Source organism: Copidosoma floridanum, unplaced genomic scaffold (assembly GCF_036245765.1).
Source record: "Copidosoma floridanum isolate Cflo_tuat_1 unplaced genomic scaffold, Cflo_Japanese_pri ptg000006l, whole genome shotgun sequence".
NCBI lineage: Eukaryota > Metazoa > Arthropoda > Insecta > Hymenoptera > Encyrtidae > Copidosoma > Copidosoma floridanum.
This window is the reverse complement of record NW_028321883.1, coordinates 22,252,538-22,390,000: the sequence shown is the minus strand read 5'-3', so window position 1 is coordinate 22,390,000 and position 137,463 is coordinate 22,252,538. Positions and strand designations below refer to the sequence as shown.

At 37.5% G+C, this 137,463-nt stretch overlaps 2 protein-coding genes and 2 long non-coding RNA genes across 5 annotated transcripts; 3 read left to right on the top strand and 1 right to left on the bottom strand.

Moving 5' to 3' along the window:
• Positions 1-2,205: 2,205 nt before the first annotated feature.
• Positions 2,206-5,964, top strand: LOC106637387 (phenoloxidase-activating factor 1-like). Its single transcript, XM_089598795.1, has 7 exons — positions 2,206-2,235; positions 2,313-2,636; positions 2,722-2,902; positions 4,916-5,241; positions 5,325-5,436; positions 5,548-5,651; positions 5,728-5,964. Exons 1-7 carry the CDS (start codon positions 2,206-2,208, stop codon positions 5,962-5,964), a joined length of 1,314 nt encoding a protein of 437 aa, XP_089454921.1.
• A 23,981-nt stretch (positions 5,965-29,945) lies between these two features.
• Positions 29,946-90,917, top strand: LOC106637415 (cell adhesion molecule 2). The gene is made up of 5 exons (XM_014350183.2): positions 29,946-30,065; positions 52,829-53,031; positions 81,106-81,334; positions 84,958-85,257; positions 90,252-90,917. The coding sequence occupies exons 1-5, from the start codon at positions 30,005-30,007 to the stop codon at positions 90,350-90,352; spliced, it is 894 nt and encodes a 297-aa protein (XP_014205669.2). The 5' UTR covers positions 29,946-30,004; the 3' UTR covers positions 90,353-90,917.
• Positions 62,868-63,831, bottom strand: LOC106637416 (uncharacterized). Of its 2 annotated transcripts, none has more exons than XR_016293678.1 (3): positions 63,711-63,831; positions 63,442-63,593; positions 62,868-62,960 (listed from the first exon to the last, which is right to left on the bottom strand). It is a non-coding gene; the product is annotated as an uncharacterized LOC106637416 (long non-coding RNA). The 2 variants fall into 2 exon arrangements; XR_016293679.1 differs by having other exon boundaries at positions 63,688-63,712.
• A 38,050-nt stretch (positions 90,918-128,967) lies between the features above and the next one.
• LOC149375594 (uncharacterized) lies at positions 128,968-131,791 on the top strand. The gene is made up of 3 exons (XR_016293715.1): positions 128,968-129,058; positions 130,258-130,365; positions 131,611-131,791. It is a non-coding gene; the product is annotated as an uncharacterized LOC149375594 (long non-coding RNA).
• The last annotated feature ends 5,672 nt before the right edge of the window (positions 131,792-137,463 follow it).

The following is a 137,463-nucleotide window of genomic DNA, read 5'->3' as shown; positions in this document are numbered from 1 at the left end:
TGTCCAACTTCAGCTTGCGCAAACTTTGTCAGCTGAGAAAATCACCAAGCGATAATTAAACTTATTTCAACAAGCATGAAACCGTGAGAGCTGTAATATATGCACGAAGCAGTTTGCTTCGCTTGCTGTAACAATAATCATGATATGGATATAAGGGCCCTGTATTGCGCAGCAGAAAAGTAACCAAGAAGCTCCGGTGAAGTATGACGACCGTAGTTGACTCTCGAAAGTTTATCCCTTATCTGATTCGCTCCAATTACCCACACGTCGGATGATCGGAAGCGTGTATTCAGTAATGGTAGGTATTTGCGTCGAAGTGGAAAGGAAGTTTCTGTAGCATCCTACGATCTTACGAGCGAGTTGCAAAAGAAGTAGCTTACGTTACTCTGCAAATTAGCTGATTATAAGTTTCAAAGGTGAAAAAGATGACAAAGCTGATTCTAAATTATAACAGACATGTCTTTCATGGGAAACCATCACTACGCTCGCAAAACTATGTTGAATCCCTTTTGAAGAATATGAAACTATATGGAGAGTATATCTGCGTAATTTTACACTTTTAAAGTGTGTATAGTATTTATCATTTACGCATAAAAAATGTATTATAATAGCACTTTTTAAGTGTGTAAGCAATAAATACACTCCTATAAAATGTCAAATTACGCAAGTTACGCACATTGCTGATAAACCAATATATTTAGCAAAACGTTTTCTGTTCTAAAAAAAAATTGTACATCAAAATGACTTAAAATGATACAGTCATACAAACCTAATGAAATAATTAAAATGAACAACTAGTATGTACAACTGATGAGATTAATACAACAGAAACGAAATAAAAATGTTGTTGTCTTTAAAGTGAGGTGCATGAAATAATTAATGGTTTTTTTTCAGGACTTACGGGGAAGAAATTCCAGCACTCTAATTTTCCGTATGATATAATTGTAAATAATGATACGTATTTAAGATGTAGACTGTGTTAATATGATAAATTCGCACTTTTAATTTCGAGTTTCTGTATGAAATTTTTTTTGTTTCAAATCAACGATCTAAATACTTGCCAATCTTATTAAAAGTTTTCTCATTATTGGCCACACTTATAAAAGATAAAAATCAAGCATTATAGAGTTTACTCTTTATGTAAATTAATAAAATTACTATTAGAGATATTTTTCTATTAAAACTTTAACAGCATATTTTTCGCTTGAGTAGTAACCTTAAAATATACTTTTCATGTACACCTACAAATATAAAAATAGATATGCTTCATGTTACTCTAAAATTTTTCAGCACGTGTGGATAACTTCTGTTTTACTAAAACGTCTTTGACAAAAGGATTGATAACAACATTATTTTATAAATTACATTTATTAGTGTTGTAGAATTGCTACAAACTACTACAGTGGCACAACCGCTGAAACGATGCTAGTGTGCTCAGTCAAAATCGTGAGAGATTTTTTTAGGTGTAGATTAAATGAACATTACGTTACTTAACGTACTAAAACTTTTTGATTATTGATATTGCCAAGTAGTATGATAAATTACCCTTAATTACAGATGCTTTCATTCACGTTATTCAATAGTTGTTTGAACAATTGCAGGAATGGTCATATCTTCCAAGAATTAACAGTATATATACATCCATGAAATACAGATTACTTACGAACAGTGTAACGAATTCAACTCTTGTGAAATGTCTTACATTTATGTAATTGCTTACAGCTTCTCCATTTTCTATTTGAGTAATAACGGTAAGATGATTAATTCAAGTATACGTACTATGACTCCTTGTTTTTATGCAGGTGTAATCATACAATATTATGAGACAAGACTTTGATGTCATGTGCTAATTAAACTGTGCTTGGTACAATTTAATAGTATTAATTTTTTATTAACATTAATTATACAGTTGAAACTCTGCAAACTGAAAATATTAATGGTGGTAAAATAACAACGATTGAGGAATATCCCCATCACGTCTTTGTAACTACGGAGAGAAAAATATGTAACGGTGCTATTATCAGTGAATGGAATGTCATCACTGCAGCACATTGTATAGAAAATAAAAATCGTGAAGTCATAGCAAATGCAGTTACAATCATTGCCGGAGTTAGTAACTATAAAAATAACTCAACCTTCAAATTCGTTGCCGCTGCTGAAAAAATTTACCTACCAACGGATATCGAATTGATAAGTGTTACAGGCATGCATGAAGTGGATATTGCTGTGATTAAGGTACTTCTTTCTTTTTTTAGAAGATTTTTTTATTGAAATTAGTTTAATAGTTTTTTTATTTCACCTATTTTAATCAGCTCGATAAAGCCATACCACTGGACAATGTGCATCTGAAAAAAGTCACATTGCCAGATCAGTATGTGAATTTGGATTCTGAATTTTACATTGGTACAGAACCTATTCTCACAGGCTTTGGTTACAATAAAATAACCACTACTTATTCTAATGGAAATATCCATGTGAAAGGAAGATCTACTGGGGATCTACGGTTTTCAAAGACACGTGTTTTGTCATTAAAGGAATGTTTGAAGACACGACCCTTAGGTACAGTGGACTTTTTAAAAAAGTTCTGTTCTAAAATGAAACAGCCTGCCAATATGGAACCAAAAGGAGCCTGTTTGGTAAGTTGTATAATTTTATTTTATTTTGTAACTTTTGATTTTAAAAATGAAAAAACCTTAATAGAAGAACCTCTTTGGCTTCTAGGGCGACAGTGGTGGTCCTCTTGTGTTAAAACGGAACAATGACTATATTCTTATTGGAATATTGTCCTCTGGTATTAGAGATTGCAATGAACGGATTCTGCCAGCAATGTACACTAGAGTTTCATATTACAGAAGTTTTATTGACGACGCGATAGCTGATAAGCCTAATGCAAAGAACATTTGTTATTCTTTTCAAACTAAGAGATTATGTACCATTTTGTAGAAACAACTGTTTTATTTCAATACTGTGTTAAAAAATGATTGTTTTTAAAAATAATTTTTAAAAAAATCCATAAAAATGTATTAACAGTTGTTATTTTTATGTTTAACCATCAGTACAGTGTTATTGTGTAAAAGAACGTGAATTACATAAAGATATAATTTACCTTTAATGAAAAGGGTATAGGTACAAAATAACCCTACATTTTCAGTCACAAAACACAAATCATTGATACTTTGATACAGATGCAGGGCAAGACCATACAATTCAGAGGCTAATGACCTACTATACAAATAATACAGTAAATTTCACTAAAGTTTTATTAAAAATTCTCAAAACAGACTTGTAACGTATTTTATCAACACATTTGACTTAAAAACATGTTTATTAATAATATATTTAAAAAATATGTATTAAATATATTTGCATTTTAATAAATCACAAAAACTTTTTGAAACACTTGTTATTTTCAAAAAAGCTTTTTTAATTTTTCAAAACTGGGCAGCTTACATCATATGTCAGTATAGTTTGTACGTGTGAATATTACGTCTATCTATCAATGTGAGTAAATTTTATTGGTATTGATGAAACTAATATTTTTAACAGAAAACGTTCTGTTTCACTACCAACGAAATTGCACATGAGGCTGACTTAAACTGATACCATTATACAAACCTAATGAAATAAACAAAACGAAATAAGGATACGTACGAATGTTGAGATCAAGTAAACAAAAATAAACGAAAAATGATCTAGTCTTTAAAGTAAGGTGCATGAAATAATTAATGGTTTTTTTTTATTTTTTCGGGACTTGCGAGAAAAAGATGCAATTGCTCTAGTTTTTCGTACGATGCAATTGTAAATAATGACATGAATTAAAAATGTGAATAGTGTGAATATCATATATCATACACAAGAGAGAGAGAGAAAGAGAGAGAGAGAGAGAACATGAAAGAGAGGGAAAGACAGCAAAGTGTCATCACACGATATCTGTCTTTTTATCTTTGCCTATCTCAAGGAGTTCAGCCTCGGTTTTATTACATATAAATATTAAAAAATCATACATGTATCTTAAAGACATACAATAATAAACCTGTTTTTGTCGATGTAGCCAAAAAATTAAAATATTATCTTAGATAAGAAATAATTAAAAGATTGTTCGAAAAAAATTTTTAAAATGTTTGAGCAATTGTGATATATTCAAGACTAGATAATACATATACACGATTTTTGTACACCTTCGAACAGTACATTGAGTTCTACTCTGGTAAAATGTCGTACATCACCATTATAATACGCAGTTTTTTAATTACATATCTATGTAGCTATGGTAAGATAACTACAAAGTTTAATAAAGTATTATTTTGGCTTTTGTACACGTACATTTTTTATTAAATAATGTAAGTCTTACAAATCAAATACTCGTAGGGTCATTTAACAAAACCTGTTTGAATATTTAACTCAAACTGTCTATACCTTGCGTTTCCATTGCATTACTTTGCTCACAATTATTAATCAAATTATTCTACAATTACTCTTAACTGTATAGTTAAGAATAAAAAATAAAGCTTTAAAAGTTTCAAGATTTAGTTGAAAAATTTTCTAACATTATAAGTTGTAAAAGCGTCATGTTACAATATGGACATAGGTTCGGTTTTCTCTTTGTTTCCTTCAAAGTCCAGTAAATTTAAGCACCTAAAAGTTTAATGCACTGTCTTGAATATTTATTTATTTTTTTTAATGTGAACCATGGATTAAGTTTTGTCTTTGAAAATGCAAAATGTTCTACAAGCTTCTACGTTTCACCTAAAAAAGATGTCTACAACCTTTATCTCACATATTCAGGTCCCACACAGTATTGATTGAGCAACTATTAAATTAATATTTGCTAGAAATTATCAATTTCATGTACATCTTAATGGCAGATACCACCAGTAGTAACTTTTAATCAATTCAAACAGCATTTTTTCCACAGTTAATACACTTCAATCTGAAAATATCAATGGTGGTGAATTAACAGTGATTCAAGAATATCCTCATCATGTCTTCGTAGCTTTACCGAATAAAATATGTAACGGTGCTATTATCAGTGAATGGAATGTTATCACTGCAGCTCATTGTATTAAAACTAAAAATGATCAATACGAAAAAGAAATGGTGAAAATTTTAGCCGGAGTTAGTAATTATAAGAATAATGTAACATTTGCATTTCATGCTCAAGTTGAAAAAGTCTTCTTGCCCGAGGATATTCAATTAAAAAGCGTTAGGACCATATACGAGGGGGATATTGCTGTACTTAAGGTATGTCATCTTATTTTTCGTAAGTCTTTTTTTTATGAGAAATAGTGTATTTAATAAGCTTTAATTCCGACTGTTTGAAATAGCTCAATCAAATGATACCTTTGGATAATGTACGTATGAAAAAAGTCACATTACCAGATCAGTATGTGAATTTGAATTTTGAATTGTACGTCAATACAGAACCTATTCTTACTGGTTTTGGTTACAATGAAATAACCATTAGATATACAGAGAATAAAAAAATCATTCGTAAAGGGATATCTACTGGGGATCTACGATTTTCAAAAACACGTGTTTTGTCGTCAGAGGAGTGTTTAAGAACACGCCCTGTAGGAAAAGTTAATCTTGAAAAAAAATTATGTTCCCAGATGGAACAGACCTCAAGTATGATACCCAAAGGAGCCTGTTTCGTAAGTTATATTATTTGACTTAATTTTGTCACTTTTATTTAAAAAGTGAAATTCTGTGACATCCATTGGATTTCAGGGTGACAGTGGGGGTCCCCTTGTATTGAAAGATAACGATGAGTATATTTTAATTGGAATATTGTCTTATGGCCTGAATACATGCGATGAACGGATTCTGCCAGCAATGTACACTAGAGTTTCATACTACAGAAGTTTTATTGATGATGCGATAGCTGATAAGCTTAGTTTAATGAATATCTGCTATTCTTTTATGGCCAAGACTTTCTGCAAAGTTCTACAAAAAGTGCTGCCTTAGAAAAACACTCACTTAAATTAGAACTCTTAAAGTCATTTTTGACATTTGGACATGAGTACTTTTAAATAAAAATAAAGAATTGAAGATTTCTAATCATTATGTCAAAGTTTAAATATGATATACCTCGTTTCTTTTACAGTTTTACGTCCTTCTTAGGCAAGTTACTCTATAGATAAGGAAGTCTTTTATGTTTTGTATATCACAAGACAATTGGGTTATTGGCCACATTTATGGAGGACTGGTACAAAAATTGCAATTCATCAATTTACTTTTGAGTATGAAGTTGTAGAAATATCGCGACCACACATTATCATCAAGTGAATTTTCCGTAAAACTTCAACATGTATTTCAATTCATATCCAACATTACTTTATTACTGTTTGGACAAGATTAGTAGTGGTACTGATTAAATTGGGCTTGTAGAAGTCCAACAACGCATCAAATTTAATATACACATTAACGTTAATTAGTTATTCCGATGGATTTGTTAGTTCACCAACTCGAGAAAGAGCCAAACTTACTCAAGCTTGAATAGTCTCAGACTCATTATACGAGGAATAGTGGGAGAGAGAATGAGCGAACAGCAAGAATCCCAGCTTGTAAACTCCCCAGAGCAACCGACTTCTCCGAGCAACTTCTCTCCTACCGTCAACCTCGTACCTGTGTTTATTCTCCCTTTCTCCATTAACTGTAGATTTCGTTTATAACTTGTATAATGACAAGTTTTTATGATCACTTGAAATATCATCTTGATTGGTACTTACTTCTTTATTGAAAAATAACATCACCAAAAATGTAATCTGCTGAAAATTGAGCATTGCTGAGTTTCATTCCTAATACCAATGGAAACAAAAGATTGAAGCTACAAGAATTTTTTTCCAAGTAATATTAAATTTTGTAAAACGAACAGATAAATCGTGCCTTCTGCAAGACAACTACATAATATGAGGAAATCCACAAAAAATATTCCGCTTACATCCCTCATTTTGATGAAAAAAATTTTTTTGAGGCACACCCTTGAAATTGGGCTTACTTTTACTTTTAATGTAATGTACTATAAGGATTAAATTTTCAACGTGCAGGTAACACCCCTTTCCCGCGATTTTCATGTAAAAATTATGTCTAAGGCCCGGTTTCAAGGGTATACTCCAAAAAGATTTTTTATGTACACGAGAGACCAAAACGGGACATTTTTAATGGACATCCTCATACACATCTAGTTTCAACATCAGGAGTTTACCACAGTCGATGAATTTTACATGAGTTAACATGCGTATGAAAGTATACACACACACACATTGTTTGTCAAACATAAATACACGAAGATAACAACAACGGTCGAACGGGTCATAGCTCCCCACCACTGCCGATGTTTAATCATCATAGTAGCAACTCGACGACCTGCAGCTGCGGACGAGCTATTGCATATACATATTATACACAGACCGTCTTGCCTGACGTTAATAACCACGAGGACGCACTATCTCGCCCTTCGGCCCCATCCATCTCAATTTAGCTCACCCTTCCCCAGTGTGATTTCCGAATTGATGCAGATACCTCGCGCTGAACCTTAAAAGTGAACGGCTTCCCTATCACTTTGGGAAGCAAATTAATTTGAATATTTATAAGGATTCTCCATGGAGATAGGTACAAGCAGTTGGATTTTGCTAGTTAGTTTGCACCTGAGGATCGTTGGAGTAACTTTGGAGATGGGCATTGTCCGCCAGTGTTGAGTTGTACACACTTGAATGAGCAGCTCTCGAGACACTGTTTGATTATTATTATTTTTTTATTTTTTTATTTTTTCTTTCAATCATTAGTAATGCTTGCTTGTACGATACGATGTTGATCACGCTAATAAACTGTTGTAGGCTGTTTGTGCATTTCTAATGTATGAGAGTAACATTACGAATCTATGTAATTTATTTCACAACAAGTCAAGCCTCTACCTTCAATCTCGCAGAGTTTGGTTCTTTTTTGGAGTTGTTTTTCATTTGCTCGTTGTTCAAACATTTCACCAATGTCTCTGAGATTTGTGAAGAAAGTAAGCCATGATAATTTTTTACAAGGAAATCCCATTTACACCAGGTCACTTAAAAACTGCTCGCATGAAAAAAAAAAAAAAAAAACCCCTTGCAGCATTAAAAAAGTAACTTTCCTTGCAAACCGGACGCTCTGACAACTGAACGTGGAATAATCGCGAGTGGAAAAAAAAATTCTTTTTCACCGCGGAATCTTGCACGGCACATCAGTCCAAGACTCGGCTATTAAAACCACGACGGCCTCGCTATCTGCTACGTCAACGTCAAATTTAGCGAAACGCGATCGTGACACGACAATGCAGGGGTTGGCGAGGCGTAGCAGTACAGGCAAAGTAACTTTAAAAAACGCGTGTGTATGTACGAAACACGTGATATCGCTGTAAAGAAAGAAGGGGGTTTAAATACAGGGTATAGCGCGTGTACATGAAAAAGAAACCACCACGATGCAGCTTCCCGTCACAGTCATGTTTTCATTGTGATAGATGATCGGTTATGGTAACTGAGATATAGGTAATAGTTTAAACTAGTAGCTAGTAAATAAAGGACTGAGATGGGGTCTACATTTTTTCTCATATTCATCGTTATTTTTATACGTACATGGATATGTCTATAAAGTTGTAAATCATAAATGATTTTCTCATATCTCCAACAACCTCTAGCTCGTGTAAGTATTCATTACTTGTTTTCCAGCATAAATTTTAATTTCCTTTGCAACAATTGTCTTTTGAATTTGATACAGAACTGCGTCGATATTGACATAAAAACAACGATGTTTTTGTGTTCACGAAGCTTGACTAGGTCAGTGAAGTATAAATGTTGGACACAGTTTCGTCATGGACTGGATAAGCTCATTGAATTCACATCGCAAACTGATGTATTTGGCAGGTCGGCCGAAAGCATTTATCACAAACTTATTATTTTTTAATTTGGATCTGACGGAAATAAAACTCTTGCCAATTCTCTTCGATCGCCCTACTTTGTTATTTCATCTGCAAATTCACGCGTAAAAAGTTGGCAGCAGCAGCACCTCTTTTGTTCCCATTTATAAATATATTCGGTTAAAATTCGTAAGTTTAACCTTTTCCAACATTTTATTTTCATCCAAGGAGAAAATAACCTTTTCTTCCAATCTACGTACATCTAAAGTGATCGTTAAAAAGAAGAGAAAAAAAGGAGAAAATTAAATTCATATCCATGATTGCCTGATGTAATAAAAAATTTCTGAATCGTTTAAAAAATCAGATATTTTGTAGATAACTAATTATAACAGTGAATGCTACGTAAGAGCCAATAATTATATGAGATAAAGTATGAGTCACGATATGTATTGTGTCGGTAGTATATAATTACATATGCGAATCCCAAGAATAAAAAACACTTAATAAGAATAACACTTTTGCTGCTTGGTAATACTATTACAGTTCATGATAAGCAAAAGTTGTAATGTCGTACTTGCATCACGCATGTTGGTGAAAAAGGCTTAGTCACCCTCACCTTCAGCTAAACACGCACACAAGACATTCCTGATTTACCGTCCTGATATTGTGTTATTCTTTCCTACCTACATCAATTAAAGTCAAGTTAAGACCAGCAGTAGGACCAGCATGTCCTACGCACTAAGTGTTCTTATCGATTGTGTCACATGGCGAGATAAATACCTCCAGCCACACAGTCCTTAACGTCACCAACTATCTGACCCAGAGTAAGATTTTCTTGGTGCCTGATTTGGCTCCAGATTTTTTTTTCCAACTGAAGGCTGGATAACATTCGAGCTCATGTCACAAGGTTCCTGAGATACATTCCAGTCTGAGGGGAGTATTTGTATGTAGGGAGTTCGCACAACAGATTCGCATACCTGGCGAGTGAGGAGGGTAATAAGAGGGGAAAATGAATAACGTAGTAAAAGTAAAGACAAGGACACGTAGAAGCCCTACGACAACGAGTGTAGGTGGAATTCAATGCAATACAATGACAATTTGTAATGGAATTGATCAAATTCAGTGCATAAGTAATACTTGAGTCAAGAGGTTATTTGCAAGCTTCTCAGCCTTTTGTGAATTCTAAACTTCATGTTCCATTTATATAATTACTAAATAAGACAAATACTATTTATAGGGCTACCGATCATCTGACAGTTTCAGAGTCCAGGTCAATACTCGTATTAAATATGTACGTTTGATACATCCAATCCAATAACCCAATTCCCTTTAGAAATATATGCGTTACCATCTCGGGGCTTTTAGCCGACAGTAGATCATGTAGTATATAACCTTAATCCATACGTGGTAGGTGTGCTGCCAGTTATTGTTATTAACTGGCAAGTTGCGCGCACTAATGAGCAGAACGTCTGGCAGCTCACGTGCAACCAAGAAACAGATTCACCCCTCACCAGCACACCCTAAACTTTGTCACGTTAACAGCTCACTTTGGTATAAGTTTTTGAAAATAAATATTCTTTTTTGTCACTTTGTTGCTATATCTTTGAACATTTCTGCAAAAGAAATTCATCAATCGAAACACAAAACTGTTATTCACCAAATAAAGTCGAAACTTATTATTACCAAAAGCTTGCCATGATATGTTGTTCTACAACCTCGACGTCAAAATGAGCTTCGACGACCCTACACTGAATAATTAACCATATGTTTGTTTTCTCGATCCATCGAAATTTTACTCGCCATTTACACAAGCACATGCATAAATTCCCCAGACTCCATTTAAAACGATGCAAGAACATCTCATCGAAGGAAAAATAAATACCCTCTAGCGATATAGTACCTATGCTTTGTTTACAGTCATTCAAGTGCGGACATTTATACGCCAGTCAAAAGTGTTGACTCGCATTGATTGGCTCACATGAAACTCGATCAGTTGCTGCTCTCGGGAACACGAGAGTTTGCTCAAACTAAGCACACTGGGGCAAATTGCACACACACCCTCACACACATGAGGTGAGGCGCATGCAGAGGGATGGAAGGAAGGGTTTCGGCCAGAGTCCATTAATAAGTAAAATTGACACGAATTTTGGCTGTGGATAATATAATTCCTCGCCCGCGCGGATTTAAGCCGAGCCCCGGGATTACAGGATGTGGCTCCGGGAGAACCAGCCGTACAGTAGTAGTCAGACTAGTCTCTTCTCTGCGAGCTGACTCTGGATTACTAACCGTGCACTCGGGCACGCATAACCCGAGAGCTCGTGGCCTCGGGTGTGCCAAAGGATAACCGACACGTAATTCACTTCGATTGGGGCCTCCTTGATCGTGTGTGTGTGTGTGTGTACGTGCGAACGCGCGCCAGATTGTCACGCAACTCCGGAAAACGATGTTTAATTCATCAGCTGGCAGGTACCTGAGGCCGTGTAATTATTTTAACTCCCGGCCCGGGCTGTGCTGCACCGGTGCGTGTAAGACTACGCGCCCTTGTTCTATGTTGCCGAGTGTATTTTTTTCAGGGGCTCTATGGAATCCATTGGCTCGAGTAGCTCTTTTTCCCGTTTATCATTTAAATGGACTAGAGTTGCTGCTTCTTGAAGTTGAAGAGTTTGCCAAAATATTTACGAGACATCCCCATCTACCCTTCGATCTGCCAAGTAAAGTCGGAAGAGCGCGACTTGGTTAACTTGCTGTGGCGTAGCCTATTACACTTATTCTTTTTTTTTCACACAAAATTTAGCTCGTTAATATTGATGTGTTTTACTCGTACAAACATTAATCATTAACTACTTGTTGTGCATGGTTTGAAATAGTTTTTGTATGTACTTGTTACGGGTCTGATGTTAAATTATACACAAAATTATTAAAACTTATTTTTTAATCATTTACTAACTCTATGTTGCAAAAATTAATTTTTACAAATAGTAACGTATTGAACACTATTTTAAGATTTATTTTGTATGCTTATTAGCAATGGAATACTAAAATGCCAATATTGATACATAAAAGTTCCTAATTGAATGTTTATTAGTTTAAAGTTGCAAAATTAGTTTAGTCAAAAACATGTAAACTGTAAATCATTTTAAAATTCTTGCTGGTCATGATAATAGTTTTAATGTTGGGTAAAATTATTTAGTTCTTTTACGTGATGATTGCAATTTTTAATGTTAATTTTGATAACACTAAATTTAATTACAGTTTTTTATCAAATGATTCATTTGAATTTCAATTTCATTTTTACAAGTAAACCCTCTTTTCAAATACACAGTTAAAGTTTTACTTTTGTGGCAGATGTCACGAACCTCGTACTTTAATGCTTAGATTATTCGGGTGTAATATCGTTAAGGTACAGTAGAAAAATCGAAAGTTTCTTTATCTTCCCTAAAAGTATCGTACAGTTTTTAAAAGCTTTTTCACACAATCCCTTCTAACCCCGTACCCCTGAAATTTCACGCTCGAATTTCATTCGAAAAAAGTCGGGACGTCTTTTAATCATATTGGAAAACAAATTTATTACTTAAAAAAGTAAAAGTAACTTGGGGAAAAATCTTTTTGGCTTTGCACTCTCTGGCTCCCGAAAGCCTCGGGAAAAGGAGCGGAAAGTGCAAGAGAGGATGGAAAAAGTGTGTCCCTCCTAGAGAGTACATCGAATTAAATGTCTGAAAATATTTTTGCGGGTCGGTGAGTCCAAGCTCGGCGCATATAGTACGCTCACTCTCTCTCCCTCACAGACACACACACGTGCACAGCCGCGCTGCAGAGAACCACTCTCCCGGGCGTGGAGAACAAGTTCGCTGATTCGATTACGCGACCCTGCGGATGATGTATGGCACTAGGGGGTGAAAGTCGCGGCGAAAACGCTCGGGAGAGCCGAGCCGTAAGTTAACCGGTAAATCGACGCTCTTCCCCTGCTACTATACCAACGTTGGCAACTGCTATGACCCAACCAAACAACAACAACAATAACTACGGTGGCAACAACGTGACCGACGCTCTGCAGCTGCTGCTGATACTTTTCACTGGAAGTAAAATAAAATTTATAAATATCAGCTTTCTTTTACAAACCATTACCTCGAAATTACGCTACCTTTTTCATCTCTAATACGTGGTGTACGACACATGTGTGCTTGCAAGCTCCAACACTCGAGATGTTGTATTTGATGGTCCAGTGCATATATATCGTACGCGCTTGAGGAGATTCCCACCTCTTGAAGTCTACCAGAGAACAATTGTATACGCTCTTTCTCTTGATTTTGATGACTGGTGCACTAATCTTTACAATTTAAGATCCATTCTAAGACTATGCGTTTGAAAAGTAGAAAATTTGGAAAACTATGGATCATTCTATTTTTCATTGACTTCAATTTCACGTCACGTTGAACAATTGGCTTTTCACAAAGAAATAATAATAGCATCTGACAGTTACAATACTTTGCTCTTCATTAAACTATTAAGGTGAAGATTTTAATCATCGCTGTTCACGTAACAAACTTAGATGATCCTGAAAAAATTTTTTTGGTAGCTTTTCACGAGTGAATCATCCGAAAGTAATATTAAAAACAATTTTTATAGTTGAAATCAATCAATTGCCTTTCAATCGAATAAACGTTGGTGAATGAATGCGATATGTCATGCACTTGTTCTTAAGGTTTTCAAACAAAACAGGCTTATAAAAATCTGTTAGTAAGTTGTATAGGTGGAATCTAAGTGCTCATAAATTTTATAAGAATCCATTTGGAGAAACTGAGATTTTTTAATCAATTTATCCATTGTCAAAAACAATAACCAATGTATTACGTTGGACACCTAACTTTATTCATCAAGATGAGACTTTCAAAATTTTCTGCCAATATGCTAGCGGGAAGCTCCCTCGTCCTCGTACTTTCAAACTTTCAATTCTTTCGATTCCACTTTTGCGGTCGAGAGAGTCCAAATCGTTTTGGGAAATGTTCGGAAAAAGTTTTCGGCTTTGGTGAGATTCAAGCCCCAAACCACTCGATCGCTAGCATTGAGACGAGTTACTTAGACCACTTTTGACAGCTGCGCGAATGAAACCAATTTACCCCTCTACCGCATACACTGTTCAGTTATGTGTGCTTCTAGTGGGCAGTGTTCAGAAGGTAGTTGGATATCGCGGCAAAAGGTAAGTCCATTTGAGGTGTGAACCTTATGTTATTCGTACAATACTCGTTGGAAATGCGATAAAAAAAAGTGTATGAAATTGACCAAGTGTATTTTCAATGATGTCCTGCCTGGATACTCAACTTATGCCTCTCTTCCGACAAATACAAATGCAATACCACGCATGAACGTGTGAGCTCTATGTCATACTATTGAGTTACTGTTTTTCCCCATCAGCACTCTTTTGTCTTCAGAGAATTACAATCACTTTGTGTTGCAGTTTTTCAGAAATACCTGTAAATAAGACTACGTGATGATTGCACATTTCAATGCATCCTCGGTCTCTGCTCTTTAAACCACTCCAATTTCACGATATCCCAGTGTTCCGAGATTAAATTCTGAGTTTGATGGAATAGCTTTTCCAACTTACGCTATAACTTTCGCTCAACTGTCCGTCTATTGAAGAATAAATGCTAGACTTGCAAACAGATATTATAATCTTCCTGAATGCAAGTATTCGACGTTCCAAAAGGATGTCGAGTGCGGGTAAGTTTGGCGGCTTTTAACAATCTGAATTTTTTTACATAAATACGCAAAGCTGAGCTTGGCGAATCAAGGGATCAGGTGATCTTCCGAGCTCAAATTTCAACCAAGTTATGATAAAACACTCAGTGGCTTTCTAACGAAATGAGCCCACGTGAAACGCCGGAAGAAGATACAATGGGGAGCTTTTAAGACGAGTGAAAAGTTGAAGTCGCAACAAAAGATTCCGAGACAGCGAAAAGAAGACAAGGGCTACAGTTCAAGATGAATTGAGATGCAATGGCTATCTGTGCGCGTACGTTGGCTGGCGATATGGTGATAAAGTTGTCGTGTAAACAAGCAGGTAAGAGCAGGGGATGGATTCCCCATTTCGATGATAAAGAGAAACACAAAAGGATAAAATGATTTGGAGGGGTGGAGGGAAGAGGTCGACGAGTGGTACGGAAACGCCAACTTCGAGCAAGAAAGAGAAAGGGGTGGAGTTGGTGAGGGAGCAAGTTGCTCTTCCTTCGCTTCTTCTTCTATACATATACGGCCGTTGTAACGGGCTACCCGAGATTTATATGTTTACACGCTTCCATGGCAACTTTCTATCCAGCTCTTTCATTTCATTTTGTGCAGTATCTCCCTCTCTCTCTTTCTCTTCTTTCTTGCCAGCTCTTTATTTTTCCCTCGCACACTCGTACCTTCGGCTCGTCGCCCTTTTCCACTCGCCATCACCGGCCTTATTTCCTCCACCCCCTCCGAGGGACGACAACGCTGACAAACCGCGATCTTCGTTTGGCCATCCGCCAATACGTCACGGGAATCCTGTTTTCGGCAGAGGCAATCGTGACTATTTCCTTCTTGACATCCTTCTCTCTTTCTCGCTTTCTCTGTGCTTCCTGCTTTCATTTGGATTTCTGACCCCATCCTCCCGTTACCTCTGCTGTTGCTATGCTTCGATAAACATGACAAAAACTACCGCACGCTCTCAGACCAGACGTTCGATTGGTCTTACAGGGTCTTCTTGTTGATTTTTTTTTTTTTTTTTTTTTTTTTTTTCGTGCATCGCAATCGTGCTTATTGCTCGTGAATACTTGATCGATAGTAAAGGCCAGAAGGCGAGGTTGTTGTTTGCACACTAAGGAAACAGATTGATGCACTTTGTGCCACGTCCTTCTTCTACTTTCTTTTTTCTAAAAGGGTGGATGTTTTTTTAGAGTTGCAGTTTCATTCTGTTACAAGGTAATCTTTGATGCCTAAGATAATCATCTGGCTCTCTTGTGTCAACATTTTTTTTTAGATTTGATGACGTTGCCTTCATTAATAGCATATTAAAATGTTTGCCAAGTCTATCATAGAAATAATTATTCCACGGAATCACGGACTTGCATGGTTTTTTTTTTTTTTATTTCAAATACGATTCTATTTGTTAGTGCAATTTAAAGGTATTATTTCCAATCTGGAAGCAAATCAAGACAACAAGTCCACAAAACAGCGGGTGAATCCAGATCCACCAACAAACAACTGATCGAAATCGATACCACCCAATTCCGATAAAGCAACAAATCGCATAAGCCTTTGGAACTGTGTCGAGTTACAACTGTTGGCTTTGCTCTCGAAATCGAACTTACCAACCAAAACTATTACGCCTGTGCGAATACAACAGCCACTCCCCCATATGTATACATTTAGTTTCACTCTTCTGTCTGGGTTTCCTATTTTCTTAGCTTAGAAACAAATAGGTCGAGATTTTGAGCCACCCGACAAAAATAAACCAATTTCTTGCTTTACTTAGAAAACATTGGTTCTTTGCTTCAAAAGCATCTAAGAAAAAACACTTTACGTTTCCTTGTGACAGTAGTTACTTAGCTCCATTTGTTCCTTCGATTCGTCCACGAAATCATCTGTTTTGACTGATCAGGAATATGATTAATTCTTTTTAGCCATCTACGTTGAAGATGATGACTTGTATGTTTAAAAGTGTCAAATGGTAATGTCACTTCAATTGAAGTAAATAACACCTAGAACCGATACATTCCCATAACTGCTGAGATTATCAAAAATATACGAGTAACGTGTACGAAAATTCATGGAAACAAACTTCTTTTGAGCCAACAAGTCTCTGAAATATTGTAATTAACCATTTAATAAGTTAATGAAACTCATTTTAAGCTTAAAGGAAATAGCCGATGGGAAAAGCAGCATCAGCTGAAACAACGAAACCACCCATGTAGCGCACCTTTAACCTGTTTATCCCTCAACCGCGTCATGCGATTCACGAGTGGATGAGATAAAAAAAAAAAAAAAAGATATAAAAAAGAGTAATGCAAATCAAAAGATCAAGCATCCCGGGGGAAGAAAGCCGGAGAGGATAAAAAGCCGCGCATTCCACAAGTTCATTTCACGGTTGAAAAGATAAGTGCCCAGACGGCATTTCCCCCACTGCTCGGGAGAGCGGGCTTTTCCCTCCTCCTTTCCATTTAAAGTCGAGAGCAGAGAAAAATTCTCGCCAAGCATAACAAGCTAATGAACTTATCTGACTGACTGCAAAGGAGCGGCTGCTGCCACCAATGTTGCATTCGTCCCATGGCGCAGCGATCGTAAGCTCCAGGAGTAAATGGAAACGTAGAGTTCGGGGGATTGCTCCGAACAAATCGATGGGTTGTTGGTTCTTTCGTGGAAGTAGGCGATGATCCTCTTTTTTTGCGCCCTCCCTCGTGCTCCCTTCGTTCGGATTATCAAGGGACGGTGGGCTTGTAGAAAAAAAAAATGGGATGTAAATTAGAAGACAAACACGTCCCTTTGGAGGAACAGCTGGGAGAACAAAGCGTCACATTCGACCCTTAATTTGGAACACCCCAAAGATTTACGACTCTTTGTGGATTTTTTAATTACAAGTTCTTCTGGAAGTCGAACGAGGGGATTTCAGAAAAAAGCACTTTCCAACACAGCCATGAGCTCATTGAAACTGTGTACCCGCGGACTTTGAAAAACTCGTTAGCAGTTGATTACAGAGCACCGCCAACGCACGGAAAAGCGAGCGTGTGAAAGACGGCCAAATCGTTCTCGCATCTTGTTAGATTCGAGTTTACCTATCTCTCGCGACCTAACGTGGATCTCGTCCAACTTGAGCGCGAAAAAATGCGAGGAGGAGCAATCGGTCGAGCCTGAGATGGGATGTGGTGGGATGAAAAGGAAACGGTCGATAAAAGAGAAAATAGAGAGCACGCGGTCGAATGTGGGTAGTCGGAGTAGATGCGTGGCGATGGTGGAGCTCTGAGTGCTGCTCTCGTGCGCTCTTCGGATGGGAATTAATTAAGCCTTCTCTTGCTTTTTTTCCCTTTAGCCGTGGGAAGAGGCGAAATATAATTATTTTTAAAAATATCACCCGCCGTCGCTAATCCCATTGTCTCTTGACCTCAAGAGCTGCTCTGCACCTGAAGAGCCTCGCCGTAATCCTGTTCTTCTTTCACCAGATTTCCTCCTCTCTCCTTTGCTTTTTACTCGTGCGGGCTCGACTTTTTTTCTCCCTCTTCTCCTCTTTTCGCTCAAGGAGCGCGTGCCGTGATTTAATTCTCGTTAGAAAATGTTTTACCCTCGGTGTACACCATTTCACGTAGCTTAGCTCGCATATTAAATTACCCGTAAATTCATTAATAAAGCAATTGAATCATGCACGTGCCGCTTGTCTGGGGAATTTTTTCCGAGGGTGAATTAATGTGCTGGTTAGTTAAATCGGGTTTTCTGTGATTAACTTTTCTTCGGGCTTTTACTTTTATTTTTTTTTGTTTTGCTCTTTTCCTACGATTTAATTTACCTTGATGGAATTTTTGGAGTAGACTTTACTCGTCGCGACATACAACAAAAATCAGAACGGGATCTTGGGACAAAAGTAGATAGTTCAATAACAATGTTTTCTGGAGTTAGCCAATGAAAAAATTCAGATTATTTACAGTATTGTATCATAAATGCAGCTCGTTAAGGTAGATGCACACAGGCATCTCTCGATACTTAAATCGTGTGCTTTTCTAATGGTAAATATAAATTTACATTGTTAGTATTGTTAAAACATTACTAATTTTTTTAAGAAAATCATATAGAATGAAAAAATGCCTTATATTACGAGAGTGTAAATCCTTTTCTTAAAAATTCTACCCCCATAACAACGTTTTTCAACATCAAACTTCAAGCAGTTGGTTTTTTTGTTCACAACACATATTAGTAATACTATTACATGAGTGACCTATTGTCTTCTTTTTGCACAAAGATGCGAGGAAAACCTTCTTTTTACTGTTGATTAAAGTTTTTTTTTTTTGTTCAACGAAGCTAAGTTGCCCCTGTCTTTCTAAACCTCGGTGTATAGCAGTCTGTATGAGAGTGGTCTGACTCAACATTGACCTTGACTACTTATCGGTAGTTTCGGGCCCCACGGTTTATAACATGTAACCCTGTAACTCTTACGTTCCATTAATTGTACGGGTATATTCTAGAGTCAAGAGGAAAGGTATCTAATTATTTTATTATTCACACAGATCTATAAAATAATATTTATTTTTATTTCTCAATAGGCTAACTTTCGCAGTATACAATTTATATTTGATTTAAATAATGTATCTAAATATATCTAAATTTTTTTATAACTTTAATTTGCCGTTCCTTTACTGAACACACGATTAGTCAAAACTTAGTGCAAAAACTTTTTTTCAGTTTGATAAACAATTTATTCAATTCTATTAATCCATTTTGAATGAGAATACATTTATCACGGAAAACATTTACTTGCCAATAAATTGACCTCATAATTAAATCAATAAATCCCAAGTGTATAAGTCACCACCCTGTTTTTCCAGTTCGCCCGAGTTTCGTACCTCTGCTACCATCCACAGCGTAAAATCAAGGGTAACTAATACTCCCTCGGTGCAACTGTAAACTATACATCGATCGATACAGCTGGCCAAACCAGTCGCTCGTAAAGTTCAATGTTTAGATGTACTGGGGAACTTCAAATTAATTGCATCCTCCTTCAATGGTATATTTGTGAAAGTTGTTTGGTACTGCAACTCCGAAGGCCCAAAACAACTGCGATCGAGCCAGCACCTGCTGTTTTCACAAATATAGAGATCGAATTTACAAATACCTATAGTGACGTGCTAACTGAAAAATAACATTTTTTCCCACCGTTGAACGTAAAAAAGGCACCTTTGGTGGTCTCGTGATATAGAAGTGCGGCTTTTATACCCGTAGCTGGAGCTTATGGCTCTCGTAAAAACACAGTCACTCCCGATCTCGACAGTCTCCTTTTGTCGTAAAACAGAAACGCACATAACATCAGACCGACATTGCCCCCATCGTACTGCACTCACACACGAGCCGTGATAATCCTCACCTCGCGCCATCACAGAAAGTAATAAACACGTTACACCAACCAGAACGAAATTGCTACAGTACACCGAAGTGTCATCCAAGTTTGTACACAAGCGTATGGATAATGACGAGCCAAAGGGTTGCTTTCGGTGTGAAATAAACACGGACTTTGGCCTACGCCTATGCATGGCTGTGTGATCCCACCACAGTGGCCACGGGCGATCGTGGCGTCGTATTTTATACGTGGACATCGTCGCCGGCTGCCGTGACAGCTCGACGCGAGCTGATGACTCAGTGCTGGTTCTGGACCGCCGCTGAATCATCATGAATATGCGTGAAATTCTCGTTTGCGACCGAAAATCAAGGGTCAGCGTTCGCTGCGTCACTTTTTTTATTTTTTCCCAGTTTTGTTATTAATGAATTTTTTATTTTCGAATAAAATACACGCGGAAGTGATCCCTGAGCGGAACGTGATGCTGGTATGAATAAATTCACAAATTCGTAAATAAGATAGTCACGGCGAATGACACAGGACTGAATTTTATTGAAAATTTCTTAGACTTTTTGCTTGATTATGAATTGTAAGAATGTACAACAATTTGGTCTCAAAACGTAATAACTTCATGAGCTTGGATGCAAAAGTTCTGATTCATTAAGTTTATTAATGCATTCAACGTTAGATTGACCCATCTGTTAAATTCAACAACTTTTTTTGCGTTTTCTCACTGAAATTTTGGACAACAATACTGCACTAGTGAAAATATTCTTGTAGTTTTCTTTGTAAGAAATTCTACCGAGAGCACACCCTTTTTTTCATTTGGGATTAATTTTGACGCCAATGTTAACTGGAACAGATCGAACATGAATCGCAGAAATTTTTTTAGTTACCTAACGTTTCATAAGAAAAAAGTTTATTAAAAATAGCTTATATGAAATTTTAAATATTATCAATGAACAAATATCGACAGCACGTATGTTTTAGCTATTGATTTACATCAATTTAAAAGTAATTGAAAGGAATAATAAATACTCAAAAAAAGGACAGCAAACTTAGCAAAGTATAACGTATAAATGGTGTCTAACACGTATAGAGAGCTAAAATATTTTTAGATCCTCGTAAAACTAAAAAATCACTTCCATGTTCATATCAATAAATCAAACAGTAAAATTTCGAAACGCTTGAAATTATCCGATTTATCGAATAACCACGCATCGAATGAACGAACTTCGAGTGCTCGAATAAAAATCTATTATTTAACAAAGTTGAAAAAAAAAAAAAAAAAAAATGCCGTGCAATATCACTACGGCACTAAGCGCTGGTTAACAGCCGTCAAACTTGGCTACGCAAAACCTTTCCAAGCTCATTCCAAAATAAATCCATCACGTTCCTCTGTTGTATTTTTTTTCCCCACCCCTACGCCCCGGTCTTTATCCCACTCGCAACAATTGGCAAATGCAATACAGCCCGGCTTCTTTACCCGGAAAAAACGGGGAGAGAAAACAGAGTCGATAATGTTTTCCAACCAGCCAGCTGGCCCGATCGAACTCGCTTATAAGCAAGCGGGTAACAAGAGGAAATGAAAACAGGGGCGAGGGGTGGGTCTGCGCTTGCTGGATGGAAAAAGCGAGGGGCGCATTCTGCCACTACTCGTTTGCGAAAAAAAAAAAAACTGCACGCTGGAGGTGAAATCGAGCGAACGCACGGAACGAGGCTAAGCTTCGGACCTCCCCCCCTTTACCCGGATAAGGAAGTTAAGTGGCTGCCGTGCGCATTTTGATCATTTCCCACTAATGGAATGAGCTAATGTTTCGATTGAATTATTCATGGCCGAGTGTCGCTGTTGTTTGCCCATGGAAAGCCGGACTCGTGGGAGCTCCGAGGGCTCCACGGATTTATGAATTTTCAAGCCCACTGATTGAATTCGACGACCCTCGCGTATTCATAAAATCCGTCCCGTCCGAGCACACGTTGACTTTTACTACTGAACTCGATCCACACGCCCGCACAAAAGAAGAGTGCACTCGTGCATCAATTATAAGCGACGCACGAGTGCGCTAGTGGCTTATAACTTCTTTTTCAATGCACAACGATGATTGTAGACAATCAAGTACAAAAACCCGAGTGGCGTATTGATATTGTTTGTATCAAATCGTGCCTTTTTTGCGGATGACACTTGGCGAGTATTGTGTTACCCCATGACACTCGGACTTGTTTATCGCTACTTGGTTTTTTGCTCGAAGCCCCAATGGAACTCTCAAGTTTGTGGCTTTTTTGTCTTACCGTGCTCTCGTCCTTTCGCTATTGTTTCCCGATTTCACAAACGAGCTGTCGCGCTACTGCTGCTTTGACGACATAGGCGAAACTGGCTGCCCCTTTATTCCTCGTGGGTTGGGAATGGCACTTCTTTCTGGCTTTTTGGTGCTGGAATCGCTCAAAGGTGAGTCGAGAGACACGGCTCAAGGGATGGGGAATGCCTGTTCACTCTGGCCTTGGTACTCTCAGTTTCAATCACCCTAGGGTGTTTTTCAAGTCCCCTTTCGTTGAATTGGTCGTTTGCAAAGATCTTATATATTTACAGCTCTATTTTCAATGAATCAGTGCACCACACTGGCGCTGCTACTATTTGTATTGAGCTATCTAACGTATACCTAGTTTGTCCTTTAAAAATTTCGTTCACTGCCTGTAGCTTTTACCTTTTTGCCATTAGAGTTAACCCTGAGCAACCTACGTAAAAATACGTGCAGTGAGTCAGTGTTTATGAATATTTGTGTATTGTTTTGTGTTAACCATCTGCGCTGCTAATGGCTCAAAGAACACGCTTGGTAAGTTGAATTTTATTGAAATCGTGTTTCGTGAATATTGAAGGGCATTTTCATGTTAATGTTTACCGTGAACCAGAATTCGTTTGAGCAATGTAATATTCGAGACTTTCCAGCTTAATTTTATGAATTTACTTGAAACAATTAGCTGACCTCATGGAAACCTCGATGTGTCCTGAGAGACACCTACTTACAATGATTGACTAAAACAGGTACAATGCATGCTAATATTAAATTTTTTATCGTTTAAAAAAATTTGAAACCAAAGACTTGTTTACAAAAAACTAGAATCAAAATTGGTTTCTCTGAGGCTGTAACGAACATCGATGTGTTTTAAAAAAAAAAAATTTTTTATCTTGCGTAATTTAAATTAATTGCCTTTATTGGTGAATCGTATTTTGCACTTGATGGAAAACCGTACAGTCAGTTACCAAAAAATGAACTTCAATCAAATTTTGGATACGTTCGATATAACATGACATAGGATATTTAATAAATGTATTGTTGAAATGAATAAGGGAATCCGTGAAAAAGAATGTAACATTATATTATGTGTTTTTCCGCTACCTCTGGAATTAAAATAAATAATTATTAATATTGGGTTTACTTTGTACGGGATAAATTAAGGCTTTTAGTGATACAAAATCCAATTAAAAAAGCTTTCGTTTCCTGAAAATTTACCTGTTTTATTTACGAGTCACGCATGTAAGAAAATAAATTTTTTTTCGAGTTTATAAAACCCCAAAATGATTTTAAAATTTATGCATATGTACTAACGAACACGTCACATATTTGTAATGGCACATCTCAAGTATTAAAAAGGCGAGTGTTTTTAACGTGTATCTTTACGGTAGCTTAATTGTTAGTACTTTTATTGTTTGGTTTTTTGGGTATAATTTTACTTTTATGAATAAATGCAATCCCTTTGAGCGAATAGATTTGAAAATACATTTATGGCTAAAAAAAGTGTTCTTCAATATCAAAGTCTTTTGTATAGAGTGTACAGGTGTGTTGATAAATTTTACAATTTATTCCCTTTAGTGGAACGTCCCGCAGGTAAGGAATATATATATTAAAGGCAAACCCAAGGAAAATAAAAGTAAGATCGAACGTAGGGAATACAAAAGTAGAGCGTGGATATTAAGAGCGAACTAAAATAGGGTACGGGGCTGTCTTTGACGGGAGAACATACGGAAAATTGAATTTTTCACGACGGCAATCTCTCCATGCAGCCAAAGATGTGCATGAAAAATTGACAGGTCACAGATGGAAGCGAATAAAGGGGCAAAAAGATTTATCTATATGTACGCCGAGGCACGCGAACCAGCGTTCAATTAGGAATTTCACGGAAACCTTTCCTCGACTATTTGCATGCCCACGACAGCGTCTTGCGACTGTTTTAGTTTTTTTCTTCTTTATGTCCAAGGACTTTTCGATAAAAATGGCTAAAAGCTTCTTAAATATTTCTCGTCCTTTTCAAGGTTTCTTACTTCTCCGTAAATACCATCGCTGCTAGCGTTTTTTATTTAAAATGCTTAGTATCTATGGTATCTTTTATATACATCATCGATCATACTTATTCCAATACCTTTGATACTTCAAATATAATTAAGAGGATTACGGAATTACGGAAGGTATCGATATCTTTGTGTCCAATGAGTATACGCTTGTGTGTCTTAATCAAAAGGGTCAAAGAGTCAACGTTGAAAATTTAATTTCCATCGATACGTTCGCTGATACCTACACTTTCTTCAAACTTTTTATGACAACAATACTGAGAATACAAAGCGAATCGGTGACTCTATTATGGAAATAATAAGTGTATGGTTTCATGCAGGACTCACTCTTGTACCATTTGTCACTATCTTTGCAAGACAACGAATCTTATATTAGTAGGAATTAACATGTTATGTCTAGAAAAATTGTTACTTTGTTTTCTAATGCTACCAACGTAGGCTTGTGAAAAATGATCGAATAGTTAAGAGAAATTACTTTTACTTCTCAGTGCAAAGGATTTTGCAAGCTACAGAGGCATTAGTAGCCTCTAACATTACTCTTGACTGACTACTGTAGGCGTTTAGCGTTGTTCTGCTTCAGCACATATATACATATATACAGAGCGAACGTTTAGTATAGTATTATGTAAAATTCGAGGAAATGCATAAAATAAAACAATAGCTCAATATACGTGAACGAATTGTCATTGCAATTGTACCTCAAATTGTGCTGAAAAGCACTTGGCTGCACCCAGAGGCCTACTCTATAAGAGCTTATCATCTTACGTGTAAAATTAGAGAATCCAACTTTGTTAAACGAAAAAAAAAAAAAAAAAAAAAAAAAGAAAAGAAAAAAGGAAACTAGTACCATCAAAATCCACTCGAGCGACAGTCCCAAGGCTCTCATTAAACCCGATACAGCAACCCGGCAAACCCTCCCTTTTCCAAAACACATTTCGCTTGATTTCAATTTAGACGAAAGCGACTGCCTATATACACTCTGCCCACGGCAACTATGAGCTCTAGCCCGGCTCTCTCATTAGCATCAACGAGAGGGAGAGAGACGAAGAGAAAGTTCCGTCCCGCCCATTCTTGCCGGAATTGCACGAGTTCGGTGCAAAGCGCGACGTAGACGTCGATCTCGGCCCTTCAATTAAGTTTTTTCGCGTCGCTGCTGCATCCCCTCCCCCCCAAAGCCCTTTTAGCTTCCAGCAGAGAGAGGCGCCGTTCGCGTGCTTCCGTGGGTACTGGAAGCGAGAGGGAGGTCGGGACGACAAGCGCTCACGAGGAGAGGCAATAGTGGGACGGCTTCGTTTCCTGATACGAGAAAATGGCTCGCGAACATGTGCCACTGCGAGCCCGTTCCTGACACGCAGCTGCAGCAAAGAGAGAGAGAGAGCCATCTTAATTGCAACGGCCTTTATCGCGCCCCCTTTTGTTTCGCGGGGGTGTATTTCATGGATTAGATCTGACCACTCGCACTTTATGGGAGCTCGGTCTGTACTTGGCATTTAGGAAAATATACAAGCTTTTATTTGTACCCACTGGCTATCGTGCTTTGGTTGCGCCAACGTGTACGTGGTGGTGGTTTAGCACCTAAGGGCTTTGAGTCCCCGTCGCCACCCCATGCATTCCGATCTTAGACTGTGCTTGCGTCGGTGGTAAATATATACGTGTACGGGACTCGATTGTACTCGTGCGTGGTGAAACAGTGAATGATTGGATGGTGACATTGTTGGCGATTTTTCCGAGGTTCCAGAAGGAAATCGTACGTGGCGTGTTTTAAGGGGTTGTTGATTGAGATGCAATTTTTTTTAAGCTTTTTACAGTTGGTTATCATTAATAATGAATTTTAGCAATGACTCCTATAATCCAAAAGTGAGGTGAGTACAATTGCATCAACTAGACGCTCCATCAGCGAGCGAGTGATGTATGAGGGTTCTTAAGATTTTTAGTTCTCCGTGATGGATGTTACGTAATTACTTGTGAATCGCGTGTAAGATGAAATTGTGTCCGGTGTACAGAAAGTCGGGTGTTTATACCTCACTCGTGCAGGATTTTTTCTTTGTCGAATTTGATCGGTGTATTAACGCGATTCCGGTGTCTTTGAGAATTTTAACTGCAAGTGCAATTTATTTTACTATCTTAATAAATTACAGATTCTAATTTTCTGGTCTTGTGCTGCATTTGTCTTTCAGTCGTTATAACTGTTTACAAAAATGTTTTTATCTTTACACGATATTTAAAATGCAATTATTTCAAAAACAAATTCTCAAGGACATTGAAATTGTAAAGGTATCCTCTTGAACGTAAGTGTGCACTCAACGGTATAGAAAACCATAAGTATCCAGACAAAAGAATATTCTTTTTTTGCATGTAAAAATTCTAGGATATGCATCCCTGAGCATTGACGTCAATTTAAATGTTAAAAAAAATTAATGTTAGTAATAAAAAAAATTATTTTGCATCAGCCTGGCCATCAATTTTAATTAAAATTCTCTATAACATGCGTAGCTTCATCTGACGACGGATTAATGACGAATTTACTTTATTATTCAGCAATTTACGTTATTATTAATTATAATAAGTATACAAAATATTATACCTGATAATTTAAAATATGTTGCAAGTTTTTATCAACATTTACGAAATTCAAACAGATTTATAATCTTTGAGCATTTACTATAGATGATAATTTTAATTAAAGCAAACACAGAATTATTGACTCAGTTTGTAGATGAAATATAAAAAAAAAACTTTAGTATTCGAAATCCAAATGCTTGCATTGAAATTAGTACTAACGATTTAATTAACTTAAAAATTTTTCTTAATTACGTGTTAAATTAAGAATTTGTTCATCAAATTATGGGTGTCGTACTTCAGTAAAATCGTTAAAATTTGTCAATTTCAAGCTCACACTTAAATTTTATTTCTGTAGAAGCTTTTAATTGACACATTTTCAAAGTGCAATTTTTTCTATAAAACAGTTTACTGAAGAACAAAAAAAATTTCTAATTATTCGATCAGATTCTTTAATGTGAAGAACGACGTTACTCTTGTACGGTAAACAAAAAAAAAATCGTATTCAGTGGGTGAAAATACATTAACACACTTTGATTAGTTTTTCTATAAATCGAAAAATCTCCATAAACTCTCTTTAGATACTGCACTACTTACGGTAATGAAATTTCAGCTTCTTTTTCCCATGTAACGAAAAGTTTTTCTTTCGGTTACTTGTATCTAAAAACATGTGTTGAGAAAAACTTTAAGCTGATTTGTCAAATATTTTGTTTTTACTGGCTGGGTCTCGATGTAATACACATGTTTGTCATGCATCAATTTTTATGTTTTATTAACTATTTCTAGACTTTAGTATTACACTTTATTTTCCTGACCCTTAGGAACGACATTTTAAATTTATTTACTAGAAAAATTATGGATCTCAGAAAAATATTACGTATGAAAATTTTTCTCAGACAATTTACGACCAACAAGCCGTGTACAAAAACATTTTTTTAAATTTAGTAGGAATAAATTAGGTTACAAGCAACCATTTGTTCAATCATCAATTAATTAACGCACAATTCAACTGGAATTATTGAATTGCTTTGACCTCATAAGGCAAAAGTATTATTAATTCTACTAAAGCCAAATATTATCACAAATTATGCAATAATAATTATGGTAATTTAAATTACACTGCAAATAGTTGCTTGCAACCGGCAGTGTAGGATTCGGGTCACAAATTGATCAAAGTAAATTAAATAAGTAAATCTGTATGACATGGAAGAATTCAAGTAGACGCCATATAGAAAAATTTACCGTCGAAACGTTTTAATTAGGAGAATTCCGGTATCTCTCGTTCACGAGGATTCTAAAACTCTCAAAAAATCGCATCACGTCTCGGATCTTAAAAGCTCAGAATCCGCGCAAATGAGAGTTTTGAACTTAAAAAAAGTGCTATTGAATTGTTTTTCCAAACAAAAATTGAAACATCCCAGACGCAGCTGCTTTCCAGGCAGCTCTTTGCAATTGTGCCAAACGCCCCGAAAACACCCTTTAAAAAAGCCGTCAATCGATTCTCTCCTGGTTTTGCAAAGTCACAATTTTCGAGACGCTCAAAAATTGATGTCCCCAGAGAGGGGCCCACCGTTGCACCAGAGCGTATCCGTAAATTATCGCCCTCCTCTCGATTTAAATGGAACGCGAGGAGGTGGAGGGAAAAAAAAGGTCGCACCGTGTAGACACAAGTTGGAGGCGCGCAGATAGAGCTGAAAGTTCAAAATACCGAGAAAAATAGAGAAAAACATCCACGCCCGCGTGTATAAGTGTATATTCAGGCACCTATACAGCCGCGAGGGAGGCGAAAAAGGACGAGGGAAGAGGGAGCGGCGATTCGTCTGCACCCTCCCCCCGGGCGCCTACATAAGTCCTGCTGGTGGTGCTGTACGAGAGTCACCGCTAGACCATCTCTCTCACCCAAACCTTATCCCCCGCTGTATGGATGTATATACACACACGCGAGGGTGAAAAAGTGGGAGGGGGGCTGCTTGGTACATCGGCGCAGAGGGGTTGGTACGGCGGGTCAGGAAGGCGCGCATGCTCTCACGCCCGAGAAACAAGCCAGTCAGGGAGTATCTGCCGCGGTACCAAGACGTGCGAGTGCCGACTCTGTCCTCAGTGCTGGTGATATCGTATACGCGGACGGAGATTCGCGCGCGCACCCGTGGCCCACAGTGCACGCGTTTTAAATACCATGCGGGGACAAGTTACGGGGGGGTGGAAGGCGCGACCACTCGGTCGACCGGATCGCGATGGATCACCGTAATTGGGGGTTCCTCTTCTCCCGCTGATTGCCATCAGTTTCCAACCACCCGGTACTATTGGTGCAACGCGGGGTCATCGGCATCGTTATTATTTTGAAGAACGAAAGTACCAGTAACTATACGCTTCCACAGTGGGGTGCGGCGAGGGAGAGTTTTCGGCGGAGTCCGCCTAATGAGGCTCTCCAGCTACGGTCTGGAGGAAGGCGGATCCTCGGCTGCGGCACAACGAGACTTTTCATAGAGTTGAAAAAACCGAGTCTCCATCTCGTTTCTCGTGCAAATACTTCCGATTTGGGTTGTCGGCGAGGCCAGTGGTGCGAGTAAAGACATCAATGTACTCCAAAGTCCGAGTGTACAGGGAGAAGTGAGCGAGGACAGGCAAAACAAAACTTGTGTTCTCCCTCGAAAGTTACCTAAGCGTTTGGCCAACCCCCCCAGAGTGTTGTCACGGTCATCGATCACCGCTTATCCTTTGCAAGTTCCTCCGCGAAGGGGGCCGTCGGCGGAGTCTCGAGACGGCCTTTTGGTCCCTACCGCAAGTTACAACAACAAGTGAGATCGATCGGTGTGCTGCTTCGGTGACACGTGTCTCGTGGTCGACAGCAGGTGCTGATGCGAAACTTGGTGACGGGCCGGTCACCGCGACCGAGCCGCCTCGTATAGCTCCGCTGGTGGTGGTTCGGCGCTGAGTCGTCGTGGGCTTGTGTTGTGACCGTTGCTTCGTGGATGGATCGACGCGCGGGGACGTTGAGAGCCGTGCCGTGCTCGAGCGGTGAATGGTGCTTATGATTCGACTCGAGTGAGGTTGTTTTCTTTTAATTTTTTTTTTTTTTTTTCTTTTTTTTTCTTCCCCCCAAAGTGCGGAAGACGCGTGTGTGATCGTTGTTTAGTAGGTACACCAAACCACGGACATGGCTCTGGGATGGCAGGCGAGGATCTCCATTGCTGCTATACTGTTGCTCTGCACCGAAGGTAAATGGATGCGAAAAATGAGTTGTTTCCTGGGAATTTATATTGATCGTTCCTTTTTTTCGACCGGTGCCATGGTGAGGTTCGTGTGCGGTGATCGTTACCGAGTCGAGGGTCCCATGGGTACAAACGTGCTGGAGGGACCGTATTGTGATACCATCCCGGTGATCCGTTACCACGACTGTCTAGGGGTTTCTGTTGAGGTGGTCGGCGGTACGATGAGTATTGAGATCCCGACGACTGAGTCGACTATAGTGCAATGCGATGAGTGTCCGAAATTCGAGAATCCGATAGAGAGCTGACTCTATTCATACACTGTGATAAAACTAATGGTCCTTGGACAATGTCTTGGCCAGTTTTACTTTTCTATCTCTCGAACTTTTGGAAAAATCCTACATGTTTTTCTCAATTTGCCGGTCATAGGTTTTCGCATTTGACTAGTCGTTAGTCACGATAATTTGGTAAGGCATTGAAAGTCTGCATCAGCTATAAATAATGTTTACATAACGCGAGGATAAACCCACTCGGACCTTTTACACAAACTGTACGACTGTCCTGGAGGACAATTATTGCTCAACCATCATTAGCTTCAACTAATTCCCGATCACCAATAACTTTCTCCAGCTTTGGCTCATTTTCCTATCATCGAAACAGAAATCATGAAACTCGACAACACGTAAAGACCAGCTCCTTCATTATTGTTCCAACTTTTAATCCTACAGCGAAATCTAACTTTGTAAAACTTCCAAACCCATTGCGCGGCCTTCTCGAGTGGTCGTGCACTAAATATATACTCTGTGCGCAACTTTCTTTTGTACGATGGAAATATTTCAACTTGCTGGATCATGAAATACATTCGTAACTCCTTCTGCTCGTTACACCTTACCTCCAACGTATTACCGTCCATCCTGGATCGAAGATCTCATTTGCTGGAAATACAATGTTGGGCAATACTTTTGGAAGAAACGACTTCGTTTTGTCCAAGTAGCGAGAGCCACGCCAAAAGTATACCCTCGCCAAACTTCCACCAACCGCACATTCCATTCTTTCTCAACCCCACACTCGAGACCGACTGTCGTGGAACCCTTTACTTTTTTCAGCTCTCGCCATAACCATATCACAAAATCGGATGAGCGTATCGGTGGATCTGGAGATAAATGGTAAAACAGCGAACCGAGGGAAATACGTATCCCGCGATACTCCCTCGGTTGGATATCAGCCAGACCCGTTTTGCTCGAGCTAACGCACGTAGGCGAGACTCGCGAGTCTCTTGCGCCGACATTAATTTCACCGATCGAAAAACTTTGGCTGCACACAGCACTCCTCTCTCCCATACGTATTGTAATAGTCGACGGAAAAACTCCGTGCGTCCTTCTCCTCCCCTTTTGCTTATTAGCGCGAGGGTGGTGGTCGTGCGCGGCACACGGTTGTTCAACTCGGCTGGATTTCCATGATAAACGAACGAGTCCCGTTGTAATGCAAATAAGCTCGTAAAAGCGACAGGAAGGGGTTGATGCTGTTGCGCAAACACCAGAGCCGAAGAACGAGCGAGATGGAATTAACCGGGACTTCCCACCAAGACGCTCTCACCTGTGTGTACTCGGGATCAGCGGGGTTTACGTATTATATATATACATCTGTACCGCGGAAAATACATATCTCCGGTAGAGGCGCACCCGAAAGTTTAAACAAACTGTGTACCCAAAATTCGCGTTCATCTCGACTTTACGGGTTATACACACAACAGACGGTACGCGTCTTTTGGTTCATGGCGCGAACACTCCGAGCCTCCTCCCACTTGTTTCCGAATGTCGAGTTTTGACAGTCAAAGTAGCTGTGCATTTTGTTTTCTTCGTTCCCACAGAGGTAGGAGGAATGGAGCTTTTCTTTTCCAACTCGTTGACGCCCACACTAAAGAGGAACTATGCTTACGTTAATCCCACTGGGTCTCCATTACACGGTGTACGCACAAAGCAGAGGGAAGTGGGACGCGACGACTCATCGTATCACGGGGTAGAGGGGTGGGTGCCCCGTGAGCGATTTTCCTGCGGAACGAGGGGGTGTCGTATCGTCGCTTCACGCTCGGTTTCATTGCTCTCTGTACCTGCCGCGCGACTTTTGGCTTTCTCCCTCTCTTGGGCTTTTTTTATCGCATTTAGGTGCGCGTGTAGAGGCGGTGGTTGCCGAGCACTATCGGGTACACGCTCGCGGTACGGGGCGTAGATGCACGAGAATTGGTTTACCCGCGCGTGTACACGGCTGGGCGGGCACTTGAGTTAATTTGGAGCTGCATCTGCTGTCGTTTCGAGGAGGAGGAGGAAAAAAAACGCGCATCTGTACGTGTAATTTGTAAACGGGGTTATATGGGCAAAAGCGAGGGTGTGCGGGGGGAAAAGGGGTACAGCGGTCGTGATAAAAGTTTTAGCCTCGTTTCGAAGCCCTCGTTATTACGTCCTCGCTCACGGCCTCATTCCGTTCGCGGCTCTCTTCCTTCCTGGTTATTGTACCTTTTTTTCTTTTTCAATCCCACGGCGCGCGAGTATACGGTCACGGATTCCCGGGGATGATTAATGGGGATGGATTACCGATAAGGAGTACGTAGCAGCCGTGACTTCAAAGCCCCCAGACAATCGGCCGCGAGGTTAGCAGATACACCGGATAGATAGCGAGTAATAACAGGATTTGCGAGCACGCCCAGGGTGAGGTAAGGGGGATACACCGTAGCGGCTGATCCCTTTACAATGATTAGCTACCTCGGCGCTGGTGGGTACATATATCCGTATCCTTAGTTTGGAGCATCGAAATTTAATCATCGCTCGCTCGAACAGTTTGGAAGTTGGCGTTTTGTCGAGCCGAGGTGGGTAGTAATTTGATGGGGTTGCGGCACGTGGTATATGATATTTGATATACAGTTCGCGATTCCGACACCTTTGGTTTTTTTTTTTTTTTTTCCTCAAAATTATCGAAAAGGTTATTTGGAGTGTCAACGAGAAGGATGGATTGCAGGGCGCTCGTGGATGTACGAGTGTTTGCAGATGACTCGAATGTACGAGTATACGAGGGTGCTTGAAAGCTCATCCGTTCGAGGTCTCTTCCTGTGTATCGGATTCCGTCAAGCCCCAAAGACACGTTGTTGGTGATGGTTGGATGGGAGAAAAGCAGCTAATTTAGACTTGGGTTGAAAAGACAAGCAACTATAATCCTCTGGATAACCACATCAAACATAATTTTTTTTTTTTTTTTACTTTTGAGATTCTTACATGTACTTAATTTTTCGTGCACGATGACCCACGCTTTGGATTAAAATTAAAAAAAAAAAACATCCTAAGCAATTCACGCATCTACGTAAAAGAGGGTGGAGCGGCTATTGCAAGGAGCTCTGGGATTTTCATAAAACCGGCACCAATGTTTTTTCCGTACTTTACGCAAAGGTACGTATAAGGAGGTGCACCGTAAAAGCTCTATAGTTTCCTTCCATGAATAGACAATGCTCTTCGCGCGCGCTTTACCCAGAGAGAATGTAAATCACGAGCCCGACCAATCTTAGCGCCAACTTGCGGAGGGCGGGGGGAGGAAAAAAGCGTGCGCGAGCCGTTTTTCATCCCCTGTGGAATCCATTACCAAACTTTCATTGATATTAACAAATCAGTTACCTAGGAAAGTTCCAGGGAGGGAGAAAAAATAGAGAGAGTGGTGATTTCCCACTTTATCACTTGTAACGTACAACAGTGATTACGATGGATAATAACCATACATCTCCCCCGAAGGGGTGAGTCAGCCAACAGCGAGGGGAGTGGGTAGAAACTTGGCGCTCTTAAAAGTTAAACGGCTCCCTTCACCGCGCGCTGGAAGATTCAAAAATTCTCTCTCCAAGGCTCGCGCGAACTTTGGCGTCCCTCCGCTCTCGGCTAATGCAAAAAGTTTCGTCGGCCGAGGTGAGCGCGCCTCCCTTGTGGGATTGAATTTCGTATTTACTCGGCGTCCTTGCGCTGATCTACACAGTGTTATTACGCGCTCGGGGGGTACAACTGAGATGGTCCACTTGCGTCGTCCTGGAGGAACAACGTGGTAATGTGGGTTCGTCGGTTTGGGGGTGCGATCGAGTAGCGGTGACGGTTGCTCGGCTCGTGGGAAAGGGAAGAATAGTCCTACTCCGTCGCACTCCTTCCTTGCTCACACAACTGAAGCGCTCCTTTCGCGATATTGTTCTCGAGTATCTTGTCACTGTATTTTTTGGATCATCTCTGGTTGCACCCACTGTACTTTCAACTAGCTTATTGCTTATTTGAAGTATGCAAGTACGTTGTGGATTGTATGTAGCAGTGACGCGAAATTACCGTGTTGAATTATGAAGATTGGAAATTTTACTGCAGCAAAGTGTTTATTTTCCACACCGTAACACGAAGCTTTACCCAGCAGAGACTCGACTTATTCATGATATTATATATACGTCGTGTGCGTTTGTGTTGCACTTTTAATTAATGACCTAAAGGTGGAGTTTACATCCCTGTTCATAAATTGTCAATGCAGCTGGATATTTTTATGCGATCGTATTCAACTATTTACACATTCATGGACACTTTACAATATTTATGTCCCTTTGTGCTTTGTTTATAGAGGGAGCTTTTTTAATGGACGAAAAAGTGCTTTATCTTTCTTTTTAATTTTAATTACTTGGATTATTCAAAATTAATTCAGGAGTTGCATCTAAAGTTTTTTTTTATATTTATTGGTGTTTTAAGCGATATTTTTGTTGAAAAATCGAAAGGATGATCAAATTTTCTACAAAGTATTAAGTTTTCGTAACAATGAAAACAAAAAAAATTGTGGGTAGTTGAGTGTATGCATATGCGTAAATATGGAGAATAATTAAACACTTTTCGTAGCAATATCAGAATTTTATAGTCATACAAGCAGTGAAATGTGGCCTGTGGCAAACTCATTTTTTTGCTAATAAAAAAATTTACATGAAACACTTTGGCCTTACTAAAGTGGCTGTAGTAGCCAAACAGAATATTGTAAATTTATTCTTTTGATTGAATAGCGTTGTTAATACATGTAGCGATTAAAAAATGAGAAAATTTTGTGCCAACGAATTTTCGTTGCAATTTCTTTCTTATTTTTCCTATTTTTCTAACGACCGTACTACATCGCACGGGAGCTAGGGACCATAGTTCTTACAATTTTTAGAAAAAACAGTATAATTAACTACCTCTGGGCTGTTTTAATACTAAAAACGTACCTGTTAAAAGTGTTACTATGCCTGTAGAGATAGGCAAATTGTATCAAATAGTAAATTCAATATCAGATTTCAACAATTTAATACAAGAAAATATTCCAAAACTGCGTTAATAAACATACCACTTGATCAGTTCGAACAAATAAAAGGCTTTAGTCACATGACATTCGTAAACATATGTGTTCCAATCTTTTACGTGAAGTTAGACAATGTCATCACTTGTCACTGTATAGACTCGTATGATTCTCGTACATATCACAATTCTATCTTTCAGTGAATCCTTCGGTTATTTCTTACTTGTAATAGAAATGTGTTATACACTTTCATGACTATGTGGAGATAGTTGGCACCAAAAACTCTGACCTTTTAATTATCAGTGTGACTTTCTAAAGTTTCACAGCTTCTCTGTTGTGGCGCATACAAGCTCGTGCTATTTATCCATTATCTCCATGTATAAACTTTACTGTTCTACTTTTAGAGAATCTGGACCCGATAAAAACCCGTAGTAGCACAACAAAACGAAATAACGTTTGAATAATATCTCGGACGACAGAACACGTGAGTGGATACACACACACACGCCCGCGTTAGCCTAGTTTTTCCCGCAAAACTGCGAGTTTGCTTTTCCGGCAAACGATCAGTATGCCCTACTGACTTTGGATCGCCCGGACAGGACACAACTACCATTGCAGCCGCTCGGGGGGTCGTACACCACACCGACTGTTCCTCTTTGTCCTCTCTTTTCAACCCACCCCCACGAGCGAGAGAACGAACAGATGCTTCTCTTTCGCCGGCTTGTCAATTATTACCCTTTTACCCCCCCAATGCCTATATAGATTCCGTTCCCGAGCCAGTGACTTTGTTTGGCCAATGGCTATTGATTTTACAAAAGGACCAGGGCTAGTTTTTAAAAATTTTTTTTTCTTTGACGTCGAAAGATGGGGACTGATTCTTTTTTCAAATCTCACCCCTTTTATTGCTATTCGGAAATTGTATTAGTTTTGGACGATTCGATTGTGTTAAGAAAAAATATCCGTACCCAGCCGCAAAAAAATTGATACGACCTAACATGATTTCGGTGTAGTTGGATAACGTGTTTGTGTAACTTTGTATCTTTGTATTTTTTTTCTTTTTTTTTTTTTAGATACACGCGAGGTATTTGAAAAGGCTGGATTCATGAGGTGCCCTTGAAATGAATAAAATAACAAAGTTAGTCCATTGTTTTGTTTCAAAAAAGTTTGCTTCATTGGTCTCTATGAGTACGGATTTCTAGTTACATCGGATTTAAATTTTACATCTCAACAAAACTGATTGTGCTTTGAAACAAACCGGTTATTTTCAGAATTGCAACGTATACAGGGAAAGAAATGAAATTTTCTCTCACAAAGACTGCAATGTTTGTTCGGTCGAGGAATTTATGGTCAAGTGCTTTTATGACACGAATGTATGTAATGTGGAGAAGAAAATGTAAGACTATTATGTATCTACGTACATTTTATTACGGATAAAGAGAGGTACAATGGATTAAGAAAAAAAGTTTTCAATTTCAAAATGTTAAAGTGCTAACAAATGAGGGCCGAAAATAAAAAAATTCTATGCTTTAGCACAAAAGATATAATACCTACTAATACACTTGTTATCACTAAAAAAAACTATTGTTATGTATATAAAATTGTGGAAATTTTTTATCATAAAAAAAAAAAATATTAAATAAATAATCTATGTTGAACGTGAATCTGTCATGATGACGTTTTAAAATATAACTGATTACGTACGTACATACACGTAAAAACACAAAGACATTAATTTTTATCTTATTAATGCACTTTGGCTCTAAAGTTCAGGAAAAATATTTAATATCAAGCTTTAAAATAAAGTACTAAGGGTTTCCTCATAATTCAGCATAGATGGGAAAAAACTCAATGTATACTTCACACAAATACATACCACGTCATTATCCCGCAATTATATGAAAGAAGTCAAGTTTGGCTTTCTCTTTTAAGGTACAGCGCTTTTGTAAACATTAAAAATTGAAAAGGTGAGGAATCGCTAGAATCACCTATTAAAATGGCAACCACCAAATAGTATCGCCAATTAAAGACTGTGCACCTTTAATTTCTCTTGCAACTCCACAAGTTGTGGAAGCACCATTGTAATACCAATTATACCAACCAAACCACTTCTCAGAATCATACAGGGCGTTCGTGAATAACGAGCCTATCGCTGAACGTAATTATCAGGAACTACCGTAATAAAACATCGATCGACTTCGGAGAACTCCACGTAACAAAAATGTGCCATCCAACAGTGGAGCGTTTGTTGAATCGTTAAGTTACCGGAAAGAACGTTCAATAAGAGCGAAATTCAATTTAAAAATTGTATAATGGCGCAACGTAGGAGCTCGCGATTTTTTATGATTTCTTTTAATGATCATCGATCGTGACATCGTGAAAGAAAATTATGTCACAAATAAAAGACTCGAGAAATGCAGTACAGCTGAAAAAGTTAAAAGTTATTGGGCACTTAATTGGCGTAACCCTTAGTTGGTCATTATCGTTATTTCAATCATTGCAAGAAAAAATATATGAAATAACTGTTGAATAACAAGCATTTGATAAAGGAGTGGCAGCAGCTTAGCAGGCTATAGGGCGTATGCTTATTATTGCAGTGATGTGAGGATGGCGGGTGGATGGAAGTTTCAATTCTGGTCTCGTGGACTCGAGAAAATTTCTTCCCAGTACCACCAATTGGCAAATTATGTTTAAGGTTGGGAATGAGAAAACTCAAACAGAAAATTAGAAAAGAGTTGGTATTGGCAAATCCTCGCAATTTCGTATACTCATTCGTTAGCCTCGGCGTAAAGTTGAAAAGAAAATTTGTGGCTTAGCTGCTGAGTCAAATGGTACCGTCGTTGTTATTCTGAACTTCTCCTTCAGAGTAAACATGGCTACAAATGCAATCAACAAATCAAATGGATTATAAATACCATCAACGGAAAATCAATGCATAAAATGTCCAGCGTCAACCCAACGCGCTAAGTACAATTTTACAATTTACACTTCGAGTTGAAAAGCCATGCATTTGAATGGAAGTCGATGGTACCACAGACACAAATTTAATTGGAAATTTTCCCGATCCACGACTACACGTCAATAGGCAGAGATGGCCCAATTATCGAGCGATTCAGTTATCATTGTACAAATAATTGTTAGAGTGTTATTCATAAGCAAATTTTCTTTTTTTTTTTTTTTTTTCAGTTGAAAGTATATGTTCACCTACCCGATTCATTTTTAAACATATGCTTGGTAATTGCACTTTATTTATGTAATTATAACTCTGATCCTCGGCAGTTGGGTCACACACCTCTACTTCAAATTGTGAAAAAGATTGCTTGTCGAGTTTTTACGTCCACGAAACATATTATTCAATGTTTAATGTACTGTGGAAAAATCGGTCTTTCAGCTCTTAACCCTGTGACCACTGTATTTGTTTTTCCTCTCTCTTACCCTACCGGTTCCAGGTGCATCTTCTTTTGATTTTTCCCAGGGCTTCTGTCGAACGGAAAGAAAAACTGACAAACGAGAAAACAGGTAAGATTGTCTCTCGGAATAAATTTTCCGCGTGATTTGCACAAACACGCCGAAACTCTCTTACTGGCGTACGTGTATACAATGTTGGTACACATAAACGCAGCGTCTATTCCTACATAGCTACGGTCGACTGCCAGTCTGCTACCCCCATCCCTTCTCGACTGCCACTACACTGTTGGCACATGTTCCATTTCTCAAGAAAGCGCAGCTCTGGTCGGGAATTTCGTTTCGATTCCCGGAAAGGGTTTCAGTACTGCTCTCGAGTTTTTTCATGCATACGTGTACGAGCTTTGCGAGTCCATGTGGCGGTTGTTATTATATGCTCGTTCGCTCTTGCTGTTTCTCCTCGTTGGATGAACTTGTATATTATGGGAAACATATGCCTGGTAACGAGAGTTACAGTTTGCGCTTGTAAGCCAGAGTCCTATGCAGGAAAGTAGGGGATAAAAAAAATTTACCTTTTTTTACTATAGGTGAGCTTTTTCCCAAGCTGTGTGATGGGACACATATGTGATTGGTTCTTTTTTTTTTTTTTTGTTTTTTTTTTTTGATCCCCATTCGTTTTACTCCACAGCTGGTTCGATCATTGGATGTTAAGATGTTGATTGCAATGAGCCGTCAAATTGGAAAAAAACTTTGTTGGGAATGGTTGAAAGCGAAGATTTTTTTCATCCAAAGAACTGCTATCAAAGGGTGGGTGTAGAGTCAAGCGATTTTCTGTACATATTTTCAAAATAAATGCACATGACCTTTTTTTTTTAAAGTTTGCTCTACTTCTTCAACTACGAGTGAAGAGTTTTTTTATTGATTTATTATTATTACTTTGAAATAAAAAAGCTGTGAAATGAAAGAAACCGCAGAAATTGAAAATCCTGTATCGATAGAAAAGGAAAAAAATACTCTTGTCCAGCGAGAAATCAGTATGAGATATAAATACGTCATCACTAAAAACAGGGATAAAAATGAGACCAAGTTTTATATTGTCATGTTACTACATACAGTTATAACAATATCTGGCAATTACTAATTCATTTTATATATTGACTTTTTTCATACGTAATGAAATAATTAACGAGTCTTGTTAGTCTTACATCATTTTTCCACATGTTGGTTGGGTACATTAGATTATCTTAGGTTCATAAGTATAGCGTTTTGTTGTTGTCATGGCTTCTTGATTGATCGGTGTACATTTTCTGTTTATAGTATTCTTAAGTATAAGTGACTATAAATAGAAACAAAGTGGGGGCACAAAGCCTGCCTTTATTTTGTTTTGGTAATACCTATGGATCGTGTAGTCATTCAAGAGATGGCTAATGAGTCTGTACATTAGTGTTATTGTTTGGTGCCTCTATTATACGATTTTTCACGAGGTGAAAAATAAATGTATTTATTTTTTTAATGTTCACCATACAATACAGTTATACATTGTTTGATCTTTTCGTATAGTTACTCTTTGCTGACTTTTACAGGTACTTATGAATTTTTTGGTGCATTTTCTACCTAGAATCGAACTTTTCTATTAAAATTGTAAGGTGTTTTGCGTAAGTCGGTGATTTATTTATAGTACTTTTTTTTTTTTTTATTGACAATGTAAGCAATATGTTAGTTTTAAAAGGTTTTAGAATTTTTGCTGTTATTTTTAATAAGTTTACTAATTTGTAACTAAAAATGATAGCTTTTCATAATTGATGAAAAGTTTCTAATAGTCAGTTACAGTTATTTTTGACAGCATGCATGTATTTATTCTATTTTCGTTCTTATGATCGATCCGAGTTGAAACAGTATTGCCGCTATCCATAATTACAAGAAAAATAAAACATATTCTCCACAAAGCAAGTACATCTAAAAATATCTACTCATGGCAAAGTTATTCAAGTAAACGTCTCTTTGTAAGCAAGGATTTAAGTTTGAAAGTGTACAAAAATAGTAGTTCCAAACAGTTGTAAAACAGATTATCGTTTTCTTCCATGATTGCAAAAAAAAAAAAACAAAAAAAACAAAAAAAAACAAATCCAATCAGCATCGGTATTACTGACTGAAAAACACGAAAATCCAAACGCACCATACTCGAAACAGCATTGTTTTTCCATAGGTATGAGTTGATCGCATGCTATCGCAAAGTATTTACATAACAAGCGCCGTCGGATTATGCAGCCCCGTACAGCGCGTGCAACAAAAATTATTCCGAGTTCGCTTCGCGAAAAAAGAAAAAAAGTCCGCACACGCGGGATGAAACGCATTGCGCACTCACGCCAAGACGATTTGCATTTAAAGCGTCTCGCTTTTCCCTGTAAGCCGAAAAGTCCGGAGCCACGGAATCGATTCTACTTAAAAAGTTAAATAGAATTTTCAAGTGAAAACAATGATTTTTCGCTAAACTGAATCTCCCTATCTCTCTCTCCCACCGACAATAATTTTTTTTCTCCTCGCCCCCACGCGTGTGTACACCTACTTTGCGCACCTCCGATCACTATCTGCCCCTTTTTTCGCGGCCCTGCGTAAACTCTGGCTTAATTCACGCGACACGAGCTTAGCTCTGCATAAACATGAGCCAGGCGGGAAATCCCGCGATAAACACGTACGAGGCTGACTCGCGGCAGGGCACAAGGAAATTCACTTACAGCCCATTACGCGAGTTTGTACATGTCTATATACATATACGTGCCCAGGACGAGGGTGGTACTTCACGCGAAACGCTGATTCAATTTCAAACATCCTTTCGCCGGCCTTTTTTCCCCCTCTCTGCCAGCCTTCGAGCCCTACTTGACTGTTAACAGTGTCTTTTAATTAATTCTAGCAGCTTGGGAGGAGTATATATTCTTTTGATCCCATTGTTGGGCCGGGGCTTGATTGAAAAGGCAATTTGCCCACCAAAGGATTACGCCATATTGGAATGAACGGGGCTCTTGGTCGCTTAATTGATCGATCGAGTGTTGGGGTACTTGTTTAAGGCTGTCGGGTTTAATTAGCTTGTGACACACAAAAGTTTTCCTGCCAATCGAGGAGCTTCAATTGCGTTACTTTAAAAGGATGATTAATCAATTAATCGGTTTGCATAACGAAACCAAAGGAAACCTTTTCACGAGCTGCAGAGCGAATATCGATTGTATCGGTTAGGTTTCTTTCGCGAGATCTAACGAGGACTACATATAATCCATTTGAATATAAAAATGAAATGTGGAAATTGAGCTTGAAATATCTGATTGGATTGCTGGCAATTTATTCGTCCGCCTCTTTGCATTTGTTACTCATTGGTAATTTTTTACTGGGTCATTCGATCAATGTTATTATTGAAACGTTTCAAATAGACATCAGCTAACATATTCTTTGGTTTTTAATAGAGGGAAGATCTCGTGACGTGAAGCAAGACTTTTTTCTCTCCAGTGCATGATTCACAATAAGGGGAGCTTCTAATTCTCATTGTAGGAATGGCAAAGGGGCTTTTTTCCCACCAGATCGTGTCTACATTTGCTTTATCATTGTTTCGTTTTCCGTTCGATTGTTTAGCATTAAAGTTCAGTCAGAAAGAAAAATAATAAACTTCCAAGACCTTCCAATTATCTCAGCCATAGTCAAGAAAGTAGGTTGATGTATTTTGAAGTGCTCCATATTAGAATGAATTAAATACAATCTTTTAATACCGCCAGTTTCATCATAAACAATTATTGGACCTTTTATTGTTTTTTTCAAACATGAACAAAAATAAGTAAAGTCAGATAAAATGTACGTTTTTTATGTAAAGTCCAAACTGTCGATAACCAAAGTAGTTATCTTGTCTCTGGGTCCCACACGATATAGTTTAGGTAAATCAGCCGGGCAACTGTTTGTTCAATGAAAACAATAATCCAGGGCAAACTTGGTTTTAACAAGGAGCAGTGAAACTAATCGAAACCATCGATGGTATCACTCGCAAGAAAATGAATTGGTTGTTCCGAAGTTTGGGGACACTGTACGGAGAAGCGTGCCTGGCACCCGTGAATCGGAAAACCTTTGCAAACTCTATCGCCCCATCTCTCGCCACCCTTTCCCCGGGGTGCCACTAGCAGTGCTGTATTGCCCTTCCGTTTTCGTCGTCCCACCTTCCCTCGAGTCTTCCTTTCATTGCCTTACACACTCACATCGTGCGCACCCTCTTTTTCTACCCAACTGCTCTCTAGGTCTTTTGTGGTACATGAGCAAATTAGTTTGGCCATCTGAACGGAAAAATAATTCCTCATCCACCTTCTCTCTCGTGTACGCGCCATTTATCATGAAGCTTGACACTTTGAATTCTATCAGCGGAATTTGCTGATGACACGTGTTTAATTGACTCGAACTGTGTGACATTTGTACGAAAATTCACCCCCTTCACCCCTTATCGATCACCCCTTCAGATAAAATATCGTGTATTATTGAGCAAACTGAAGTAACGTATTGTTTTCGAGGGTTTTGGAGTCTCTGATTACAAATTTTCTGCCAGAATTACAAAATTCGAAATGGCTAATGCTATGTGGCATCATCCATGATATTTCAAGCCCCAAGCGAGCCCACCTCACAAAACTCAAGGCTATTAATTAAAATTAATGAAATTGAAAACAACTTTGCTATCATCACAAAAATTTTGATCACAATTTATTAAGAAATATACATAAATTTGTCGTTTGGGATATATGAGATAATACATGTGGTACCGATGTCAATGATAATTGAAAGAATTGATCAAGTATGCATTATTTCAGCAATTTTTCATTAGAACGCACAACTCCTCTCACAAACGGTACTCTAGTACTATACATACATACGTACTGTACATCCTAAACCTCCTCATTTCTCGTAAAGTACAGGGCATTATGTCCGTGACGTTTTAATTGCATACCTGAGTGCCGGTGCTCAGTCGACCTCATCGTTTTAACGACCCTACCATCTTTTTCTCTACTTTTTCTTCAACCTGCTCCTTCTCCCCTAACTTATTCCATACATCTGCATGAAGAAAAAGCTCTCGAGGTATATAATAAAAACCACTTCTGTCATGACACTTTTACTTCCAAGAGTATAGGTGTACGAGCTTCTTTCAAAACAATGCAATGGCATATCCAACGTAGAAGTATGTACACACACATGGCGGATGAATCCCTTACTCATCCAACCATCAACCCTTACTCATGCTCCATTGGCAAAACTCGAGGATACACTACATACATTCGTATAAGCTGATTTTGCCGCTCCTGACTTTTTCCAAGAACACTTACGTAGGTATTATATGTATATAAGATTGCACCGGGTGGCTGTTAAACGAGACGCGGATTTTGACTCTGCGCTAAACGCGCAAAAGAGCACAGGAGGGTGTGCCCGCAATTAGTGTAACTATGATCCAGATTTTGTTCAATCCCTCGGTTTTGCTATTCGTGAGTCTTTCTTCTTTTTTAGCACCGTGCACCGGCTTACCCGAGCGCACTTACGACTGCGGGGAGAATTTTATTTTTTTTATTTTTTAGCAGCCATGGGCTGCGTTTTTTCTTTTGCTTTACCTTCATGGCTTAGTTGGTCTTGTTTATTCATTCAGCCATTCACGCGTGTTTTCAAAAGACGGTGTTAAATTCACTCGTGGATATTTCACAGAGAGGTGATTTAAACTCGTGCCATGACTCTTTTCGCAGGTTACTCGTGTCCTTTGCGCGGAAATCAAAAGTACACTATGAATTTAGAAGCTTTTAAGTGCTTTTTTCCAACTCAAGAAGAATTATTCATTCAGGTGTTGGTGTTATGTGTAAAGAGAAAATTTACGGTAATAATAAGTACCTTTATACGTATAAGCAATAGTAATTAATGCCATGCCTTGCTTATCTTTGTTTAGGGTGCGTTTACTGCATTTTGTAGAAGACATTCGTGTGATTATCGAATCCTAAACAGGTAAAATACGCTAACAACACCCAAATCTCAATTAAAAAAAAATAATAATAATAATTAAATAAATAAAAAAAACGAAGGAATCAACGCTGCAAGAGAGACAAAGGATCGGGAAAACAGAACAACACCTCAGTGGTGATGTGATGTCTTGAGACTCTCCAACTCTAAAAAGCAAAGTAATTTTCTCGAACAATTAGTGCTCGAAAAAAGAAGAAAAGGCAAGGCGTTTTTCTCCATTTTGTGGCTTCGAGGACCACACGACTCTCGGAGACCTGAAAAAACATCGTTCGTTAAGACCTGTCACCCTCTTGTACCACCACTTCCCTTCTCTTGTTGGTGATAAACGCTGCACACGAGCTTTTGTACCTCCCGCAACTCGATGATCGCGGGATACTCGCCAATTAAAGCGTACACCTCTCTTGTCTACTTTTTTTTTTTGCTGATTGCGGTCAGGGGACTCAGCTTTTTTCGTTACCACTGACCAGGCGCACCTCTACGTAACACTACTCATCTGAAGTTTTTTTTTTCTAGGGTACGTTTAATTATAGTTGATGCCGTTGTCATTGTCGCCCTGTTCCTATACTTTTACTTTGAAAATAAAGAAAAGATGCAACCAAGAGCAAATATAAGAATCTTATTCTCATTATTGGTCGATGTGCTGAGAATATCAGTTGGACTGAAAAATATGATGAAATACCTTATTTTTCTCAGTTACTTTTTTCTTAAAATATTATTCAGTACAAGATCATACAACGTATCTCGTGCTATTTTTTTCATTATTACATAATTACAATATTGTCACTGTAGAATAATCTCACCTTTGGCCACAATTACGTAATTAATCACTCCAATAGTTCGAAATTAAATATCGAATATGCAGTGAATATATAACAGGTGTTACACACTCGATATGTTGTTAATATGATCAGATAGCTGATACAGTTGGGCTTACTTATTATTCAATCAATGTTATGGATGCCTCGGACCGAGTCATATTGCGAATTATTATCCAATCCAATTATTGAATAAAAATCATAATGCATATGTGATAGAAGCTGTAGAGCTCTTGGTCAAAAAGTGATTCTTTGGTTGACTTGCGTTTATTTAAGATCTTTTGTAATTTTAAACTGTAACTGTGTGCAAAACATAATTTAAACGCATTCAGGAGAAAAAATTAATACCATTTAACTTGTATGAATTTACTATGGATTTTTAGTACCTATTAGTATAACTTTACTATAATACGTCATACTTTTAAAGATCAAACCTATGCTCGAAAGTATGTATTGATTCTTCATTTCAATATCAAAATCTTCATTATCAAAATCTCCATAAGGTTTTAATGTTAAATAGAAAATTATCAGTTATCCACAGTGTGTGTTTCATTTGTGATCATATACAATAAGTTCCCTTTTGTAATTCAGTACGTTATTTAAGCATCATTAAAATAAATTATCTGAGAACTTCTCGTTTAAAAAAAAATGTAATATACCCACACAGAATCTTAACTATTCAGCAGTTTGTTTTAGCATTAAAAACTATTTACTACAAGCCAAATCTTCGAAGTTATTTTCCATGACTTTGTTAATAGTCAAATTAATAAGTATGCAAGTAGGTATACATGTAATTAAAATTTATTTTTCCAGTAAATACCAATCATTGCTGACGTAATTTGCTTGACGTAAGTTTTTGAATGAATGGAAAAATGTTAATCAAGCGGCCTTTCTTGCGTTATGCATCAAGTGCACGCGCGTACGTGCAAACATGTAGGGCAACAGTATCGCGTGAGTCAAACACGTTTGTCGTCAAAGAGCAAGAAATACGAGATTCAGATTAAAGCCACCACAGCTGCGTGGCTCTGCTGGTTTTGATTTAAAAGGGCTGTTTCGCTGTACTCTACGTCGTAACTCCACAATAATTTTATTCAATTAAGTATGTGTTTCACGTGTGCGCGCTCAAATTGAGGAGATAACGAGCGTCACGTGCTCAGATACGCGTCAAGTACAAGAGAATAGAGAAATAGGCATGAAGCAATCGATTCACGTAATATGTACTCGATAACAATTAACAGTTACGTTAGAAATATCTAATAATTTAATAACGTTACAAACGTAATCGTTAACGTTTAATTATATCATCGACTGCGTAAATTTATGTGCTTTTAAGTGAAAAAAAGGAGATAAAATAAATTGAACTATTAGTTATAAAATAACATCAGCCAATGAGAATGTGGGAAGGTCGTGGCTAAATAGAACTTTTAGGGATAAAATTGTTTCTTGGAACACCACAAAGTTTTTCTGGAAGTCTTAAACTGATTTATATTTAAATATCAGTTAGATGCTTAAGAACTATTTTTCAATCCAACTGAGATTCCTACCTCAAGTACTTCAAAGAGACGTGGAGTTAATTTTATACATGTATTGTGATGGTAACATATAGAGTGTTCTTTTTTTTGTAAAATAACATCCTTAATAAATCATGTTACTGAATATGATATGGAAAAAACTTTCGTAGCTAATTGGATTCTGAGTATATATTTTTCTAGTAAGGAAGCAACCAAAGACCCATTTAAGGGTTATACGGCATCGCGTATAGTCAATAATGCATTGCGTGAGAGTCATTATTAGACTCATACTATAGCATCATAGAACGTGTATCAAAAACAAAACTTCTGTATATTTCAACACGCTTAATATTTATGTAAGAACTTGTACATGTTTGACGTCATGAAAAGTTGTTTTTAAAATGTTTATTCCTACTGTGAAAAGCATTGTGATGTAAAACATCTTCCTTTGATATTGTCGACACATTTTTATGTGCCAAACAACTTCAAAATTCAATAAAAGTACAACACTGTGCGCAACACCAATTCTTCGAGCCAATGACAAAATCCTCCTTCTCACCCCCTCCCCTCATTTTTTTCGCATAAAAGCGTAATAATTCAGCGTAATCCGAATCCCACCAGCGTTGCCCTTAACTTTTTTTGTCCACTACCACACCGGCGTTGGCACGTTGACTCACTCGAGCGACCGAGAGTTAATCTTTCAAAAGCCGAACTGCTCCCTGTAATCCGTCGCTCCACTACATAAACCCATACCATTCGACGAGAGGGTGCAATCTTGGGCGAGCCCTCCCGGCACTGAATAATAAAACTGGCGCTTGGCTCTGTATTATTTTGCGAGAGCCCAGCGGAAGAAAGACGTGAGTCTCGTCCGATACATTATGAACAGCATCTGACAACTCGGCGATGACTGAAAAACGAGGAGCACCAAGAAAGAAAAGTCAGATTTCGTGTGAGCTCTACGTTGCATAATAATATGTAAGCTTAATGGTAATAAGTAAGTTCACAGCTCGCACGGACCGTTTGCCGTACGGTAAACATGTATATACCAAAGGTTGCAAAAAATTGGAGAATTTTTTGTTGTTCTGTCTTGAGTACCAGAATCCATTCTCGATAAGCACGTCCCTGCGAGCCGTTTGTTTCGTCATCGCACGCGAGAGTATATTGGCAAATGATCCACGGCTTATGCGAATAAAATGAAGCTTGGAGCCCTATACAATGTACCCGCCGAAGAAACAAATCTTTCCATTTGTCAAGTCGCACGTAGCTCGCACGTAAGTGTGTGGGTGTGCTTTCGCGTCTACTTACAAAAATATGAGATGGAGCTTTACGGTAGAGGATTCAGCCAAAATTCCAGCTGGCCTCTGAGAGCTTTTCCAAACTTTCCCGGGGTGAACAAACATGGTCGTAATTTATTCTAAATCTTGCGCGTGATTTATCGACGGGATTACCAAGAAAATTCTAAGAATAACCCGTTTACGGGGGGAGGGGGTTGAATGTTTCGTAGCGAACTTTTGCGTGTGGGCGGATTCAACGACGCGTCATTAGCGAGCGGGAAAAATGGTGCGTTTTTGTTACTTCGATAATGAGGGATCGTTAAAATAACGATGATAATCATGGCTCCTGGGAGATTTTAATTACATATTGATGTTACGCTTTGTGGATATGATACGAGTGGTCTAGCGTCTTTGAGGTGATCGAGGAACGTGGAGTGATATCGTTATCGATCCTACAAAGCTCTCGAGCTTAATTTAGCCCCGCACTCGTTAAAATCTATTCAAGTTTTGATCGGTACGGGCTTTTAATGGATACATGTATAAATTATCAGAACGAAAAAAAAAAAATTACTCCACGTTATATTGTTTTATGCATCAACAGTTCACGTTATATGTGAAACAACGATTACAACACATTATGTTGAAACTTTAATTATGTACAGCGGAAAATTTTCAAAGCTCTCATCATCTCTTACAATCATCATTGAAGCAAAATTTTTCTAAATTGCCACCACAAACGTTGGCACAAACATTTCTCATGAATATTTCCTCATAATCTTTTTTTTCAATGCTACGTCAATTTGATGTGTAATCGATGGATATTTTGTAACATCTGACATCTATTATATTGCAAGTGAACTTGTGTTCTGATAAACTCAGTTTTTTTGAGTATTCTCGATGGATTAACAACAGTTATTTTGAATTGATAAGAGAAAAAAAAAATTTCATCGCACGAAAAAAGATGGCATTTCAAAAATTATTTTTAGCTCAAAGCCGCACGAGCGCCAAATCGTTTTCACACAATTTATTTTATTACGCGAGTAAGCTTTGAAATCGGAACTTTTTCATTTTCCTCCTCTTTTTTTCACCAGACAAGAGCTAAGAGGTGAAGTAAAAAAAAAAAGAGAATAAAGCTCGAGGGGAACGCCGACAAGAACAAGCGCCAACGACGATTGCTCGGCCCGCAAGCACACGCTTGCAAGCACAAATGACACCCTCGCGCCGTGGAAGAAGGAGGGAGCAAGGCGACCGGGAGTTGGAAGGTGAAGTTAAGGAGGCTTCAAAAGCGCTGCAAAAGCAGTTTGGTCGGTTGGTCGCGCTAACTTTCGACGAGCAAGTTATTCGAAAGGGGCCCAGCGTGTAATTTATGCCAGTGGTGGGGGGCCGTGGACTCGTGCAAAGCTCGTTATCCTCATCCCTCTTGGATAAGGCGATGAGAGCATCCGTGGAAGGGCTGGCCTACTTTTTTCTTCCTCTGTTTTTCTCGCGCTAGCTGCATTTGACGTTTACCGAGGCCAAAGATGGAAACCTCATTAGAAATCGCGAAACTCGAGTTGCCGATTTTTACTATGACGTTTGTGTTATTTATTACTGTGAAAACAGTTTTTTTTTTTTTTTTCCAAAAGAGCCAAGGAACGTAGTTAAAAATTCTTACGTTGTTGAAGCTGAACAAAAATTTAAAAATTTTTCTGGGATGGACACAAAATATACTAACGAACTTAAGAATTCCTCTTAAAACGCGTATCTCTCACTAATTAATCAGAAATGTCCTTGTATGTTGGTGTAAGAGTGTTGCAACAAGGTCCTTAATTTTTTCAGTCACAGGATGTACCATCGGAAAACGAGAGGCTAACACACCGTAAATCTTCTCTTTAGATTCATCTCGTCTCCATGGGCGTGCACGAGTAATGTTTTTGTCTGCGCAAGGGTGTAAGTACGTGGGAAGAGCTCGACAATTTTTTCATATTTCACACTTCGGTGCAGAAAGTAATAGAAAACATCGTTACTGCGAAAAGAGTCGGGCGTACATTTTATTCTTTTGTGACAAGATTTACACTACGACTTGGCTGAACTCTATTACGTGCTCCTGTTCTGAGACGCTTGCGTCCACTTTTCTCGACTCTTTTCTTCTCACGCTACTGGTGTTCGTCAAGTAAACGACATCAACGACTCTTTGTAAATTTTTTCTCAACTGGTCTTTCTGTTTATTGTGCAGTACCATCTTTTTTTGCAACCTCCGAAGCAAACAAGTACATCTCACACTTGTTCGTATACTTTTAAATTGCTCTTGCTGTTTTTTTCCTCTCCCTAGAAAGATGCAGAGATGAACGGTGCTTTAGACTGTTCGAGTATTTTTTGATGCTTTATTTGAATTTTTAGTACCGTTGTTTTAACAATGATCTACGAAATTCTCACGTTGTTATTTCAGGTAGGATAAATGGTGTTCTTGATGAATTCTGATGAACAATAGTAGACAACTTTTTGTAAGTATGTGTTTAATATAAACAGACTTTTTATGTATTGTAACGCAAATCTTTTTTTACGCTTTAATAAAATGTTAAATAATTGATATTTAAATAGGCTCATAAAATTTACAAAATTGCGCAAGAAGTGATCTTTTTTTTGCTTTGCAAATAGTATCTGATTATACTGTTTACGTCTCACGCATAGATATACAATAGTTTGCACCAACTGGAGCAAACTTTTGTATTAAGAAATAGACAAAACGAGCCTTGTAGTTATACTTTTAACACTTTGAATCCATACCAAGTATGACAAAAGGCATTTTTCTAATTGAACCAAAACAACTGCTACCTTACTTACAAAAAGCTAGTGTGCATAGATAAAATTAATCGATATAACCAAGAAAAAAAATGAATTTTAAATACTTTCTCGTGTCTTTTTAAAGATGTACTAATATAAAAAATAGCTAAATTCTTTGCTTTGATCTCTGGCTGCTTAAATTTGTTTTCGCCAGGTTGTCGTTTTCAAAAAGTGCCATTTGAGTGCTACTTGTTATTATTCAAGATAGTGGGCCATTATTAAAGAAATATTAACCGGATAAACTACACCTCAATCGAGACTCAACAGTTTACGGGTAAACCCCAAGGCCAAAGAGATATTAACGAATAAAAATTCAATAACGAAAGTTTGCAACAAGCACCGAAGAGAAGATGCACCAACGGCTGCGGGTCAGCATTGATTTTTATACCTCGATACCGGCACGTTATACCTACGACACGCCATTATCGGGCCAAGTTTTACGAGGCAAAGTACTCGAGCTCTCTCGCACACGGATTCACACCAACGGGGAGATTTTGCAATCTTCTGTCTTGGCTCACAACGCAGACGCTGCTCCTGGGCCACACTTGCAATCTCCGTGAGGCACAGCAAATATAGTCGAGCTCGAAATTCATAACCAGCTTGCAATTTTCGCACACCGTCGCCTCCCAAGCCCCTCTCGTGTGCACTGCATAAGCCATCCGCCAACCCTTTGATCCCGCATTGTTTACAGCACATAGTAAACGTGCAGGGTTATACGTAAATACTGCAGAAGCAATAAAACTTCTGCAAGTTATACAGATGCATACTATAGGGAGAACTGATTGCACGATTTTAATGATGTACAGTTTTGATATTTTACTCTGTAATAAGTATAGCTGTTAAAATGCAATCTTTGATGCAATGAGATTTACAATGCCTTATGACTTTGTCAAAGTGTCTTGATGGTCATGCTTTCATTAAGTATTTGACATTTATGTTGGTGTCACTATTTTTTTAAATATTTCTTTGGTTTTATGTAATTTTTATACACGTTAAACATACGATTATTGAGCTGAATTAATATTAACCATAATTAAAAAGCTCTAAATTAAGGTTTCAATCTGTGTCCTGTAATTTATGTGTTTATAAAATGAAAAAAAAAAAAAATCAATATTATCAAGCTACAACAAAAGGAATAAAAATAAATGTGTGTTTATTATAAGCCTTTCATAGCCTCTGGATCTTCATATGAGTAATTTTTTTAAATTGTTTGTCGGTTTTAATTATTACCTCTTAATCTTTGTATCATTTTTTCATATCGTTTATCATTAATAATACAAAATATGGTGTAAAACATTTAATTTAATTGTAGGAAGAAAGTGACAGAGAAAACGGTGTGGAGTAGTAGGAAGTTAAAGAGAGAATTGTAGAGAGTACCAAAAGTTTAGTTCACTTTATTGTAATATATCATGGGAAAAAAAAAAAAAAAAAAAAACAATTTTCTCTTATTTTATGATGGTCCAGAGAGTTATGCTAGAAAGAGAGCAGAGGGTGTCCAAAAGTCCTTACAAATATATACCATGCAGATAAAATCATAAATATTTGTACTCAATGCTCGTGTATATATTGCATGTATATGTAATAATCAAATTGATTGTTTCGCGTTGCAGACACTTTGAGCCTGGGTGACCGAACAATGGACGTCTCGGAGCGCCACGGGACCGCGAATCGGCCGCGGCAGCAGCTACTCGACGTAGGTCAAAAGTCAAAGCTAGAGCCCGGATTCGACCTCTCGCAACAAATCAACGTCACTGCCCTCGTCGGCAAGACGGCATACCTCACCTGCAGAGTGCATAACCTTGGCAACAAAACAGTCAGTTGAACATATTTTTGTTTACTTGTGGTTCAAAGCTTTATCATCGACCTTAATGAATAAAAGTAACTTTTCCAAAGGATACAAACAAAAAAAGGCACTTTGCCAATCGTAAGGCAAAAATGGTCACTTTTCAAACTCGAAAACAAAAAGGTTACTTTTTAAAGTTTTTTTTTTTTTTTAATCTCTGTATTTTAAGTTGACTTGCTACGCTCATCATAATATATTTATCATTATTATCCTCAAATTGGGTCATTTTGTATATTGTATGTAATTACTTACTACGTTAATTTATTTTACAACTGTGTTATTAACTTCACTTAATACTTTCAATGTGAAAATCAGTATATCGAATTTAAATTATTCTCTATTTACTATACGACTCTCCGTAATTTACTATACGGTAATTCCGTAAAAAGATGCAGCTGCTGAAAAACACTCGAAAAAGCGTTTAATCGATTGCCTATTCCTGCGATATTTACGGTGACGGCTGGACTTTTCTCGCTGGAACGCGCGTGCCACGCTTCTTTACCGATTTTCCGCTCCAAAAGAAGGAACGCAGCCGATTTGCAAAAGTTCCCAACCTAGGGTGTACCCAACCCAATCCTTCCGCGGGAAGCAAACTTTTCCTCCCGAGTTATAATGTAAATCAAAATGTGACGTGCACTTTATATTTATGTTACTTTCTAAAACTTGCGACTTGGGAAACGTATACATAGGCACGATACGCGGCCCAGAAATGGCCTTTTTGACGATTCGTTCCAGATAAATGTAATCTCTGTGTGCCAGTAAAATGATAACCTTTTCTTTAAAACTGTTTGCCCCGAGAATACAAAGTATTGTTGTGGAAAACTTGTGGATAGCTCAAAACTTTCGTCGTTTGTTCAATTTATGCGGACCTTAACTTGTATGAAAGCGATGATATCCTTTTACCACATTATTGCGTTTTCCTTTACAAAAGGTATCAAAGTATTACAAAAAAAGATAGAATAGCACAGTACACACTTGTACAGTAATGGCTCTTATTTCAATTGGAAGATTCTTATGCGGTAAGATCGAGATTTCATGAGCTATCTCTCAATAGATGGTTATTTTCTTAAATAATACAAATGGGTACATGGTTGTTAAAATACTGGGAATTCTCTTTTTCTGAATAAAGTATTAAAAAGGTGATACATAGCTGCGATGTTCACATCATTTTTAGGTAATTTATGAGAACGTAGAATCCTTTGTTTGGCTTATTTTTTCTAAATTAGTGCATTTTGTAACTATTACATTATACCAATTAATTAGACCAATTCATTTTCAGTAGAAAATTCTACAAAATTCAAGAAAAATTTAATCATACGAGTGAAATAAGGTAGGGCCAGGGCAAACAAGGGTTACTTGAGTTACTCTCATCGTTGAACCCTTTCGATTGAACTTACTTCACATAACAAACATGAAACTTCCTATTTATAAATAATCCCTACATGGAAAAACTCTGCCATAAACTAATGCAAAAGCGGTTAGGTTGAAATAAAAACAACAATTAAAGTTTTTAGCCATGTGGAACCCTAAAAAAGTAGAGTTTCCCTAAATCGGTGAGTATCATTTCTAAAAAAGGGTCATTTCCCCTCCCAAAATGCCAACACTTTCAAAAACGAGAGCAAAAACAAAGGTACCGCCCCATGATTTTCTCCATGAGTTGGCAAGGTTTATCGAAGCGTGAAATAAACGAGTCCGCCAAGCATCCGGGAAACTCTCGCATTAAATGTCCGCAAAATGCGCAGTAGCACCCGACAATTATCGCTGTCGGTGGGGAATATTAGCAAAAGGTAACGACAGCCGACGAGCGGACGGGAAAGCGAACGCAGGGAAAAAAAAGTGGCAGCGCGGAAATGGCTTCAGTTCCAAACTCCCCCTTGGGACTCTGCACCGATTTAATTACACCAAAATGTTTCAACGCTCGAGGCGCGCGCGCTTTCAGGCTCACCGGGCCGTGTATACCTTTGCGCACTTTTGCGACTAATTAGCGCCGCTGCGATGCTTTTCGGACGATCGCGTCCGTGTGGATACAGAGGAGGACCACTCCCTCTCACTCCTCGCTCTTTTTCCGCCCGGCATCGCTGCTGTTTCGTAAATTTATTAGCACGCCACTCATTTTCGGCTCGAAACTTTGGCACCGGCGTTTCGAGCTCTGCGTTCCTTGTGCGGGAATTTCCCCGAGGGGCAGGGGGGTAGAAGTTGGCTCGCGCAATTTTATTGGATTTTAAGCGCGAGCTGGAATTTCGCGTGAATTCGGGCGACCGTTTCGTTATCGAGTGATTGTTGGAAATTTCGGTGTACCGAATATTTGGCTTCGGTCAGCAGTCTCCACTCGGAGGATCCAAACAAGTTAGCAGGGGTTGCTCTGACCTCCAACGCATGTAGACTCAGGGGCTTTGTGCGGTACGTCAGAAGTGACACTCAAAAGTTAGTTGTTTCATCACTTTGGCATAAAAAAACAACTTGTCTAATTGTGATTTCCAACCGGTTATTCGCTCAAAAAACGGTAATGATCAAACTTTGTTGGGGTCCATGGAAACAGAAAAAAAAACAGTCGTTTTAGTTTGATGGAGATCACATTGACCATAATGATAATAAAACATTTAGTGGCTTAGCCGAAACAGAAAGCTAATTAATAATGCTCGCATTTAATTACCTCTAGGTAGAGACTATATATGAAAACAATGAAAATAAAAATCAGTAGCTCGTTGTTTGCCACTAATCGCCAACATAAGTGCTTTTTCAGTTGTTAAAACCGATTAGTCCTAAAAGTTTGAAATGAAAACTTGTACAGATTTGGATGAATGGTGGGATGGAAAACGAAAAGGTAAACCTAGCTTCTATAGTATATTTTCGATCATCATTCAGTTCCATGATTCAATAATTAAGAATATAAGGACTCTGTTACTCTAAATCTATACAGGTGGTAATTGTTAAGACAAAATTGATCAGATATAACTAAAAAGAGTCTTCATGATGAGCGAGACTAAGAATAAATGATCCAAATAAAATTAAATTACTGTTTGCAGTTTTCAATATAAATTTAATAGCATATCTATGATTGATATTTTAAACGATTATAATTTAGTATGAAGGTAAGTTCCCCCACTCAAATATCGTAAACACAACATTCATGCCTAAGTATGTACATGTACAAGTTTAAAGCAAGCAAGTTTAACATCTAGTTGACCTTTATACTTGATGGTAATTTGACAATTTTGCATTTTTCCTTCTAGCAGTTTTGTATGCTCCCTTTAAATGAAAAGTGTAGGGTTATCAGATAAACTTAGGTATACTGGATTATGGAACAATACCAACCTAAAAATTGTATAGCCAAGTGGCTAATGCAGATGTACGGGTTTAAAAAAAAAAAAAAAAAACTCTGAGACTGCTCAGGTTTGTTGTTTTCAACAGTTGCCTATAGAACATATTGATGCCAAGGATTAAGTACGAGCATAGAAAAAAGTTGAACTTTTTGAGGGAAAAAGATTCCAAAATGGTACTTTTAGTTCAAGAAAAATGTAACATATTATTTCTCAAACTCCAACCCTTTGTCAGGTGTAAGAGATCCAAAACTTGAAATCCTACCACTTTGGAGGCAACTATCGTGTTTTCGCAACTGCAGAGATCGGAAGAAGATCTCGAAAGTTTCGATTCCCTCCATCCGCTATACCCTTTTGCTGCAATAACTCCATCACTTGATTTCCCAGAGAACCATTGCATTATCGACTCTCATGATGGGCCCAAAGAAAAACACACGCATATTGTCACTCCCCGCACCCCCAGACCACCCAAATTGAAATTTCGCCCGAAACGCGGTCAACATTATCGTATTTAACTCGTTGTAGGGTGCACAGGCACCCACGCGCGTACGCATAATATTATCCCTCGACCCGCGGTCCAAACGATACTGCGCCATTCATTCTATATTAATTGAGTGTAAATCATTATACTCTCATCGCGGCCATCACGATACCATCACTGGCACGCCATCACACAAACCACCTATGTATAATCGTAAAATACGATAATCGCGTACTATACATGGAATTGCACACGTGAGATTCACAGGGGATGAGTGGGTATATGCGTATACGTTTTGACGTTTATTAAAGACTAAATTGATTTTCCCCGACTCTTGGCTATATACCCTTCAATTCCGTGCAGCGGACGGGCGAGAGAGAAAAAAAACGACTAGGGCCAGTTATGGGTAGAGCGACGGAGGTGTCAGTCCCGGTGGACGTCATAGGCCGGCTCCCAGCAGTGCTCGCCGTCGAAGAGGAAACGTGTGGTGATTACGAGACGATTTGCCCGCGAATAATCGAGTTTTCTCGGTGCAACTCGGTTCGGGGGAGGGTAAGCGGTCGTCGCTTCGCGGAACGCGACAACGAGAGCCACCCTATACCGCGTATACCTGTGTGAGGGTTGAAGGGGGACAGGGAGCACAATTTGATCCAGTCTCGCTCCTCCCCCCCGACATCAGCAGTCTCTCCGCCTCCCCCTGGGCTCACTCCACTTATCCGCCTTTCCCGCTTACTTCCCACGGCCCCGAGCACTCCCGCTGGGGTTTATTTTTTCCTTTCCCTCCTCTTTCCTTTTCCTTCTCTTTTATTTTTATCGTCGGACTTTAACGCCTCGTCAGGGGACTATCATGGCGTGGGAGTCGTTGGATTAATCTAACGCGCCGTTTTTATGTGGGCGTGCAGGCGAGGCGCGAAGAGCCAAGCTAAGCTGCGGGTGTAAGGTGCACGCGGTAATTTTGGGCGCGAAGTGGTGAGGGGGTTTTTTCGCTTCTTTTTTCATTGAATGGGTTTCGATGCGTCGCGATGGTGCGTTTTGGGATTGAAACTTTTAATTGATTGATCAACGGAGTTGACGTGGGAGTTTGACGGCTGACCAGTAAAAGCTGATTTTCAAAAGAATTCCACCCCTTTCGGAATACATGAATGTTCGCGTTGACAGAATTTTTCGAGACTTTTATACTACCCCACAGTCAGTTAAATGTAATTTAAGTAATACATACCTATGATAATAAATAGTTTAGTCTCAATTCACGTTTATTCTACCAACAATTGTTTAGCTAATAATTAAGTAACAGTGTTAGATTTACAAATCAGATTTTTCTTTAAAAACTACAATTTATTCAAATCCACCTGAAGTTTACAGTTATATTTCTGTCAAATTTTCCGAAAATTTATATTTAAAAGGGAAGTCTCGTGAATTTATGTTTAGTAAATTACAATAAAATAGTTTAAGCAATAAAATAAAATTAATTCAAGTTTACAGCACTAGATTAACACGATGTTAACCACTGCCATGACAACCACAAAACGGATTACTTTCAACCTCCTCTGTCTGTATAACTTTCATCTTTTTTCGGTCAGGATAAATTGTATCCCTGATCCAATCGATGTGTGACAAAATCTTGGTGAAAAACTTCCCACTTCCAGTAACCCCGATCAACACTGGCCTGCTACCGTGGTACTGGATCAAAATTTTTCCATTCTATCGAAAAAAAAGAGCTAAATAATTACTCCTTTCATTTTGCTCCAAAACGGATGCAGATTTACAATACTTGAGAATTCGGTGCTTCATCCTCTTCGACACAAAACATCCACAGATGCGCGCAAGGCTGCAAAATTCGACGGCAATGCTCTTCATTCGAGATTCGCGCATTGTAGCGGAATACTGCATGCACATACTCAAGACTCCGCCAATCGTAATATTCCCGCCAGGATAAAACCGTGCCGTAGTCGTCTTCATTATACTTTACGTTAGCTTTTGGTAGATACAGGTGAACGTAATGCATTTGCGGCAATTTTAATAATGTTATGTCGTGGTTATTGTGGTTACTGAAATGAAATTTTCAACTTTTAATAACAATTTAGTTGGTTGTTCATTACAATGCGGCTAGATGGCTTACGTCGATCGAATGACTTCTAAAACATTGATAAATTCTCTGTTGTCGTTGAAGTCTACAAAATTATAGCGAATAGAGTAGGGGATGCCGTCGGGGATGTCACAGCTGGCACTAACAATAGCATGAAAATTTTCGATAAGTACACCACCACAAAATGGTGCTTCATATTGATCGTATGATTTAACGTTTGTTGGAAAAGCAACTATGTAGTATGGAAATATTGTAGGCGATTGAACCCATCCACTGTCGGCTTTGGCAACTGATGGAATAAAAAATTATGTTATCATTTTCAACGTTTTACAATGTTGTACTTAAAATCAAGGTAATAATGTCCAATTCATGTAGAAGAACAGTGATTATTCCAGGAATTTTTAGTGTTTAATAAAAATAAAAATAACTGGTTAATGCAGAATTGGTCTTTGCGGACGACACTACAAAAGTTTTTGGAATTCACTCACCTTGAAACAACAACAGGATCAACACATTTTTGAAAAGAACAATTCCTACAAGAAAACAGATAGCGCATTTTAAATCGTTATTACACTAGAAAGTGTGAAAGAGTTTTACAATAATAATAAGGTATCCTAATCAGTTCTCAATTTAAAATTAAAAAAAAAAAAAAATAATAAATTTCATACGGGCTGAAATATGTCCTACTACATTTTTAATCTTAAAGAATTAAAAAATCTAGCTACACAGATTGCAATGTATTTTAAAACACTAAAGATAAAGTAAAAATCGAATGTTGTTATAAAATTGATACATTTGAGGTATTATTTTCAGAAAAATAGCTATGTCACAAGTTGAGGAAATCTTTGTTTAGTAAGTGTCTTATTCCTTTAACAATAGTAATAAATATACCAAGAGGAAAAAAAGTTGTATACATGTTACAATCAAATTAATATAACAGCGAGCAGGGCAGATTGTCACAGCCAGGTATTACTCGGGGATAACTTAGAACTTATCGGCTAAAAATATTACGACACTTCACTAACGTAAGAAAGTGAAATTAGATATAATTATTGAAATTCATTAATCCTTATAATAAGATATTATAGAAATCATTACCTTTGAAAAAATGCGGAGGCATTGTATGATCTCTTAGAATGATCTGAAAATTCATTATACGTAAAGCACGTTTTGTACAAAATTTATATTCATAGTAAAAACTAGTAAAATGTATCATAAAAACTTTTTGCAGTGACTTAGTATTTTATGACTTTGTAAATACTCTCAATATTATGGCTCAAGTTATTATAAAAAATAAACAAATTTTTTCACGTTAAAAATGTTTTATGTATCGTTTACAGTAATTGATAAAAGTAGAAAAAGATAAGCATTTTGAAGGTGCCCGCTTTGAAAAGATACTACGAGGATGAAAAAACACTTTATTAATCATTTTACTACAGAAATTATAAGAAACTAATGGCTAAATATAAACCAAACACCTTTTATGTATTTGAGACGTAGTTGAGTGATTCTAAAAAAAAATAATCGTCAACTTTTTTATTCCTCAAGTAGACGATTGAAAAATATCCAAGACGGAATTTTTTATAGAAAATAACTTATTATTTGTTGTTAATTTGAACTCTAGCAAAAATGCAATTTACTGCTGTAGAGCGGGGTTGCCTAAAAAAAAAATATGTATAGCCTTGATAAAAATAAATCAAATAATTACTGTTTCCCGTACTATCTACAAAACTGATTCGTGATTCGTGAGCTTAAGACACCTACTACTAATTTTTTTAACGTTTTGTCAACGATAAATTTTTACTCTGAACTTGAACAATCCTACTAAAACGTATAATGGTGATAGGAGTAAACGTTAAGAAAATACGATATGCTCATAAAAGAAATTACACGATGATGTGGATTTTCACATACAATATTGCTTTTAAAAAATTCTTTATACTTTTATCAGAGTAAAATGAGAAAATAATTTTTTACATTGTACATTAAATTTCAACTAAATTTTTTAAGAATACTTTTTTTACATTTAATCATTAATTACTTATTATTTAGTTTTGTATTATAGTCGTTGTTAAATTCAGAAACAAGGCGAAATTCCGCGAAAAGCTTTCTATTTTTATATCCTACAGCACAGTTGTTTATAAGCTAATAATTTATTCTTAGGTTTAATTAGAGGAAAGAACTTTACTGGTACCAAAACTAGAAAACTTCTAAACAAGAGGCATTTTTGTAACTTTTTTTTTCACTCGCATTTTAGGTCCATGCGTAGTCGGGAAATATAAGCATCGTAATAATTCAGTTTTCAAAACTCGCGTTAAACAGAAAAAAAGTAGTAGTGTTCTCTAAAAGTAACTAATACTTTTCAAACATAACGCAAACTTAAAAATCATCAAACTCAGTATATTCAAAGTTAGAATAAATTGATAGATGTATCAAGGTGAACTAGTATTATTTTTGAAATATTTGTTTTTCTTACGACTCTTTTGTTGAATAAATTTCATTTATTAGAGGTATGTGTTATTATATAAAAATATACAAAAATCCTTATCTTAGCATTATTTTAAAACATTACATTGATCTAACATAATAACTCCTATTTTAGGGTAGTTAGTTAGAGAAAAAATTGTACAAAATATGCATATTTTTCTTTATTGCTAAAATTCAACCCATTTCAAAAATTACCTGCCAAAAAAATTTTTATTCAATAACAGCCTCTATAACATCCTACCCAATGTGCGAACTTAACTTTCCAAGCAATCTTAAGATAATGGAATAGCTAAAATAATTATTTATTGATTTGATTAAATTTCCAGTATTTTTTTTATAAGTTCAAATATTTATTTTTATTTCCAATTATATTCAAAAAATTTATAACAGCTCATTAGGTATGCGATTCTCATTACTTACACACTTTTACGAAAAATAAAACATGTTTGTTAGACTTAGCTAAATAATACCGATGATTTCACAGAAATCAGATCTTACTCCACTTATTCCCTTCTTGTAAGGCTGAATAACTTTCATTTGTTTGTAGATCGAAAGCATCAAATACTACAGTATCCATCTGAAAAACAATACAAAATAAAAATGCATGTGCCATCAACGAAAATTTAACGTCATATTTAAGTTAAACTAAGAAAAGAAAATGTATAACTTACGGGTTCTAAATCATTACTGCTGTGGACTTCTTTGACATCAGGTAACATTATCCGAAATTTTCTTGGATTTCCTTTCACCGGATACTAAAAGTTGAAAACGAATGAGATTTTTATTAAAATAAGCTTTCTCTACTTTAGACGTTTTTGGGTGTCCACGCCGCAGATGTGAAAAACAGTATTTTTATCCAAAAATGTATAAACTATTTTTGCTACAATTGATACAAAAATTTTTAGGCAGAACTAAAACTTCTTTTTCAGTCTTTGTTCACTTCAGCCTTCGGAATATGCTGGTTTTCGTAAAAATACCCATGTGTGCAAATGTTTTTATAACATGTAGTAAATTTTAATAAACTCCAATTTTTAATAAGTAGATCCCCCCGAAAAAAAAACTGCTGGATCACTCTTTTCAGTTATTTCTATTGGCTTTTAATCAAAATATTGTGATAAAGTTAATGATTGAAAAGCAATTAAAAAAAAAGTCGCAGTCGACGTTTAGATATAATAATAATTAATTGAATTTTAATTACTCAAGATACTTAAACACAGTCCGTCTTAAAACGTACTCACAGATGTATAAGGCCCAGAGTTTTTAAATAAATTGATACCAATGATCCAATATAATATTTTTGTAGATGCGCTCACAAAGGCATAAATATCATTGCATTTTTACAACTGGGAACTCGCACATCATATCGAGTTTCACGTAATTTAGAAAAAAAAAAAAAAAAAAAAATAAAAATTATACTATTACTTACAGCTCCGGGCACGGAATAGTTTTGGAACTGCGGCATATCCGGCACTTCGAACACATATTCCCTCATTCTACGATCCGTTGGAAGACCTTGAACTACATTCTGAAAATCAGAGAAAACTTGGATCATTCGCTTATTGACATCATTCGAGTAATGGACTGTGCAAAGACATAGGATGTGTCAAGAGCTGGTTAGAGAGCAGAATAAGAAAAGCACGCAGATGTTTCAACGTTTCGTTGGTCATGACATAGCTCTCGACACATTCTGAGCCTATGTACACCGCACTAACAAGAAAACGATAAATATCAATTGTAGCAAATTCGAACATCTATAATGGCATTTATATGAGGAATTATATATACTATAGAAATACATTTTTTCTATCTTGGGTAGTTTTTGGTAATACTTGGACGTTTACTGCTTCCTCGATAGAAACAATAGTGTTTGGCATACTTATATACGTGCTATCCAACCGGGGCTACCCTACGGCCCGTATATTGTATGTATTTTAGTATTCTTGATATTACAACTAGGTTTAAGTAAAATATAAAGGTAAACTATAAGTATAAGTCAAAATACTTACCTTTGCCGTGTATAATCCAATAGTGATAGTTAAGGTAAGTATTATCAGGAGTTTCATTTTGCTTTAAATAAGAGAGAACTAATGATATTACTAGCTCGTGCGTGTAAGCTCTCGTATTTATAAGTGAATGTTAACACGTCAACTCTGCAAAACTGTTAAGGACACAATGAAGTAGGCAGAGGCAGAGATTGAAAGAGAGAAAGAGAGAGATAGAGTGAGAAAGTGAGTGTGGAAGGAAAAAACTACCGAGGAAAGAATGAGAAACAAACCGATCGTCAATTAGCCAATCAGCAATAGCTACGCAAGCTCACAAAAATGGAATATCACTCACTAATACTATAACTCTAAATGCCAAACGGCAATCAATAAAACGTTTGAATATAAATGTGATAAGCAAACATTGGTGCTTTTTTCAGCTAAATACTTTCTTCACGTCAGATTATAATTTTACGGTTTATGTCCTCTCGAATGAATTTAACTAAATTCAAACACGAGCTAAAATCGAAGTGGTTGTTCATTAAATGAGTTATTACAGGTGAAAAAAGTCGTTACCACCGTGGTATTAACGTAATTATTTTATCTATGCATATCATGTCTATAGGAATATAGTTTTGTCATGTGAATTGCGTATAAAAAAGTGTTATCTCCACTGCAACCGTGATCGTGATTTTTTCCTTACAGAACATGACATTGGTACGATTTAAAAAAAAAAATTTTTTTCCAACCGAAGACAAATTCAAGACATTTTTTGTGGATTTACACTTGAAAAATTCAATGAATTTTATTATTCGGTGAGCCTATGATAGAATGATCGACGTCTTTTTAAGACTCTGAGAAGTGGGAGTCCAGCCAAAGTTGCTCTGATTGGCAATAAGCTATTTACAAGCAACCATCAATCATTGTGCACTAAATCGTGATGTTTTCAACAGTTTCTACAGGCAACAAAAATATCTAAAATTTCAAATAATCAAGTAATGACAAATATTTCAATTTTAAAATTACTGCGAGAAAGTAAGCTGTGACTGTTTTAGATGAAATTAACACTACGAAAGGCAGTCACTTGATGCCTCATTTATAAGATTGTAAAAGCAGTCCATCGAGAATCAGTTTCAAAGAGTTTTGCTAATATCTCTTTGTAAAGATAAAAGCATGGAATGAATTGAAACCAGTTGAAACTATATCACCTTGCAAAAAATTTTACTTGATCATAAGAATAGATTAAATGGATGCACTTTTTGCTAAATGACAAAAACGCAACGTTTCAAATAAAATGAGAAAAAATTTACGGTAGTTGAAAGTTGCGTTACGCAAAAGTGAAATCTTTCTGTGCGTCCAAAGGACAGAGACGATAAAAGAGGGATGTGCCAGTGCATTTGCGTTAGTGTGCGCAACTAAGAAGATTAAAGGGAATGTTTTCAAAAAGATTCAAAGAATAAACCGTAGTGGTGTCCTTATCCCTTTTTTCTGGCTTATGTGATATACTCGAGCGACTGCTGTTTGAGCTATCGCTTTTATGAAAATTAGTTGTTCTTGAATACAATGAATATGTCTAAAATTTTTCTACTTTTTGATATCTACATAATTTATTTGTATACGTTTTCGTTGTTCATAGTGAACTTATGAGATAAAAATGGGGTCATTTTAATACGTGTAAAAAACGTGATCCAGTGAAAATCCTTTATTTGTAAATTGCTGTTTTTAACTTGTGGCTCTCAATTTTATGCAAAAAGTCAGAGAAAGAACCTCAAACGTTCGCGAGTTTTACTTAAATGTGGTTTTAAATTACATTTAACGTCACAAAAACATATCACGGTTCATGTATTTTTTGATTTGCAGGTTACAAGTAGTTTGTAATAACAATAATTTTATATTTGTTTGCAGGTGCACGTGTAAATATTTTGTAAATAAATCATACAATTTGATTCTTTTTATTTAACAAGAAAATTTTTTGTATCTTTTTATCTAATTATTTATTTTCTCTTTATATGTTCGTTTGTGAATTTTTCTAAACATTTTAATGGAGAAAAAAAAATTTGATAAACACTTTAAATTGGAAAAATCATTAACGTGTATATTTCGACATTTTTGCGAACGCAGTTATAAACAAATAGAAGTTTAAATTTTAAACGTGAGCCAGCCTTATATGTTTTCATAGTAATGTAATGACTTCAACATTAATGTTTTTTCTGCAAAGATAACCCTACACAAATTTTTAATGGTGCTGTCACGTATATGACCGCTACAAAATTGTGACATTGAAAGGATAAATGTTAGTGGCAAAAGTAAAAATGAATGACTCACTCATAAAATTATTTTTTTTTTGTATGATTAAATTCTAGTTTTTCATACTAAGGAATCCAAGGAATTTTTGTCTATAAAATCGGAGACTATAAAAATTACGAGATGTTACTTAGAGCATGTAAATGAGTGACAATAGTTTGAAAAAGTTTAAAAATTTTCTAAAAAATAATAACATTTAAAAAACAATCAATCTAAAGTCTTAAAAAAAGAAGCTGATTATTTTCACCAATTTATGAAATTTTGGCTCATTATTAATATAAAAATATTTTTGTACAATAGTTTGAAGTTAAAAACGAACAGGTATGAAAAAAAGTGAATTTTATTTTAGATGGGGGCTTTGGTAAGCACAATGTCACGCGTCTCGTCATCTACAAGGCAATCACGTATTCGCTGATGGACACTTACTGTAACATTGGCTATTTTTTTTCTCTCTCACTTCCTATTTCATAGGAGCAATGTATATTATTTTCCCGATACTAGCAATACATTGATTCGTCATATTTTTTACATATATGAGGAATTCTCCTTTTATTTTTCACTTTTTAGGGTACCCTAAAGTGCCAAATTCAAATTTTAAGCTGTACCTCTTTAATAATTTTTTTTTTATTGGTGGTAACCTCAACAGTGGAAAAAATTTCAAGAACACGCAATTCAGGTCTGCACATTTTTTTCAGCATTAAATGTAAAATAATATCAATTTTCGTTAAAACAATGGACGTATTTATATCTTTCGGACTAATTAACGTGAAAATGTCCTTACAAAAAATAGGCAAAACATCTTTCTCACTATTTTTGAGGTCACTCTTTTTAATGGTTCAGTTTTCATTTTTCTAATATCCCATTTGTTACCATATTTTTGCAAAATAAAATGAAAAAACACCAATTTTCTTATTTTTTCCGGATTTTTGGCATTTCTTGAACAATTCATAATATTTCCCTACAGTAGAGTGCGTAACTAGGGTCTGGAGTAAAAAGAATTTACTTCTTAGACCCTATTCACGCACTTTACTATAGAAAAATAGTATGAAGACTACTAACATTACAAATTTTCTAACTGAAAGAATTCCCAACTGTGACTATAGGATGAAAAATTTGCAATAAATGGAAACTAGTGTTAATTTCATTAAAGAATAATTTATTTCACTCATCTTATAATTTATGTAGGATGGATCTGTTTAGTGTGCAATACAGTCAGTACTAAAAATAAAAGTGGCCATCGGAAATCAGGAAAAAAATGAGCTTATTATCATGAAAAATATTTTATTCGATTACTACTACAAAGACTGTGTTAATATTTGTTGTTATTATCAACTACAACAACATGTTGTACAAAACGGTATTAAACAATGAAACTTTCGCAAGCAGCAGTAAGAGAACTTGACTTTTCTAACAGTTGCAAAAATTAAATTATTGTAGATCTCACTCCTGTGCAGACAATGACACATGTAAATTTGAATGTGTGACACATATTATTCACTACTAATGTTTGTAAATTTAATGGAAAATATAGCAAAATAGCATTTAATTATTGACGCTTTGAAACTATGAGTTCATCTACTTTTTGGTTTAGTACTCGATGGTAACGACATAACTTAAACGCGGCAGCTGGGGCAGGTCTTAAAGTTTGTGACTATTAGTAGCACGCAGTCGAGTACGTAACTCTCGCTCTCCATCTCTGTTTTGAAACTTTACGGATAGGTTTTGTGTAACACGTCTCTACTTGTAAAGATTGACTTCAACTTCGATGATGTACTAAATTTAGAGAAAATTACCATCAGAACTTATTTAACGGTACAGCTATGACATTTTGCTCAAACGTCGTAGCCTATACTTGTGAACCGATGGTCAGCTTTTCCATCCCCAAATGCCCCGGAAAATCAATTTTTAAGACAAAACGGGATAGACAACGAGTTCCGCATCTCTTATCTTCTTTCTTACCTCCCTTAAAATTCGTCTCGTCTCAAAATACCCGTACATGCAACTACTGTAAAAGTTCGTCCTAAATGAAGACAAGGGAGACAAGAGAGCAGTAAAAAAAGAGGTCGCCTACTACGGACTCTCTTTCTCTGAGTTTGGCAGAATCCCGTGGCTCATCAGACGCGCAAAGCATCGTCCAGCCAAACCACGCCTCTCTGCAAAAAACTGCTGATGTGGCTGCATGTCTGTCACAGTGCAAGCATATGTGGCTTTATCCCTCTATCGCATATGTCTATTTGCAGACAAACAAGTCTCGATGGGCCAAATATACATAGGTATTTTATCCGACCGTATGGATAATGGATCCCATGAATCCCAGAAAAGTGTTATTTCCTGTATAGTTATGATCAATTTTTTGTGTTTGAAATATTTTAGCATGACTGTAAGGTCGGATTTGTTTTTTTATTGTCATTTTGCTTGTGGCTTGTTAAAAAAATTTCATTATTAGCAATACTTGCATGAAAAACTGTATCTGACAGATACAAGATATTCATTCTTAAATTGTAGGCATTGCCAGGTTACAGCAATTGTATTACTCGTATTTGTTAGGGTGGTAAAGTTTGTTCACTGCATTAGGTACAACTCTTGATTACTCCTTGTAACTCAAACCCTTAAGATTTTTGTTGATTTATTTTGGCCGGAGTCTTTTCACGATTTTCTTTTAATTATTTTGAAGACGATGAATCGAGTACCTCTTAATGGATTAAGATCTGTAGTTATGTGTGGAAATTCTCGTATTCAATTCATTTGATGGTTCTTTTTCCATTTTAAATCAATAGATATTATTGTACATAAGCGGGTTTGTGGTTATTCTCTAAACATTTTTATTTTTGAACAATAACAATACTGAATGTTGAGTTTTTCCGTCAGTGCATCATATGTAAAAATCCAATCATCGTAAATTAAACGGAAATGTTTTTTTTTTTCAAACAAAAATATCACTAAAGTTATTGGCAGTTTCATCAAAACAAGTAATCGTTTCAACAGCACTTTGTACAGATTCAATTGCAGTGTTTGATGAAATTTCTGATACGTAGATTTTTAAAAAATTTATATTTTTCTTCTCTAGTATCAGAAAAAAAGAATTAAATTTAAAAAATACAGTTCAATAAAACGAAATAACAACTGTTCGGAAACTGATATATTAAATTAAAAAAAAAAAAAAAAAAAAAACCAGGATATTTTTTTTGTGTAAAGCAAATAAAAAAGAAATAGATTTCAAATATGCTTTCTGAAACCCGAATTTATACTTTAATACGTAGATACGCGTACATAAATACGCATAGACGAAAGGGCATTCATGCGTTTTCATCCAAACCGCCCATAATTTTATTGATCATAAAGGCGCAACATACTCGGCTATAAAGGCACTATTCAAGAGTGTTACCCCATGGACTAGCAACGTCAGTCAAATGGAGCACAACCCAGCAATCAACCGAGTTCAAAGACAAGCACCCAATCCAATTCGTCAGTTCCTACGCCCCAAAAGGCTACGAGCCCAAATTCCTGAAGAAGGATCGTAACGTCGCGTATGAATTTTCTCTTATCCCCCGCACAGCGAGCTCCCACGTTGCACACAGCTTCCTCCTCAAACACGGCACCGGTAGGTGTACCCCAAGCACACACACATACAAACGTCCCAGGCTCCGAGCATCAATAATTTTCAGCCCCATTATTCCATTAGATCCCGAGGAAATTGAGTCCTTGCACCCCTTCTCCTCATCCTGCCCCGTCTCGCTCTAACCCTCGGCGTCGACTGCGTATATGTGCGTTCGTGCAGTCGTTGGACTACGCAAACGGCCCTCCTTTCGAGCCAACGCCAATTATCCGCGTGTCCTGTCTGCTGTGAGTATATACCACACCTATACGCGTGTGTTCACCTGCGTGGGTGGATTCATCGGATAATTGGTTGCTGATCGATGAATCCGACAGCTCGGAACTTTTTTGATTGCGGACCAGGGGGATGGGGGTGAGGCACAGGTGTGGATGGTGCGCTTATACCCCCTTTCGCTTGAGCTTTCGCAAACGAGTGGACTCGTTGCGACCGATCGATCGATACGTGGTTAATTCGTTATCGAATATGGCAAGGTCGATAATTGACGGGGATGGGACGAGATAGTTGGTCCCGTAACGAGTACGGCTGCTCCTCTGCTGTGCGAATAAAGGGTCCTTTAACGCATTTTTATTCGTCGGTGTTGTAATTATCAAGACAATTTGGATAATTTTTCTTGTCACCATGGATGACCTTTACTTTTGGATTTGGGGAGCTTGAGCTTTTTCATAAGAAGAACTGTAGCTCATGTAAGGAACATGGCTAAGCAATAAATATCTCAAGCATAAATTTAAGAGGGACTTTGGGGGTATATGATCAAGGATAGGGACAAACTATAGTCTTTACCAGATTTTTATGGAGATCTAAGGTGAAAACGTATTATCCAAGCATAAGGAGGATGCTATAGACTTGAGTCATAATTAGCAGTGGTGGGTATACTAAGGTCATATTTAGCCTGTATAGGACTGTAGCTACTATTTTATCAGGATTGAAAAGTAAGACGTACTGATACAGTGAAGAAGCAGTTTGATTTATTTGTTAATTTTTTCTGGTGCTTGTCTGACTTGGCTACGTGGGATCGTGAGATTAGAAGCCGTGTTAGCGAAACCTACAAGACTACATGATAGGAATGTCTATGAAATGTACGTAATTCTTCCAAAAAATAATAGAACCCCTGTCGATCAACTTTGCCTGACCAACTTTTCATCGTAGTTGATATATAATGAAAACGCGGAAGATGACTTTAGTAACGATCGGAAATATCGTGACAACCTAATTGTCCTACATTATTCACACCAACACTTGCCGAACCAAGGTGCCACCAAAGTGACAATCGAAAAAGCCATAAATACCCGAGCTCCAGCCGTCCTCGTACATTATACGCGTGTATGGTAAAAACACGGAGGGTGAAACAATCAGCGGTAACTGGCATGATTCACAGCTCAGCCCAACTCATTCGCCAAAACTCGCGTACTAAATCACGTGCTCCCCGCGCTGCTTTCCACCCAAAAAAAAAAAAAAAAAAGACAAAACCCACCGCGTGAAAGCTCGCGTCGGCTGTTTTGAAAAAAAAAAAAAAAAAAACTCCACAAGACCCCGGAATCCCAACTTTCACATGCATATATATACACTTGGACACGTACAGCTCGAACATCTTAGCCGTTGCCGTTGGTGCTGCTCATTCGTTACCATTTTTCAGACCGAGAGCTAAGTCAAACTTAGTCCCGAGCTGGCGAACAATAAGCGTGAAAAACAAAGGGCGTTACTTTTCGCGCGCTCGCCGGTGCCAATCGTAAATCTCGGGGCGCGGCCCCTTCGGGCGAAAATACGTATTTACACACGCCAGTTAGGAAATCAGGCGGAAAAAGTAACTTGAGAGGGTGTCATGATTTGTGTCGCCGCGCACCAGGTGCAGTGGACCCGATGTAGGTCAGCCGAACATGCATACAAAGTCCTTCGAATGCTGGTGAATAATATAATATAATAGTCCTCAAAGATTCTCGAGACTCACCCGTTTTTTTTCGCGGTACCGCAAGATATTCGGATTCGCGGGACCGCACGTGTATCCACGGGTAAGTACACGACCCGTGTGGAGCGGCTTCATTAAAATTTATTCTCACCCGCGGTGACACCTTTTTTTCCTCTCGCTCTCTTTCACCGTGTATACGTACCCTCTGTCGAAAAAAAAGAAAAGAAAAAAAAAAAGTACAAAATCAAGGGCCAGAACGCGCGAGTTTTTTTACGCGTGAAATTCCCCCGTGCGTAGACCCTCGGTGGACGTGGAATATTCCAGTTTTAATTACACGGGCGGTAATCTAGAGGGAGAGTTGAGGGCTGTTGTTTTTTCTGTTCTTTTTTTTCCGAGTACCTGGAATAATTCAGCGAATTTGAATTTTACTTTATAATTTTTTTCGGGGGATACTTTTATTGAGGAATTTGAATTTCAAATGTTGCCCGCGTTCTTTTAAATGCTCGGATTAGGGCTCGTTGGAGATTTTTCTCGACAGTGGTGCCGTTAGCATAAATAAATGTGGGATATCGAAAAAAAAAAAAGAAAAAAACATGTAGAGACTCGAGGCTACGTGAAATCCAGTGGCGAATCCAGGGTTCAAACTGCCGTTATCATTGATACTAGTCTTAGATTCGCCAAATCGTTGATTCATAGAATAAATTCAAACGCCATTAATCAAAACAATCAACATATAGTTCATTAAATTATAAAAGTAACAATTGACTTATTTTATTTTAACAAAATAGTGCTTTTATTACTCACTGGATATGTTGCACCGTTAATTATTAAAAAGAAAAATTAATTCCGTTTGACAACTTTAACGGACTGGTGATGAACAGATTAATTTATTCTAGCCACGTAAGCTAGTGCATCTACCGGATCCAGCCAGATCAGATAAAAACGAACATGTAATTTTTATAACAGCAAAATATTATCAATTGTATTATAGTGAATCATTCGTGACCCTTAATTCAAGCATTTGTTTGTAAACGTTTGTAAGACAATTTTTAATGCTTCCGTTCAACCTCAAAATATTTAATAGACAATGACAATTTATAGCATGTTAACGTTCACATTGATATCTTTTAATTCAGTCCATTGGCCTATTTAAATCCTTCAAGGCTCCAAACCGTATGGAACTGCATGAGCTTCATTCTTACGTGAGTTTTTTTTTTCTTCTCCCATCTTTTTGTTAACCTCATTAGAAATCAAGAGGGATACTAACTCCACGAATAATAACTCGAAATTTTATTTCATGCTGGTCCCGATGACTTTCACGCACAAACCACTCCAACGAGACGACGGATAAGCATCGTCATTGTCTCCCGTTACACGAGCACGTGCATCATTTAACGATCTCCTCCTTCAAAACGCGTACCCCCAAAGCCCTGCCTAATGCTCGAGTAATTGGCCGAGGGAACACACCGCAAATATTTTCCCCGCTCTCGAGCCACACGGGAGGCAGTGGTGTTGGCTCGTATTGTGCGCGCGGACAATGAGTACACTCTTTCGTAACCGAGATCAATTAAGAGCATTGACGGGGCGCTTTGTGTACCCGGTCCCCTCGAAAAACTCTGCTGCACCCGTGTACCTCGAAAAAGCCACCTCTATTGATATTCGTGTCCGTCGACGTGTATACGATAGAGCGACAATTGGGTGGTGTAGCCGTCGTTGTCGTTCGGATGACACGGGACTCATTCGATTATCATCCGAAAGGAGGGAGATCGAGGTAGGGGGCCACTGAAAATTGGAGCGATAACGAAAAACGCGAGAGTGGCACTCGGGACGAGGGAGTAATTATCACGCGAACACGCGCTTGATTATCGCTGTTTCATTAAAGTACGTGAGTGGGTGTAGCGCGTGATCGAATTTTCGTGTTGCGTGTGTACACAAGCCGCGGCCGTACGACACAGGGATACTGTGTAAATTGCGCGCACAGAGGGGCACACTTTTTTGACCCAGACTGCGAGAGGATGAAATGTATATACGGAGGACCGTACACCTATCGATCCGGTACGTTTCGGTATATTGCTCTCGCAAGCGAATACGGCTCCGATGGCAACTTTTGTAATATTGGAACTTTCGTATTGGGTCGCGAAACAAAGTTTCAAAAAATGGCGTGGTTCAGGCTCGATTTTTCGAGTTTTTTTTTTTTTTTTTTTTCATACGTCGAATACAGGGGTGTAGGGTGTGTGGCACACAAATACGGGTGCAGACATGTTGTTTAAAAGTATTTTTCGTAATTGTAGTCAACAAGAGTGAGTTTCCCATCGCTCGACAAACAAGATCAATGATTGATGATTTGTAAATTAGTCGTCAAACATGGCCGTGGTTACTCTTCATGGCGCAATATATATTATACTAATTTGCATTTGGCAATAACGGAGCTGCAAAATTTCTCACTCTTTCGCTGGAATGGCGTATAGTTTCAAAAGCCAAGTCAACCAGCCAATCCAGTTTTAATATTGATGATAATCCAAGTCCTCGTAAGAACGCAACGAGAAATGCGATGTCGAGAATAAACAGCGCCAACGAGACCTCATTCGAATTCAACTTTCCAATGGCACGAGCAATCGATCACGCGGCCTGTAAATTATTTTTCCACCCAGAGGTGAGAAACACGCCGACGTACGTATACATCGTACGGAAAATCCATTTATTCGATGGCAAAGAGAGATTGGCTGTACGAAAGATCGACATTCATCACTCAAGAGGGGGGGGGGGGTAGTACCGCGACAACTTTGTCTCAACATTAGTCTCGGTAGTACAGCGCGAGATCTCGTCACGCAGATAGATAAGCCCTGAGGGGGAGGTGTACGTGCGTGCGAGTGATAAAAGACCGCGGAAATAACGTGGATCGATGTTTAAGTATGGAGGAAAAGGGGGACGCGGGATTATATTACGAGTCGTCTTTGGCAAGGCGGTGAAGGGAGAGATGCAAATTCCGCGCGACGCCCGCGCGTCCGAGGAGGTCGCAATGACTGATTGATCGGGACCGAGTGGGGCATTATGTGTACGTGTATGTATGACTGGGTGGATGAGGGAAGGAAGGCTAGCTCGATCTCGTGGATGAGATATGGGGGACACGCCCCCCCTCCCGCCGCAGTCGGACGAGGGAGTTTCAGGAATTTGCAAGTCGGCTTGGAGATGAGGTCGATTTATTTCCTTGCATTTTTTTCTCTTCCTTTTTTCGCGCTTGACTGATGATTCGTCGCTTTTTCATTATTTCCTTTTTCATTTGCGTGTCCCTGCAAGTGAGAACCGTTTCGAAATGGGTTTTCAAATCCGTTTTTTTGGGACATAGGAGTGATCATTAAATTTGGATCTTTTCAGAAGATCAGAATTTCGAGCAAAATCAGATCCAAGGAATTTTTAGGTCGTCCCATCCACGTACATTTTACAATCAATTGGGAAAAGTGTTTAAATGTTTTAATGACACGTTTACTTAACAATATCTCACATAACAAAATGTCTGGCTAGCTCAGGTGGAAGAGCATGAAGGTTTCCGCCCTTCAAGGACGCAGGTTCGAATCCTGCGCCGTATGATTATTTTTTGGAATTTTAAAATAAAATTCTTTTCTTTACAACTGAATTAAAAGTAGGTAAATTTAAAGTATTATTGATATTTGTTTCTACAATAAAAAAAAAAAGATTGATACTCAACGAGTTTATTTATTACGTACTATTATAAGCATGATTGAAGATGCTTTTTACTCATAAAAAATCATGGCAAATTGAAGCAAAAACGAATTCTTAAGCTGGTCAATATCCGTGAAAATTGCATTCTACAAAGGCTAAGAGAAGAGACATACATTACGTGAGGTGTAACGAAATGCTGTTTTATGAGCAATAAAAGCAAATTTACTTCGGTAGGATATTTACACCCCTCTTATTAAATATAATCTCAGTACCTATGGCAAATGATATAGGGCAGTGAATGGTTCACTTCCTTTTTAGTCTGTATTTGCTCCCGGCACGCATGGTGCTTTTTTAGTTTTTATACCCTCAGCCCGTGTAAAAACTTACAGAAAAGAAAATTATTTTAAGTCCCAACTGCCACCAACAAATCATCAACCCTTTTTTTTAATTAAACTATATGCATTGAAGTGACACTCAGTGTCAATCCTTCCCTCCAACTTTATGCAGGAAGCGAATACGATTTTACCCAGCCTTCATCCAAGGAAATGGGTCTTACGTTTCACACACAGAGAAGAAAGTTGTCTCTTAACCCTAAGCAGGATTAAAACACATTTCTAGTTGCACTTGAAACATACAGTTACGTGTAGATAAGTAGATTAATGAGAGCAAAATAAAATCAAGTAACAAAAGAAAATAAAACCATTCTTTAATAAATTTTGAATTGAGTAACTCTAACTAAAGAAACTCCCAACCCCGTGAAAATATCGATCGTTGATCTCCTTCGGCTCCCTGTGAACCGCCAACTCTCGCAGTGACAATATTGATCTTAAATTGACATCAAAATGGGCGATCGTTTCACGTCCATGTGTACAAAGCTTGTTCTCCATTTCGTCCATTACCACATAGAGCCAACGAAAACAAATTGTGGCGACAACGGCAGGTATGCTACACCAAGAATCCACGTGACATGGGGTTGCAAACATACACATACGCGCAAACGAAGAGGAATAAAGACGTATCGGGTGGTGGGAAAACCAAGTGGTACACTGGATACAATAGATCCATCAGTGAAATATACGTACACCTGCACGCGGACGTGTATCGATCCTCGCAAAAAGTAAAAAAAAAACAAAAAAAAAACAGAACAACCGTATGAAGGGATAAAGGATGACTAATGGGGGGGGGGGGAGCTTCGGATCACGAGATACGGTTTGTTGTGTACCTGCAAACGTATACGCAGGGAGCACCCGTCACGGACTCTCAAGGTAATCGGTCTCCCGTCCTGATACAACGAGCTCGCTTCGGAAATCTCCGATCCCGGGTGTGCATATAGATACCGAGATTTCCGGCTGCAGCAAGAACCACCGGCGCGAACCGCGTAATCCACCCGCGCGTGGATATATCTGTATGACGATACTCTATGTATGTACCCGAAACGCGTGTGTATATACTGCCAGTGAAAAAGGAAGAGAGTGCGGGCAAAGGGAGACACGAAGGGATAGGCAGGGGGGGGGGAGAAGATCAGTGGGTTGCTCTGAACGTTTTACAACCGCAAAGAGAGAGGGATAGAGCTGGTTGTTTGTATACCGAGGGTGTACAGTTATGTATGTATATATAGACACGCTTATCCGAAGCTGGTGCTTTGAATCGCTCGAGCGGTGGGCGAACGTGCTCGTTGTACAAACCATTAGTGCTTACAATGGCTGCGTTGATTGGCTGTCTCGGGGTTTCTCCCCCACCTTTCTTGTTTTTCGTTTTCTTATTCCCACGCAAGTCACCCCTGGTCGCGTTGTGTATGGGGTTAATTCCGTCGGTAGATCGGATCGAGTGACGCTTTAGAAAGTAGAAAGTAGTACTTTGTTCAAATGGCCCGATGAAATTTTCAGTGTTTCCCTATCTTCTTCGTTTGGAAGCCCAAAATATGGGTTTCCAACCCCTGAGCTGGTGAAATCTGAAATTTCCCAACGGCCGAGACGTAAAGGTGTTAACTTTACTTCGATACAATATTTAGGCCCACTTTTTTATTTTATTTTTTAATAGAGAGAGAGAGAGATGGGTGCAGTTCTTTTCTATCTCCCTCAAGGGTGAAAGAGAATATTTATTCAGGATCAATGTCCCATACTACAGTTTTAAAGAGAAAAAAAAAAGGAAAATCGATAACTTTGAGTAGTTTTGCTAAATAAGTTTGATAGGTTGTAATATAGTGGGCAGAAAACGGCAATCAATCATCAGCGTGATTCCAAGGATTGACTTTTGTAAAAATGTGCAAGCAAATGTATCGACTAAACAACTAGTTGACAAAGGATACACGATATGACAAGGAAAATATAGTCTTGCATATACATTTGCACATGAATTACAGCCTAGTTTTTTTTAATCCTAAATCCTACCCCCGAAACTCCCACCTTTTCGTAATTTCTCCCCATCTTGCTACTTGCGATATTTTTACAACGCACGAGAGGGTTGGGATACGGAGCGTTGACCTGACTTTTTCTCTTCTAATTGCAATTAAAGCTATTCTCTGCTCTGTTGTCGTGTTTTTTGCCATATCCTTTTTCGCCTTTTTTTCATTTTTCTTCTTTTTTCTTTTCTTGCAACAGCTGCGCGAGACGTGACTTTGATCGCCCGACGAGAAACGGAATAACAAATAAGACGGTGCTCCCTCTCTTCCTTCCCTCCGAACCACGTAATTGTGGGTATTCTTGGACGACGTTACGCGCTCCTTTGCCGATCGTCTTTTGCTTTGTTTAGCTCGGATTGTTCGTCTTCCCCTCCGTTTTTTTTTTTTTTTTTTTTTTTTTTTAATTTTTTTTATTTCTCTGTTCTTATACTCGCTGTTTTTCTAACTTTGAACGGGACTTTTAGCTATCGCCAGGGCCATGGAGACTCATTCAGCTCCGTGGCATTGTCATCGCAAGGATTTCTTTCCTTATTTTTCCTCTGACAGCTAAAAGGAGCGACGTCTTGTTGATGCTTGAGTTACGATGGCCTTGTTTGCGCATTGACGTAAGTTCCATCCAATGAAGATATGACGAATCGAAAGAAAAAAAAAAAAACATTTTATAAAAACATTACATTTTTCACATTTGTGTTGCTGCACGAGTGAGAAAGCAAGGATGACAAACATGCGATTGGCGCATTTTTTATTTCTCCCCAGAAGAAAATTCCATTTATAATATCCACAATACGTGCACACACTCGTAAATACATTCTTACGTGTATTATCTAGGTCATCGGCGAATAAAACCGAAAAACATCATTTTATGTTCAATAAACAAGCACATGCAAACATAGGTACTATGTGCTTGCTGCCGAATCAGATCAAAGCCTGCAGAGTTGACACAAGTAAATCTGTAATGGTGTCGGAGATGCTTCGCTTTGATCGATTTTTTTTTTTTTTTTTATCTCGTTCTCCCGAGGCATACTCGGGTGAGGAGAGCATAACGAAGTGAAAAATTGGAAGCTTATCTTCCAATAAATGAGATGTGAAATACGATTTCTGAAACTTGACAATGGAAGGAAATATACCTTATGAAATTCTTGGTTTGGACTTATAAAATGAGTAGTTTTGGTTAATATTCTTTCAAGGCGGAAATGGCAAGGTGTAAAATTCACCAGGCGTTGGAGAACTTGACATTTTTATGCATTAAATTAGTCATTCATCGTTTTTTTGATACGCTAATTTATAGAAAATTCCGCTATTGGTCGTGGTTTTTCTATGTAAATTCTAGATGCAACGTAAAGTGATACGGTAAATAAAAAAACTCATTTAATATCAGATTATAATTAATTTCAAACATCATTTATTCAAGTCGAGAACATTAGCTACGCAACTCAATCATTACACTGAATTCGGACACGAGGAAAAACTCAAATAAACGGGCGCACAGATACCTATCTTTTAGTGAGAAAACGAGCCTTCATGACTCGCTGAGCGAATCGAAAACAGCAACGAGATCCGACTTAATCGGCAATACGTGCCATTAATTATAACGTTTAATTTAATTAATTATACAAGTCAAAAAAAAAAAAAAAAAAAAAGAAAAAAGAATCCATTCCATTTCAACTGGAAAAGTAAATTCAAGTGGAGATAAAAACACACAACAAGCGAACGCGCAATCGGATCGATCTCGACAGTCGCGCTTGATTTAGCGAGTTTGCTCGGATGCTCCGACACGCGGGTGCTCGCCAACTTTGATCTCGATAAACATCGGCACTTTAAACTCGTAAAACCATCAAATCACGAATCGACGAGCGCGGCAAGGGTAATCCGTCGTCTTGGAGGAAACTTTTTTTTTCCCCTCCCCCGCATTCCTTGCCGAACTCGGGCGCACGCAAAACAACTCGACCTCCATTTCCAAAGTGAGAATCGAGAGATGAAAGAAAGTTTTCCCGCCCCGATAAACCACGGCCACCGTTTCGTTTTTTTTCTGCACGTGTATCTACCTCCAACGCCAGCCCTGTTTCGAGTTGGAAATGAGGGATTTTCCTTTACTATCGGAAAAGGGTTGGCCGAGCTCTTTACTTTTTAATCCAAAAGTAAAGTGCGATCGAAGGGCTTGCCCGGTGCTGTCTTCTTTTTTTTTTCGTACCCACACCAACGAGTGATCTCCCGAGTGCCGTGGAAGGATCCTCGAGCTGCTAATCAAAATTTATCAAAAACACACACTGCTGAACGTCAAAAATTGTATACAAGCGGAACATGAAAGGGGGATGAACTAATAAGCAGAGCTTCTCCTGCGTATATTCCTCGTGTCAATGATGAATCGATGCACTATTTTTCATCCGGTCGCAAAAAAAGTAAATAAATCCGAGCTTCAAGGAGAATCAATCAACCGGCTGTCGCTTTGCCTTTAAGGACATGATTACGTCGGCGTTAAGGGGGAATGTATTAATAACCAAAGCAGCATCGGGGGAAGGGCACGAGGGGCGGCCGGAATGCGAGTCCCTCGGTATGGAGGAACGTCGATGCACCGGGGGGGGGGATAAGAGATTCTTGAAAATCCTTGGAACAGCTGCCTCGTCGATATTCCCGCGCGACTTATTCCGTATACAAATTCAAAGTGCATGGGCGCGACATGTGAAATGAGGACACGAGCGAGGCTAGCGAGAGTTGTGTGCGTCGTACTTGTTTGCGCGGTATAAAGTTCGCGTGTATCGATGGTGTCGCCTGGGTTGCAGCGGTGCGTAAAAATCCAAGGGAATACGGTGCATGGGTGGTATTTTGGAAAAACGGGCGGGGATCACGTACAGGTGGGTTGGTTGAAAGTTCTCTCGTTGGCTCGTTTATCGAATAATTTCGTGGGCTCGCAAGGTGAGGGCGTCTTTTATTAAATATCCTGGCGTGCGGTGGTGAGTTTTTTTTTTTTTTTTTTTTTTTTTTTTTCATTGGAGCAGGAAAATTGTTGTTGTTATTAAATATTGCAAAAGTTTCAACTTAATCGTGAACTCTGGAGTTAATTTTGTTTTTGCATTATTAGTAGTATGGGCAGTGGCGCTGGAACACCCAGTCGTTTGGAGTTACTCTTTTATATTTACTTCAACTACTCGTATTTCCATATTAGTACGAGGGAAAATTTTTTCATCCGTACTTTTTAAATAAAGTAAAAATCAATCCACAGTTACCGTGTCTCTGAATTTAAAATTAAAATTATCTAGAAATAGAGCGCAGACGAAGTTGTGTAACAGTGATATTTTCAGCTCTTGGAATTAGAATGTCCACAATTAAAAGGAGCTCGAGGTATAGTGAAGGATGATAACGCTAAGACACTCAGACCCCGTGATAAGATTTAGAAACCCAGACTTTCCTCAAACTCGAATATTAAAAAAATCCATCTCTCTCTCTCTCTCTCTCAAAGATGAGCAAAATTTTTATTCTTCGTAAAAAACAGTTTTCCTAAAAAAAAAAAAAAAAAAAAAAGAAAAGTAACTTCAGCGTTCTATTTGCATCATCGAGACAAACTGTACAATCTCTATTCATGATCCTGCCGCGAGCATACATGTAGTTGGGCAGAAACTAATTCGTCGTGCTCCCAACCGAGATTTGCTTTAATCAACACCCAAAACGCAAATTCCAAACTACATAGTCATACGCGAGAGAAATAATCAAAGCCCAGTTGTATTCAAATGTACCCGAGTTCCAAAACACTCGACTAACAGTAACACGTCGAATTCTCATGTGCAGGTGTCCTGGGTGAGACATCGGGACATCCACATCTTGACAGCGGGGGCGTACACATACACGAGCGACGAGCGGTTTCAGGCGCTGCACAAACCGAACACGGGCTTGAGTAACGAGTGGTCCGAGTGGACTCTGTCGATCAAGTGGGCCCAAGAGCGTGACGAGGGCATCTACGAGTGTCAGATTTCGACGATTCCCGTCAAAGCCCACCAGTACTACCTCAACGTCGTTGGTAAGTCGAATCATATCATCATGCACACTTTACAGTAGTTTTTTCACGATGAAAACAATGAATCAGGCGGTTTCAGTAGTATGACTCAATAACAGGTCAGACGAGCTCTTTTCAATTTTTTCATCACCGTAATGGTTATTAATGTTTATTTACTTGGATATTATGTTGATACGTAAATGAAGTTGTTGAACAAAAACTATAGATTTTACACAGATTTGCATTAACAATTACATGACGAACATATAGCTCGTATTTTTTATATCATTAACATTTTTAAAGTTTTTTGTTCTCATTTTTTGTTTTATAATCAACATTTTTGACTTAAACTAATTTTGAAATTGACGTTATTCAGATAAACATTTATCATGTCCCTGTACACAAAATGAAAACAAAAAGAAAATTCCTTAAAACAAATACAAACAAAAAACCATATGTGTAATTAACATGTAATTTATCATAAGACATCAATAATAATCACTTTTCCTGTAATTTAGAATTTCGTCATAAAAAAAACAATTATTTTTGGAACAATAGCTAAAAGTTTAATGATATTAAAGCAATTGCGTGTTTTGATGTTTAACTAAATAACAACAGTAATAGCAATAAAAATACTTTCTCCTACCTCGGGGCATTTTTCGTAATTTTTTAGACATTTGTCGCACCCTTGGTAGGACACAGATTCCAGATTCAGTGTTCGCCACATGAGCGCTGTTCAATATCATTACCAAAGAGATATTTTGGTCAGTTAAAAAACAACATAACAAATTATTTTAATTATAGATTAAGTGTATAATTAATGATATTATTATTTCAACTCCATCGCTATATAAGACATATTAAAATACAAAACTGGACTTATAACTATTTTACAGTAATCGTAATAAAAAAAATTTTGGAATTGTTGTTGTCGAATAGACTTTTATAACATCCCTCTTTTACACCAAAAAAAAAAAAAATTTCATTAGCTAATAAAATAAAATCTAATGCAAAATGATGTAAAAAAATGCTTACACAACGTAAGGCCACTTTGAATATTTATGTATTCAATCCTCTATTGTCAGTTAAAAGCTTATCTGGAACTCATTGGAATGAATATCATTGACCTTACAGATACTTCGGTATTATGCAGCAGACAACTACAAGAAATATTTTCCAACTCATCTAATTTATAGGAAATCTGATATTTAAATAACTATAATTACCGTAAAAGTATTTAAAAAGCTGTGTTAACAACGAAAATAGAATGTAAAAAAGTAATAAATTCATTACATTTCAACTTTTGTACATCTAGCTTATGGTGATAAAGACGATTCTATACTTCGTCTTTCAACTTTTTAAAACAAGTCTCATCAGTCAACTAACTTTCAATCAAATGCAAGAGCTCTTTTTTTAAGTAGTTAAAACATGATTCATGTTTTTATCGTGAAAAACTGTCATTATTATCAAAGTAATACAAGTAAAACGTTCGCAAAATTAATTTATTCACGCGTATCAATATGCCAAGTTCTAGGGCTGCACGAGAGTCGGGACAATACAAAACTCATCAAAATATAATATTATTCTTGAAAACTTGAAAACAAATAAAAAAAATGCTATATCTCTTTCTTTTGATACGATCCGATCTTGTTTTGTCTCTATATTATCTTAAATTCTTGGTTTAAATTATGATTCAATAAATTTTGCCAAAAATTAAAAATGTCCACAAATTAATATTTTATAATTTGAGAAAAAACATTTGCAGCTTCTTTTCATCAATACTTTATCTTTTATTAGTATGCTAATGTTGTATTTGCATTTTTAGATAAAGCTTTTAAAAATTTGATAACTTTAGATTGTATCGGATTAAATTAACCCACGTACGAACACAAAACAAGGTAAAGATAGGAACTAAGATCTTGGTAAACACGATAACAAATCAATCTTCCTGACATATTAGCTCGCGGATATTTCATTTTAACTATTCATAGTGGCTGTGCTAGTTGATGGCAGTGCCTGTGTTAAAAGCAAGTAGAAGAATCAATCTTTTTAGAATTATAAAATAATAAATTAATTATTCTTCAAAATATTTTCCATAAGATGTGAAAGATAATTAGTAACGTTCTCACAACTTTTGTTTCTGTAGCGTTTATTTTCAGAGGTCACTTAAACATATACAATTTACTATTCAAATTATTTACTTTCACATAGGGATGTCCACTAACTACGTGGTCTAATTTTAGCCGAAATTTACCTACCCCTCAATGTAGCTGTTTTTATACCCTACTATATCCCACCATTTCTCAACCTCATCACAACGTAGCTGTTTTTATTGTTTGAGATGAATATTTTCGTGAAAATAAAAAAAAAATAATAATGATTCAAGTGTTTCGTTATTAACTTTTTTTATCAATAAAACTTTCTTTTTGGGGAAACATTCAATATACATGAAGATTAGTATTATGAGGGATCCCAAAGTCAAACCTGCTCACTCATTTTATTGACCTTTCCATTCCTTCACGTAGCTCAGTACAGCCTTTTGTCAAACGTCCCCTTCCCTTACCTCGATCACGTACTTTATGGATGGCCTCCCCAAAACAATCTTGATGTCGACTTAAAGCCCTATGCTTCATATTGTCTCAATTATTATTTCGAAACGCTAGACAAAACTCCTAAGTTGAAATCGAATCACACGTAAGGGGTAAATGACCCATTTACTGCGCACTGGCATTTTTGACCCAATTAATATGCTTAGACGAATGGTAATTTAGTAGATGCAATGACTAAGTGTCTAACCGCGTGGCCACTATTGAGGTCTTCTGCAGAAAGGATTGATAGTTGTCATCTTATTAATCACGAGATGAACAAGGGGTTGGGAATTATCTTTGCATTAATTTGCGATTATACCGAATGAGCTTGGCTCTGGTGTTGGCCCCTCTTCGTTGGACTTGCCGATTGTTTAGTTCGGGTTCGTCCTGAGAGGGATTGCCCACCGAGTCCTACAGTCATCATTTGGTATGATCTGAACCTTATCGATTCCCACTAAAGGAAGATGTCGGTTAGGCTTTCAACACAGACTGATGAAGTAGGATGATTAAGAGCAACTTATAAACTGAGCTCAATCATCTCTCTTGCGGGTTTACTGGCGCGGGCGCCGCGACGGTACGCCGCGTAGCGGATGAAAAATGCACTACGTCTAATTTGGAATAAAAATAAATATACTCGTATACTATATTATATCCGAATGCAAAGTAATTTTGTGACACGGACAAAACCACGACACCATCCAGATAACCCTTGGTGTCTCGTGCAGCCCTACCGAGTCCCAATAGCGATAAAGATCCTTGGTCTCGTACAGTATAATTTTTGTTCACCCCCTCCCCCCCCCCCCTCTTGATCCACCGCTCACCTATAGCTCGACGAGCCAAGTGGGTACACACGCGGCAAGAGCAAACAAAACAGTTGGATCAAACTCAAACAGACCGAGACCTCCCCTCATCCATCACGTCGATTCGAAAAGAAAAACAAAAAAAAATTCCCCCCTTTCCCACGACCACCATCGACAAACAGCCTACGCTTATTAACGATCCGCACGTGCTCTGGCGCGCGTGTGTTTGTTTGCTTTGTTTGTCCAACGCAACGTGCAGTGCCCACGGCGACGATACTCGGCGGCCCGGAGCTCTACGTGGGCGCGGGCAGCACGATAAACCTGACCTGCGCGATCCACTTCAGCTGGGAGCCCCCGGCCTTCATATTCTGGTACTACAACGACGCGGTCATGAGCTACGACAGTCCCAGGGGCGGGGTCTCGGTCATCACGGAGAAGGGCAGCGACGTCACGACCTCGTGGCTCCTCATACAGGCGGCCCAGCCCGGCGACTCCGGGGAGTACAAGTGCAAGCCGAGCAACGCCAACGTCTCCTCGATCAGGGTCCACGTGCTCACTGGTACGTATACCAATGATATACTTTTTTCTGCCTACCCTTCTCTGTTTCTCGTGTTGTCCTTGTAATGCTCATACCCTTGCCACCACCTGTGCGACCCACCCGACGTATATAAATCAAGTGCGCCGCTGCTGGCTTTTGTTTCGCTCCGGCGAGCTATTATCGGCCCTCGGACACTCCCCGAGCTGTACATTGGGTGGGCGCTGCTGTGTTGCTGCCGTTGTACGTACATTCGACTACGGTTTGTTTGCGTGTCGCGCGCCCACCTCTTGGCTAATAGATCCATTTGACTTGGTGGTACAGCCACACACGTGCTTCGCGAAAAAAAGGATTTGTTGCCCTTGGCTGGGTAAGCGTAGGCCGGGGGAGTTTTTTAACTTTTTTTTTTTTTTTTTTTTTTTTCATTGCAAGCACATCCCACGCTGGCTGATTGAAAAAGTTTTGTTTCTCCACGGGATCATCTGCCGATGGTTCGCGGCTTTGCCACCGCGAAATGGAAAACGATATCTGGTACTCTCGGAGCTATGGAACAAGTGGGGAAATTGGGTTTTTTGGAGATGGGATTTTGTGTCAATTTTTTTCGGAGAGCTTTGAAAAACACGGAGGAATTGGGTTTTTTTTTTTTTTTTTTTTTTTTTTTTTTTGGATGCCCGACTGTCATTTGCGGATAAAAACCCACGTGGATGTTGATTAATTGATTGGATTTATTTTTTTTAGTGGCTGGAACCGGTTTTGGAAAATCTAGATCGCAGGGCTTTTTGTACTTGCGAAAAAAAAGTGTAAAGAAAATACATTCAAAGTAGCCCGCAATATCAATATCACCGAAGCGCCCGGACCCGCTTTGACCCCCCGGAAAAAGATGAAAGGGCTAGCTTGTGTAGCTTCAAATTGAAAATTCCTGCGTGCATCTTTCCACCCTTTTTTCCACATGTCTGGCTGCATCGAGCTATAGAATTTAGCGACAAGAAACGGCAGCAAAGTCCAAAGGAATGACCACACGGCGCGGGTGTGGCCGGAAGCGACGGGAATTGCGTTCTGACTTGTTTTGCAGAAAAAACGTTGTCCTCGCGCCGGCAGTTTATATTCCCTCCTCTCTTATCTGCGCGCAGTCATCTTCGGGCCACGCTGCTGCGGATGACGCGAGATCCGGTATGTCATTTCTCGCTCTTCTGCTTCTTTTCTCTCTTTTTTTTTTTTTTTTTTTTCTTTTTCTTCCTCGTCACGGTGACCGAGTAATCGTACGGATAAATTGAGTCCGTGGCTCTCCAGTCGACCCCAATCCCGCCTCTGCTTCCTTCGTGTCGCGAGGAGTACACAAGGGCTTCCTCCATCCTCTTTGCTCCACAATAAGGACTTATCAAACATCAGAGGTAGTAAAATTTCAATTGTCATAAAAGAAACTATTTAACCCCGTTTGAACGCTTGCAACATTTCACGGTCGAATGAAAGCTCGTTCACCCACCCCTGAAAAAAAAAAAAAAAAAAGATCCCAATTAAGGATATCCCCCTGGGAAACGGCTCACGAAAGAGAGAATAAAAAAAAAAAAAAAGATATTCGTCTTCGTCCCTGGGTTGAGACCCTCCAACAATGCCGGAGTGAATGAAGAGATCGAGCTCGACGACAATGGCAGAGGAGGTAGAAATAAAAGAAGTAGCTCTACCCGGGGGTGAGAGAAAAAAAAAGGACCTGGGTTAATTAAATCCATCGTCCCACCACCCGTGGAGCTGATGCGGCAACACAGAGATATCTCATAAACAGAAGGAGTTCCTCGAGGCATCTTTCAATTCCTCCCGCGCAAAGGGTCGTCTTCTCTCCGAGACTGCCTCGTGGTTGTTTTTTTTTTTTTTTTTCTTCTTCATTCCTTAGCTACTGCATCTCGACCTCCTCGACCGAGCTTGGCAGAGGGAATGCAAAATACGAATAAAGTTTCCAGGGCGCGCGGAAGAATGAGATGCGCCACTAGTAGATTTGACGTCGATTCACGTTCAGACGCCGGGGGTAAGAGGAGGGCAAACTTTGCGGGCCCGCGTCTGGCGCGCATTAGCATAATGCGTGGGCGTGTCTGTGTGTATACGGTGTTTCGCTTGGGTACGTATACATCGCGATGGGGATACATCCCAACAGTTTTGACCCGCTTGCGAGAGATGGATGGACGTTCTGTTGTTTTTTCAAAGATTCGGTGGAAAGGGGGGGGGGTGAGAAGATCCGGGGATGCCTTTGTACGATTTTTCGCTCGGTCTTGATTTGTATACATCCAGAGGAGGAAAGGGAGGAGATAAAGAGAACTTGGAAGCTTACGCGGATATCTGTGGGAGATGGAAAAATTTTGTTGCGGATTATGCGAGCGCTTTTTTGGCTTTTCCAGACGATTTGCCGGATGTAAAACTGTTTGATTGGAAATAATAAAAATTCGGGTGACCCCATGAATTTATGCATGGATTTTTTGTGATGTCTGTCGTGCTGAGCGTCTAATTGTGTATTTGACTCAGAGAGTGTATATACATGGCTTCTGGGGAATGGGGTTTGGTAAAACTTTGAGTTGGGATTTCTGGAGCTCCGAGATAAAAGATAAAAGATTCCTTTTAAAGTGATCCTGTAAATCCTTGTACTAGAGATGCCACACGATTTGATTGATTTGCAATACGAATCTGTCGTTGGTTTTTGTAGCTAAGTCAAGGTGTCCAGTGATGGAGTGATTTGATTGAGCTTGACCAGCCTTGCTGTGACAATATGTTTGCTTGATTTTATACTCCATCGTTGATGGACAATGGATGAAAAGTTCAAGTGACAAAATTTGAATTTATACGAGCACGTATCGATTTGTATTTAAATTTTGTTTGTTTTTGTAGCTTTTGATGGGGATCACCAAAGTAAAAAAGGGTACTTCATTGTTGATTATGACTTTGATGTGCATACAAGTACTATATATCAATGTACATAGACAATGAAGTTGAACGTGAACAAGGGGACTTACTATAGCTATGCGATGTACATCGAAACGAGCTACTGTGGATTTTTCAGGGCTTAGTCAACAGTTTTTTGTCATCTACATTTAAAACTACTTACTTGCAAAAATTCTTTTCGTACAGATTCTTTTTGTATTAACCAGGTTACCGGAAGTTACATTCCAAAGTCTTAGGCGTATCCATTTTCTAGGAAAGATACATTTGCCTACACTTTACAATCTGATGGTACTGAAAATGATGTAGATTTCACGAATCACATTAGTCGTATGAACAAAATGAAGGGAATCAGTTCTAATTAGCTGAAAAAATAGTTTACTTTTTTAGTAACTTACAAAGAGTCAATTGTAGTGGAATTTGATCATTACCTTCTAATGAATTCATACAATTGTCATGTCATTTTTGTACGAATCGTATCATCCTTTTCGTGATTGTGTTTTTACTGCTACGGTAGAATTGATGAATGACTCTTTTGATTGCGAGAACGTCGACAAATTTGTCGCCACGTTCAATATTCCAAACGAAACAAACGAAGAATCGAAATACCAGCGATTTGTTCGGAAAATTCGAAGCGACTGTCGTGTAAAGTGAGTACAGAATTGAGCGTTGTACGAGCAATTTCATTCAAAATGGCAGTACACGTGAGGTGACGCCATTGCCTCGACGATATGGAAAATACGGATGGGAAAGGATTTTTCCCTGCAATACCAGCTGGCGAGAGCACCTCGAGAAAGACACTCAAATATCGTGCATTGACTTTATCGATTTACATTTTGTTCCTTTTATTCGCTTTGGTATTCTTCTTCCTATGCTTTTTTCTACTTTGTTACGTTATGCTTAGAGATGCTCTACTGTAACCACGAAAATTTACGATCGTTTGATACATTAGTATAGATAACTGATAGTTTCTTGATCGCAGCGTGTCAAATTGAAATTTTTTCATTGCTAAATGATCGTGCAACGCATGAAATAACAGCTCACACAATACTCATAGAAAACGTTTTTCAATAATTGATAATACTCTTGTTTATTTAAAAAAAATAAATAAATAAATAAACAAAAAAGTCGGTTGGTAGCAAGTTGTTTCCGTTTCTTTCTTTTTCCACTAACGAAATTTAAAATATACGAATCTTTTTTTGTACACACCATTTTATTTAGATAAAACATAACAAACTTTCTCTCAGTTTTGGCTCCTATTGTTATTATTTTTTGTTGTTGTTACAATAAAGTCACTTTGTTTCGTTATAAAAATACAATTTCACATACAGTAAAAGCATTACCGTTGACTTTGTAACTGACGACCGAAAAAAGCGACGGTACTCACGAAATACTATTACGATTGATTTGCGTTTTTTCATACGTATACGAGAATAAATGCCAGCTTTCACTTAGCCGTAGTTGTAAGTTTTGAAAAATGTAACTCAACTTGTATTAATTTCGTTTAGATATTGACAAATTGAAGGTAATCCCAATAAATGTTTCCGTTTTACTTTATTTCGTAAAATTCCGAAAAAAACAAGCAAAGGAAAAACAGCAAGCAAGAAAAAGTTAAACTCAACCCTCTTAACGACCGAGAAATCACCCGGAGCCGTAGGTGATTCGTCTCGCTTATCCTTCCCCGATGAAAGGTACTAATCACGCTTTTTGCGCCGTCACGTAATCCAATTCACTTACAATGGGGGAAGGGGGGGGTGGGCACTTTTTCCCCGAAACCACACAGTCCCGAACTACGCGATATTACAACGTCAACATCGACAAAGAAAGAAAACAAATTTTCCAAAGCCAATATTGGCGGTCGGACGTTGACAGCAGAGAGCAGCAGCAGCAGCTATTTCCCCTGTACCACCACACAATAGCCCACCCCCCTCCGAGCAGCGAGTCATCCATCAGAGATATATAGCGCGGCGCGTGCATCCTCCTCCTCTTCCATCAACCCTCGCCCAATAACCCCCCAATTTCGTCCCCTCTGTGTGGTACTCGAGGCCAATATCTCAATGTGTAGGGGCCAACTTTTCATCTTGTGTGTGTTGCAGGTGAGCGTCCGGAAGCTATGCAAACGGGCACGGCCGGACCTATTCTATCATCGAGCTGTCTTTTGGTGTCGCTCATCATTTTGTACATATCCTCGGTGTAAAGCTTCCAGCTGCCATCCACCCAAGTTTAAAAAAAAACACGGGACCGAGAGCAGAAGCGATCACGTGTCCAGCACAAGAGGGTTACTACAAACGACAGCAAAAAAAAGTACGTACGTAGCGGGTGCGCGAAATGAAGTTGATCGAGCGGAAAAAAAAATAAAGGACGAGATTACCTGTAATGTTAAGCATTGGATTATATAAAGATATAATATAAATGTGCGTGTGTGTGGATCGGACGTCGAGCTAGTCTCTCGTATGTATGATTACCGGGGCTGCGCGACCAGAATGCGGTGTACAGTGGATCAAGGCTTGCACATGCGAACGGACAGAGAGAGGGAAAAGTGCGCACTCGAGGATCCAACTAGTGACCTGGCGCTCTCTCTCTCTCTTTCTCTCGGCAATTCGGCGATTTTACGCCCAAGTTGGTGGTGTTTGCGCCTGCCTGGGTCGCACGTACACATCCCGCGGTGACAGAGACTCGTGCGAGCTGTTTCGTGGCTCGTAAACTTAAATTATACCGCGCGCTCTACTCCCTTCCCGTGATATCTCCCGAATACCGAGCGAGCACGCGTATGCACATATGTGTACGCCCTCGGGATATGGTGAGTAACAGAAGGATACCATGTGTATACCTGACGCGTGTCGGGACATACAGATGTGGACAAAAAGGTGTTATTAACACTCCGAACCCAATATCTTCCCAAACTACCCTCTTATCCCCCCACGACACTGTGTCCAGTATACGTATATATGAATATTGTATACACGCGTGAGTTTGAGACGGTGATGAAAATAAAAAGAAAAGCGAGAAAATGTGTGAATGCGTCTGCGAAAGAGCCTTTGTGTGGTGTGACGTGGATTTGCCGTTGCTATGAGTATTTTCGGTTTTACCGTATACGTGTACGTGCACGAGTTCAACAAACTTCTTTTATTTCATTTTCTTATTTGCAGGAAATTGACTTTTTTTTCTCGTATCCATACTCTATCTACTTTGGCTAAAGAAAGTTAGTAAGCCTCCGAACAAAGAGTCATTGTGGTTGGGTTTTGAGAGCTGACTATCGAGTCCAGGAATCGGCATTTAGAAATCGTAGCTTACGTTTTATTAATATTAAGAGCATAAATAAATCATGCCAAAAAGTTGTTTGGGGTTTTCTTATTGTCTCTTTTCATTCGAAATATTTTGCCTTTCTTTACCTTGATCTTTTTTGTTTGTTTATTACTGCGTGAAAAGAAACATATTACACAAACGGCTGTAGCCTGGGGTAAGTTGGACTTGGCGTTTTCATTGCGCAAGTGTACAATGGAGAGCAGGAAATTGCGATGACTCGAGGGCTGTACCCTCTTCTCATCGCAGCCACAATCATTTGACGTCGCACGATATTAAAACACGATCCCATTCCCATCGTCTTGCGTTGTCGAGTTACGAGAGCAGTGCGCATTAACCTCTAGAATTAAGATTGTAAATATTTCGACTTTCCGGAGTGACTAAATTGTTGCGTTACGAAACTAAAAAATGGGGGGAAAAAAAAACAAAATGAGCGATCTTGTTAGACTGACGATATGTAACACGAAAACGATTTGTCGAGTGAAGTTTCACAAATGGGTACATGTATATTTAAAAGAAAAACGTACGTATATAAATATATATATATGAGTTGTATCGATCCATTGGGACATTTTAGCCGAATAACGATGAATAAATTGTTGATATGTGTAAATAAATTTTATTTATGTAGAGAGTAAACACTTTGGCGGAGCCAAGCAACGATCGGTTGACTTCGATTTAACGCATGTTTGTTTTGTTTATTTTTATTTTATAAATACCTTACCTGGCAACGTATCACTCTTACATTTGCAGAAAAAAACGTTTCATGAAATAGACTGTAAGGTATATGTAATTGGTATAAAAAATTCAAGTCTTTACGATGACGCTTTTAAGTAAAGAGTATTATATTATTACTTTGTACCAAGCAACCAAATGTCTGATTTGTCTGTACACCGAATAAACAGTTACTGTACTATCTATAAAAACGTAAAAAATGAAATGCGTAGGGTAAACTTTCTACACTGTGAAATTGTGTTTTTGTTGTTAATGTTTCTATTAAGGAAATAAAGTCAAATTTAAAAGAAAAGGGAAAGTTTCTTTCTTACTTTGATATCCAATCATCGATTGAAACAAAGAAAATCATTTCCAGAACTCAACCAATTACTGCTATGGATTTTCTATTTTAATTTATTTTGTTTTGTTTTTTGATAATAATTATAGTGACATGTAATTACAAAGATTTTTATGGAAAATATTTATTTTTTTAAATAAAAATTTCATTCGGTATTACATTTTTTATCAATAACAACAGTAATATTAGTAATTGTTTTATTTTATTCTTATTTTCTGTTTAAAATTCTAAATTTCAGCTATTCATGGACTGCAATGTCTACTCATTTACATGATTACATCTAGCTGTGTTGGGTAAGTACTACGCCCAAACTTCGAAGTAAAGGGCGGAGCTCGTAGATGTGTCCTACAAACCAGTAAATTATGTTTTTATTCGTTAGAAACTGTTTGTCGCTCTCAAGGACTTACTTTTCCAAAGTTACTGTTACGTTTGCCTCTTAAATTTGATAACGTCAAATTGGTAGTTAATCAGCAATTTGGTGGTTGAATATTACGTTTCTGTAATTCGTCGACTTGTCGCGTGTTATTACACTGCATACTACCTATTAACTATGTGTTGTACACCTTTGAACAGTATTTCGTAGACCATAGCAAGGTGATTATATATTATTTTGATATCATTTATTTTACGTTGTTAAATGTACTTATTTCTGTATGCAATAGTATAACTTAAGTCGCGTTATTATCATAGATGTTATTGCATAAATTTTCCCCTACCTAAAAGTCTCGATTGACAAAAAGAGGATGATTTTTTTTTTTTTTTTTTTTTTTTTTTTTTTGTAGTGAAAGACTTTTGGATGAGGTAATTCGAATGGTTAAGGAATTTTTCGAAGATCCGTCCAAGACTTACAAGCGTGGATAGTCAAGAATAGGAATGGAATTTCCTGTTTGTACAAATAACGAATTGAGCTAATAAAACTTATCATCAATAAAATATTTCGATTGGAATCACGAGTTACGTTCCACCGACAAATAAAGATTCTTTAAGTTCAACTCTATTGGTTAAAGACAAAAATCTAATTTCCAATCTAAAAAACGCTCCCCACGAGAACCAGCGATAATTTTTCTGCCTTCATCTCTCGAGGTTTGAGAAAATCGACGAGCACAAGCTTACGGACTTCACCGTCTGAGTTTTCCAACGCAAATACCACAGACGAGGAAAGCTGAAAGAAAAAACAGGCAAAAGAAACTAGTAAAAGAGACAACCAGGATGGAACAGCAGGAGACTGGCTGCAGTATACGGAATTAGCCGTAGACCGCCTCGTTTCTTTACTTCTCTCCGTCCGAGACGCGAATTTTTCTTGGCGATGTGGATCCCACCACCGACTAAAGCTGCTGTGTTTTCCAGAAGAATTAAAAAAAAAGTAAAAAAAAGAAAAAAGGAAAAAAAAAATGGAGAAGGTAACGAAACAGACCACACAAAAGTAGAAATTCCTCAGCTGCCGCAAAGAGGGGAAAAAAAAAACAATGATGGCATCCTCCCTCGGCAATTAACGATATACACTCTTTTTCTCCCAGCTCTTCTTTCTTTTTCCCTCTGCACCACCTTTGTGTACGTGTGCGATATTCATTCTGTCGCGTTTCGGATTCTGGAGCAAATATTAAAAGCAAACAGGGCGCACGGCGAGCAATGGTTGAGCCATCGATCGACACGTACACCTTCGTTCTTCGTACCCTCACCCATGTGTCTCTGTGTGCACTGTATACAAAGTGCCGGGATCCGACTTTGGTAACAAATTAGGCCCAGCGCGTCCCAGCCGTTTAAAAAACGAGGAGCTCCCGAAAAGTTTAGAGGACAAAGAGAAAGGAGAGAGAGGAAGAAACGAGGTCAATTAAATCCCTCCCTCTCTATCTTCTCCCACGCTGCACTACACGTTTATTTGTTTTTCCTTTTTTTTTTTTTTTTTTTCGATTCCAGGATACAACCGCAGGACACGGAGAAAAATTAATTCTCGATACTTCCTGTTTGTCCCGGCTGTGGCTCGTTTTCCACGCAAAACCGACGGCCTCCGTCTGCCGATAAATTCTTACGCAAGGCGCGGTGCCTCGTATTTCGCCGCATTGGCCAAAAATTGGTGAATAATTTTCGGTGTCGAGTGTCTTTTTAATTAATGGATGAGGCTAAAATGGAAAACGGTTGCGCGTTGACTGCATTGCTAACAAGAAATATTATTTTATCGGTTTGGCAGAGGCCAATGTAAAAATTTACGTTGGGAAATAAGTTCTTTTTATGCTCCCGTTTAATGTAAAATTTTTATTTGACGTTTTTAATTTACCTTCGCTACCGGGTGCACCATTAGAGAATTTTCATTTTAAAAGTTTTAATTATTGTTCCAGTTGTTAAGTAAATACTATTATTCTTTTTTTTGTTTCTACAATGTAACGCATGCATGAAATTTAAAACGCATGATAAAAACGCAAATAAGTACAAAGTACAAAGTTTATGACATGCGCGAAAGTAGTACGAGTCAACGTGTTGTCAGACCTTCGAAAATTGTCCGATTAATGTTGAGCGTGCATTAACATTCAGTTGAATTTGACAATGATTTTATAAAATATACAAACTAATCTTTTTATGGGGTCAATATAAATTTTATTTCTTTGATTACCTATTTTTGTTTCATCGTAGAATACACTAAGTCTGAATCATATGCAATATAACATAATATGTCTCAAACAAAATATCTACAAGTTAGGTTTGGTTCTCTAACTAAATAAGGTCTGTAGCATCTTTTTTTTTTTTTTAAATCTTCATGTTTATTTATGTACCTGAGCTATAACTTGCATTTTCAAAGAAAAATTCTCATCTCTAGAAAATCATCTAAATGCCACTGTGTAATTTGTTACAGATTTATGTATCACAACAAGAAAACTGCAAGACTGAACATCAGTGGATCTTTACGAATGTTTTTGGAAAAGAAGTGGTTTTCTTTTGGTAACATATTATGACTTACAACGGTCACGTAGTTAACGTAGAAAAAAAAAAAAAATCTTCAGCATCGAGCCTTGACTGATCGAGAATGAAATTCCTGGGGGTGAACGTAAATTGGCCGAAATTATTGTTTTTGGCTGCAAGTGGGAGATACGAAGGAGCCATTGGTGGTTCCAGTGGTGATCGTGATGGCCAGAGGGATGGCTGAGGGTTGACCGACGACGTAATTACCCATTGGCCTTGTGTGTTCACGCATCGGTGGCAGCAGCGCGCCTCATTACTGGAACAATTTAGCTATACTTGGGTGGACCGCTTTGGGCGTTTTGCATCAAGAAGCGCTCTTGCGTGCTATTCGATCGATCATCAACGTCGTCGATATATTGGGAGCGTACGTGGGCACAGTAGTGGGACGCATGGATGTATACTGCAGCCCTTTTGTCCTCGAATTTTTCTTTTTCTACTTATTTCTCTATACGTTTCGTGGTTGGGTTGATCATGTTTAAATCAGGCCATTGTGTATTACGTTTGCAAAAACTCTGAATATAAATAATACTTACACTGTAGAACAATTTTTAAAATAACGGTAGCGATATTTTTCACAATAGAAGTATTTGCACAGAGTGTAATATGACGCAACTCTAGCAACGTGTACGAGGGAGTATTTTTGTGATCTCGAGTAATCATTTCGCACACAGGTATTTCCAAACCAAGAGACCTCAAAGCTTCAATCTTTGTAAAATAAGTGGCAAAAATCATGGCGTTTCGCCTTAACTTTACCATAATTTTGTGGTACAAATTACTGTAATTCTGTATTCCTCGATATTGTTCCAGACTAAGCTTGCAGCACGACGTTTGACAAGCTTCATTGATCCATCGATGACCTGGTTGAAAAAATGTTTTCAGCAGGTCAAATCTTGCCACAGTTGTCATTTATAATTTTGACCGAATTTCAAGCTACATGTGTGTTCATAAACCTAAATTCGTGGGAAAAAATATCATGCGATCAGAGTCATTCTTTAATCAAGTCGTAAACTCTCCATACAACGACGCGTACCTTGTCAGAGATTTCCAACCACGAAACGCGTGCACTTTACGAGCGAGCCCGAGATCCATTAAAATGGCCCTGACGAAGCCACCCTATACTCTTGGTTATCTATTCCATTACCCTTTTTTATACGTATAAACGTACAGGGGGTTGCTCATTCATTAAGTTTCACAGCAAATTCAAATAATTTAATGCAAAATACTCGTAACGTTTCTTTGTAAAATCTTTTTTTTTTTTTTTTCATTTTAATACAAAGATAACCATCAACTATTTCAATTCGATAAAAAAGTGCTATGCAATAAAGAGATAATATCTGTATACATTAAACACAAGTGCGTTCATAATTTATTAGTAATATTATCGTTCCGTTGAGTCATATCAAATAGCTCATTTGATTGATTTGTATACAAATACCATCTAAAGAAGCAAACACCACTAAAACTATATTTAATGTCGATCCGATTATTTATTTTTTCCGTACTTTTGCACAATGGAAATATCTCATGCACACATTATTGAATACACACACTTAGATAACCAAACAAATGAGCCTCTTCACTATTAAAATTTCTGATTCACTTTTGCGGTACAACAACGTTGACGTTACTCTGAAAACACAGACCTACCCAAATCATAACTATATATGTCAGTTGACTGTGTCTTACCCATAACAAAATAAACGAAATAACTGATCAAACTTCATGAAAAAGATTTTGCGTTACACACTGCATGGAAAAAGTCATCGCACACACGCGGCTAATGGTAAATTGCCCACAATAGTATTCACGAAACCCCAAACCAATGGCAATGAAAACAACACTTAGGAATTGGTTTTCCCATTGTCCCTTCGGTCGATTTATCGCGAAAGGTCATTATTTTTCCATAGCCGTCCGCAAATGAACCACCACATCAGCGAAATCAATCTCGTTTATTCATAGCAACGATCGATCGTGGTAAGGTTGGGGAGGGGGGCAACTTCATTATGCGGCAGTGCATTTTCAGTGAACAATAGAGAAGCCGATGAGGCAGAAGAAGCCGAGAGAAAAAAAAAGGACCAGCGAGGGCCGGGGAAAGCAGCACGGTAAATCGATGAGAAACTTACCGATACAAAGGACGACGTCCACGACACGTAGTACACATAATTGTTCAATCAACTCGCGCCACTCGCGTGGTCGGAAAAGTATAAATAGGAGGAGAGAGAGAGAGAGAGAGAGAAAAAAGGAACTCGGACCCTTTTATTGCTCCCAGGATCTGGGTTACCGCGTGACGTGACTCGCCAAAGGGTCAAGATTGAGGCATGCCCTGGTCCGCGGCACATACATGCATGTGCACACACAACGTGTTGGGCACACACGGTGTGCAGCTTACCTATCCCAGCACCGGCACTCGCGTGCAACATATACATAAGTATAGGCTGAACAAAGGAGAGAGAGAGAGAGGAAGAAAATCATCACATGGGCATGTGCGGGAGAACAAGCTCAAGCTTGCGAGACACGTGTTCAAAGCATCGTGTTGCGCAGCCTTCGTACATATATACGCGAGTACAAGCGTCCTCGTCATCGTTGGATAAACAATTCGACGCCTGTCCCTATACGGCGTTTAGTAGCCGACAGAATGTAATATAACGCGTCAACGCTTGGACGTATGTACATATACAGCTTGACGCCTACGCTAATGCGTGCACATATTTTTCGAAGCGTTACATCCCGTTGCGCGTACGTGATTGCATTAGTCCACGAGAAGATTTACGACGAGTCGTCCCTCATGTGCAGATTTTAGCGGTCCAGTGAATGAAAGTAATGTTGTTTGCAGTTTCTTACTGGAACAAACAAAAGTATGATGATATTAACAGCCTGTGTGGGAAAAACAAGGTTGATGAATACGACTGCTCGCATGAGTATTTGTTACAAAGATTTTAACAAAGATTCATTCTTTCTTTTTTCTTGAAGCCTCGAGTTGATAGTACAGTTGTAGGGTAATTTCAACGTGATTACTGAGGTATGTTTCTTAAAATTTCAATAATAATAAAAAAATGATACCAAGAAAACAAATAATTGGACAACAGTTTTGGGTAATCACTGATTTTCCGGCAATTTAAAAATGTTATTTCAAATTTTTTTCACACCTTCGATGAATAATTTTCTGGAATTTGCACGTGTACATCTAGTAGAAAAGCAACAAAAAAAGCGAGTGATCTGACACTCTTAGTGTCCTTCACCCTAGTATCGACGATATTCCTTTTTTTCATTCAATGGTTTTTCACTTTGATTTTTTATTTGCTCTTTCACTTGCCTGTATATTAGTCGAGCTTTCAATGATGAATTCCTCCGTTTATTGCAATTTTCTCGGTAGGGTAGCGGCGTACCCTCCGTGCAGCCATGAATGGGTTACCGCCAATTTTTTTCCTACCAATAAGTACGATACTACTGATTCAGTAATCAATGCTGGCTGGCAAATTTTCTGATCAAAAAGTAAAGAAAAATTTACTCGTTATAAAATTCCTCCATCCATGGACTCTCCAAACAACAGAAAATGATTCATAATGAGGGCCTCTGTTAGTTAATTGTTCGTAATAAAGACTCTTTGTTCATACCATTTACTTCCATAAAACAAATATTCATGCACTTCCTCCTGTCTGTTTCGTAACAACGAGAAAGTTACATTTTTCACAATAACCAGTGAAAAAACACGCTCCCTTCAAGAGCTGCATTGCGTAAGGTTGCGGTTGTGAATGGAACAAAGATAACTGGGTTCCCTTTTAAAATTTTTCTTTTTTTTTTTTTTTCATATATAGTATCCTGCCAGAAACATTATTTCACGGTACAAAGTACAACTATGCGGAGGGCGCAAGCTGCGGGGTAAGAAATTATAAAAACGAGCTCTTTGTTGCGGTGTGATTTTTTTTATTTTTTAATGCAATCACATTTGTTCCTTACATACTACAACATTTGAATTTTCACATAGCCGCGAACATATGAAATTTTACAGCATGGGAAATGTGGTTGAAAAAAAAAAAAAAAAAGTTGACATCGCAGTGAAAATCGCACTCTCCATGAAAACGTTGACTGCAAATCAGCTCAAAGCCCTGGATGGATCAGATATTTAAAAAAAAAACAAATGAAAAGCACATGGCAGTGGTAATAGCTCTTTGTACAAAACAACCATCAAAAGAGGTGGAAAAAAAAAAAAAACAAAAAAAAAAGATAAACGCAGTTTCAAAGCCATCTCCGAATATCATTCCATCCCTTCCATTACTCCCGCGTGTTGTCGTTAAAATCGAGTCGTACACCCGTGCGTATAGACCTATACGGACGGACATTGACCTACATCCGCTCGAACGAGTAAAAAAAAGCAGGTTTCCCACATCTCCCTAAAATCTCTTTTTTCCCCACGAAAGAGCACATTAATCTGAAAAATTAGGTAAAAAAAAGGCACCCCTCCAAAGGTAATGCGCCCTCCGAGCGAAACAAAATTCACGCACGCGTGTACATCCGTATACACGCATACCTACCCAGCCGGAGAGATAACTGCGAACGAGCGCGTTCCGGTCGTACGTGGGTACTGTATATATGTACATCACAGCAACGAGGGACGGAAATTTGCCGAGTGCGCTCGCCCAGGGGGCCCAGCCTGGCATTACACGCGGAAGCGCCGAGCGATAACTTTATTATCATTTTTTTTCTTTTTTTTTTTTTTTTCTCTCTGGCACGCTTCCGCTCCGACCCCGACCCTCTTTATCCTTTAAAGGCTCGACCGGCGCATGATTTGTCGACGAAAAATTCATTAACGCGACCCGAATTTTCGCGCCGATTTTGCGAAAATCGTGATGCGCGCGCGGGCTTTGAGCTTAATTTTACGTTTCGTGTATAGCGGGTGGGGTGAGGCAGCGCTACTGCAGGTATTACGGATGAGAAACGCCAAAGGTTTAATTATGGCTTTTCTGTTGAAAATAAAAAAAAAATAAATTAAAAAAAAATAACATCGGTGGAAACAACGCGATGTAGCAACCACGAGTTTGTGGAATCGATACGTTCTGCATGACTTGATTTTAATTTTTAGCGGTAGGCAGAGCTCAATTTTTAATTTGTAATCGGGACTGTTGGGGTATTTCGATGAATCAGATGACGATAACATTGGAGTTGTGGGTGATTTGTGACTCGAATGAATCAATACTATAAACCAACCTAAATCATTGCTAGTGACAATTTTATAATTGCTTCCTATAGTTTAATAATTTCTCAAAGAGGCGCAACATAAAAATAATGACACAAGGACTAATGGTTATGTAGATCGCAAACGATAAAAAGTCAGAGATAAAACTGTTGTATATTTATTATGCTCATGATAGCAATCAGAAAATAGTGTTTCAGTAAGTATTAAGTGGAGCTATTACATATAAATGTACATCTATAATTTGCTGTGCTCGAAGGAAAGCTATTATATTGGATGATGAATAAGTTACGAGAACTGGCTTCATTCAATATGTAATTTCACAAGAAGAATACACACCAGTTTCACTCCCACATGATGTGTGGGAATAAAACTTGAGAAAATGGTGTATTACCATTAAAAATGACTAACGGTGTCTTTAAAAACATCCCCGAGATCCCACAATTCGAGATATACTTACTGTCGGATTAGATTTTTTATGTCATACATCACACACATGTAAAATCTCTAGTAAACGATAGAGGGCTTCGGTAAACTTGGAAGGGAAATTTTTGTTTATCAGTTGCAACGAGTCCAAGGTAAAAATCCGAATTTAAGTACGAATGAATTGGTATCCAAACGTTTTTATTTGATTCCTTTATATATACTTAAAACCACTGAAACCATCGACGAGTAACGTGACACGAGAGAGAGAAGAATTTTAGTTTTCAAAACATACTGTGCTTGCTGCTTTTTCCGCCAACAACTTGTATTTCGTTTAATTTACATGAAAATCAGGGAAAAAGGTTTTTAACCATACAGGCGTAAGCTCTCTCGAGTAATAAGACGCGTAATGAAGATCCAAAGTACAACATTACTCCGGCCGCTGTGCGGGAAAAGATAAGCAAACTCTGGGATCAGGAAAATTGGAAAACGGATCATCGAGTCTAACGGATTACCTCACTATTCGGATACTTAAATTATCCGGATCTTCACAACACACCCGTGTTATGTTATATTCATCGCGGCCTAGATTATTGCTAAAGTATACTCATTAAGAAAAAAAAAAAATTACAGAATACAAAAATGTTGTGGCGTTCTCTCCAGCTTTTCTACTTTCCAATTAAACGAATCGACTTTGATAATCGAGCAGACTATGCACGCTGCTTTTCGTACAAAGCAGGTACCGATAAGAGGATTGAAAGGTGAATACAAAGCACTTTGTACTATTAAATTGGATTTCTCTGTTTTGTTTCGTAAATGCTCGACAACGAACTTGATTGGAAATAGCTCGCATACCGTTGTAACTTTGTGCCATCCCACCGTAGACTTCTATGCCCTTTATTTTTTTTTTTTTTTTTTTTACGTTTATACGTGGCAAACATTAATTATGCAAACCGAGGCTAGCGTGGATGTAAAACATGTAAATCGCATTCATAAAGGATAAGCAAGCGTATAAATACGTACTGCATGAGGCTAGAGAGGTCTAATAAAGATATGGGAGGGCTATTTGTGGAAAAAAAGTGCAGCGTCTAATGAAGTCGCTAACCACATTTGAAAAAATAGCACATTCGAGTTGAAAAAGCCGGCACGGAAGACCATATACTATATATACATGTAGGTATATGCAACATAAAACGCTCGTATTCGTAAGCGAAAGCGATAGTACGGAAAAGTAGTGGCTCGTCAAAATATCTCCGTTTGAAACAGAAGGTCTGAAAAAAGATGAGGCTGGGGGGAAAGAAAAAAAAAATTAAACTTACTGCCAGCTCCATTGACTTAGCCCCCGGGGAAATTTGGCGAATAGAGTCGTTAAAGTTTTTGAAGCCGGGACGCTTGCGCAAGGGTGCGCTGATGTTTCTGCAGCAGCTTCTGGCGTGTCGGAAAAAAAAAAAATCAATCCGTAACAATGTCAGTCGGACAAAAGTTTTAATCGACGTGGTTTCCTTCCAAATGGCACGATGGCCGTATTATTCGTGAAAAATACCAAAGTTTCTGGTCGGTTTAATGCGAAACGGAGCAATATTCAAACTCCAACTGTAGATCCAAGCGTATTAAAATGACGTTATCGAACGTGTGAAGTTCCCAAAGTTGTTGAAACACTTTTATTCGATCTATTTAAAAAAAAACTGATAAAATCTCATGTCAGTGAGCCCAACAACTAAATTTGAGGGAAGTTTTCATACTACGTATATAAGGGTAGTTTCATTATTATGTGGACAAAAGTGTAATAAATTTCTAATACAACTCACATACTCAAAAGCAATATATTTAAATAGATTTAGCTACTGATTGGATAAGAACACATTTTTCATGTTAGTGAAAAAGTAAAGCCTGTTTGCCACCAGTACATGAGTAGTTTGCATTTCTACTGAAAACCTCAAAATCTATTTCTATTGCATGTATTCCTTTCAGTTATTTGGTCTCCCATCCTTGGCGTAAATAAAAGATAATCAATACATTGTAAAGTGTACATCATATCAGTATACTGTACATCATCCCCTAAAGTATTTTTAGTAAGATAATCGTTACACTTGTACGATGGACACATATCATGCGATGATTGATGATAAAAACAAGGTCTCGACTAATATCTTTGGATGCAGATCTCACTTCCAGATTTGTTCCATGACCAGCTTCTTCATACTTGAAAAAAACCCCCCATGTTTTGGACTACAGTTTTTCGGCCATTCCATATTTTTCCTGACAACCATCTACTCCCTTGAAGCGCAGTTCCAGGGTTGTGCGCGTTCATCGCTCGTTTCCCACCTAACGAGCCAACTCACGTGGCAACGAGATCAGTGTCTCCCACGTACCTCTTGTCTCCTCCGGGGTAGGTACACATTCGAAGCGAAGAGGAGACCCGTGCGTCGACGTCCTCTCTTGTCGAGGCTTTGGCAAACACAACGGAGACTCCGGGGGGAGGGAATGGAGATGGCGTGCGTTTGCGTAACCCGCTGCTCTACGTTGTATCATAAATTGCGGCCAGTGCTCCCCTCCGCCCTGAGGATTTCTACGTATATGAGCGGGTTCCGTCGTGAGTATTAAATTATTCAAGGGCACCGAGAGATGGGGGAGGAAAAAAATAGAGATAGCCTCCGCGAGAATTAGTATACGTGAGAAGAAGGTTGGGTTGCGCGTGCACCTTATCATCCATCTTGATCTCGAATGATATTTGTCACCCAAACGTTTTATGCTGTTCCTTTGTTATTTAGTCTTTTTTTCTTGTGACAATAAGGAGATAGGGTCAAATGAGAGATGGGAGACATCTGCCAACAGAACGATCATTTTTGGAGAATATTTTTGTCCATCTTCCTCTGTGTGGGTGGATGCAACCAGGATTTCCCTGTCCACTTCATTTTCAATGGTTCAATCACCCCTTTGATCTGGTTTCTTTCGGAAGAACTCTCTGGCATTCAAGTACCAGCGAGTGTACGAGATTATTTGCCAGGAATAATTAGAGTATCACCATAGTTGCTACACATGTTGTATTTTTTTTAGTGACGAATACACATGGAAATATCCATAACTTACTACAATCTCAAACAAGTGTACTGTCTACTGAAGAAATCGCGATGTGATCTTGAATTCAAATGTATGATTTTTCATCCACAACCATTTATTATCAGTTCAAGTGGAAAATCAATGATAAGTTGATGTCGTTTGAGCTTCTTTAAGCTGAAGCTCTTTTGAAAATATATTCTTTAAGAACATTTCTTGTAAAACAAGCTTGTTCTATCATAATGTGTTTCCGTCTTTCCGGCTGAATCGCCCAAGCATAGAGGGGGAAAAAAGTAAATTTCATTGCAGCTGGTAAATGTCCAATGAGTGAAGCACGCCAGCTTTACCTGATTATTCTTCAACTAAACCCGCCAAGCTCGCAAAAAAAAAAAAAAAAAAAAAAAAAAAACGTTATCCCGTGGAAAGCATTTTCCAAAAATACGGTTACGCTTGTCGCATTTGATCCAAAGGGAATTCGGCGTAATTAAGAAAAACGAAGATCATCTCGGGTGGAGTGAAAATGACCCCGCGCGCAAAAGCCTTTGAGTCCGTACTTCCACTGCGATCCGAAAAAAGCTGAGACTCGACACTTTCGCGTCGGGCTCAATCAGACCGTAAATGCTCCGGTGGTCCTGAATAAAAGACGACGAGGTCGGTGGAGAGGGAGGGAAAAAAAGGAAACGACGACGACGCGATGGAACGGAGACTGAGATTTTTCCGTTCGTCTCGAGCGAAGCTTAGCTCCATCTCCTTTCCTAGAATTTTGCTGAGAAAGAAGAAGAGTCTTTATGCAGTGAAACTCGCCCTGGCTGCGGGGGGAATTTTCGTTACCAAGGAATCAAAAAGTATGGGACGAGACGAATGGAGAAAAGAAAAAGAGAGCCTGGAGCAACTCTACTTTTCAATTAAGGTTTCAAAGCACAGTTGCTGGACGACAAGGATCAAGAGGGTGCATACATTTACCGACAGTGAGTGTACACACTTACGTTGGATGGTCCCAATGAATCCTTGGAAAAGTTTGACGAAATGTACTGTCTGTAAAGAAAAAAGTCTGTTACAACGAACTCGAGTTTTTGGATAAAAATAAGGGAATTGGGGAAAAAAAAGAAAATAAATAAATGGAATAAGAAGAGTCACTGGGTAGGGTAGTTTTAGGCGACGAGTTAGCGTGGCCGGCGAAACAAGGAAGTCAAGTGGCAAAATGAAGATATCCTCCTGCCAGCACCGGGTAAATTGTACATCCACTTTCTATTAAATGGGATTTAGTGCTGCCGACCGTTGCTCGTCGACTTCCATTGAGAGTCTTCCTCTCTTTCTTTCTACACGCCACCTCCGTCTCTCTCTCGTGCTCTTTCTTGGTTTTTCCTGTCCGAGAAATGGATATCGGGTATTTTTTCCTTTTTCACCCCAATGCGTTCAAATACGGCCAATCAGCTAAAAAGAAATTCCCGGAGTCTAGGTTGGAGAGAGCGCCGTGTGGACGGGAACGTAGGATGGAAGGAACGACGGTTGAAAGGGAAAATTTAATTGAAACGTTATTTTTCCTCCCTGTTGGCAAATACCGCATGCTGTTGACTGATACTCTAGATGAGAAGGACTTCAATGACGCTGCTTCACGCGCTAACTTGTCCAATTGCTGTGGTCAGTTTGATTGACCAACCTGTTTGAGAACAAGAATTTTTTATTTCATCGGTATGTGAATCATTTGAGTAAACCAAATCTATTTTCCGGATAAAGGACAATTACTTAAGAATGGGTATTTCTTGCACGTACGTTCACAATATAGATGCTTCTTGGCACAATCATCATGAAAGGATGGCCTAGCAAAAATCTTAAACATCATAATTTGTGGTTGTTATTGTAGTTGTTGTTAGTTGTTACGATTAAAAATTTAAACGGAGCCATACTACGTTGGAGTATCTGGACTATCTATACTATATTGGACTGAGAACTCTGTTTTAAATTTACTCAATAAAAGTTGATTTTGAAAGGCTTGATTCGGTTGCCTCATTTGTGCATCACCAGTTTGTTGAATTGTTTAAAAAATCTTTATAAAAATGTCCGTGTTCTACATTCCTCTATAGAAAAGTATTTTTGACGTGCCAAAACTTGATGAAAAACTTAATGACTATCCAACGAGATCAAAATGCTTTACATTTATCGTGACAACAAGCATAAATTAAAAATTTTCCTGAAGTATTTCATCTCGCAAAAGGACATTGCCTTGCTTTTCATTAAAAACACTTTTAATTGAATCAGCGAAACAGCGTCATCATTTATTCCTGGAAAGCCTGTCGCGTTAAAACTCTTCAGTCACTTTTCATACCATGGCAACAGACAAATAAAAACATAGCATCAACTCGAGGCAAAATCCAAATTCACCCGAATGAGAGTTATTATTCCGAGAACATGTCAAATCCACGTACCAACAGCCAAAACCTGACAACGCGAGAATGCCCGAGTGGACGTTAAAAGGCTCGCGCGCGCACACACGAAGCATTCAAATTCGAGCTCACTCCAGTTGTTTCCGACAAATTTCGGGTTACACCGGCACAGCTTCCGAAAATTTGGCGAAACTGTCGCCCTTCTCATCTAGGACTTTGCGTTGTCATTTCCGTTCGCATCGCGTACACGCACGTGTTCATACAAAACCCGACGTGTAACTGGTACCCGTATCTCTTTGTCTCGGTGTATTACTAAAAGCATCTGGCTCGTCCGCGTGTCACAAGCAAAAAGCCACTCGCAACGAGAAAAAAAAGGGAATAAAATCGCATCCGGTATAATTTAATTAATGAGGAGTGCGAGGGACGCGTGCCGCTCTGTACAACCCCCGTTTCATCCCTACGAGAAAGCGTCACTCCACCCCCTACGAGAGAGAGAGAGAGGGTGGCGAGCGAGAGGCGAGAAGAACGTGGGCTAACGAACTCGAATTTCATTTGTACGGCATCGGAGCTGGCCCCGAGTTCGAATTGGATTTTCACTGGGAATTCGATTCGAAGCCTCGTGCTCTGAAAATGTCCCGCGTCGCGCCTCCCTAACTTCGTACGCGAAACTTTTCCTGTCTGCCAGAGAAGCGAGGTGAATCCGTTGGACGTTGGGGGAGTGGAGGAGGATCCTTTTTAACCCTAATCGCTTGTTTTCTGGTATTCGCGGCCTTGACAGCTCGGCCACTGCTTGGATTCTTCGTTTCCATTTGTTTGAGGCCACGAGGATGAAAAAAAAAAAAAAAAAAGTCAAAGTTACTCGCTCGCTTGTGCTGCTTTTGCAAATAGGTGTGGCTTGATTCTTCGTTGCTTCACCCAGAAGATGCCTAGTGTGGTGGTAATGGCCAGTTCAAATGGCTTTTTATAATATAATATTATTGATGCTTTGATAACTTTTGTTTTTGACAGGGTTATCATAGAAATGGATTGAAAACTCGCGGTTTTCGATTCGAATATTTAAATGGTTTTCTTGAAATCATACGGGAAGAGGAGATTAGATTAAAAATATACTTTGTTTGAAAAAGGATGTTATTTACTAAAAAGCTTTATAATAAGAAGTATTTTAATCTTGCGTGAGTTCACTAAAAAAAAGTCATGTTGATCACAGTTGCCTATAAAATACGTGAAATTCTTGTCTAGTGTTTGTTCTGATCTAGTGTCATTTAAGTCTTTCATCGTCTATTTATTGGACGTTAAAGGGTTGAAGTGAATTAAATTCATCGATACTCAACCTTTGATTTTCAAAAATAATGAGTAACTGTGTCGCAATTCAATGAGGTCTTAGAACACTGTATAAAACTCATGCTGTGTGAGCGTATCACCAGCACAGCCTCAAATACACATTTGAAACAACGAAATAAAACGATACTCCGCGCAGTGTCGTACCTAATAATCCGCAAGAAGATCGAGTGGACTTTTATGCCTTTAAAATAACCACTAAAATATCCAATAAATTCGTTTTAACGGGAATAAATCGAGCCGGCTCGTTTTTCAACTTATCGCGGAGCCATTCTCATGCAATGGACACTCTTCGCTACATCATAAATTTCATTCGTTGGGCTACAGAAGAAAAAAAAAAAAAAAAAAAAAACTCCGAATAACTCGCGAAAAAAAGGAATGGAACTACCCCAACGAGTACAGGACAAAAGAATCCCGCTCTTGGATTGACCGATGCCACGGTAAGTACCTGCCCTGTTTGCCCCGTCTAGCACATTTTTATTCCCCTCCCCGACCCTTGCGCCTCGTATCTCCACCTGCACTCCGCGGGTTAATCCATCAAAGCCGCTGAGCAGCAACGACTGCGAGACAGCGAAGCTTTTCTCTCTCTCTCTCTCTCTCTCCTCCGTCCTTGCACGTGTACGATTCCTTTTTGCATCAAAGTTGGCACGCCCGTGGAGTATACATCCGCTCGTTCAGCTGTTACACTGCAACAACCGTGCCACCGCTTCTCCGCCTCTACTTATACTTGGGCCGGGAGATTATGGAAATGGAAAACTCGCGACCTGTGCTCGCTCGCTCAATAACAACGCTTTGGCCTTCTTCCAGGGAGTTTCCTCCCTCGCGAGGGCACTGCTCGGGCTAACAAACTGCTAAAGAACCGTCCCCCCTTCTTCACTCCCACCTCGCGGTACGTGTAGGAAGGAAAACTTCCTCCCGCAGAGATTTTCCGATGTTAAGGAGAGCGCGAGAGTATTTCATGTTTTCTTCATGATGTGCCCCCCTCCCCCCTTTTTTTTAGCTCAGCTGCGTCTGGTTGCAACGGATTTTTCAAAAGGATCCGGTTATTTGCTGACTCGATTGAACAAGGGGTCACGTTATTTGCGAGGTATTCGCGATAAAGGATTAAAATCGACTTGCTTGTACAAATCAATAAATATGAGGGATGAGTCTTGATAGTCTCTCGTGGGTATAATAAAATTCGCGTGAATAAAAGATAGGCAATATTTTCTTTAGTTGAAGTAAAATCCTTGTCTTGGCAGGTAAGGAATCCTCTTTCATTTATACGGTACGTCCTGCAGAAAAAACGCGAATTTTCTGCAAAAAGTGTGGCATCCTTAGCTCTTTGTCCGTTAGTTTTTCGGTCCCATATTCTAATAGCTCTAAATCTCATATGAACCGTAACATCTTATTTCTATGTAAGGCAGTTTACAAAAAGTTTCTCGTTCTTACTGTTTTCGTATGTATTAATGATTATAAAGTGAAATTTCTTATGCGGCGCCTCAAGAAAACTTTTAAAAAAGAGTAAAACAAAACGTCACGCACCACGAAAAATCCGCTCACGCTGATCTGACGTTTAGAAAAGTTTAGGTGCGAGAGAGAGAAAAAGAAAGCGGAGGTAGAAAGGAACTGGATAGCTATTAGGAGCTTCGTTCTATGAGTTCACCTTATTTGCTGTATGAAAGTCAGTGGAGGGGTGAAAAAAAATGACAGCCCATGGTGAGAAAAGTGCAAATTGTTAAGATTTTTAAGGACTCGATGCATTAGTAACTGTACCTACATCATTTAATTTTCTTTTACTACTTTGCGTTATTAGCCATGAGCTTAAAAAAAATTAATTTAATAATGCAATGAATGACTGAAAGTTGCTAAGAATACACGAATGTCATTTCAACATAAATGCTGGTCTTATTATTCGCCTTTACTCGTGATATCACGAACAACTAAGGGATTCAAACAACTGCACTTGTTTGAAAAAAAATTTCTTTTGAAGTATTTAAAAATAATTGTATTCAATTCTGCCAGCTGGGCTATCAACTTGTCGTGTACTTATGCTTTTATTCAATTCATTACAACGACAAACTTGAAACAAAATTATCAATGTTGGGGATTTTCTTTTTTGCGATATACTTCACAACTTTCCTTATTTCATACATTTTACACTACTTTTCTGTAATCAATCTACCATACAAATAAACACCTGTTTTAGATTACTTTTTAATTCAATATTTCGTTCTTGGACTGCATGGATTAACAATTGTCTCGTTAATTGCACTTATTTTACCTACGTAAAGGATTCAATGATGTACACATTTAATAATATTATAACCATTACTATATGATACAAGATAAAGAAGTTATTCGGAGAACACGAAGACGTGCAAATACGGATGGATGCTAAGTTTTCCTCTAGTCAGTAGCTCGGCACAAAAGAGATTCGGTGGAAGTGAGCATTGCGCGGAAACAAAAAGTAGTTGCACGAGGATGACAGACGGGGTCAGCTGTCGAGGAGCCGAAGAAAGAGCAAGTTTCAGTGGAACGAAGAGAGGCCGCTGAAAAATCCGGATGAAGGAAGAATAAGTAAGAGACAGGGGGGCGATTGTTTTCTGCGTAAACTCGTAAAGGAAATTCCGGGAAGAAGAGAGCGAAAAGACGAGGGGGACTCCCCTTTGGATTGCCGAGCTGTGCGTACACTTTGGTTCGAGCAAACAGCTGGAGGTGAGGACGACTTTGGTGAAAGTTTTGGTTGCAGCGTTAATTTTCCGATTAAGCTTAGGGACGATTACCGGGCCTTTTTTTCCGACTAGTCGATTTAACTTGCTGCAAAATGTAGAAGTTTGCTACGAGTGAGGGAAATTTCAGCGTACTCTTTTATTGAAGCGTTGAAAAGTTGACTGACATCTCTTCGTTCTTGGGAATTTGTTCGATGCTCAAAGTAGTCGGTAATGAAGTAAGAGATCAAAACTTATCACGAACTCATCAAACGGTCACTTTTTACAGTTGATCTTGAACAACATCAGGATTGTGCACAACTATTTGATCGTGCTTGTTTTAAAGTTTTGTTTTGAAATTTACAAGGTAATACAAGAAGATGTCCATCATGCTGATATTGAAATGATTTTTTCTCGACGTGATTTTTGCTTTTAATGGAAATCCATTACACATAGATTTTTCTGGTAGATATTGTTGAATCTTTGAACATGTATCTTCGTTAACCATAAAACTATTTTTCGTTGTGTATCCGACAAGTGTATCCATTCGTTGGATGAGAGTTTAAAAATTTATTTGTAAAAAGAATATTGTTAACTCAACCGAAATTTTGTTAACTTTTTAAAAATCAAGCTTAAAGTTAGAAATAAAAAGGTATAACTTTGGGGTTTCCAAAAATGAATTTGAATTTATCACTGCTAACGTCATATCCGAGTTATTCTAAATAACATCCATACACATGTGGATTAGAGAACGGCTTTATTTTTTTATTTTTCCAGTTCGATGAACAAAATTTGGTTTTTTTAATACTTCATTGTTTTAATTTTAATTCCTTACTCTAGTTATACAAATAAAAGAATTTCATTTTAACAATCATGAAAGATTTTTGATGTATTCTTCATGCACTGGATGAACACATTTTTTTTAACTGACCCAGCCAGATTAAAGATAAAAACAAAAAATATCGCTAAAGGTAACATTTTTTTTTTTTTTTAATGTCCTTCACAGTGGGATTCTTTTGATCGAAAGCACTGAAATAAAATCATCCCGTTTGAAAAAAAAAAAAGGAAAAAAAAAAGAAAAAAAAATGTATTTATAAAAAGCAAGAACGAGGCAGAGGTGGAAGTGTACAGCAGCACGTATAACATCACCCTTTTCGAACAAGGGAGGTCAAGCCTTTGACATCAAAGCAGAGCGAGTCCACAAGAAAGCCTATGCGACGGAAAAATCCCCGACTGATGGGGAAAATACACACGTCCCCCGTATCGAATCGGCCGTAATCACGAGAGCGCGGCGTATAAAGGAACTCAATACTCTTCCGAAAAAGGCTGCTGCTGACTATATAATTATGTTCGCAGAGCCCGGAGTCGGCTTGACTTTCGTCAAATCAAGTCCTTACGCGACGTCGGTCCACTCAAAGGTATAGCGCAAAACAAAACACGAGAACGAGCTCGCAGAGGCGGTGTTTATTTAGCTGAGTCATGGAAGCGCTTTGCTGTTCGAATAACGATGGGGTGGAGGGAAAAGCCGGGAGGTTCGCGATACACGCAAGCTTACGCACTTTTGCCTGATAATTAGCGAATAAACATGGCTTTTCAAGGATTCGACGCCTTGATTGGAGGGGCTGCTGCGTTCCATTGGGAGTCGAGGGATTTCCATTTATTACTTTTTTTTTTCGGATGATAAATTTGATTCAACTGACAGCTGGTGTTGTTGACATCGCCAATATTCTCTGGAAAATTGTTTTTACGCGCAATTTCAAGGGAAATTATCGATAAACAGTTGTTTGGTGAATCATCGACGAGAAATATGTACCCAGCAAATGAACATTTTTTCCCCGAACAAATAGACTTTAGAAAAAATTGTTTGTTGAAATACTTTACGTTCCAACTTTTCTTCCCTTTTAGCTTTACGATTTTTCGTTGCTTGAATATTTTCTACCTTATTATCGGTTTGAAAAATATCTCCTTTCCACACGCTACTATAAATAAAATTATGAGGGTGCTTTGTGATGATAAATTTGTGATTATTTATTTTTCGAAACAACTGTTACTCGGAATTCGAGATACAGCTTTATATTTTTCACTACGACATTGTTCCAGCAATAATACTGCGTTACATTTTTAAGGAGGAAAGAATTGGGATAGGAAACTGTGTAAAAATATTAAATTTAGTGTTTGATAAAAGGTGTAATTCTTCAAATATAGGTGCAACATTTTTATAATTATAAAAGCATTTTAAACTAAGAGAAGGATTTGTTAGTAATTAACTTATTATGTTAACTATTGCCATACATATAATATGGATCTCAAAACTATACCTATTGTAATAGTTAAAATATCCATATTTCATTCCAATATTTAGCCACGATACAAATGATATTTTAACTGATAAATTGTGAGCTTTGCTTACATTTTTATTATATTAAATAGAGGACTGCACGTATTTTTGTTGTGTATTGTCATTGCATAGTATATTGTTTTAATGATATTAGAGTAGTAAAAGTATTAAATATGACATGTTAACTATTAACGTGATGTCTGTGTGCAGTTAAAAATTAAAAATTTATAAGGAACATGTAGACTAATTTTCTGTTAGCATACTTGTACGTTGATGGCAAACATATCCTTCTCTCAGTGTATGAGAATCATATTACAAGTACTAAAGAAAAAAGCTTAAAAAATGAATTATATTTGGAGAGAAAAAAAATTGATTTTACTTTGAAGTTTTTCAAAATCTTATAAATTTGTGTGGCCAATGATGTACATGACAACATATAAAGAAAAACAAGACTAAACGTGAAGGTAACTTGGGGAGTTGTGATTAAACGAGCGTGTAACAAATCCATCGAGTGGAGGAGCCAACAGCGTATACCTTCGGTGTCTCCGTTGGATAATCCACGTGGCAGTGTCTAAGACTGCGGTAATATTCATACCATGTCTTGGCAACTTTGAATAAAGTTCAAGATTGCCCGGAAGGACTGAATAATTACAGGGACAGCTTGCCGCCTCGGCAGGAGTTGCGAAATTATGCAAATGGGTCACTCCATGTTGAATGAACGAGTTTCCCGACAAGTCCCAAGCAATGGCTTTTCGAATGTCTCTCAATTAAAAAAAAAAAATAAATAAATAAAACTAGCGCGACTGCACGTCATCGAGATAATTACTCCGCCGCATGTACTCGAGAGTCGTAAAAATATCGAGGCCCGTTCGTACGTAAGCGATGACACACGCAGCGGAGCCTACAACGCTCGCAAAGCCAGCGTGTAAAAACCCACGGCTATTTGGAGGTATGCACAGTCTCTGAAAAAAATAAAATAAAAACTATTCTCCGAGTGTACTCCAATTTTTCACGGCAATAGCTGATCGTCGCATGGTATCTCGTGATAAAATTACTGCTCGTCATGGCCGTTGGTTAAATTCATTATCACACGAGTACGTGCAGCAGGCGAGCATTTTGATCGTGTGAATTACGACTCGCGAGAAAATTCGTTCTCTCCATTCCACTCGATCCACTCGAGAGGTATCGTTGGAAAAATCCACGTTAATCGCCACACGCTCGAAAATTCCATGATTGGCGGATCTCGTTTATCAATCGTCGTACAAATAGTTTTAAAAATTTATCCCGCACCGCGTCGCCTCGGTTGAAATAACGTCACGATTTGCGAAAGAAATGGACCCAAAGAGAAGGAGGATTTTATAAAGATGACCTACGGCAGAAGGAAGACCAAAAACTCAAACGAAATCCTTGGCGTCGGAGCGCAAAGATGACGAGTCGAGAATGACTGTACAAATTCGGTGCAGCGCAGGCACGCCATGTACGCCTCGGAAATTTTGTTATTTGCGCCGTGGACATTTACAGCTCCCGCGCGAGATGACCAACCGAAGGAAGAGGAGAAGGATCCGCGCGGGTAGGGGTCGAAGGGTAGCGACGCCGAGGGAAAAGAGAGAAAGAGTGGGGGACTGCGGATGTATGTGCGAGAGAGGGTGAGGAGTCGGTGGGGTGGAGGAAAAGTGCAGAGAAAGAGAGAGAGTGACGGGGACCAACGCTATTGTAAAACGGCACGTTTGTGCGGGGCAGCGTTGATGCGGAAGGAAAGAAAGAGAGAAAAAGATAGTGGCTGCGGCCAGAAGGAAGGGACGGTCGGTGTACCTACACACGAGCGCACGTTTTATGGTTTTAGCTAGATGGTCCGGAACGTGGCGGTGGAAAAATAAAAAGGATGTGTACTGTGCTCGGGAGTGTAAAGAAGGGGCGCGGGATTGCGGGGCGAAAGGAGTGGTCGGGAAAAGCATAAGACGGAAAAATAAGGAGACGAATGTCCCGTCGGGGAAGGAGGGGGGGGGTTGCATTGTTTGCCGCTTTGTTATGATAATCGTCGGTTGAATCTTGTTTATTGTATGGAATCAAAAGAAGCGATGAGAATAGGGGCTGGGAGAAATAATGAAAATCGCAGACGCGAGAGGATATGACGGGGAGTCGGTGCCACGGAGTGGAGCTCGTTTGAATTTCATTTAGAATTTTTTTAATTGAGTTCTGCGCGTGACAATGGAAACAATGGGTCTTGGAATGGAATTGGAATTGAAAATATTATCGTTGAGATTTTTTTTTTCACGCTAAGGTGATATTTAGAAATACGTATATCCTAGACGTTCCAGAGAAAATGAAAAATGCATCTTCATCCCTCAAATTTTTACTCCCTTTTTTTTTTTTTTTTTTTTTTTCCATGAGAGGCTCAGAGAACTGAAGGCTTGATGCAACAACCTTCAAATTTTTTAAATTTTTTATTTACGAGGCACTGTTTGAATCTCAATCATTAGATTTTTATAGGCATGATTTTTATTTTTATCTCACCTTAAAATTAAAGTTATTTTTATCATTTCTCAAATTCAAACTTTTGAATTTTCCTTAATTAAGAAACCACGAGATCAGCCAAGATCAATGACGTCTTCATCACGTGACTCGTCAATCTTTTAAAAAGAGATTAATTACATGGTTGTTTTTCTTAATTGACTAATCAAAGTATAAATTTTTAAAGTTTACTTTGATACAAGGTTCATTTTCAATGTGTCACATCCGGTGAAACAAGCATAATCCAACACAAAATTTAACTATTTATTAACTGATCCTTAGTGTGTATGTATTCTTCTTCAGGATTTCAGGTATGATAATTAAAAAATATTTCGACATAAATTTAAAGTCCCAGCAGCCGAGTAAGAATCAGAGAACCATGTGATCACTTTAAAATTCTATTTACTTTATTTTGCACTTTTATTATTACCTTAACTAGTTGCACAAAATTTTTTATCAGTTATTAAAATCGTTAAAAATTCAAAATTTATTTCTGATAAGAATTTTTTCTCATTTTAATTTTAATTTTGAACATAATTATATTTTCTACGTATATTATATTATATTTCATAAGTCCTAGTTACATTATATTTTATAAGTCACACTAGATACTACTTCTAAGTTAGGTAACACTACAACTTTCAGTTGTGTATGAAGACATTCGTAAAAATATATGTTAGCCCAGTTTCTTAATTGTTTTTTGTTAATGATAAGTTCTATATTTTTTTTTTATCACTTATTTCTTAAAATTACCGATTACAACTTTTGAAAACTTTGCTTTCATTCACTATTGCTTCACTGCTTTTTACGTATATGTTACCTTTATCAACATTCTTGTAAAATTTTTTTACAAACCGAACTTGAAGTATATAAGCAAACGCATACCACTTTACTGGGTATAAGAGTTTGATTAATAATTCAAATATGTTACTACATCATAACAGACGGATACGTTTTATGTTGCGTACAGCTACATAACTCCACTTATCAGTCCATCGTGCCATTTCGTCTAAACAGTCAATAAGCAGTCAATAGAGCAATTGTCGCTTTGCTTGTTTATTCCACAGTCAGTAAATCGATTAATTTTTTTAATAAGAGCCAAGTCTGTTTCCTACTCAGTTATCTTCCACTTACCCCTTCGAGGGCCATACGAATAATCCCTTCTAACAGTATTTTCCCGGTCAGTGACACGAGTTTCTAAAACTTAGCCACGCCCACCGTCATACAGTACATCAAAGTCAGTATCGAAGATCCCTTTACAGGAAAAATATTGTTTGGAAATACTTTGCTTACCAAATATTTGAGACAATCCGATGATTACTAGGTATCAAATTTTTATGGCTACAAAAAATTGTTATGTTAGGCTCGTCTGTATGGAAAAATTTTGTTGTATTTTCACGATAGACCAGTAAAAAATACGTGCAAATATTTGTTTCTGATAGTAGAATATCAGCTTAAGTATTAAAAACTTTTAAATACAGGCTTAATTTAGAAAAACTGTAACACTAATATTTCACATAAAAATGCATAACTTTTTGGGTGTTTTAGTTATTTTGTTGAAGGCAATTAGAAATACGTGGTTATTTCATAATTCCATGGTGGAAAGGTCAACGTTCTCACAGAATTCACAATAATTCAATGGAAAATTCCTACATTAGACGTTATAAAATTGGGAAATACCCCATAAGAAGTTTCTTGAGAATGTTACGGAATGTCGTGTGAGTTCTCAGCAGTCGTTGAGACTTTCCCAGTCCAACTTGAGAAAGCAAAGAAGTATATTTAATATACAGATATGTGTGCGTGTGTAACTTGTGTGTCAAAAATAGAATTTTACTAAAAGAAAATTATCATGTTGAAAGAACAAAATTACTGATAAGCAACAGTGTTTCAGCTACTGTGGGTAAAATCAGGAAAAAATGAAAGTAGCAGAAAACAATAGTAGACATGCAACATACTTAAAAAATTAACAGAATGCATGATACGGAATTTTTCTACGCACACGCATGTACCCATTTGCACAGAAATATACAGCAATATTCTTTGTTAGAGTAGAACATCAATCAAGATAAATCAAGACTTTCTATATGAAAGAAAAAATATTTTCAAGATGGTGTTATCTCAAAGAGCAACTTTTTTTTTATTCATTGCAAGCTGCTTCTAGAAGAAAGAATGAAAAACAAGTTTTATTTTGATGGCTTGAAGATTGCAGTAAGCGATTGAATAGGAATATTAAAAACTACAAAAGACTTTAAATTTTATGTATGAAAGCTATCAAGATGAATCGTTGAAAGAAAATTACTTGGCTGAACAAAAAATGTGTCTCGCTTTTATCGAAATTTTTTGTCCAACGTAAATGCCAAGCGAGTCGTAAAATCTTGGTAAAAGCTGGCATCCAAAGTCTTGACAGTGCCTGAAAAGTGTGTTGCTCGGGAAACAATACGGTAGGTGTGCCTTCAACGCATCCATGTATTTTCTACTCTCAAAGGCCTTATTCCCGTGAAAACAAAAGTTTTTCTTCCTCTTCGCTTAAACTTCGGCCGCTTAAGTTCTAATTACCTCTTTTACTTAAATTGACTGCCATTCCTCTAGCAGTTAAGCCAGTTAAGTATTTGAGTCTGGAGTTTTTCGAGAAAATTGTTGTATTGGTGGAGCTTGAACTTGCAAAAAGCTTAATCGTGAAGTAAAATTTTTATTGTAAAATCATCATTACGGGTAGTGGTAACATTCGAAATATTTTCGATTATAACTTCAACAAGAATTCTTCCATAGGATTCGTAGCAGTGGTAAATAGTTACAAAGGTCGTGCATTGTTGCATGAAATAAATTCAAAAAAATATTTTCCAGGATCTTTAGTCTGGTGAATAGTTGATGAGATATGCAAAGTTTGACCGCTACGACGGCGAAAAAACGTGAAACAATCTTGTAAAAAATCCTATATACTTGCCCATGTAACCGCACTGAAGTGTAAAAATCATATTTTTGTGCTCAAGTGGTTTATACGTTGCATTACAATAATACATACATTAACATCTAGCATTTTAAAAGAGTAAATAAGATTACTGTGGTACTGCGTCTATTTACCAACAGAATAGTTTCCAGTCGTCCAAAAAATCTTTGTTCAAAAAATATCGTACATATTAACAGTAAAATAAATATATGAAACAGTACACATTGGCTGTAGTAGTTTGGCAAAACATTACGACATGTATCAGTACCTTGAGTTCAATAACTTTTTTTTCTCTCACGTTTTAAAGTCAGAGTTTATTACTCAAATACTTGGTGATAAAATCGCTATTTACGTACTTGTACTGAAACAAAACGATATCGATAAATAACCGCTCTTAATCAACAAAACGTTGTAAAAGAGACAAAGGGTCACTATTAGTCGAAGATTATTCAAGCCCATAAAAACTTTCTAGACTCCACCTAAGAACCCCGATCCCATAACAGAGGGTGAGCCTGCGTTTGCAGCTCTCTCTCTCTCGGCTATTTTTTTTTTTTTTTCCTCCCCGCTAAGCAGGCCCCCTGCCACTCTTACGGTACGTGCCAATGGTCCAAAGGGAGAGAGAGAGAGTGGGCGTAGCTGTCGTGCTGTTACCATCACCGCTCCGCGAAAATTTATTCGCTATCCTTCTTCGAAGGGAGCAGAAGCAAAGCCAGAGTGAGTATACGTATTTCAACCAAAACGCTTGTGTGCACCTCACGGACACGCCATCGTGATTTATGGTTCTTCCTGTGGCTGAGGACCAGAGCGATTGGACTTGGGCAGGTGATGGCTCGGCCAGTTCGACACTGCACTTTTTAGTTTAGTGCTAAAATTGACGTCGCCCCGTGCGCTTCGATGTACCATCCTACAAGTCAAATGATCGATTAAGTTTGTAGAAGAAAAAGAAAAAAAAAAAAAAAATACTTTACGGACATCGATCAAGCGTGGTGCCTTTATTTTTTTCGTTCAAAGTACATCTCAGTATCCAAAATTTAAACATTTATCTGCTAGTCCACGCGTAGCACGCATGAGTTGTAAGGTGGTGTTCGGGGACGCGTCGAATGGGACTTCTTTTGCTCGTACCTTCCAGTGATTATGCCATAGGAACTGGAGTTCCACAAACTTCTTCGATTCACGCTGTTTCTCTCTGTTATTCAATGTGAGCACATTATAAATTGGCCATTGGTTTGATAGTATAGTTCAAATTAATCTTCAAAATCTAGGGATTAAATTTTATTTCACAAGAGTGAGAATGAAAGCAAAACAAAATTATACCTATTTCTGCACTTTAAACTTTTTCTGTTTCTCCGACTCTTCTGTTAACGATCCCAACAAAGCCATTTGTTAAGTGATGTGTTACGCAATGAACTGTGTATTTATTCTTATAAAAGAATTAATAATTCATGAATACGAAAAGTGAGTAGAAATACTAAAAAGTAATAGATTCAAGTAAGATTCTGACAATAACAAAATAATACATGTACATTGCCAAGCTATTTTGTCCGACATTTTTATTGCATCAGACATCACTTAAACGGTGCAAAAATTGTTTTTTTAAAAACGGTATTCGAAACACAGCCATTTTGTGAGGACTCTTAGGCTATACTAAAAAAAAAAATTAAAAAATTGACCATTCATAGAAATTAAACATTTTAGTACAAAAAAAATGTTGGTCAAAATCTTGTAACGTCATGCATGAACGTGTGCATGTAAGTAAACAAAAGTTAGACTTTTTGATTGAGACGTTGTATATTTAAGTAAATGTGTGAAAGGACGAACATCTAGTTTTTGGTCAGGATAAGGTACGAAGTCGCGCATAAGCTACGAGCGGCAATAAAGAATGGCTATATGGCTATGTCCCATGTTCCTCATACTCGCATTCGGCTCAGGTAACATTACATATGCACTTCAAGGAACTTATTTATTATGCTTTGGCAATTTTCTAAATGTGCGATGTACTATTTATCGTCTACTTTTTTGTATAGGATGTTATTCTGGTAAGCTCATTGTCTAATCTAATCAAAAATCTAACCCTCAGAAACTTTTATGAAACAATGGAAATTATGATATCAATTTTTAACAAATCTTATAAGTAAATCATCCATCTGGCACAAACAGTCCTAGTTGTACAAATGTGCATCTCTAGCTTGGTTTTGTTAGTGAAAAATGTATACGCTGTCTTCAGTCAACCCCACATTAGACATCATTTTTCACAAAAGTAGAAATCATAACAAGATGTGCGTATTAATTTAATACTTTTCAAAAATACAATCAGTGCAAAATTAAAAATTACCTTTTCACAAAAAAAATTTTTAGTTATTTTTTGGACAACAGAAAAGTAAAAACATAAAAATAAAATTTCCATTTTTAGATTTTCATTGGAAGAGAAGGAGAAGAAGAAAAAATTTTGAATTTTCACGTTGACCTTAGTTGACGTCATCTTAAGACATGACTAATTGTAAACTTGAAACTCTTCTAACCAAGAGATGCACTTACTTTGTGCAGCCAAAAAATATTTAATCTATTTTATGAGTACTTTTGCTTCGCTTTAGTTTTCTAAGTATTTATTTTTTTTTTTTTTTTTTTTGCATACATAAATAATTTCTTTTTACTCAAACTTTCTCTAAACAACGAAAAATATTGCTCAAGGTTTATCAAAGTCATAGTCATCAACATAGTCACAAGCAAGTCACTATATTTCCATCTCTGCATTTAATGCAACAAGTATATATAATGAACAGTTAAGGGGGATCAAGTGAAAATAAATTTTTAACAGTTCTAAGCAAAACTTTGCTCAACTATTATTTGTGATTTTATTTTTAAATGATGTCAAGAAAATCAAACCAAGACATGTCCATTTAAAGGACATCAACTATTGAAATACAGTACTATTGTATAAGTTAGCATAGACTTCTGGTTAGTGAGGATATGATCATACTCCCTAACAACACAACTGATGTTTTCATCAGAATTGTACCACTAAGGACTATTTTCTTGGTGAATTGGTGAATTATAATTAAAAAATTAAATAAAGCATCTCGTAACTAAATTTAAGAGATGACCACCTGTACACATGTTTGTCAAGGATATTAAAATCAAATCAGCAAGCTCAGTTAAGAAATCTTTCTTATTGCTAGTATCAGTTGAATTGTAATGAAAAACAGCTCAAATTAATTTAAATTTATGTTCTTACTATTGTAAACGGACAATACCTCTAGAAGTACCAAACTCAATATGGTTCCAAGTCTTTGATCCCCTTTAATTGCAAAGACTAGATGGTAAAATAATTTTCTTAATAGTTATCTTGTGCAATTAAATATTCTTTGGAAATCATTCATGAATATCAAAGATTTTTTGCCATCGAGAAACTAAAAAAATTTTATGGAATTGAATTAGAGTTTTTAAAGGATCAATTATTTCTAGTGATTTTATTTGATTCGAGAAATCATCGACTTTTGTCACCCCAATTTTGAGCATCAGAATTAGATAATTTTTATGTACAATATTTATTTCTCCTTTTTTTTCAGAGAAACTTTTTAAACAAGTCTTATATGTTTCATTGTAATTAAATAAAATACTTACTAAAGCCAAACAAATACTACCTATGTCTTAAAGTATAAAACAGTAGTATCACTAAATTACAATCTATTTTTTAGGAAGACCAGAGTGGATTCTTTTGATTATTTTAATCAAAAATACTTCTCGAAAAATCTTGATAAATTAAGATTACTTAGAAAGTATCTCAGAGACCATCCTGAGTTTGATCCCTGTGCCTACGAGGATTGTAGAAAATTGCGATCTGAAGGACTTAAAGTACACCATAAAAAAAGTAAACAAGTGGATTTATCCGTAGGAAATTATTTAATGGCATTTGGTGGAGTAAATCCATTTTTGCAAATACCAACATATGATCACAGGGTATCTCATATTATAGCTTCACTAGTTTATGCGCGCAAGTATGTCAAGATGCACTGATTACTTATAAATAATATATTAAAACTGTAATCAGTTGAAAAAATGTTTTATTATTTCTCTAATCATCATATAATTAATTAGTTATGATTTTATTTATCTAACAAAGTGTCTATCTATTTATACATTCTTTTTTATAAAAGAATTCTAAAGTGACTTCTTGCTCTCCTTATACATGTAAAAGGGAATTTTTCTAAAAACACTATCAAGGTAATGCATTATAAAATCTTTTCTTTTTTTAATTGAATTTAGTAAGATAAGAATTAAATTTTTCGAGATAAAAAAAGAAAAATGTATTGATAAATAAACATTTTAGTCGATTTTGTTTTAAAACTTACGTCTACGTTGTTATAACATTTCTATGTTTAAAAAAAGTGTAATTTTATACTTAAGTAATTATATACGGATGTTATTTCACAAAGTGTAGACTTATACATTTTCTTAGAAGTTAATGAACAGGAACCTATGAAAGCTTTTAACATTTATTTGATTTATTTGATTTTTTTATCCTATTATCCTCATTTTTTAAGAAAAATGCATAACTGATATAAAAATAGTAATGTTTAATCATAGGATATTTAAAGTTTAATAATCAAAGAATATTGTTTAATTTGTATTAGAAACAGCACACAGTTGTAATAATAATACTTGTGAATAATTTATATTATTTTAATTGGACTAAAAACATGCAAAGTTGTTTGTTACTCAATTTAATTTTCTATATTATTGTTATCTTGAGCTCTTGTTAGTGAATAATTTAAAATTAAAGAAAAAAAAAACTTTTAAGGCATATTCTTGTTAGTATTTTTAAAAAAATGGCATTTTCTTTGTTTTTGGATAAGGTACTATTCATTTATGAGGCGCCTTTTAGCCACCTCTTTACATCACTAACCTAGCGATTCGCTATTACTTGTAAAATAATGTTATTATTTATAAACTTATTTTTTGATTAAAGTGATCACTTGCTTATGCTATTTCTAGATGCAACGAAGAAGATGGTTACTGTCATAGCATAGAAAGTATCAGTATCTCACGTAGTTTGGAGATAATTTGCCGATTGTACGAGGTGAATGTAAGTGGGATAGACGCTCGTATAAATAAACTAAGAAAGTGGTGCAGGCGCAGTCCAATTCAAATCAAGGAGGGTTTAGCATTGTTTGAAGAGGAATTATCGTTACAGTACCAAAGTGACCATCAGGAAATATTTAATTTAGTCAAGGAAAATCTTCGAGCCTCATTGTATGTATTTGATTTGCTTATGACTATTTATGACTATTTTTCTTACCGTTGGGTATAATTTTTTTAGAGACTCAGTATGTCCACCAATAACCAAAGAACAACACAGATTAGAGGAAGTAACAACGACTTGAAATATAATTTATGAAAAATTATTGGCACACCAAATGAGATAGTGTTTACAATGTAATAATTTATTTTATAATTTCTAAAATAAAGTGTTATTCAATACAAATTATTTTGTCATTATATTGTAGACCTAAAGTTAACAGTCTAATTTTAATAATTTATCCTAAGAAAAAAAAAAAAAAAAAAATCCAGAACGTTTTTGATGTTCAGTTTATTCACACGATATAATTTCATAATAATCTTAAAATAAGTCACACGTCCGGAGTCCATCTCATATCTTATTTGTAACGTTTTGAAGCTAGATAGGAAAAAAAAAAAAATTGTTTAAAATTTTTAAGCTGTAATTTATCTAACAGATCTACAATGATAATAAGAAATAACTCGATCCATCATGTTTTAATGAGGTCTACAAATTATCTCGACCACTTATATAAGTATACGTAAAATGCAAGCTGTCAAAACGATGGTCAAAATATAGTAAGTATCATTGTATTTATCAAGATTTTTTGCCAATTTTTCAGCCATTACACTCCCGACATTATCTTCCTCAAGCTCTTCATCCAGACCTCACATTTCACAAGAGCAAAGAACGAGTGCAGCATCCAGTACTAGGCTGTTGCAAAATCAATACACAATGGATATAGAACGCAAGCTGGAGTCTACGAGATATATAGAGAGAGGCATGACCGCTGTGCCGCGCCACGCCTCCACGTACACACCTCCGCTCGTGTAAGTACGTGTACACGTGTGCACTAGCGAGAGGAGCGCTGAACTTAAATTGCAGATTAAAGTTCTATTTCAATTTGCTCTGGACCATCTCTCTCTCTCTTTGCTCTCCAGTGGCTCCTCCACATGCAGTTCTCCGGTTTTCTCCCTCGAGCTGCGGTTTCTATTCCCTCCCTTTTGATCCAAAATTTGCTGCTCTAGCGCGTGCTCGCTCGACGCCTCTTGAATAAACAACTTTCCCGTACGCGCAGTGCCTACGAGTAATTTTAACGATATGCCGGATGAAGATTATGCGCAGGCCAAGGAAGATGCGAAGGGTGAATGTTGGAGATTCCATGAAGTAGGCGCCACGTGTTGGGAGGGGAGCCCCCCTCCATCCATGTTATTCCATCACTACAGCTCATATGGTTCGAAGCAATTTCCAACTTTTAATGATGATTGTACGATCTTGTTCAGGAATATACGTGTATCTTTACTTTTTTGGTAAACAGTGGGACATCCCGATTCGAGATACCACTGTGGCGAGGGTCTTATTTCTTTCGTGTTATTAACGAGAGCTCGAAAGACCAACTTTTTCAATACCAGAGAGCGAGAGCGTCACTGGTATTTGACAATAGCGGAAAGTTTGGATGGCTATTAAAACTAATGGAAAGTAAATACACGCCGTCCCACCCGTTGTAGATATTAATTCAATACAGAACCTATGGCGTACACATCGGACTTTGGGGTATTTCGTTTTTTGTTTTTTTTTTTTTTTTTTTTTCCGCCTCGTCTCATAAATTGCTTCCGCCTTGTGTATCCTTGAACTTATATTTGGTTTGATTAATGAGTTTAATGTCCTCTCTGCTGCGGACGTTATCGTCTCTCGTTCGACCAAAGAGTTTGAGCGAAGAGAATTTTTTCAAACACCAAAAGTAAATTCTTCCACCGCCCCGGAAAAGAAAATTAAAATCAAATTACTTAGAAAAGTTAGCTAATTATACAACGAAGTTTGCCAAGGACTTTCCTCGACCTTCTTTCCCTCGGCTTCCACGCCTTGGCGAGTAAAAAAATGAGACCAAGGGAAAAACCAACGCCCCACGCGTTTGGACCCTTTTCACAAGCATATATACACACACGTGGAAAAACGCCGTAAGGGTGTAAAACAGCGGAGCCGAGTTTATCGCGATCGTAGAAAATGCAAATCGTTTTATTCGCCGAGTGGCAAAGTGCAGCCGGAAGAAAGTCAACTGACGCTCGGAAGTAGTGCAGGGGCTCTCTCTCTCTCTCTCTCTCTCGAATGGGCCGCTCATAACCCGCGTGAAAAATGACATTGTTTTGACAGCCGGCCGTCGAAACTTGCGCCAACCGTTTCCCTTCCTCCAACCCCCAAGTTTTGGTTCTTTTTTCCTGAGGGGGATCGAGTGGTAATATGGGAATTAAGGAATTTCGCGTTTAAATATATCTCGCGGGAAGTTTCCAAAGCGGGGCAGCGAGTTGGCTCTGCAGCTGCGGGGGATGAAAAATAACCGAAACCGGCCAAGTTTCGCCTCCGACTGGGCGCTGGTTGGTTGGGTTTTAAGGAACGACCTCCCGAAAGAGAGCGCGGGTTGGGAGGATTTGTTTATTCCAACTGAATTTTACAACTGGGGGGCAACAACGTTTTCTCCCCTCTCTCGAATCGCATGGAGCTTTGTCGGCGAATCGGAAGGGGGAGAACACGAGGTATTATCGTCGGGGTGTCCCGGGTTGCTTAGGCGTACATGCTAATTAGCTGGTTTTCTGCGAGGCGCCATATTTACTTAAACGGATTATTTCTCGCGATGAATCCTCCAGATAGAGGCAAACTTGTAGCGTGTAAGTAAGTTGTTCAGGTAGAAGTTGGAGTAGCGGCAGCTAAATAAGGCGCGCTGCGTTCGGAGACTCTGGTAAACTTATGTCGGGCTGACTTTCAAAGTTTGCGAGGGGAGAATCGACGCCATTGGCACGAGTTAAAATTACCATGATAAGTGCCGGGCTCATTAATCATAGTTGGGAGCTGGGAGAGTATACCCGTGTTGTATTGGATTTACGGCCTAATTAGTTGATTTTCGCATAGTTTTAAATCAACTTTGTTGGACAATTTTGGGCTCAATTGCATTAGCATCCGTACTTTATTGGGAGCCAGGAGTCTACTGTACCTCCGTTAAGTATATTTATTCCACAAAATGATAGAATAGCAGGTTTGGTCGAACATAAAAGTACGTTGGTTCACTGAATGAAGAATTATCCAGAATCTACTGCCCCTACATGGTTTGAGAGCCATTAAGATAAAAGATTTTACTTGTGCATAAGCTACTAATTTTTTTTGTGTATTCATTACTCCAAATTTTTTTCATGTCCATCAATCTGGAATTATTCTTATATTACTTCTGCTGAGAATTTCGCAACTTTTTGTACACTCATGATTTAGGAAATAAGTACCGTAAATCCAAGAAGGTTGTGTCATGAAGATGGTTGATAAATAATTTCTCGACAAACTATACGTACATATATATAAAATAACAGTTTCACAAGCAGAGATTTCTTAAAAAGTTTTTATACTAAACTTTTGTTGAATAAAAAAAAAAGTTGCAATGTTGAATCCATAATACTCCTGCGAGAATCACCTAATTTGTACACTCGTTTACAAGTGCGCAAAAATGTACTCTGCGTGCTCGTGCGAGGTCAATAAATTCACGCGTACTATGTGGGTAAAGAGAATTGGATGAAGTACACAGTGTTAAAAAAATTATTCGTATTCAAAATTAATTTCTCTATTAATACTAATTACTTACAATAAAAATTGAAGAAGTTTTCTCAGATAACTTTGATATTTATTAATCGATGAAATGCTAAACAAAATTTTTAAATTTCCAATAAATCTCACAACTACAACGTTCAATATTATACATTGAGATATTAGTAAATTCATAATATTTACTGTCTATTTTCCTAACCGTTACCTTCTTTTTTACACAGTTTTAAATTCACGTACGAAAAAACGGAGTTTTCAACTGTAAACTAAATAAATACAATGAGGTGACGTGGAAAATTTATTACGGATGAAAAAGTATTCCAAGGGAAGCACTGGCAAGCAAATGCTCTACAAGCACTTTGGCAATTATACTTGGCCACCACAGGCGACAAAACTTTATCGTCGCAGTTTCTAATTTATAGCATCTGCTCCAGCTGTGCTGGCGAAGTTTTAGAATGCGATGGATGATTAATGGTAACAGAAAAACGATCGAAGCCGTTGAATTGACCTCATTAATTGGTTTTTCATTGTTCTCGAACTTACCTGACAAATGCTTGGTCTAATAGTTATCCAACTTTTATTATAATTTTTTAAATATTATTTTTAAATGGGAATGACATGTCTGGGCTTACTTTGAACAAGATTTCAACACTGGGATCTGATTCAGAGCTTTGATATACAATATTGAGTTCCAGAATTGACCAACACTCCACCTGAGGTGGAGCAGTTTGTCACATTTCCATCAAATTTTTGTGTCCAGCTTGACCACAAATTCTTGAAGACGATCCTTTATGTTAAAGGATTAAATCAGACCCTGGGACTGCAGAGTCGATTAAGCTTACCAGTATAGTAGCTGTAAGTTACCCGTAAGGTTTAGGCTAAAAGCAGAACTTACAGAAAGAGCTGGATTCTTCAGACCACCTTGCTGTGCTATTGATTACTTCCCACGACCACAGTGCCTTGGGTGTCAAGACATACTTAGTCGACTGGCCTGTAAAGCTTCTATCGACTCCTTTTTACTCTAATACCACCTTGAACCAGCGATTGATATCATTAGTGGTCACAGCATTGGGTAGAGTCTGGTACAAGACTATAAGCTGGTTAATGTCATTTTGGAAAAATGTGGGTTTTTTTAATGTAAAATAGAAGAAATGTAGAGTGAGCTTTTCTTGAAAGGTTTGAAGGTTTTTTCAACGTATAAGATTCTGATTTTCATCTTTTCAGCTCTCAAGGTTTGAATAAATCATGATAAATCTGATTTTTTAATAAGTATTGTACAGAGCATCAGTTATAGGTCACCTTTTAGTGTAAAGTAAATTAAATCATGCATGTCATTCCCAAGAGGTTTGAATCAGGAGAAAAATGTTTCAAATAAAATCAATACATTTTTAGTGCTAGTATTGAGAAAGACACTATTTTTGTATGCATTCAATAATTAAAAAGTGCAAAACACGTTATCCAGAAAAAAAATTATTTTAAGCTATCAAAAAAGACAGAAGGAATTTAATTTTTAAGTATTGAAGGTAATTTAAATTTTAATAAGTAACGTGTCGTTCAATAAGTTCTCTGTTTTTACGACGGCCAAAATGTGCTACTCATTTGAAAAGCACTAATCATCTTTTAATTTCTAAAATGTATTTACATGTGTTCAAGCCTTAAGGCTCTGAAGTAGATAGGCAGTGGAAAAAACACTGTCGTGTGACAAGCCATCGACATTGTATCTAGAAGTGTTAGCTGATCGAGTAACATCTTGTAACATCTTGTAATAGTGTACTTGGCAGAAATTCCTCAATATCTGCAATGTCTAACCAAAACCAATACAACACCACCATGAAAAGTAATTACCTTTATGATTTATATTCATCCATAACCCAAATAAATTTGTTTTTATGTAAATAACGTTTATTTCATCACTGCACGCTTCTATCATCTTATTTATTATCACATACTCATATTTTGCGTCATATTAAAATTAAGTAAATAAAATTTTAAATAAGAAAATAAGATATACGTCAATAACTGTATGAAAGTAATTAAGCTTACAGGTTACAACACATTGCTTTACAGTAATATTGATGTTTTTTTTAACTTTTATATTGTACTATGAAATAAGTGAATTCTTCTTAATTATTCAAAAAAACATTTTATATTACACACCATTGGTTATTAAGCATAAAAAAACGCTACGTTCTATAAAATTCTATTAAAACAACTTGTATACAATCTATAATTTTAAGGCACGACTAATGTATAGGAGTGCCTTAAAACAAAAAGAGCAAATACTTATAAATCGCTAATTTTTTTATATACAATAAACTGTGAACCTAGTGGGAGGGTGATCTGAGTTGCTCTCAAGGTGTATAAGTGTGTGTCTGTATATAGTCAAGTTTTTCGACTAACTCAAGTAATTATCATACGAATTGTCTAAAATTTCGTCGGTAGCTTCGGGTTTAGTATCTAAGCTGATAGTGTGCATTAGAACAGTTGTTATCAGAAAGAATTTTTCCAGCATTTTTACGGTTGCGTTAAAAAAAAATCCAGTTTTTTCTCAATAACTTTTTTTATATGCGTCTTTTACTTTCGTGTAAAAAGACCAGACTATAGATTACAATAAAATATTTAAATAATTTTACTTTACCATTTTCTTTTACGAAAGGGTTCTTATACAGAAACTAACGAAAATTGCTTCAAAATTTCCAAAAATTTTTTTTTTTAAGTATGTGATTCTTTTATTTGACATTGAATAAATAAGTCGTTATCTTTTGTATGGATTCCTTCACTTATACAATAATTGTATTCTAATCAACATAGCAATTTTATCGGTTTATTCCATGAAGCAAATAATCACAGGTACATATTGATTGGATTTCGAAAAAGCTATAAACAAAAGAAAACTATATATCGCTTGATAAAATATGTTACATATTTTTAACATGCCATCAAAACTTTAACTACATGTGAGAATCATTAGAATAGATTGTTACTGAAAATTCAAAAGTGCATTTATCATAGTAATATTAATCAATTTATGCTTAGATTCCACGTGGTGCCAAAGCTGTCGCAAATACACTACCGTCAGCCATACCCCATGTGTGTATGAAATTGTACAAGCTCGACAGCAAAATCCGAAGGACGAGAAAAATGGTTGGTAAACTAATTGTAACGTAAAATTACATTATAACTTTTTAATCTCCGTCGTTTATCCAAATTCATATTTAATAATAACTCATATTTCAAACAAATCGTAAATGTTGAGTTGCATTGCGTGAAGAGAAAAAGAATCGAGCTGTGTCCTAATCATTGAGTTGACAAGCCATTGTGATTTTTTTCATCGAACCTTATCCCAGGCTTTAGCCAGGTGGTTTAATGATATGCCTAAGTATCGAAGTGTTGAAAAAACCGTATTTTTGCTGAATAAAAACAATAAATTGTCTGGAGATATTCTAATATTAAATGATATCATTAACCGTGTTTGAAAAAATTTTCGACATTTTCTGGAAAAATGAGTGATTGTAAATAAGAAAACATAATATTAAAAGATTTTAGAAGTTACACTGATGAAAGTTTTTTGGAAATTACATGAATGTATTAAAATAACACAACTACAAATTATTGCGGTAGGTCATCATTTTTTCTTTTAAAAATTCTCCTTTCTTTTTTTTTTTTTTTCAAGTATAGCCTGTCGTCATTTAGTCCTGGAACGGCACATTTTATTGTACGTCTGTATTTTTTTAAAAGTTTTAAAATACGAATAGATTTTGTAGCCACTAAAATTTCTTAACTTTGTAGTTTTCAGTCATAAATACTCGTAAAATTGTTAGTAAAACAATCATTTCCTTAATAACTTACGCATACAGTCAGTGCATATGCATAAGTACATGATGTTTGCGCTTACCTCGTTATAATAAAGCTCGTTTTATTACCAGTAGCACAACAATAAAAAAGAATAATGAAAACAATAAATGAAATCAAACAAATAATTTTTAAAATATAAATCTAACGGAAATATAAGTTAACAAATTGTACTGTAAGAATAGAGCTCAAGTTTCAAATGCTACCAATAATAGTAAACACTCACATCAGTATAGATATAACTATTGTTGCAGACTAATTGTCAGCTTAAATAAATATTAGGCATATCATAAATACAAATCCCACCAAAAAGAAAAATTCTCTGGTTTATAGCTTATGTTGATATTGTTTTCAAAAATATCATAAATGCAACGGTTTTTCACTAGATTAATAAACAATATGACAGTGAAGATCCTACTCTCAATTTTTTTGCAAGAAATATCTTTTTTATACAATACACTTGTTTAAAACTAATCAAGTAATAAGTAGGTAATCAAATGGTTTTAATTTTAATTTGTCAATTTTTTATTGTTTCAGCCAACTCAACTAAAAGTGAAAAAAAATAAAATAAAGTTTTTTGGTATTTCAACAAATGACGAACATGATTTACGTACCTCAAAACCCTAGTAATTTCCATGCATTGATTACAATCGTTGGTTTATAACTGAAACAGAAAAATTATTATAATATATTGTAGTCAGGCTACGTTCACCTAAATGATGTCACATAAATAAAATATAATAAATAAAACTTACTTTTTCATCAGCATTTGGTTACTCTCAACTCACTTAACTTTCATTTACGCAAGTAAATATCGTTTTAATTTGTTCTATATATAATGACGCACAATTTTTTACTGATCGTAGTAAACTTATATCATAGGAGTTAAACGGAGTTGTCCCGTTTAAGCCACAGCATGCGAACTCTCGATGATATGATATTTAGTCCTAAGGTGTGGTAGTAACATTTTTTTTTTTTTTTAATCAGGCCATTTTTGGGCAACTAGGCCCATATTGGCATACTTTATAAACAGATGTAAATAATTGTCAGATTTTCATTTCTAGTTGAGTATATACGTTCAGCTTCATACCTTAATTCACTGAGCTTAACTCAAAATCAATGTTCTATTACTATTTATTTAATCAGTGGATCAAAAAATGATTTTTGTCTTAGACCTGTTACCCATAACAAAATTACAAAAACATGTGACTTTCCATTTTTTTTACTGTTTTCTGTTATCGAAGCCTTCAACCAATAAAATTGACTGACAGTAGGGATGTTTAAAATTAATAACAAACTAATGCTTGACCCGAGAAATTTTAAATAAAATAGTGATTAGGTCGACTTCTGAAAGGGCAATTACGACGTTTAATAACAAACCAAATAAAGCTCTTAACTACAGTTTACTTGTTCTATTAAAACCGTCACGATATTATGTAAGCTTTAGCTTAATATTTCGGTCTTCTGAAGAAATAGTCTTCTTATATATTTTTAAAAACAAGAAATAATAAATCATACATGGTATTAGTTTACTTTTCTTCAGAGCAACTACGAGTAGCTTTGAGCAAATCTAAAGAGGCTTACGTACCGACCTGTTCTGCCTATTGTTCCTCTAAATACAGCATAACTCATGTACGAAAAGTGTAATTCTATTTATTGGTATAAACAATGCCTCCTTTATATAAAATTGCGAGTTTGCTTTAACGTGACCTATAAAAATCCTTTCAGCAAAGAAAAATGCACTGGCTATACATTAAAAACGTGTCATCCATCAAGATCGCCAGACGTTCCATTGAACGGCCGTCGATTTCAAATCCATATCAGGAAAATTCATCACGTCCTTTTTAAAGCCAAGTCAAGAGACTGGAATTCGACTTCGTTACTCTTTTTTCTCTCAACAATCGCCCACTCAATATCCGCTCTCGAATGACTAAGCCGGAATGCAGAGTGAGGCGGAGGAGGAGGAGGGAAACTCGGGCGCTCGTCCGATTTTCCCTCCATTTCTGCGATGAAATCAGTCCTCATGATTGAACTTAAAGGTTCGACAAAAGCAGGATATTAAACATAGATTACAATCTTCAGCCGAGAATGGCTGTCTAGCTGGCAAAGATTGACATGTAATGGAAATTCCATGTAGATTTTACACACCGCGAGCACCTTATCCACTCCACTCGAGGCCCTGGGAATCGGCTGATTTTGAAATTTTTCATCCTGGAAAGCTTCCACTTTGCATAATTCAATAGGGTCGAATTTCCAATAGCCAAGTGTTGCTGGCCCATACTTTATGCAATTCTTTTTTTTTCCTTTTTTTGACAGGTATGATTTATTCGATACTATAAGTATTACCCATTAACCATATACGATAATTCCAATAAACTGTATTCTACCGTTGTCTTGACTGTAAGACTTCATTTTCTATCACCTAATAGGTAGTGATAATCCCCTATGAGTAACAGTAATTTTTTATTCTACCTTTTTGCTTATCAGAAACATCACCACTTTTTCACGTGTACCAATATTGGATAATAATGTGAGGATGCGTGCTTACACGAATCGATAAAAGCCCCATTGACAACAAGTGATTCACAATAATATACCGACAATAGAGGCCTACAGTGGAGCTTGATTCAGACTATTGAACAGGTGGATGATTAAAGACAAAACAATGGAAGACTAGAGTGCTAGTGACGGTTCAGCTTGATCAAGGGTTCGGTTGTAAGAGGCGGTTTTCATGGATGAGGCTTACGATAGAACAGCCGATCGATTGTATTTCCTTTGCGCTAGGCTGCTCTATCCTATTATCGTTTTATAAACGGCAACAAGGATATTCAAAATAATGACGGTCAAAGAACAAGAGGAAATAGGATTAGCATTGTTGACTATACATCCATTGTAGCACAATCCAAATATGTCGGAGCAACTGTAAGCTGTTGTCGTACCTTCCAACTATTAATGCAAGTAGTGCTGGATCGATTAATTGATGGATTTCAGTTGGTTTGAGGACATTGATTGGTGTTATCGAATAAAAAGCATTATGAAACTTTATTATGCTTCGACTTTGATAGTTCAGTGATTTTTGGTTTCTTATAATAGTACGTCCAATCAAAATTTTTGCTGCATACTTATTCCAGATTTACAGACTTTCTCACATTCTAAAGGTATGTACGTACAAAATTCTGTATAAAAAAAACTCTAAAAGAAAGCGTATATTTTGGCACTTGTGTTGATGTACATATGCGACACTAACGTATTTCCATATAATAAAGCTCTTCGTGTTTACTAAAAATCTTTACATGTAACTTAATAACTTAACATGTCCAAAAGGGGGTGAGAGAGAAATATTAGCATAGCAAACGTGCCAGTTCCACATTTTCCGGGGCTTCAGAGCGCGTAGAGGTGATAATGCCAAGTGCGTGACGATTTTCTCATCGACGATGCTACCAGAAGCCAGTGCTTAAATATGCATGAACTTCTGAGGTCATAAATTGCAGCTGATAACTATATACCCGCTCAATGGAGAAGGATAAATTATGTAAACAGGCACAAACGACACATGCTTATTTCATTGCTAAATACGTGCGCAACAGCTAAGTTTCTGTCAAAAATGTTTACATATTTCTATTCTTTGGTACCTCTTCCAAAAATGGTATGGATATACTGTCAATTGTTTGTGACATTTAAGACCATTTTCCATGTTTACCAAAACCGGTCTGTTTCATGTCCCAGTCAATTTTAACGGTGTGTCAATAGATATAATTCGAAAAACTTTTTGATTCGGTTTCATATCAATTCAAACTTACGTGGTACGAAACGCTTTTTCAAATATTTATAAACGTTTTTCGTTATTTACTGTATTATAAAATACCATAGATGAATCAGTCAATACAAAAAAAGTGCATTAGAAGAATTAGAATTTTTTTATCAAACATATTTTATCTTAAATGTAGTATAAAAAAATTAACTGGTGTAAAACTCGTTTTCCTTGGGCATTAAAAATATTTATTTGCAAATGAGAATTTTCCTTTGAAAAGTAAAAGTATATTATCAACTTTGAAATTAATAATCTCAGTCTCTCTGGAAAGAATCTCTAATGTACAAGTACTCGGTTGACTAAAAATAGTAGACTAACAAATGTTATACTCTGCAAGGAATGCAACTATAATTTTTTTATATTTAAAAAAATATTCGTTCCCTATTCAGATTTCATAAAGTTACAAGGTCACTTGAATTATAATTACTGTTTTTGTATTTGTACGTGTGGGCTAAGTTATCTCACATTCAGAACAACTATTTGAAACAGTCATACTGGGTGAAAATGTCCATTAGCTCAATTACTGAACGAAACGTTGTAAAAACATGAAAAACAAAAAAACTAATTTATTTATCTGACTTTGTAAATAAAAAAGTGGGTATCGAGTATTGAAATAGTATTGCTCGTTACAATGTACAATTAAATAAACGCACTTTTTGGTCTGATGAAGCCAGTTTCTTCAACTTTAACGGGTATTCATTACATCAGAAATTTAACTAAAAATTGCTACATTACGTAACGATGTTGTTATGTATCGATGGATCTTCATAGACGTTTACTGCAAACAAAAATACTAATGACCCCTAGGCAACTTAACTAAGATGAATCTTTCGATTAGTCTCATGGTATATTATATGTTTATTAGTAATCAGGTGGCATGCAGAGATGTTTGTATAGTCCTTACATGTATACAAATAATATGTAGTGGCTTATAATTTTTAACATGCAACACCAGACCAACTTTTTAAAAAATATTTAACAAATAGTATTTTGTATGCTTGTTTTTTGTTTCGCTTCTAAATACCATGGATCACTAGAGAGCAGCCACCTGTCTGTCTTTTACCTTTTTTTTTTTTTTTTTTTTTTTTACACCCGACCAAATCAGAAAGCAAAACTCGCAAGCTCTCTTTCATTTTTCACGCAGACTTTAATTAGTGATTTGTGCACGGGGCTTAAAGAAGGAAAGGACAAAAAAGTCAGCGGTCCAAAGTACAGGGTCGGGTGGACGTAATCTCCGGGCTGGTGGCAAAAAGCTGACCACCACGGGGATAAACAGTGGACTCTTCTATACGTCCATTCGTTCTTTTCGAGCTGATTCAGCCCGTGGCATGTTAGTTCAACACGTGTACGTGGGCATCCACCGGAATGTCTCCAACTCTTGTCCGTTTTTTCCGCGTATTGTTCTTTAACCGGACCACACCTTGTCGTTATTTACTCTCCTTTCCGCGTTTTCTGGAAGGTACATCCGCATGGGTGCATAGAGCTTTCTCGTCTATGAATGACTGGCATGGTTTGCGTTACACGTCAAACGGAACTTGATACAATGCGTACCTCTGGAACTCATTTTTTTTTTTTTTTTTTTTTTTTGCTACGTAAAAAACAGTATGTAGCAATAGTAAGTATATAAAAGCTTCGAGCACGAGACAAAATTCGGAATCCCGGGTTATTTTCGTGCAACGATAAATTCTACGGAATACGGTGGTATCGCAGCCAAGGCTTAGATTTTTATGGGGCTATTATGCGGTAGACGGACGCTTAGTGTGGCCTTTACTAGATGGGTGTCGTGCGATACAATTGTAGAAAGGTATTATCAAAGGGTCGAGGTTGACCATTACGTTTTTTTGTCTTATTGGCCACAGACAGAAATTTTAGAAGGCGCATTAGGAATAACAAAGCGGTAAAAGAATGTTATTTCTTAAGCACCGATTTCTTTGTTCGGCAATAAAAATGAAAAATACAAGTACCGATTTTAGGACCGCCAATTTTTTGTAACTTTTGTAATAAATTTATCATACTTTTAAATGTGTATTTACTTTATTTGTACCTTGATTTTTTTTTTTTATTTACCTTGTGTGTTATTATGACTTTTAGTTCTGCAGACAGATGTGCTTAAAAAAAAGAGCTGGATCGCTTAAAATAATTCTGATGTTTAAACCATTGCAAATCATCAGGTACAAAACTTCTTGTTATTTTTCTTGGTTGACATGGAGCAATTGTGTATTAAATCAATTAAAGAAAATAAAACAGCTCTAGCTTAAAAGCTTTTATCGATTTATCTCATTATTGGACATAATAGATGGTGTTGGTTTTTATTTTCACGCCTGATCAAAAAAACTGACCTGCACTTAAGTTACATTATTTTTAGACTTGTTTACTTTTTCTCTTGACATATTTACCATATTAAAAACAAGTGAAGTACTTTGGCGGGGTGATTAATTCTTATTATTCTTTAAAAAAATTAGATGACGAATTGTGTTATAGTTCTACGCGAAAACGTGTATTATAATTACCTATAAATCCTTTTTTAATTGTACATTATAGTTAATTAAAATGTTAACTAAAACATATATTACACAAAA

What these genes read in the sequence shown, in the direction of transcription:
- LOC106637387 (XM_089598795.1), top strand. Translation starts at nt 2,206, where the DNA reads ATGCATGAAGTGGATATTGCTGTGATTAAG. An exon ending in AACCAAAAGGAGCCTGTTTG is followed by an intron (nt 2,637 to 2,721) that starts GTAAGTTGTATA and finishes TTTGGCTTCTAG; the next exon opens with GGCGACAGTGGTGGTCCTCT. An exon ending in TACAGAACCTATTCTTACTG is followed by an intron (nt 5,437 to 5,547) that starts GTTTTGGTTACA and finishes TTTTGTCGTCAG; the next exon opens with AGGAGTGTTTAAGAACACGC.
- LOC106637415 (XM_014350183.2), top strand. Translation starts at nt 30,005, where the DNA reads ATGGCTCTGGGATGGCAGGCGAGGATCTCCATTGCTGCTATACTGTTG. An exon ending in ACTGTTGCTCTGCACCGAAG is followed by an intron (nt 30,066 to 52,828) that starts GTAAATGGATGC and finishes TTCGCGTTGCAG; the next exon opens with ACACTTTGAGCCTGGGTGAC. An exon ending in GTACTACCTCAACGTCGTTG is followed by an intron (nt 81,335 to 84,957) that starts GTAAGTCGAATC and finishes CGCAACGTGCAG; the next exon opens with TGCCCACGGCGACGATACTC.